General features: G+C 38.1%; 2 protein-coding genes, 1 non-coding gene and 1 pseudogene across 3 annotated transcripts; 1 reads left to right on the top strand and 3 right to left on the bottom strand.

Moving 5' to 3' along the window:
- Positions 1 to 37,464: 37,464 nt before the first annotated feature.
- On the bottom strand, positions 37,465 to 96,352 carry CYSLTR1 (cysteinyl leukotriene receptor 1). Its single transcript, XM_005908086.2, has 3 exons — positions 95,934 to 96,352; positions 44,661 to 44,746; positions 37,465 to 39,751 (listed from the first exon to the last, which is right to left on the bottom strand). Exon 3 carries the CDS (start codon positions 39,722 to 39,724, stop codon positions 38,702 to 38,704), a length of 1,023 nt encoding a protein of 340 aa, XP_005908148.1. The 5' UTR covers positions 39,725 to 39,751; positions 44,661 to 44,746; positions 95,934 to 96,352; the 3' UTR covers positions 37,465 to 38,701.
- Positions 87,531 to 87,602, bottom strand: TRNAC-GCA (transfer RNA cysteine (anticodon GCA)). Its single transcript has one exon. It is a non-coding gene; the product is annotated as a tRNA-Cys (tRNA).
- LOC138986463 (histone-lysine N-methyltransferase SETMAR-like) lies at positions 92,131 to 93,317 on the top strand (annotated as a pseudogene).
- Positions 96,353 to 133,335: 36,983 nt separating the features above from the next.
- Positions 133,336 to 135,277, bottom strand: LOC138986320 (E3 ubiquitin-protein ligase MARCHF5-like). Its single transcript, XM_070365382.1, has one exon. It carries the CDS (start codon positions 135,247 to 135,249, stop codon positions 134,437 to 134,439), a length of 813 nt encoding a protein of 270 aa, XP_070221483.1. The 5' UTR covers positions 135,250 to 135,277; the 3' UTR covers positions 133,336 to 134,436.
- Between the last annotated feature and the right edge of the window lie 8,902 nt (positions 135,278 to 144,179).

Genomic DNA, 144,179 nt, shown 5'->3' with positions numbered 1-144,179 from the left:
CACATCTCAAAGTGTAGGTGAAAGAGGTTTGCACTTTACTTTTCAGGACTGTAGTCTGCCTAATTTATGAGAGGTTCTAGGCTTCAGGGGGCTTCCCTGGTGGCTCAGCAGTAAAGAATGAAGACAATATGGTACTGGCACAAAGACAGAAATATAGATCAATGGAACAAAATAGAAAGCCCAGAGATAAATCCACACACCTATGGACACCTTATCTTTGACAAAGGAGGCAAGACTATACAAGGGAGAAAAGACAATCTCTTTAACAAGTGGTGCTGGGAAAACTGGTCAACCACTTGTAAAAGAATGAACCTAGAACACTTTCTAACACCATACACAAAAATAAACTCAAAATGGATTAAAGATCTAAACATAAGACCAGAAACTATAAAACTCCTAGAGGAAAACAGGCAAAACACTCTCAGACATAAATCACAGCAGGATCCTCTATGACCCACCTCCCAGAGTAATGGAAATAAAAGCAAAAATAAACACATGGGACCTAATTAAACTTAAAAGTCTCTGCACAACAGAAGAAACTATAAGCAAGGTGAAAAGACAGCCTTCAGCATGGGAGGACATAATAGCAAATGAAGCAACTGACAAAGAATTAATCTCAAAAATATACAAGCAGCTCATGCAGCTCAATCCCCCCCAAAATAAATGACCCAATCAAAAAATGGGCCAAAGAACTAAACAGACATTCCTCCAAAGAAGACATACAGATGGCTAACAAACACATAAAAAGATGCTCAACATCACTCATTTTCAGAGAAATGCAAATCAAAACCTTGATGAGGTACCATCTTACTCTGGTCAGAATGACTACTCTCAAAAAATCTACAAGCAATAAATGCTGGAGAGGGTGTGGAGAAAAGGGAACCCTCTTACACTGTTGGTAGGAATGCAAACTAGTACAGCCATTATGGAGAACAGTGTGGAGATTCCTTAAAAAACTGGAAATAGAACTGCCATACGACCCAGCAATCCCACTGCTGGGCATACACACTGAGGAAATCAGAACTTAAAGAGAAACATGTACCGCAACGTGCATCACAGCACTGTTTACAATAGCTAGGACATGGAAGCAACCTAGATGTCCACCGGCAGACGAATGGATAAGAAACCTGTGGTACATATTCACAATGGAATATTACTCAGCTATGAAAAATAATGCTTTTGAATAAGTTCTAATGAGGTGGATGAAACTGCAACCTATTATACAGAGTGAAGTAAGCCAGAAAGAAAAATAGAGTATATTATATACTATAGTATAGTATGATAATTAATTATAGTATATTATTATTATAATTAATATAGTATATTAATGCACATATATGGAATTTAGAAAGATGGTAACAATGACCCTATATGTGAGACAGCAAAAGAGACACAGATGTAAAGAACAGACTTTTGGACTCTGTGGGAGAAAGCTAGGGTGGGATGATTTGATAGACAGCATTGAAACATGTATATTACCATATGTGAAATAGATTTCCAGTCCAGGTTTGATGCATGAGACAGGGCACTCAGGGCTGGTGCACTGGGATGACCCAGAGGGATGGGATGGGGAAGGAGGTGGGAGGGGGGTTCAGGATGGGGGATACATGTACACCCATGGCTGATTCATGTGAATGTGTGGCAAAAACCACTACAATACTGCAAAGTAATTAGCCTCCAATTAAAATAAACAAATTAATTTACAAAAAAAATTTATCTGCCTACAATGCAGGAGCTCCAGGAGACGTGTATTTGATCCCTGGGTCGGAAAGATCCCCTGGAGGAGAGCATGGCAACCCACTTCAGTATTCTTGCCTGGGAAATCCCATGGACAGAAAAGTCTGGCGTGCTACAGTCAATGGGGTTGCAAAGAGTTGGACATAATTAAAGAGACTTAGCACACACGCACTAGACTTGAGGAGGATTGTCATAGTTGAATGAAGGGAAAAGTTGTTGACTTTTCAAAGGGCAGGACCCAAATCTTACTGAGGTTTATACCTTTTTTTTACATGATCTCCTGGGGTGGTAGCCTCCAAATGACCCAATAAATAGTAAGACCAAGCTGGGGAGCATGCTTAACTGTAAGCTGGTTTTGTCAGTGAGGGTATATTTATACAGAACCTTAAACAACACTTCTTTGTGGGTACATTTGAATGAGAATTCAGAGGCAGATAACTTATTTTCTAGATAAATGACAACTTAAAGGAATTTACTACCATAAGAATTTAGTTTAGCTTTGGGTAACATAAAAGCTGAGAGAAATTGAAAAAGTGAAATGTGAATATTTATACTGAAAACAGTCTCAATGAAGCTTAGTAGCCAAGTTGGACATGTGTAACTCAATGGCCAAGAACTCTTAAAAGTCAGAAGCATACTCCTAGCAAATCACAACATCATACAAATAGATGCACACACCTTGGTTTGATATGACTTGGGTTGGAATCTTGGAAATGTGAGTCTTATTCAAAACAATTTTATAAACGGTGACACTGTTCATAAGCGTTGTTATAGTTGGGGAGTAAATTCTAAAGGAGCCCCTTCCAAATAGCCTATCAAGTCACAAAGTGAAGACTAAGTAAAAATAATACATGGAAATAAACAAAGTGCATCAAAAACACAAACAAATGTTTATAAAATGAAGTATAGTTGACTTACAATGATGTATTAGTTTCAAGTATACGACATGGTGATTTGATATTTTTATAGCTTAAACACCATATAAATTAAGTATAATATTATTGACTATATTCCCTGTGTTGTACGTTATATATCTGTTACAATCATTTTATAATTCTTTTTAAAAAATTTAAATTTATTTATTTTAATTGGAGGTTAATTACTTTATAATATTGTATTGGTTTTGCCATTTATAATTTGTAGTTTGTTCCTCTTACTCCCCTTCACCTATTTCACTCATCCCCCTACCTCTCTTTTTTCTGGCAACTAGTAGTTCTCTGTATCTGTGAATCTGTCTCTGTTTTGTTATATTTGTTCATTTGCTTTGTTTTATTGATTTCTTATATAAATGAAAACGTGCAGTATTTGCCTTTCTCTGTCTGACATGTCAATAAGCATGATACCATCCAGGTCCATCATATCACAAATAACAAGATTTTTTAAAAAATTTTGTTTAATTAATTTTGGCTGTGCTGGGTCTTTGTTGCTACATGCAGGCTGTCTCTAGTTGCAGTGAGTGGAGGCTACTCTTCATTGTGGTGTGTAGGCTTCTCATTGCAGTGGCTGTAGGTGTGTGGGTTTCAGTACTTGAAGCACACAGGCTCAGTAGTTGCAGCTAAAAGGTTCTGGAGCGTGGGCTCAGTAGTTGTGGCACACGGGCTCAGTTGCTCCACAGCAACTGGAATTTTCCCAGACCAGGGATCGGACCCATGTTCCCTGGGTTTTCAGGCAGATTCTTATCCACTGCACATCCAGGAAAGTCCTCACAAAGGGCAAGATTTCATTCTTTTTTTAAGGCTGAGTAATATTCTGCTACATACATATACATATATGTGTATACTCACATATACCACATCTTCTTTATCCATTCATCTGTTCATGGGCACTTGGATTGATTCCATATATTGGATATTGTAAATAATGCTGCTCTGAACATTGGGTGCATATATCTTTTTGAATTAGTGTTTTTAATTTCTCAATTTCTTTGGGCAAAAACCAAGGAGTGGAATTACTGTAACATATATTAACTCTATTTTAATTTTTTGAGGAATCTCCGTACACTTTTCCATAGTGACTGGATCAATTTACATTTCTACCAACAGTGCACAAGAGATGTCTTAGCTCTACATTCTACCCAACATTTATTATTTCCTGTCTTTTTTAAAACTAGTCAATCATTTTATTCTTTTTTTTTTTAACTTTTATTTTATTTTTAAACTTTACAATATTGTATTACTAGAAAGATATGAAGAAAATATACCAGATAACTTAAAGTTAAAAATAGATATTAGTGTTCTACATCTTCTTTTTCCATTCATCTGTCAATGGACATTTAGGTTGCTTCCATATCTTGGCTATTTGTTTAAATTAATTTATTTATATTAATTGGAGGCTAATTGCTTTAAAATATTGTAGTGGTTTTTGCATACAATGACATGAATCAGCCATGGGTGTACATGTGTTCTGCATCCTGAACCCCCCTCCCACCTCTCTTCCCATCCCATCCCTCAGGGTCATCCCAGTGCACCAGCCCTGAGCATCCTGTCTCATGCATCAAGCCTGGACTGGCGATCTGTTTCACATATGATATAATACATGTTTCAATGCTATTCTCTCAAATCATCCCATGCTAGCTTTCTCCCACAGAGTCCAAAAGACTGTTCTATACATCTATGTCTCTTTTTCTGTCTCACATATAGGGTCATCATTACCATCTTTCTAAATTCCATATATATGCGTTAGTATACTGTATTGGTGTTTTCCTTTCTGACTTACTTCACTAGGTATAATAGGCTCCAGTTTCATCCACCTTATTAGAACTGATTCAAATGCATTCTTTTTCATAGCTGAGTGATAGTCCATTGTGTATATGTACCAGGTTTCTTACCCATTTGTCTGCTAATGGACATCTAGGTTGCTTCCATGTCCTGGCCATTGTAAATAGTGCTGCGATGAATATTGGGGTACACGTGTCTCTTTTAGTTCTGGTTTCCTTGGTGTGTATGCCCAACAGTGGAATTGCTGGGTCGTATGGCAGTTCTATTTCCAGTTTTTTAAGGAATCTCCACACTGTTTTCCATAGTGGCTGTACTAGTTTGCATTCCCACCAACAGTATAAGAGGGTTCCCTTTTCTTTACATCCTCCCCAGCATTTATTGCTTGTAGACTTTTGGATTGCAGCTATTCTAACCTGCGTGAAATGGCACCTCATTGTGGTTTTGATTTGCATTTCTCTGATAATGAGTGATGCTGAGCATTTTCTCATGTGTTTGTTAGCCATCTGCATGTCTTTGGAGAAATGTCTATTTAGTTCTTTAGCCCATTTTTAGATTGGATGATTTATTTTTCTGAAATTGAGTTGCATGAGCTGCTTGTAAATTTTTGAGATTAATTGTTTGTCAGTTGCTTCGTTTGATATTATGTTCTCCCATTCTGAAGGCTGTCTTTTCACCTTGCTTATAGTTTCTTTCGTTGGGCAAAAGCTTTTAAGTTTAATTCGGTCCCATGTGTTTATTTTTGCTTTTATTTCCATTACTCTGAGAGGTGGGTCATAGAGGATCCTGCTGTGATTTATGTCTGAGAGTATTTTGTCTATGTTCTCCTCTAGGAGTTTTATAGTTTCTGGTCTTACGTTTAGATCTTTAATCCATTTTGAGTTTATTTTTGTGTATGGTGTTAGAAAGTGTTCTAGTTTCATTCTTTTACAAGTGGTTGACCAGTTTTCCCAGCACCACTTGTTAAAGAGTTTGTCTTTAATCTATTGTATATTGCTTCCTTTGTCAAAGATAAGGTGTCCATAGGTGTGTGGATTTATCTCTGGGCTTTCTATTTTGTTCCATTGATCTATCTTTCTATCTTTGTGCCAGTACCATACTGTCTTGATGACTGTAGCTTTGTAGTAGAGCCTAAAGTCAGGCAGGTTGATTCTTCCAGTTCCATTCTTCTTTCTCAAGATTGCTTTGGCTAGTGGAGGTTTTTTATGTTTCCATACAAATTGTGAAATTATTTTTTCTAGTTCTGTGAAAAATACCATTAGTAGCTTGATAGGGGTTGTATTGAATCTATAGATTGCTTTGGGTAGTATACTCATTTTCACTATATTGATTCTTCCGATCCATGAAAATGGTATATTTCTCCATCAATTTGTGTCCTCTTTGATTTCTTTCATTAGCATTTTATAGTTTTCTGTATGTAGGTCTTTTGTTGCTTTAGGTAGATATATTCCTCAGTATTTTATTCTTTTCTTTGCAATGGTGAATGGAATTATTTCCATAATTTCTCTTTGTTTTCTCATTGTTAGTGTATAAGAATGCAAGGGATTTCTGTGTGTTAATTCTATATCCCAACTTTATTGTATTCATTGGTTAGCTCTAGTAATTTTCTGGTAGAGTCTTTAGGGTTTTCTATGTAGAGGATCATGTCATCTGCGAACAGTGAGAGTTTTACTTCTTCTTTTCCAATCTGGATTCTTTTATTTCTCTTTCTTTTCTGATTACTGTGGCTGAAACTTCCAAAACTATGTTGAATAGTAGTGGTGAGAGTGGGCACCCTAGCCTTGTTCCTGAGTTTAGGGGAAAGGCTTTCAATTTTTCACATTGAGGATAGTGTTTGCTGTGGGTTTATCATATACGGCTTTTATTATGTCAAGGTATGTTCCTTCTATGCCTGCTTTCAGTAGGGTGTTTTTTTTTTTAATCATAATTGGATGTTGAAATTTGTCAAAGGCTTTCAATTTGTTAATGTGGTGTATCACATTGATTGATTTGCTGATACTAAAGAATCCTTGCATCCCTGGGATAAAGCCCACTTGTTCATGATGTACGAACTTTTTAATATGCTGTTGGATTCTGTTTGCTAGAATTTTGTTAACGATTTTTGCATCTATGTTCATCAGTGATATTGGCCTGTAGTTTTTTTTTTGTGGCATCTTTGTCAGGTTTTGGTATTAGGGTGATGGTGGCCTCATAGAATAAATTTGGAAGTTTGCCTTCCTCTGCAATTTTCTGGAAGAGTTTGAGTAGGATAGGTGTTAGCTCTTCTCTAAAGTTTTGGTAGAATTCAGCTGTGAAGCCGTCTGGTCCTGGGCTTTTGTTTGCTGGAAGATTTCTGATTACAGTTTCGATTTCCATGCTTGTGATGGGTCTGTTAAGATTTTCTATTTCTCCCAGGTTCAGTTTTGGAAAGTTATACTTTTCTAAGAATTTGTCCATTTCTTCCAAGTTGTCCATTTTATTGGCATATAATTGTTGATAGTAGTCTCTTATGATCCTTTGTATCTCTGTGTTGTCTGTTGTGATCTCTCCATTTTCATTTGTAATTTGTTGATTTGATTCTTCTCCCTTTGTTTATTGATCAGTCTGGCCAATGGTTTGTCAATTTTATTTATCTTCTCAAAGGACCAGGCTATAGCTTTGTTGATTTTTGTTATGGTCTTTTTTGTTTCTTTTGCATTTATTTCTGCCCTAATTTTTAAGATTTATCTCCTTCAACTAACCCTGGGGTTCTTCAGTTTTTTCCTTTTCTGGTTTCTCTAGGTGTAGAGTTAGGTTATTTATTTGATTTTTCTCTTGTTTCTTGAGGTGAGCCTGTATTGATATGAACCTTACCCTTAGCACTGCTTTTGCTGAGTCCCATAGGTTTTGGGTTGTTGTGTTTTCATTTTCATTCATTTCTATGCATATTTTGATTTCTTTTTTGATTTTTCTGTGATTTTTTGGTTATTCAGAAGTGTGTTGTTTAGCCTCCACATGTTGGGATTTTTAATAGTTTTTTTTCATGTAATTGACATCCAATCTTACCTCATTGTAATCAGAAAAGATGCTTGAGATGATTTCAATTTTTTTTGAATTTACCAAGGCTAGATTTATGGCCCAGGATGTGATCTATCCTGGAGAAGGTTCCGTGTGCACTTGAGAAAAAGGTGAAATTCATGGTTTTGGGGTGAAATGTCCTATAGATATCAATTAGGTGTATTTGGTCCATTGTGTCATTTAAAGTTTGTGTTTCCTTGTTACTTTTCTGTTTAGTTGATCTATCCATAGGTGTGAGTGGGGTATTAAGTTCTCCCACTATTATGTTATTGTTAATTTCCCCTTTCATACTGGTTAACATTTCCCTTACATACTGTGGTTCTCTTATGTTGGGTTCATATATATTTACAATTGTTAGTTATACCTTCTTGGATTGGTCCTTTGATCATTATGTAGTGTCCTTCTTTGTATCTTTTCACAACATTTATTTCAAAGTCTATTTTATTTGATATGAGTATTGCTACTCTTGCTTTCTTTTAGTCTCCATTTGCGTGAATATCTTTTTCTAGCCCTTCATTTTCAATCTGTCTCTGTGCTTTACTTTGAGGTGAATCTCTTGTAGACAGCATATTTAGGGGTCTTATTTTTGTATCCGTTCAGCCAGTCTTTGTCTTTTGGTTGGGGCATTCAACCCATTTACATTTAAGGTAATTATTGATAAGTATGATCCCATTGCCATTTATTTTATTGTTTTGGGCTTGACTTTATACACCCTTTTTGTGTTTCCTGTCTAGAGAAAATCCTTTAGCATTTGTTGGAGAGCTGGTTTGATGGTGCTGAATTCTCTCAGCTTTTGCTTGTCTGTAAATATTTTGATTTCTCTTTTATATTCGAATGAGATCCTTGTTGGGTACAGTAATCTGGGTTGTAGGTTTTTCTCTTTCATCATTCTTAGTATGTCCTGCCATTCCCTTCTGGCCTGAAGAGTTTCTATTGAAAGATCAGCTGTTATCCTTATGGGAATCCCCTCTGTGTTATTTCTTGTTTTTCCCTTGCTGCTTTTAATATTTGTTCTTTGTGTTTGATCTTTGTTAATTTCATTAATGTGTCTTGGCGTGTTTCACCTTGTGTTTATCCTGTTTGGGACTCTCTGGGTTTCTTGGACTTAGGTGCATATTTCCTCCCCCATCTTAGGGAAGTTTTCAACTATTGTCTCCTCAAGTATTTTCTCATGTCGTTTCTTTTTGTCTTCTTCTGGGACTCTTATGATTCGAACGTTGGGGCATTTCACATTGTTCCAGAGGTCTCTAAGGTTGTTCTCATTTCTTTTAATTCTTTTTTTCTTTTTTCCCTCTCTGCTTCATTTGTTTCCACCATTCTATCTTACACTTCACTTATCCTATCTTCTGCCTCAGTTATTCTACTGTTGTTTCCCTGCAGAATGTTTTTGATCTCAGTTATTGCATTATTCGGAGAAGGCAATGGCAACCCACTCCAGTACTCTTGCCTGGAAAATCCCATGGATGGAGGAGCCTCGTAGGCTGCAGTCCATGGGGTTGCTAGGAGTCGGACATGACTGAGCGACTTCACTTTCATATTCACTTTCATGCATTGGAGAAGGAAATGGCAACCCACTCCAGTGTTCTTGCCTGGAGAACCCCAGGGACAGCGGAGCATGGTGGGCTGCTACCTATGGGGTCTCACAGAGTCGGACACGACTGAAGTGACTCAGAAGCAGCAGCATTGCATTATTCATTATTGATTGACTCTTTTTTATTTCTTGTAGGTCCTTGTTAAACGTTTCTTGCATCTTCTCAATTCTTGTCTCCAAACTGTTTATATGTAACTGCATTTTGTTTTCAAGATTTTGGATCATTTTTACTATCAGTATTCTGAATTGTTTTTCAGGTAGACTCCCTATCTCCTCCTCTTTCGTTTGGTTTGGTGGGCATTTATCATGTTCCTTTACCTGCTGAGTATTTCTCTGTCTTTAATCTTGTTTAGATTGCTGTGTTTGGGGTGGCCTTTCTGTATGCTGGAAATTTGTGGTTCCTCTTTATTTTGGAGGTTCCTCCTTGTGGGTGGGATTGGATGAGTGGCTTGTCAAGGTTTCCTGGTTAGGGAGGCTTGAGTCAGTGTTCTGGTTGGTGGAGCTGGATCTCTTCTCTCTGGAGTGCAATGAAGTGTCCAGTAGTGAGTTTTGAGGCATATGTGGGTTCAGTGTGACTTTGGACAGCCTGTATATTAATGCTTAAGGCTATGTTCCTGTGTTGCACGAGAATTAGTGTGGTATGTCTTGCTCTGGAACTTGTTGACTCTTGGCTGGAGCTGGATTTCAGTGTAGGTATGGAGGCCTTTGGATAAGCTCTTGTCAATTAATGTTCCCTGGAGTTAGGAGCTCTCTGGTCTTCTCAAGGTTTGGATTTTAGCCTCTTGCCTTTGGCTTTCAGTCTTATTCTTACAGTAGCCTCAAGACTTCTCCATCCATACAGCACAGATGATAAAAGATCTAGGTTAATGGTGTAAAGATTTTCCACAGTGAGGGACACCCAGAGAGGTTTGCAGAGTTACATGGAGAAGAGAAGAGGTAGGAGGGAGATGGAGGAGACCAGGAGGAGAAGAGGGGGAATCAACAGGGAAGAGAGCAATCTAGCCAGTAGTCAATTACCTATTGGCTCTCCACAGCCTGGAACACACAGAGAGTTCACAGAGTTTCACAGAGAACAGAAGAGGGAGGAAGGAGATAGAGGTGACCAGGAGGAGAAGAGGGGAGTCAAAAGGAGAGAGACAGATCTAGCCAATAATCAGTTGCCTAAGTGTTCTCCACAGCCCGGAATACCAAAAGAGATTTACAGAGTTGGGTAGAGGAGAGCAGGGGGATGAAGGAGATATAGGTGATCTTGGGGAGAAAACGGAGAGTTAAAAGGGGTAGGGGGCAATCAAGCCATTAATCACACTCTCAAGTAAAAATGGGTACTGAAGATTGGATTCTTATAGGCACAAAATTGGTAACGAATACCAAAAGGCAAAGATTGAAAATCTGTAGTAGAGGTTAGACTATCAAAAATACAATATTAAAAAAACTAAACAAAATCACAAAAATTATAAGGAATATATATGAAATTTGCTTTAAAATAGGATTTTTTTTTTTTGCAATTTAGGTTATAAAAATGAAAATTAAAGGGGGTAATAAAGGACTTAAAAATAAAAAAAAAATTAGAGAAATGATAATAGTAAAATATATCTAGGAATTTCTCTGGAGTTGTTGAGGGCAGTGTGGGGTCAGTTCAATTTCAGATAGTTCCATGTTCCAGCTTATAGTTCTTCTCGAGGTCTATAGGCCCCTTCCAATGTAGTCAGTGCTAACTACAGGGTTTATTCTGTTGCACCTGTCCCTTCCAAAGTGGTTCCCTCTGTTTATTTTGGCCTCTTCTGTTTCCAAGTCTCTTCAGTGTCTAGTTTCTGCCCTGACACAAGGGGGCCAAGGTGGTCACTTATTTAGGCTCACTTGTTCAGTTGTGCTGTGGGGAGAGAGATACATTTCAGACAAATATCACTGGTGCATGTGGGGAGTGCTCTCAGTGTCTGGGCCACAGTGGGTTTGTCCCTGCTCATGGTGTGTCTGCTTTCCCGGTCTACGCTGTTTAGGCTCCAGGTTGCTCTGCAGGGGAACTGTCTAAAGTGGGCCCTGGGTTGGGTGCACTTTCCAGATCTAAACCATTCAAGTTCAGGTTCTCGGGTACTCCACAAAGGCACAGACTCGGTTGGGTCTACGTTTTGTGCCCTTCCCCGGTCTGAGCAACTCAGGTGACCAGGTGCTTGGCAAGCACACTCACCCCAGGTGGGCCGTGCGTCTTATCCCCTCCCCAGTCCCAGATGCTTGGTTTCCTGGGCATGCTGTGGGAGCACTGTCTCACATGTGCCATGTGCCTCTCTGAGGAGCTGATCTCTGGCTGTGACCCTTCTGGTGGATGTCAACCATCTAGGATCCCAGGAAGACTTCATTAGCAACTGGGAGCCTGCTCATAGTTTGGTGGAGGATGCCATCTCTGTTGCTGAGATTTCCCCTCACCTTCCAGCTCTGGCTTTTGCCCGCCTGCCTCACTGCCTCATGCAGGGAGTGGGCCAGTCCACAGCTGGCTTCCTCTCCTCTGGTATTCGCTCAGTCCTTTGTTCTGTGAGTGGGCTGGCAGTGCCTTAGGTTAGAGCTTTTCACGGGAAAGTTCTGTCTCTCTCTCTCTTTTCCCCCTTTTCCCCCCTCTCTCTGGCTATCCCACAGTTTGGGTTGCTATCTCACGTTAGCTCCCCTCAGATTGCCCTCAGGGCATTCAGGCCCAGTCCTTACCCTAAGCAATGCAGTCCGTGCCTCCCTGTTCAGCTCCCACTTGCTGGTGGCAAATGCGAGTGTCTGGGCTACTTCTCTGCTGGGAGTTGCCATTAGGTGTGTAATCTGTGTGTATTATTTATTTATTTTTTCCTCCCAGTTATGTTGCCCTCTGAGATTCCAAAACTCCCCACAGACCCACGGGTGAGAGGGTTTCCTGGTGTTTAGAAACTTTTCCTGTTTCATGACTCCCTCCCCAGGATGGGTCTTTGCCCCTAACTCTTGTCTCCCTTTTTATCTTTTATATTTTCTCCTACCTCCTTTTGAAGACAATGGGTGTCCTCCACCAGGATTCAGAAGTTGTTCTGTGGAATTTTTTCAGCGTTCGAATGATCTTCCAATGAATTTATGGAGGAGAAAGTGTTCTCCCTGGCATTTTCCTCTCCCATCCTAGGACCTCCCTCTTGTCTTGGCTATTGTAAATAGTTCTGCAGTGAATATTGGGGTGCATGTATCTTTTTGAATTATGGTTTTCTCTGGTTATATGCCCAGGAGTGGGATTGCTGGATCATATGGTAGTCCCCTATTTATTTTTTTATTGAAGGATAATTGCTTTACAGAATTTTGTTATTTTTCTGTCAAACCTCAACGTGAATCAGCCATAGGTATACATATATTCCCTCCCTTCTGAAACTCCCTCCCATCTCCTGCCACATCCCATCCCTCTAGATTGATACAGAGCTCCTGTTTGAGTTTCCTGAGCCATACAGTAAATTCATGTTGGCTATTTTACATATGGTAATGTGAGTTTCCATGTTACTCTTTTCATATATATCACCCTCTCCTCCCATCTCCCCATGTCCATAAGTTTATTCTCTATGTCTGCTTCTCCATCGCTGTCCTGTAAATAAATTCTTCAGTACCATTTTTCTAGATTCTGTATATATGCATTAGAATATGATATTTATCTTTCTCTTTCTGACTCGCTTTACTCTGTATAATAGATTCTAGGTTCACCCACCTCATCAGAACTGACTGAAATGCATTCCTTTTTATGTCCGAGTAACATTCCATTGTGCACATGTATCACAACTTCTTTATCCATTCATCTGTCGATGGACATTTAGGTTGTTTTCACGTTCTATCTATTGTAAACAGGGCTACAATGATCAATGGGATACATGTGTCTCTTTCAATTTTGGTTTCCTCAGGATATATGCCTAGGAGTGGGATTTCTGGGTCATAAGGCAGTTTTACTCCCAGTTATTTTAAGGAACTTCCATACCATCTTCCATAGTGGCTGTATCAATTTACATCCCCATCAATAGTGCAAGTTCAGTTCAGTTCAGTCACTCAGTCGTGTCCGACACTTTGCGACCTTGTGAACTGCAGCACGCCAGACCTCCCTGTCCATCACCAACTCCTGGAGTCCACCCAAACCCATGTCCATTGAGTCGGTGATGCCATCCAACCATCTCATGCTCGGTCGTCCCCTTCTCCTCCCATCCTCAATCTTTCCCAGCATCAGGGTCTTTTCCAATGAGTCAGCTCTTTGCATCAGGTGGCCAAAGTATTGGGGTTTCAGCTTCAACATCAGTCCTTTCAATGAACACCCAGGACTGATCTCCTTTAGGATGGAGTGGTTGGATCTCCTCGCAGTCCAAGGGACTCTCAAGAGTCTTCTCCAACAACAAAGTTGAAAAGCATCAATTCTTTGGTGCTCAGCTTTCTTCACAGTCCAACTCTCACATCCATACATGACCACTGGAAAAACCATAGCCTTGACTAGACAGACCTTTGTTGGCAAAGTAATGTCTCTGGTTTTGAATATGCTGTCTAGGTTGGTCATAACTTCCCTTCCGAGGAGTAAGCTACTTTTAATTTTATGGATGCCTTCACTATCTTCAGTGATTTTGGAGTCCTCCTAAAATAGAGTCAGCCACTGTTTCCACTGTTACCCATCTATTTACCATGAAGTGATTGGACCGGATGCCATGATCTTAGTTTTCTGAATACTGAGCTTTAAGCGAACTTTTTCACTCTCCTCTTTCACTTTCTTCAAAGGCTCTTTAGTTCTTCTTCACTTTCTGCCATAAGGGTGGTGTCCTCTGCATATCTGAAGTTATTAGTATTTCTTCCCACAGTCTTGATTCCAGCTTGTGCTTCATGCAGCCCAGCATTTCACATGATGTACTCTGCATAGAAGTTAAATAAGCAGGGTGACAATATGCAGCCTTGACGTACTTCTTTTCCTATTTGGAACCAGTCTGTTGTTCCATGTCCAGTTCTAACTGTTGCTTCCTGACCTTCATATATGTTTCTCACGAGGCAGGTCACGTGGTCTGGTATTCCCATCTCTTTCAGAATTTTCCACAGTTTGCTGTGATTCAAACAGTCAAAGGCTTTGGCATAGTCAATAAAGCAGAAATAGATGTTTCTCTGGAACTCTCTTGCTTTTTTAATGGTCCAGCAGATGCTGGCAACTTGATCTCTGGTTCCTCTGCCTTTTCTAAAACCAGCTTGAACATCTGGAAGTTCATGGTTAACGTACTGCTGAAGCCTGGCTTGGAGAATTTTAAGCATTACTTTACTAGCGTGTGAGATGAGTGCAATTGTATGGTAGTTTGAGCATTCTTTGGCATTGCCTTTCTTTGGGCTTGGAATGAACACTGACCTTTTCCAGTCCTGTGGCCACTGCTGAGTTTTCCAAATTTGCTGGCATATTGAGTGCAGCACTTTCACAGCATCATCTTTCAGGATTTGCAATAGCTCAAGTGGCATTCCATCACCTCCACTAGCTTTGTTCGTAGTGATGCTTCCTGAGGCCCACTTGACTTCACATTCCAGGATATCTGGCTCTAGGTGAGTGATCACCCATTGTGATTATCTAGGTAGTGAAGAACTTTCTTGTACAGTTCTTCTGTTTATTCCTTCCACTTCTTAATATCTTCTGCTTCTGTCAGGTCCCTACCATTTCTGTACTTTATTGAGCCCATCTTTGCATAAAATGTTGCCTTGGTATCTCTAATTTTCTTGAAGAGATTTCTAGTCTTTCCCATTCTATTGTTTTCCTCTATTTCTTTGCATTGATCACTGAGGAAGGCTTTCTTATCTCTTCTTGCTATTCTTTCAAACTTTGCACTCAAATGGGTATAGTTTTCCTTTTCTCCTTTGCTTTTCACTTCCCTTCTTTTTGCAGCTATTTGTAAGGCCTCCTCAGACAGCCATTTTGATTTTTTGCATTTCTTTTTTGGAGGTGGTCTTGATTACTGTCTCTTGTACAATGTCATGATCCTCCGTCCATAGTTCATCAGGCACTCTGTCTATCAGATCTAGTCGCTTAAATCTATTTCTCACTTCCACTGTATAGTCGTAAGGGAATTGATTTAGGTCATACCTGAGTGGTCAAGCTGGTTTTAGAAAAGACAGAGGAACCAGAGATCAAATTGCCAATGTCCGCTGGATCATCGAAAAAGCAAGAGAGTTTCAGAAAAACATCTACTTCTGCTTTATTGACTATGCCAAAGCCTTTGACTGTGTGGATCACAATAAACTGTGGAAAATTCTGAAAGAGATGGGAATACCAGACCACCTGACCAGCCTCTTGAGAAACCTGTATGCAGGTCAGGAAGCAACAGTTAGAACTGGACATGGAACAACAGACGGGTTCCAAATAGGAAAAGAAGTACGTCAAGGCTGCATATTGTCACCCTGCTTATTTAACTTCTATGCAGAGCACATCATGAGAAACACTGGGCTGGAAGAAGCACAAGCTGGAATCAAGATTGCTGGGAGAAATATCAATAACCTCAGATATGCAGATGACACCACCCTTATGGCAGAATGTGAAGAGGAACTAAAAAGCCTCTTGATGAAAGGGAAAGAGGAGAGTGAAAAAGTTGGCTTAAAGCTCAACATTCAGAGAACTAAGATCATGGCATTTGGTCCCATCACTTCATGGGAAATAGATGGGGAAACAATGGAAACAGTGTCAGACTTTACATTTTTGGGCTCCAAAATCACTGCAGATGGTGACTGCAGCTATGAAATTAAAAAACGCTTACCCTTTGGAAGAAAAGTTATGACCCACCTAGATAGCATATTGAAAAGCAGAGACATTACTTTGCCAACAAAGGTCTGTTTAGTCAAGGCTATGGTTTTTCCAGTAGTCATGTATGGATGTGAGAGTTGGACTGTGAAGAAAGCTGAGTGCTGAAGAATTGATGCTTTTGAACTGTGGTGTTGGAGAAGACTGCTGAAAGTCCCTTGGACTGCACAGAGATTCAACCAGTCCATTCTAAAGGAGATAGCCATGGGTGTTCATTGGAAGGACTGATGCTAAAGCTGAAACTCCAGTACTTTGGCCACCTCATGTGAAGATTGATTCATTGGAAAGGACTTTGATGCTGGGAGGGATTGGGGGAAGGAGGAAAAGGGGACGACAGAGGATGAGATGGCTGGGTGGCATCACCGACTCGATGGACATGAGTCTGAGTGAACTCCGGGAGTTGGTGATGGACAGGGAGGCCTTGCGTGCTGTGATTCATGGGGTCGCAAAGAGTCGGACACGACTGAGTGACTTTACTTTCACTTTATGATTATACAGTGGAAGTGACAAATAGATTCAAGGGATTAGGTCTGATAGAGTGCTTGAAGAGCTATGGATGGAGGTTCTTAACATTGTATAGGAGACGGTGATCAAGATCATCCCCAAGAAAAGAAATGCAAAAAGGCAACGGAGGAGGAGGCCTGAGGAGGCCTTACAAATACCTGAGAAAGGAAGAGAAGGGAAAGGCAAAGGAGAAAAGGAAAGATACCCATTTGAATGCAGAGTTCCAAAGAATAGCAAGGAAAGATAAGACAGCCTTCCTCAGTGATCAGTGCAAATAGAAGACAATAAAATGGGAAAGCCTAGAGATCTCTTCAAGAAAACTAGTGATAACAAGGGAATACTTCATGCAAAGATGGGCACAATAAAGGACAGAAATGGTATGGACCTAACAGAAGCAGAAGATATTAAGAGGTGGCAAGAATATACAGAAGAACTGTACAAAAAAGATCTTAATGACCTGGATAACCACAATAGTGTGATCACTTGCCTAGAGCCAGAAATTCTGGAGTGTGTAGTCAAGTGGGCTTTAGGAAACAGCACTACAAAGCTAGTGGAGGTGATGGAATTGCAGCTCAGCTATTTCAAATCCTAAAAGATGATGCTGTGAAAGTGTTGCACTCAATATGCCAGCAAATTTGAAAACTCAGCAGTAACCACAGGACTGGAAAAGGTCAGTTTTCATTCCAATCCCAAAGAAAGGCAATGCCAAAGAATGTTCAAACTACCACATAATTGCACTCATTTCACATGGTAGCAAGGTAATACTCAAAATCTGTCAAATTAGGCTTCAACATTATGTGAACTTAGAACTTCCAGATGTAAAAACTGGATTTAGACAAGGCAGAGGAATCAGAGATCAGAATGCCAACATCCTTTGGATCATAGAAAAATCAAGAAAATTCCAGAAAAAACATCTACTTCTGCTTCATTGCTTACTCTAAGACATTTGACTCTGTGGGTATCAACAAACTGTGGAGAATTTTTAAAGAGATAGGAATACCATACCACCTTACCTGCCTCCTGTGAAACCTGTATGCAGGTCAAGAAGCAACAGTTAGAACTGGACATGAAACAATGGCCTGGTTCAAAATTGGGAAAGAAATACATCAAGGCTGCTTATTGCAGAGTACATCATGCAAAATGCAAGTATGGGTGAAGCACAAGCTGGGATCAAGATTGTTGGAAGAAATATCAATAACCACAGATATGCAGATGACACAACCATTATGGTAGAAAGTGAAGAGAAACTAAAGATGAACATAAAAGACTAGAGTGAAAAAGCTGGCTTAAGACTCAGCATTCAAAAAACGAAGATTATGCCATCCAGTCCCATCACTTCAAGGCAAGTAGATGGAGAAAAACTGGAAACACAGACAGACTTTATTTTCTTGGGCTCCAAAATCACTGTAGACCATTATTGCAGTCACGAAATTAAGACACTTGCTCCTTGGAAGAAAAAGTATGGCAAACCTAGACAGTGGATTAAAAAGCAGAGACATTTCTTTACCTACAAAGGTCCATATTGTCAAAGCTATGTTTTTTCCAGTAGTCATATGTGAGAATTGGACCATAAAGATGGCTGAGCCCCAAAGAATTGGTGCTTTGAAACTGTTTTAGAAAACTTTTGAGAGTCCCTTGGACAGCAAAGAGATCAAACCAGTAAATCCTAAAGGAAATCAGTCCTGAATATTCATTGAAAGTACTGATGTTGAAGCTGAAGCTCCAATACTTTGGCTACCTGATACAAAAGACTGACTCATTGGAAAAGACCCTGATGCTGGGAAAGATGAAGGCAGGAGGAGAAGGGGACGACAGAGGACCAGATAGCTGGATGGCATGACCAACTCAATGGACATGAATTTGAGGCAACTCTGTGAAATGGTGAACAACAGGAAACCTAGCATACTTGCAGTCCATGGTGTAACAAGAGTTGGACACGTTTGAGTGGCTGAAAAACAACAATAATCCATTGTATATATGAATTACATTTCTTTTTATCCATTCCTCTGTCAATGGACATTTCCTCTGACCATTTAAAAATTGAATTGTTTGTTTTATTTTTTGACATTGAGTTGTATGAGATCTTTATATATTTTGGATATAACCCCTTATCAGACTAATCATTTACGACAATCGTTTCTCTTTCAGTTGGTTGCATTTTCATTTTGATGATTTGTTTTTCTGTGCCAAAGCCTTTAGTATGATATGGTCCCATTTGTTTATTTTTGCTTTTATTGCCCTTATCTGAGGATGCAGATTAAAAAAATATTGCTAAGACCAATCCCAAAGAGTGTACTGCTGATATTTTCTTCTAGGGCTTTCATAGTTTCAGGTCTTACATTTAAGTTTAATACACTTTGAGATTTTTTTTTTTTTTTTGGTACATGGTGTGAGAAAATGGTCTGGCTTTGTTCTTTTACATGAAGGTGTCCAATTCCCCCAACATCACTTATAAAGACACTGTCTTTTCCTCAATGTATATTCTTGTCATTTTTGTTTTAAATTAATTGACCATATGTGCATGGGTTTATTTTGGGGCTCACTCTTCTGGATGTTGAATGGATATTGAATTTTGTCAAATGCTTTTTCTGTATTGATTGTGATGATCTTGTGATTTTTATTCTTTGTTTTGTAAATGTGGTATATCACACTGATTAATTTGCAGATGTTGAACCATCCTTGCATCCCTGGAGTAAATCCTATTTGATCATGATGTATGATCCTTTAAATGTATTGTTGAATTTAGGTTGTTAATATTTTTTGAGCATTTTTGTATATATATTTATCAGGGGTATTGGACTGTAATTTTTTTTTAGTCTTTTTGTGTAGTTTTGGTATCAGGGTAATGCTGCCCTCATGGAATAAGTTTGGAAGTGTTCCCCTTTTCAGTGTTTTGAAACAGTTTGAGAAGCATAGGTATTAACTTTTTTTTATTTTTAAAAAATTTTAACCACAGTATACTGTTTTTTCCTTTATTTTTAAAAACATTTTTATTTTGTATTGGATATAGCTGATTAACAATGTTGTGACAGTTGCAGGTGAACAGTGAAGGGACTCAGCCATATATATACAAGTATCCATTCTCCCCCAAACTCCTGTCCCATCCAGGCTGCTACATAACATAGAGCAGAGTTCCATGCACTATACAGTAGGTCCATGTTGGTATTAATCGTTCTTTAAAGTTTGGTAGAATTCCCCTGTGAATCTATCTTTTATTTTTGGGGAGTTTTGGATTATTGATTAAATTTCATTATTAGTAATCATTTTGTACAGATTTTTTTCTTTCTGATTAAGTCCCGGAAGATTGTCTATTTTTAAGAATTTATCCATCTCTTTCAGATTGTTCTCTTTGTTGGCATATAACTGTCCATAGAATTATCTTAGTATTATCTGTATTTCTGTGATAATCAAGTGTAATTTTTCCTCTTTCATTTCCAATTTTATTTGGATCATCTCTCTTATTTCTAAGGAAAAATCTCAAATAAACAACCTAACTTAACAATTAAGGAATTAGGAAGAAAAGGACAACCAAGGCCTAAAGTTAGAAGAAAAAAGAACACACTCACTGTTTTATCTTTTGATGAATCTGGATAAAGGTTTATTAATTTTAACTTTTCAAAACCATCTGTTGGTTTTGTTTTAGTCTGCATTATATTTATTTTCTATTGTTTGTTTTAGTCTGCATTATATTTATTTTCATTCTGATTTTTATTATTTTTTCTTCTTCTAACTAGTCCTTGCTTGTCCTTTTTTTTTCTAATTCCCTTAGTTGTAAAGTTAGGTTGCTTATTTGAGATTTTTCTTTTTCTTCTTTTTAATGTAAGCCTATATTGCTATAAACTTTCTACTTAGAACAGCTTTTGCTTCATCTCATAGATTTTGGATAGTTGTGCTTCTATTTTCATTTGTCTCAAGTATTTTTGATCTACTTTTTCATTTCTTCACTCATCTATTGTTTTTTAGTATCATGTTTTTAATTATTTCATTTTATTTTATTTATTTTTTTCTTTTCTTTTTTTTTTGTTTATCATCTATTCTTTTTTTTTTCTAATTTTATTTTATTTTTAAACTTTACATAATTGTATTAGTTTTGTCAAATATCAAAATGAATCTGCCACAGGTATACATGTGTTCCCCATCCTGAACCCTCCTCCTCCTCCCTCCCCATACCATCCCTCTGGGTCGTCCCAGTGCACTAGCCCCAAGCATCAGTATATCGCATCGAACCTGGACTGGCAACTCGTTTCTTACATGATATGTTTCAATGCCATTCTCCCAAATCTTCCCACCCTCTCCCTCTCCCACAGAGACCATAAGACTGTTCTATACATCAGTGTCTCTTTTGCTGTCTCGCATAATCGGTTATTGTTACCATCTTTCTAAATTCCATATATATGCGTTAGTATACTGTATTTATGTTTTTCCTTCTGGCTTACTTCACTCTGTATAATAGGCTCCAGTTTCATCCACCTCATTAGAACTGATTCAAATGTATTCTTTTTAATGGCTAATACTCCATTGTGTATATGTACCACAGCTTTCTTATCCATTCATCTGCTGATGGACATCTAGGTTGCTTCCATGTCCTGGCTATTGTAAACAGTGCTCACGATGAACATTGGGGTACACATGTCTCTTTCCTTCTGGTTTCTCAGTGTGTATGCCCAGCAGTGGGATTGCTGGATCATAAGGCAGTTCTATTTCCAGTTTTTTAAGGAATCTCCACACTGTTCTCCATAGTGGCTGTACTAGTTTGCATTCCCACCAACAGTGTAAGAGGGTTCCCTTTTCTCCACACCCTCTCCAGCATTTATTATTTGTAGACTTTTGGATCGCAGCCATTCTGACTGGTGTGAAATGGTACCTCATAGTGGTTTTGATTTGCATTTCTCTGATAATGAGTGATGTTGAGCATCTTTCATGTGTTTGTTAGCCATCTGTATGTCTTCTTTGGAGAAATGTCTATTTAGTTCTTTGGCCCATTTTTTGATTGGGTCATTTATTTTTCTGGAGTTGAGCTGTAGGAGTTGCTTGTATATTTTTGAGATTAGTTGTTTGTCAGTTGCTTCATTTGCTATTATTTTCTCCCATTCTGAAGGCTGTCTTTTCACCTTGCTAATAGTTTCCTTTGATGTGCAGAAGCTTTTAAGGTTAATTAGGTCCCATTTGTTTATTTTTGCTTTTATTTCAATATTCTGGGAGGTGGGTCATAGAGGATCCTGCTGTGATGTATGTCAGAGAGTGTTTTGCCTATGTTCTCCTCTAGGAGTTTTATAGTTTCTGGTCTTACGTTTAGATCTTTAATCCATTTTGAGTTTATTTTTGTGTATGGTGTTAGAAAGTGTTCTAGTTTCATTCTTTTACAAGTGGTTGACCAGATTTCCCAGCACCACTTGTTAAAGAGATTGTCTTTAATCCATTGTATATTCTTGCCTCCTTTGTCAAAGATAAGGTGTCCATATGTGCGTGGATTTATCTCTGGGCTTTCTATTTTATTCCATTGATCAATATTTCTGTCTTTGTGCCAGTACCATACTGTCTTGATAACTGTGGCTTTGTAGTAGAGCCTGAAGTCAGGTAGGTTGATTCCTCCAGTTCCATTCTTCTTTCTCAAGATCGCTTTGGCTATTTGAGGTTTTTTGTATTTCCATACAAATTGTGAAATTATTTATTCTAGCTCTGTGAAGAATACTGTTGGTAGCTTGATAGGGATTGCATTGAATCTATAAATTGTTTTTGGGTAGTATACTCATTTTCACTATATTGATTCTTCCAATCCATGAACATGGTATATTTCTCCATCTATTAGTGTCCCTTTGATTTCTTTCACCAGTGTTTTATAGTTTTCTATATAGGTCTTTAGTTTCTTTAGGTAGATATATTCCTAAGTATTTTATTCTTTCCATTGCAATGGTGAATGGAATTGTTTCTTTAATTTCTCTTTCTGTTTTCTCATTATTAGTGTATAGGAATGCAAGGGATTTCTGTGTGTTGATTTTATATCCTGCAACTTTACTATAGTCATTGATTATTTCTAGTAATTTTCTGGTGGAGTCTTTAGGGTTTTCTATGTAGAGGATCATGTCATCTGCAAATAGTGAGAGTTTTACTTCTTCTTTTTCCAATTTTGATTCCTTTTATTTCTTTTCTGCTCTGATTGCTGTGGCCAAAACTTCCAAAACTATGTTGAATAGTAATGGTGAAAGTGGGCACCTTTGTCTTGTTCCTGACTTTAGAGGAAATGCTTTCAATTTTTCACCATTGAGGATAATGTTTGCTGGGGTTTGTCATATATAGCTTTTATTATGTTGAGGTATGTTCCTTCTATTCCTGCTTTCTGAGAGTTTTTATCATAAATGGATGTTGAATTTTGTCAAAGGCTTTCTGCATCTATTGAGATAATCATATGGTTTTTATTTTTCAATTTGTTAATGTGGTGTATTACATTGATTGATTTGTGGATATTGAAGAATCCTTGCATCCCTGGGATAAAGCCCACTTGGTCATGGTGTATGATCTTTTAATGTGTTGTTGGATTCTGATTGCTAGAATTTTGTTAAGGATTTTTGCATCTATGTTCATCAGTGATATTGGCCTGTAGTTTTTTGTGGCATCTTTGTCAGGTTTTGGTTTTAGGGTGATGGTGGCCTCATAGAATGAGTTTGAAGTTTCCTGGTCCAGTTTTGGAAAGTTGTACTTTCTAAGAATTTGTCCATTTCTTCCACGTTGTCCATTTTATTAGCATATAATTGTTGATAGTAGTCTCTTATGATCCTTTGTATTTCTGTGTTGTCTGTTGTGATCTCTCCATTTTCGTTTCTAATTTTGTTGATTTGATTTTTCTCCCTTTGTTTCTTGATGAGTCTGGCTAATGGTTTGTCAATTTTATTTATCCTTTCAAAGAACCAGCTTTTGGTTTTGTTGATTTTTGCTATGGTCTCTTTTGTTTCTTTTGCATTTATTTCTGCTCTAATTTTTAAGATTTCTTTCCTTCTACTAACCCTGGGGTTCTTCATTTCTTCATTTTCTAGTTGCTTTAGCTGTAGAGTTAGGTTGTTTATTTGACTAGCATCATGTTTTTTAGTCTCTATGTGTTTGTATATCATGTGATTTATCCTGGAGACTTTCTATGTTCATTTGAAAAGAATATATTCTACTGTTTTTATATGAAACACTATATGCTGCTGCTCCTGCTAAGTCGCTTCAGTCGTGTCCGACTCTGTGCGACCCCACAGGTGGCAGCCCACCAGGCTTCCCCGTCCCTGGAATTCTCCAGGCAAGAACACTGGAGTGGGTTGCCATTTCCTTCTCCGATGCATGAAAGTGAAAAGTGAAAGTGAAGTCGCTCAGTCGTGTCGAAACACTGTATAGATATCTGTTAAGTCCATCTGGTCTAATGTGTCATTTAAGGTCACTTTTCCTTATTAATTTTCTGTCTTAATGATCTCTCCTTTTATGTAAGTGAGATATTAAAGTCTCTAAATATTATGTTTATTGTCAATTTCTTCCTTTATGTCTTTAAATATTTGCTTATATATTTATCAGCTTCCTTGTTAGGTGAATATATGTTTATGAAAGTTATATCTTCTTCTAGGATTATCTACTTTATTATTATGTACAGCCCTTCATGGCAAATAGATGGGGAAACAACAGAAACAGTGACAGACTTTATTTTCTTGGGCTCCAAAATCACTGTGGATGGTGATTGCAGCCATGAAATGAAAAGACACTCCCACCTCGAAAGAAAAGCAATGACAACCTATGCAACATATTAAAAAGCAGAGACACTACTTTGCCTACAAAGATTAGTATAGTAAAAGCTATGGTTTTTCCAGTAGTCATGTACGGATGTGAGAGCTGGACAGTAAAAAAAGGCTGAGCGCCGAAGAACTGATGCCTTCAAACTGTGGTGTTGAAGAACACTCTTGAGAGTCCCTTGGACTGCAAGGAGATCCAACCAGTAAATCCTAAAGGAAATCAGTCCTGAATATTCATTGGAAGGACTGATGCTGAAGGTGAAACTCCAATACTTTGGCCAACTGATGTGAAGAACTGACTCATTGAAAAAGACCCTGATAATGGAAAAGATTGAAGGCAGGAGGAGAAGGGGACGACAGAGGTTGAGATGGTTGGATGGCATCACTGACTCAATGGACATGAGTTTGAGCAAACTCAGGGAGATGATGAAGGACAGGGAGGCCTGGAGTGCTGCAGTTCATTGGGGTTGCAAAGAGTCGGACATGACTGAGCAACTGAACTGAACTGAACTAACTTTAGGTTTTGTTTGTTCTTTCTCTAGTTGCTCTATAGGTGTAAGGTCAGGTTGTTTATTTGTGTTTTGTCTTGTTTCCTGAGGTAAGATTATATTGATATGTATGTGCTCAGTCACTTCAGTCATGTCTGACTCTTCGTGACCCTATGGACTGTACCCTGCCAGGCTTCTCTGCCTATGGGATTCTTCAGGCAAGAACACTGCAGACTGAGTTGTCAATCTGCAATTGGGTTTGCCATGCCCTCCTCCAGAGCATCTTCCACCCAGGGATCAAACCAGCATCTCTTGTGTCTCCTGCATTGCAGACAGATTCTTTAGCACTGAGCCATCAGGAAGCTGGCCTATATTACTTAAACTTCCCCTTTAGAACTACTTTTCTGTGTCCCATTGATTTTGGACTGTCATGCTTTCATTTTCATTTGTAAGTATTTTTTAACTTCCTCTTTGGCTTCTTCAGTAATACACTGGTTGCTTAGTGGCATGTTGCTTAGCCTCCAAGGGTTTGTTTGTTTGTTTGTTTGTTTTTTACAGTCTTTTTTCCTTCTGGTTGATTTCTAATCTCACAGCATTGTGGTGAGAAAAGATGCTTCATATGAGTTTAATTTTCTTAAGTTTACCTAGGGTTGCCTTGAGGCCCAGCATGTGATCAATCCTGGAGTATATTCCACGTGCACTTGAGAAGAATGTGTATTATGCTGCTTTTGGATGGCATGCTGTATAAATATTGATTAAGGCTATCTGGTCTAATGTGTCATTTAAAGCTTGTGTTTTCCTACTGACATTCTGTCTGCATGATCTATTCACATATGAAGTTGAGGTGTTAAAATCCCCCACTATTACTGTGTTACTGTCAATTTTTTTGTTTACAGCTGTTAGTATTTGTCTTAAATATTTTGGTGCTCTTATGTTGGGTGTGTATATATTTATAATTGTTATATCTTCTTCTTGAATTGATCCATTGATCATTATCTAGTTTCCTTCCTTGTCTCTTGTAACAGTCTTTAGTATAAAGTCTGTTTTCTTCAGATATGAGTATTGCTATTCCAGTTTTCTTTTGATTTCTATTTGCATGTTCTTGTTTAGTTGCTCAGTCATGTCCAACTCTTTGCAATCCCATGGACTGTAGTACACCAGGCTTCTCTGTCCTTCACCATCTCCCAGAGTTTGCTCAAACTCACAACCATTGAATCGGTGATGCCATCCAACTATCTTGTCCTCTGTTGTCTCCTTTGTTTTCTGCCTTCAATCTTTCCCAGTATCAGGATCTTTTCCAATGAGTTGGCTCTTAGTATCTGGTGGCCAAAGAACTGGAGCATCAGTCCTTCCAATGATTATTCAGGACTGATTTCCTTTAGGATTGACTGGTTGATCTCCATAAACAGTGCTCACGATGAACATTTGGGGTACACGTGTCTCTTTCCCTTCTGTTCTATTTCAGTTTTTAAGGAATCTCACACTGTTCTCCATAGTGGCTGTACTAGTTTGCATTCCACCAACAGTGTAAGAGGGTTCCTTTTTTCTCCACCCTCTCAGCATTTATTATTTGTAGACTTTTGGATGCAGCCATTCTGACTGGTGTGAAATGGTACCTCATAGTGGTTTTGATTTGCATTTCTCTGATAATGAGTGATGTTGAGCATCTTTTCATGTGTTTGTTAGCCATCTGTATGTCTTCTTTGGAGAAATGTCTATTTAGTTCTTTGGCCCATTTTTGATTGGGTCATTTATTTTTCTGGAGTTGAGCTGTAGGAGTTGCTTGTATATTTTTGAGATTAGTTGTTTGTCAGTTGCTTCATTTGCTATTATTTTCTCCCATTCTGAAGGCTGTCTTTTCACCTTGCTAATAGTTTCCTTTGATGTGCAGAAGCTTTTAAGGTTAGGTCCCATTTGTTTATTTTGCTTTTATTTCCAATATTCTGGGAGGTGGGTCATAGGATCCTGCTGTGATGTATGTCAGAGAGTGTTTTGCCTATGTTCTCCTCTAGGAGTTTTATAGTTTCTGGTCTTACGTTTAGATCTTTAATCCATTTTGAGTTTATTTTTGTGTATGGTGTTAGAAAGTGTTCTAGTTTCATTCTTTTACAAGTGGTTGACCAGATTTCCCAGCACCACTTGTTAAAAAGATTGTCTTTAATCCATTGTATATTCTTGCCTCCTTTGTCAAAGATAAGGTGTCCATATGTGCGTGGATTTATCTCTGGGCTTTCTATTTTGTTCCATTGATCAATATTTCTGTCTTTGTGCCAGTACCATACTGTCTTGATAACTGTGGCTTTGTAGTAGAGCCTGAAGTCAGGTAGGTTGATTCCTCAGTTCCATTCTTCTTTCTCAAGATCGCTTTGGCTATTTGAGGTTTTTGTATTTCCATACAAATTGTGAAATTATTTGTTCTAGCTCTGTGAAGAATACTGTTGGTAGCTTGATAGGGATTGCATTGAATCTATAAATTGCTTTGGGTAGTATACTCATTTCACTATATTGATTCTTCCAATCCATGAACATGGTATATTTCTCCATCTATTAGTGTCCTCTTTGATTTCTTTCACCAGTGTTTTATAGTTTTTTCTATATATAGGTCTTTAGTTTCTTTAGGTAGATATATTCCTAAGTATTTTATTCTTTCCGTTGCAATGGTGAATGGAATTGTTTCCTTAATTTCTCTTTCTGTTTCTCATTTGGCCAAAATATTTGAATAAGTAATGGTGAAAGGGGCACCTTGTCTTATTCCTGAAAATGCTTTCAATTTTCACCATTTGAATAGTAATGGTGTTTTATCATAAATGGATGTTGAATTTTGCACCTTGTCATATGGTTTTTATTTTTCCATTGATTGATTTGTGGATATTGAAGAATCCTTGCATCCCTGGGATAAAGCCCACTTGATCATGGTGTATGATCTTTTTAATGTGTTGTTGGATTCTGATTGCTAGAATTTTGTTAAAGATTTTTGCATCTATGTTCATCAGTGATATTGGCCTGTAGTTTTCTTTTTGTGGCATCTTTGTCAGGTTTTGGTATTAGGGTGATGGTGGCCTCATAGAATGAGTTTGGAAGTTTACCTTCCTCTGCAATTTTCTGGAAGAGTTTGAGCAGGATAGGTGTTAGCTCTTCTCTAAATTTTTGGTAGAATTCAGCTGTGAAGCCGTCTGGACCTGGGCTTTTGTTTGCTGGAAGATTTTTGATTACAGTTTCAATTTCCGTGCTTGTGATGGGTCTGTTAAGATTTTCTATTTCTTCCTGGTCAGTTTTGGAAAGTTGTACTTTTCTAAGAATTTGTCCATTTCTTCCCGTTGTCCATTTTATTAGCATATAATTGTTGATAGTAGTCTCTTATGATCCTTTGTATTTCTGTATTTGTCTGTTGTGATCTCTCCATTTTCATTTCTAATTTTGTTGATTTGATTTTTCTCCCTTTGTTTCTTGATGAGTCTGGCTAATGGTTTGTCAATTTTATTTATCCTTTCAAAGAACCAGCTTTTGGTTTTGTTGATTTTGCTATGGTCTCTTTTGTTTCTTTTGCATTTATTTCTGCTCTAATTTTTAAGATTTCTTTCCTTCTACTAACCTAGGGTTCTTCATTTTTCAGTCGTGTCCGACTCTGTGCGAGCCCCCACAGGTGGCAGCCCACCAGGCTTCCCGTCCTGGAATTCTCAGGCAAGAACACTGGAGTGGGGTTGCCATTTCCTTCTCCGATGCATGAAAGTGAAAAGTGAAAGTGAAATTCGCTCAGTTGGATGTCTAAACACTGTATAGATATCTGTTAAGTCCATCTGGTCTAATGTGTCATTTAAGGTCACTTTTCCTTATTAATTTTCTGTCTTAATGATCTCTCCTTTTATGTAAGTGAGATATTAAAGTCTCTAAATATTATGTTTATTGTCAATTTCTTCCTTTATGTCTTTAAATATTTGCTTATATATTTATCAGCTTCCTTGTTAGGTGAATATATGTTTATGAAAGTTATATCTTCTTCTAGGATTATCTACTTTATTATTATGTACAGCCCTTCATGGCAAATAGATGGGGAAACAACAGAAACAGTGACAGACTTTATTTTCTTGGGCTCCAAAATCACTGTGGATGGTGATTGCAGCCATGAAATGAAAAGACACTCCCACCTCGAAAGAAAAGCAATGACAACCTATGCAACATATTAAAAAAGCAGAGACACTACTTTGCCTACAAAGATTTAGTATAGTAAAGCTATGGTTTTCCAGTAGTCATGTACGGATGTGAGAGCTGGACAGTAAAAAGGCTGGCCTTGAAGAACTGATGCCTTCAAACTGTGGTGTTGAAGAACACTCTTGAGAGTCCCTTGGACTGCAAGGAGATCCAACCAGTAAATCCTAAAGGAAATCAGTCCTGAATATTCATTGGAAGGACTGATGCTGAAGGTGAAACTCAATACTTTGGCCAACTGATGAAGAACTGCTCATGAAAAAGACCCTGATAATGGAAAAGATTGAAGGCAGGAGGAGAGGGGACGACAGAGGTTGAGATGGTTGGATGGCATCACTGACTCAATGGACATGAGTTTGAGCAAACTCAGGGAGATGATGAAGGACAGGGAGGCCTGGAGTGCTGCAGTTCATTGGGGTTGCAAAGAGTCGGACATGACTGAGCAACTGAACTGAACTGAACTAACTTTAGGTTTTGTTTGTTCTTTCTCTAGTTGCTCTATAGGTGTAAGGTCAGGTTGTTTATTTGTGTTTTGTCTTGTTTCCTGAGGTAAGATTATATTGATATGTATGTGCTCAGTCACTTCAGTCATGTCTGACTCTTCGTGACCCTATGGACTGTACCCTGCCAGGCTTCTCTGCCTATGGGATTCTTCAGGCAAGAACACTGCAGACTGAGTTGTCAATCTGCAATTGGGTTGCCATGCCCTCCTCCAGAGCATCTTCCACCCAGGGATCAAACCAGCATCTCTTGTGTCTCCTGCATTGCAGACAGATTCTTTAGCACTGAGCCATCAGGGAAGCTGGCCTATATTACTTAAACTTCCCCTTTAGAACTACTTTTTCTGTGTCCCATTGATTTTGGACTGTCATGCTTTCATTTTCATTTGTAAGTATTTTTTAACTTCCTCTTTGGCTTCTTCAGTAATACACTGGTTGCTTAGTGGCATGTTGCTTAGCCTCCAAGGGTTTGTTTGTTTGTTTGTTTGTTTTTTACAGTCTTTTTTCCTTCTGGTTGATTTCTAATCTCACAGCATTGTGGTGAGAAAAGATGCTTCATATGAGTTTAATTTTCTTAAGTTTACCTAGGGTTGCCTTGAGGCCCAGCATGTGATCAATCCTGGAGTATATTCCACGTGCACTTGAGAAGAATGTGTATTATGCTGCTTTTGGATGGCATGCTGTATAAATATTGATTAAGGCTATCTGGTCTAATGTGTCATTTAAAGCTTGTGTTTTCCTACTGACATTCTGTCTGCATGATCTATTCACATATGAAGTTGAGGTGTTAAAATCCCCACTATTACTGTGTTTACTGTCAATTTTTTTGTTTACAGCTGTTAGTATTTGTCTTAAATATTTTGGTGCTCTTATATTTGGGTGTGTATATATTTATAATTGTTATATCTTCTTCTTTGAATTGATCCATTGATCATTATCTAGTTTCCTTCCTTGTCTCTTGTAACAGTCTTTAGTATAAAGTCTGTTTTCTTCAGATATGAGTATTGCTATTCCAGTTTTCTTTTGATTTCTATTTGCATGTTCTTGTTTAGTTGCTCAGTCATGTCCAACTCTTTGCAATCCCATGGACTGTAGTACACCAGGCTTCTCTGTCCTTCACCATCTCCCAGAGTTTGCTCAAACTCACAACCATTGAATCGGTGATGCCATCCAACTATCTTGTCCTCTGTTGTCTCCTTTGTTTTCTGCCTTCAATCTTTCCCAGTATCAGGATCTTTTCCAATGAGTTGGCTCTTAGTATCTGGTGGCCAAAGAACTGGAGCATCAGTCCTTCCAATGATTATTCAGGACTGATTTCCTTTAGGATTGACTGGTTGGATCTCCTTGCAGTCCAAGGGACTCTCAAGAGTCTTCTCCAACACCACAGTTCAAAAGCATCCATTCTTTGATGCTCACCCTTCTTTACTTCCAGCTCTCACATCCATATGTGACTAATGGAAAAACCATAGCTTTGACTATACAGACATTTGTAGGCAAAGAAATGTCTCTGCTTTTTAATATGCTGTCTAGGTTTGTCACCGCTTTTCTTCCAAGGGGCAAGCATCTTTTAATTTGATGGCTGCAGCCACCATCTGCAGTGATTTTGGAGTCCAAGAAAACAAAATCTGTTACTGTTTCCATATTTTCTCTCTCTGTTTGCCATGAAGTAATGGGACTGAGTGCCATGATTTTCATTTGTTGAATGTTGAGTTTCTTTTTTTAAATTTTATTATTATTATTATTATTTTACTGTACAATATTGTATTGGTTTTGCCATACATCAACATGCATCCACCACGGGTGTACACGTGTTCCCCATCCTGAACCCCCCTCCCACCTCCCTCTTTATACCATCCCTCTGGGTCATCCCAGTGCACCAGCCCCAAGCTTCCTGTATCCTGCATCAAACCTGGACTGGCGATTCATTTCTTATATGATATTATACATGTTTTAATGCCATTCTCCCAAATCACCCCCCCCCCTTCTCCCACAGAGTTCAAAAGACTGTTCTATACATCTGTGTCTCTTTTGCTGTCTCGCATACAGGGTTATCATTACCATCTTTCTAAATTCCATATATATGCATTAGTATACTGTATTGGTGTTTTTCTTTCTGGCTTACTTCACTCTGTATAATAGGCTCCAGTTTCATCCACCTCATTAGAACTGATTCAAATGTATTCTTTTTAATGGCTGAGTAAGAATGTTGAGTTTTAAGCCAGCTTTTTCACTCTCTTCTTTCACCTTCATCAAGAGGCTCTTTAGTTCCTCTTTGCTTTCTGCCATACGAGTGGTGTCATTGGCATTTCTGGGGTTATTGATATTCTGCCTGCAATCTTGATTCCAGCTTGTGCTTCATCCAGCCCAGTATTTTGCATGATGTAATCTGCATATAATTTAAATAAACAGGGTGACAATATACAGCCTTGATGTACTCCTTTCCCAATTTGGAAGCAGTCCATTGTTTCATGCCTGGTTCTAACTGTTGCTTCTTGACCTGCATACAGGTTTCACAGGAGGCAGGTAAGGTGGTCTGGTATTTCAATCTCTTTCAGAATTTTCCATAGTTTGTCATGATTCACACAGTCAAAGACTTTAGCATAGTCAATGAAGCAGAAGCAAATGTTTTTCTGGAATTCTCTTGCTTTTTCTATGGTCCAGCAGATATTGGCAATTTGATCTGTTTCCTCTGCTTTTTCTAAATCCAGCCTGTACATCTGAAAGTCCAAGGTTCATGTACTATTGAAGCTTAGCTTGAAGGATTTTGAGAATTACCTTGCTAACATGTGAAACGAGTGAAATTGTGTGGTAGTTTGAACATTCTCTACATTGTCCTTCTTTGGGATTGAAGTGAAAACTGACCTTTTCCAGTCCTGTGGCCACTGCTGTGTTTTCCAGATTTCTTGAATATTGATCTGTTTGCATGGATTACCTTTTTTCATTCCCCTCACTTTCAGTTTGTATGTGTCCATAGATCTGGAGTTTTAAAAAATCTATTCAGCCAGTCTGTCTTTTGGTTTGAACATTTAATCCATTTACATTTAAGGTAATTATTGATATGTATGTTCTTATTGTCATTTTTTAAATTTGTGTTGAATTTGTTTCTTGGGTCTCTTTTGTTCTTTTCTCTTGTGATTTGATTACTAACTTTAATGTTGTGTTTGATTTCATTTTTTGTGTCTGTATCTATTGTAGATTTTCGGATTGCAGTTACCATGAAGATTTAATATAACAGTTTATACATAAACAAGATTATTTCAAGTTGCTGGTTTTTCATTTTAAATGCTTTTCCAATATCCTGCATTTGTACTGTCCTTATAATTTCTGTTTTTGATATTATAAATGTGTGCAGATGATTTTCTACCTTTACTGTGTGTTTGTCTTTACTGGTGAGTTTTTCCAATAGAAATTTTCTTGTTTCTAGTTTTGGTCTTTTCTTTCCTGTCTAGAAAAGTTCCTTTAGCATTTGTCACAAAACTAGTCTATTGATGGTAATTCTCTCAGCTCTTTTTTTTTTTGTCAAACTTTTGATTTCTCCAGTGAATCTGAAAGACAGTCTTGCTGGGTAGAATATTCTTGGTTTTCGGTTCTTCTCTTTCATTGCTCTAAATATGTCATGCCACTCTCTTCTGACCTGCAGTTTCTGCTGAGAGATCTGATAAACTTATGGGCTTTCGTTTGTTTGTTTTTTGTCTCTTTTCCTTTGCTGTTACATATACTGTTTCTTTGTCTCTATCTTATGTCATTTTGATTACTATGTGTCTTGGCATGTTCCTCCTTGGGTTTATCCTGCCTGGGACTCTCTGCACTTTCTGGACTTGGGTGACTGTCTACTTTCCCATGTTAAGGAAGTCTTCATCTAATTATCTATTCCAACATTTTCTCAGGTACTTTCTCTCTTCTCCTTCTCAGACCCCTAGGATGTTGCTGCAATTGACATTGTCCCTGAAGTCTCTTGTTGTTCAGCCGCTGCTGCAGCATGCCAGGTTTGCCTGTACTTCACTGACTCCGAGAGTTTGCCTTTCTGGTGTAAAGAACTTGAAAGTTGACAAGTCCATCACCACACTTGAAAAAAAAAAAACAAAACTGAACAAACTGAAAATCAACAATGCTTCTTAGATCCCTTAGAGAATAGAGGTCACAGGGCAAGCTCCTATGCCCAAAATTTGAGAGACAAATGAACACAGAGAATCACAGATTTTAAGGCTGTTATTTCAAATATTGAAAAAATTATTTGTAGACACAGTCAAGGTGATTATAATAGGTTTCTGCTTCCAAAGTGCCCCTTGTAGCATTGAGGAATAGTTTGATAAGCAAGACTTTGTGGTTATAGTTTTTCCCTTTTCCAGAGTTGGGACTTCCAAAGCTTTAGATCTAGAAACCTCCATAATTGTTCAACTTATTTTGTTCAAAGCTGAGTTCAGGCTGAGAGGAGAGGGTATGGAGATAAGACCCCAGGAAAGCTGGCTCATATTGCCAAAACTCACCAGAAAAGAATTTTTGCTAGAAAGTCAATTGAATACTTTACAGTGTAACTAGAATAGCCAAACAGATGGATATTCTTATTGGCCAGTCAATACCTTTTTATTTGACGAGTAAGCCAGGAAACCATATGGATACCTTAAGGTGGATTGATGAAGAATACAGTTGACTAAAGAGGAGACTGCACAAGCTATCCAGAATCTCCTGTCATACATCTGAAGCCTCCTTTAGTGTTCCTGGGTACATGCTGTCCCAGTATCACCTCCAGGTGCTTTTCTCAAGCATTCCAAGTTGCTTCTTGAGGTTTTCTAATGATATGAATACTCACTTTAAATGTCCCAAATTATTTCACCCCGAGGAAAGCCCATTTTTTTTCTGTTGATAAGCTAGTTTCTAATTTTGTTGAATCAAGGAGTTTCAGGCTTCTTCCAGTATTATGACAAAATTTGAATATATATTGTTGATAGGATTCTTCTAAGCCAGAGGAAGAAAGCTTAGATTGTCAAGATCTTAGTTATGTGAGTACTTATTGTGGCATAGTGGGAATAGAGACAAAAATTAAATCCCACAGAGCTATAGGATCTGCTTTGGAATGCTCTTATAATTAGATTTAAATATATTATATTTAATAATTATGCTTTCCTGGGTTTTCTTTGGAAGGAATGATGCTAAAGCTGAAACTTCAGTACTTTGGCCCCCTCATGCGAAGAGTTGACTCATTGGAAAAAGACTCTGATGCTGGGAGGGATTGGGGGCAGGAGGAGAAGGGGATGACAGAGGATGAGATGGCAGGATGGCATCAGTGACTCTATGGATGTGAGTCTGAGTGAACTCTGGGAGTTGGTGATGGACAGGGAGGCCTGGCATACTGTGATTCATAGGGTCGCAAATAGTCAGACAAGTCTGAGCAACTGAACTGAACTGAAATAAAAATGGTATACACGAAAAGTTGTTATGGTGTTATTTTAAGTAATTAATTTTTTCTTATGGATGGATAAAAGAACCAAATCTTATGGTATCCATTATCTAGTAAAAATGAAAACCATGTGGAAGAGTGAAAGGGAATAAACTTTCTTGGTTTTCTTTGTCAGTTGTTTGATTTTTTTTTTTAAAGGAGACTAATAATAGGTAGTGATTTGAATTACTCTTTGCTAAAGGTATCGAAAGAAGAACCTGATTTTTATAAGCAGGTAGACATTATTTTTAAAATTTTAATGTTCATGTGTCTCTGTGTCTTCAAGTGACCATTAATCTTTTAAGTTAGCAAAGTCACAGAAAACCACTACACCAAAATAAAGTAGTTATGAGTGTCTAGGAAGAATGAAAATGGTCATTTTTGTCTACTTAGACTGAAGTGAAAACTTCTGTTTTTGGTCACAGAAACTTTTATTTTTCACTTTGAATAATATAACTTTCTTTGCCAAAAAGGTAATTTTCCTATAAGGCTTATTTAGTTGTGCTTAATTTCCAAGATAGTTCTTGTGACATAGAAAATGTTTCCTAAATCAAATGACTAGCTATCAAGAGAAACTGTAAAGCTCAGGTGCTTGAGGATACAAATTTAAATGTCAATTGAGCAGGTGTTCTATAAAAAACTGTTTGATAAAATTTATGTTTTTGTAATTTAGAATAGAAATATATTCTTGTGATTTTTGTAGAATTATTACAGAGGGAATTATATAAAGGGATTCTATATAGTTCAGAGAAAAATGAAGCAATGAACAAATGAATGAGGAGTTAGAATTTGTCTTGTGTTTTATCTAGGATAACAGAGATCTAGGATAGGTCAAAGAAAATGTTCTGGATTTGGCCTCTCAGAAATATTGTGCTATTTTAGAGTTAAGGAAATACAATCTTACCTAGCTTGTGCACATAAGTAGAATAGAAAAAGTGAGCTTTTTTTTTTTTCACCTGCAGTGTAATGTTGCTACTGGAAAGGGTCTACAAATTTACATTGCTCTGAGATCTAATCTCAACTTTCAAGCTTCTGAATTTCCCATGGTTGGAATCACTAAAGTGTCAATAGGAGGTAGCTACTGAGAGATATATTTAATTCTCTCAGAAGGTCTTCATTTGTTTATTTAATTATTTTGTGAGTCAGGAATTAATTTTTTAAATTAGAGAATAATTACTTTACAATGTTGTGTGGCTTTCTGCCACACATATGAATCAACCATATATATACATATCTTCCCTCTTTAGCCTTCCTCCCATCCTCCCATCCCACCCCTCTAGGTCATCACAGGGCACCAGGCTAGATTTGAACTCTGATTCTGATGCTTACCAGCTATCTGACATTAGATAAATTACTTAACCTCTTTGTGCCTCTGTTTTTACATTAGTAAAACAAGGATAATAATGGTACCCACCTCACAGGGCAGTTGTAAACATTAAATTAACTGATACAGATAAAGTAATTAAAACAGAGCAAATGCTCATTAAATGTTAGGCACCATGATTTAAAGGGATAATTTTCAAGGAATTGATAATTACACAAAGCAATTATTTCACTTTGGGAGAAAATACTAATATATTTGGAAAAATTAGCAAAAAATTTGAGTGCAAAACAGTGTGGTGCAGGTTATAATACATACAGCACATGTATGAAGAATAAATCCATGGTGAGTTTGTAGGTGATTGAAGCATGGTGTGTTTCTGAGTGGGAGGAAGTTGGACTGTGGTTGGAAATGAGAACACAAGCAAAAACCTGAAAATAGGAAAAAATAAACAAGATTATTTTATGTGCAATACATTTTAACTATGGCCATATTTTGTTCTAATTCTTTCAGAGTTGAGAATCTCTGTATTGGGTTGGCCAAAAAGTTCATTCGGATTTCGCATATGTGGTTGCAGGAAACCTGAATGAACTTTTGGCCAACCCAATAGTAAATATGATTCGGTATGTTTAAGTAACAAAACCATCTCTAAATACCTTATATTTAGTGTGATAAATTGTACCACACTGTATGTTTTAAGGTAAAATTTTAACATATGTGTGTCAAAATATGTATGTATACTATGATTACATTTGAGTTTCAAATGTGCCTTGTAAGAAAAGCAGGACATGTATTATTATTCCCACTTTACAAGTGAGGAAGCTGAGAATCAGAGTTTGTATTACTTGCTTCAAGTTTCACTGCTAGTAAGTAATAGAGATCAGATTAGCATCCAGGTCTTCTGGCTTTCAGTGTAATGTTGTTCTACTACAATATACTCATTGAATAACAGAAAGCTTAGTAAATGAGAAATAAGGACTGATTTTATGACACATGTTACATTTGATCTTTGTCAAGTAAGAAAAAAAATATAGGGTAAAAGTGCAGGTACTTTTACTTGTACAAACCTCAGGTATGATAAAAATAAATGGGCATCAGTTATTACTATACCTTTGAGATCCTATGGGCTTCCCACGTGGCGCTAGTGCGAAAGAACCTGCCTGCCAATGCAGGAGACATATGAGATGCAGGTTCAGTTCATGGATTGGGAAGATCCCCTGGAGGAGGGCATTGCAATCCACTCCAATATTCTTGCCTGGAGAATCCCATGGACAGATACAGTCCATAGGGTTGTAAAGAGTTGGACACGACTGAAGAGACTTATGCATGCAGAAATCTTTCAGGTTTTTGAAGGGATTGCAACATTAGAAGTGATATAGAAATTACATACATGTGGCAGATTCAGATAGAACTTGTATCCTAGCTTTTCTTTTTTTCAACATTATCATTTCCTCTGAGATAATGCACTTTTTGAAACACAGAATTAAGGAACAGACTACACTTCGACAAAAACTTGCTCATAAATATTATATTTCAGCCATAATCAAGCTGTTGCTATTTTAAGAAGAAAGCTTCCACTATAACATAAAAACCACTGTAAGTATATCTTTGGTATTCCTGTCAACATGCTAATAAAAGTAAAAAGCATAAAATATAACAAAGCTTATAACAAACTTCCACTCATAAATGCATACAACAAAATTTCTTACATATAGTTTATACAATATGCATAAATGTAAGTACTTCTTAAAATTTGCAATATCAACATTCAAATTTTTATTCAGAGACTCATTGCAGTTCATTGTGGTTCCAATAATGTGTGTAGAAAATAGATTCCCTTTCCTCTTTTTTAGATAAATTTTAAAGTATTTCTGTTATTATATGGTAGTGCCAGTCATCTGCTTTATTAAGGAAGGATGGCATCTTGTTTAGGGAGAGAGTACCCTAAAAGAATCTCAATGAGCAACAAAAACCCCACTATTCACTTTTGGAAGCCTAAGGCAGAAGCAGAAGAAAACTGGAGACAAACTAGCTTTTGATCAGGTTTACCTTCCTCAGTTTCCAGATTATACATTGAATGGAGATTTTAGGGCCATTTGGCTGAAGACTAGACTGTTCTAACATGTGATCATCTTCTTGAGGGAAAGAAATGGCCATACTTTCCTAGCCAATCAGTGCTACAAAGAAAGAGGGTGATAGTACATTTTATGTAGCTCCTGGCTCACTCCAGTTCTCATCTGTTAGCATGCATGCAAAGAAATATGTTAGGATCACTGAGAACTATTCGCTAAATTTGTATCTTAAAAAACTAGTTCTTACCCTTGGTAAAACTTTTATTTGAGAGGGAAAACTTTAATCTCAGATCTATTTTTTACAGTGCCAAGATACAAATTTTGTCCATCTTTAGGTGAAAGCTCAGAAAATCATTTATAATTTAGTTTATAGACTTGAATTGAATTTTAACACTAAAAATATCTTTAGGACTTCTAATAATGTGAATTCATAAATGAGATAAATTTATAGGTACACATTAAGTCAAATAAGTGTAAATTATTAATGGAAGTCCTTATTTTTATTGTGAATGTTTTGAGAAAATAGTGATTTGGGAATCATCAAAAATGGGCTTAAACTATTCTTTATATATTTCTTCTCCTTTTTCTGGCAAGGAGGTCTTCTTCTTGGGTACATAAGTCATGCTGGACAACGAATGCTTTCTAAATGTAGACAGCCTTCTCCTAAAGTTCCCCCCTGAAAAGAAATATAGTAGAGGGTCAAAGCAACAATTTGATGCAGCCAGAGACAAGGTTATGACCACTGACTTTTGCATTCTAAGGACAGAATCACAGGGTTTTGTTTCATTGTGTAAAAAATGAAGGTGAATGGTACGTTGAATATGATACGGCATGAAGCTGATCAAAAAGGCAGCTGTCACAACTATGATCATTCCTATCGCTTTTTTACGACTTGATAGATTTTTCTTCATTGATTTTTTTAGTAAGGTCAAAATGATCATTGTGTAACAGACAATTATAATAATGAAAGGAATGATAAATCCAAAAAATAATGACACATAATGCAAGACCAAGACATAATATTTAGCTTGGTTGTCCTGTGGAGGCTCAAAGCACTTGGTATTATTTTTCGCATCTTTGTAAGATTTGGACATTAAAAATGGAGAACTAGTCAAAATCACAAAAATCCAAATACCAACACACACAAACCTGGCTTTTTTCTGTGTAACCAAATTAATATTTTGGACTGGGAAAACAATTGCAATGCACCGGAAAAAGCTCATGGCTGTCATAAAGAAGATGCTACAATAGAGGTTGACATACAAGGCATAGGTGCTGAGGCGACACAAAAAGTCACCAAAGAGCCAAATGCCTTTGTGAACATAATAGACCACACGGAGAGGTAGTGTGCACACACACAGTAGATCAGCTACTGCTAAATTAATCATGTATACTTGGTAGGCTGACTTCTCATGATATGTTTTTATGAGGATATAGAGCACAAAGCCATTGCCAAAGAAGCCCACAACAGAGATCATAGAGTACAAGGTGGAATACACTTGATTTCGGAAATCATCAATAGTGTCATTGCATGCATTACTACTGGAAGAAGATACTGTCAGATTTCCAACTCCATCCATGTTTCTCTAGGAGAGTCTTCTTGGTGCCTGCAATGTATATAAAAGATCTTGTCAATTTTTGCTCTTCCATAAATTATAGGACGTACTAATGTTTCATTTTATAGTGTTGCTATGTATATATTTTTTGAAAACAGCAGGAAGCAAGAGTGGTGGGTGAATAAAAAGATATTCTTCTGGACTTTGCCCCCAGGAGAAGGGTTTGGGTCTTATGCTGCTAAGTCACTTCAGTCGTGTCTGACTCTGTGCGACCCCATAGACGGCAGCCCACCAGGCTCTCCTGTCCCTGGGATTCTCCAGACAATAACACTGGAGTGGGTTGCCATTTCCTTCTCCAATGCATGAAAGTGAAAAATGAAAGGGAAGTCGCTCAGTCGTGTCCGACCCTCAGCGACCCCATGGACTGCAGCCTTCCAGGCTCCTCCATCCATGGGATTTTCCAGGCAAGAGTACGGGCACCCAGAAATCTCCTTTCCCCCATTTCCTATCCATGTTTGCCTGATGAACTTCTTAATCTTTAAGACCTAGCTAAAAGAGCTATGCCTTATTTTAAGCCTTATTACTCCAGTGCTATCCTATAAATCTTCCTTTTAAAAGGGTTTGTTTTTTAGAGAAAAGTTTTAAAGACAGTAGTTTCATAAGTATAAGTATCTATCTTCTATCTATCTATCATCTCTTTCTTTATTAGAAGAGCTCTAGATTCTTTCTGAGAATAAAATCTGGATGAAAATGCTTAGTTTCCCCACAAAGAAGTCTTCCTAAGTAACAGCTTCTGGGTGATGCTTGTACCTAAGGAAAATAATTAAATTTGTTATCAGTGGAACTCACTCCTTGGGGGAGAATCTTAGTCTAGAACATGGTGGACTCTATTTAGAACCACAGAACACCAAGGCTGGGGAAACTTTATAAGCTATCTAGTTATTTTAATGAGGAAAAAAGGTGAAATACGTTTCCAAAATCCACACCTAAGTTAAGGCTCTGAGGAGAACTGCAGCATATACTTCCCTGGTGGCTCAGACGGTAAAGCGTCTGCCTATGATGCAGGAGACCCGGTTTGATTCCTGGGTGGGGAAGATCCCCTGGAGAAGGAAATGGCAACCTACTCCAGTACACTCACCTGGAAAATCCCATGGATGGAGGAGCCTGGTGGGCTACAGTCCATGGGGTCGCAAAGAGTCAGACACGACTGAGCGACTTCCCTTTCCCTTTCTGGGTGAGGAAATTGTTGTACTCCCTCATCCTTGTTCTCTTCTCAGAATCACATTCAAAGTCATACTGTTCAACAACACATGGTCATTTCTCTTATAGCAAGAGACTGTTGCTTGGTCTGGCCTAGTTCAGCTTTATCAGGGCAATAAATAAGCTCTAATCAGAAAGATATAGGGATGAGATAGTGCAGAAGTAGTGATTTCCTATGTTCCTCCATAGTCTTCTCTTTTATTCTTTAAGGAGATGGGAACAACTCATCAATTTATAATATGGTAGATAATCTTTGGTTGAAATATGATTTGTTGGCCTGTTACACAGCTCTTTCTCCCTGGTAAGAGAAGGGTTAGGGTTTGTAAAGTGGGAAGATTGCTTCAGCATGCAAGAACTGCTGGCAATGAAAGAGACTGAATTAGTCTCTGTGTCAAGGATACATATACAGGGAGCTATGGTTGTGGTTGTAGGTGGGATATAACTTTTCAGGTTTACTACTGCTAACAATTATACTTGCTGTGAGGGTATGTCATCTATTCATTTGTCCATCTATTTTTTCCTTTCATTCAAAATGTCAATTTTGGGAGTTCCCTGGTTTCCTAGTGGTTAGTATTCCAGGCTTTCACTGAGGTGGCCTGGGTGCAATCCCTGGTTGGAGAACTGAGATCCCACAAGCTTTGCAGTGTGGCCAAAAAAAGTCATTATTTTCCACCAAGCAATGTTGATATACAGTAAAAAAAATTGAAGGTGAATCATTCTGAGGGTATATAACTAAGATCACAGAGAAAAATTAGTTCATTATTCTCAACCTATGCATTATTTCTCAGTTTGCTTTCCACTTAACCTGCCTCTTTCACCATCAATTTTCTGAATTCAGGTGCAATTGTGGAAGAAAGAGAATCTCTGTAAACTTATTCTAGCTAGCCCTGTATTGGGTTTTCTCCAAATCAGGCAGTGTTAGCCTGTGAGGCACTAGATGGTGCTGTTGAGATTTTTGATATCAATTCAGTTCAGTTCAGTCACTCAGTCATGTCCTACTCTTTGTGACCCCATGAATCTCAGCACTCCAGGCCTCCCTGTCCATCACCAACTCCCGGAGTTCACTCAGACTCATGTCCATTGAGTCAGTGATGCCATCCAGCCATCTCATCCTCTGTCGTCCCCTTCTCCTCCTGCCCCCAATCCCTCCCAGCATCAGAGTCTTTTCCAATGAGTCAACCCTTCGCATGAGGTGGCCAAAGTACTGGAGTTTCAGCTTTAGCATCATTCCTTCGAAAGAAATCCCAGGGCTGATCTCCTTCAGAATGGACTGGTTGGATCTCCTTGCAGTCCAAGGAACTCTCAAGAGTCTTCTCCAACACCACAGTTCAAAAGCATCAGTTCTTCAGCGCTCAGCTTTCTTCACAGTCCAACTCTCACATCCATACATGACACTGGAAAAACCGTAGCCTTGACTAGACGGACCTTTGTTGGCAAAGTAATGTCTCTGCTTTTCAACATGCTATCTAGGTTGGTCATAACTTTTCTTCCAAGGAGTAAGCGTCTTTTAATTACATGGCTGCAGTCACCATCTGCAGTGATTTTGGACCCCCCAAAATAAAGTCTGACACTGTTTCCACTGTTTCCCCATCTATTTCCCATGAAGTGATGGGACCAGATGCCATGATCTTCGTTTTCTGAATGTTGAGCTTTAAGCCAACTTTTTCACTCTCCTCTTTCACCTTCATCAAGAGGCTTTTTAGTTCCTCTTCACTTTCTGCCATAAGGGTGGTGTCATCTGCCTTTTTAAAAAATAACCACATTTGAAAGGTATCAAATAATTACCATCTGTCCTTTCTACCACCACTAACACTCACTATATTCTACTACAAACTCTTTCCAAAATAATTCTCTATACATTATAGCTTCCAATTATTTCATATTACTTCTCTAAAAATCTTCAATGGTCTTTCAGTGCCTTCAAAATAAAATCCAGACTTCTTGGCCTGATATTTAAGCCTCTTGGAAGAACCCCTGGAGGAGGGCATGGAAGCCCACGCCAGTATTCTTGCCTGTAGAATCTGATAGAGAGAGGAGCCTGGCGGGCTACAGTCCATATGGTCGCAGAGTCAGATACGACTGAAATGACTTAGTGCGCACGTGTGCGCACGTGCGTGCGTGCACACACACACACACACAGAGTCTGGTTGCAATTGAACTTTCCTAGCTTCTTTCTACTTCTCCCTTTTTGTTCACCCTATATTTCAATAAACAACTACTTTACTATATCAGGGACATGAGCTATATGTTTTCCCGCCTATCTGTCTTTTTTCATGGTATTTCTTTTTCATGAAATGACCTTTTCTCCATCTATGTGTGTGCAAAAGGTACCCATCTTTCAGCTCTTCTTGACCTTCATGACAAAGCCTTCCTTTAGCCTCCTTCCAAGGTAATTTCTATCTTTCCTCTTCTAGGGAACTTAAAATCTGTCTTTCAGATCAGTAGTGTGTATGTGTTTGTTATCTTCCCTCATAGACTTTCTGATTGATATATAAAGGGCTCACACAGGGCCAAAATATATGTACTTTGCTCACAAATATTAATAAAATGAATGAGTAAATGAATGACAGAGTAAATTTATCATTTGAAAGTATTGTTTATCATTCTAAATCACTGAAAGTTATCTTTTCACTCCAATATTATTTAAAACTTTCCCAACCTCAGAGTGAATCTGTTAAGTTGCTTCCTAAAGTACTAAGAAAGGCACTAAATCATAAGGTTAACTATAATATTAAAACACACATATCTTTACAGAGATTAATTATTTGTTTTACTTGTCTGTTAAATATTATCTTTACAGAGATTAATCATTTGTTTTACTTGTCTGTTAAACATTATAAATAATTTTGAAATTCTCAGGTGTTTGAATGAAAGATGCCAAATAAAATGGATAAATTAATAAAAAAAAAGAAATAGGTCACTCTAGTACCATTAATAAATTTATTGGTCATTACTAAAAAAGCTTTCCTTGTACTTTTGATATTTAGATTTGACTGCTTATTTATAACTAAGTCAAGCTATTGACTTATATTAGGTCAAAAAAAGAAAATTTTAAAACTTTCAAACAAGTAATGAATCCTAGAAGGTTAGAGATAATTTAGTTCAAGCTACTCATTTTGCAGATGATGGTTTTACTTATCTTAAACAACATTTGATTAATTTTTATAGAATTTACTGTGATCTCCTAATAATGATATCCACACTATATGGAAACAGGGATGCTTAAGGATGCATCTCTGCATTTGAGCAGCTCATAGAATGCTGGGGGAGAGGAGTGATAGCTCAGAAGTATGAACAAGTTATAGTACAGTATGGTAAGAACTGTCTTAGCACAAAGCGAATGGGCTATTAGTTGATTCATATATACAAACAATAGGGACTTCCCAAGTGCTTAGTGGTAAAGAATCTGCCTGCCAATACCAGAGATGCAGGTTTGATCCCTGAGCTGGGATGATCTCCTGGAGTAAGAAATGGTAACCCACTCCAGTATTCTTGCATGGAAAATCCATGGACAGAGGAGCCTGGTAGGCTACAGTTCATGGGGTTGCAAAGAGTCAGACATGACTGAGCACGTATGCAAACATATACAGGCAATAAACATAAATGAAATTAATATTTAGTGCAGATGATGAAGGAAGTTACTTTGTTAAGATAAGTAGTGAATTGAAAAACAAGATTTATTTAGAAAATAGAGCCATACCTCTTTCTGGCACTGCAGTACCCTTCACAAATGTTCTTGGCTAGTGGTCAGCACTTCTTATGATATAATATCAGATGAAGCCTAAGCTGAAATCATAAGATTGAAAAGTAAGTTAATGACTTTAGAAGCAGTCCAGAGGGTCATGGGAGCTTAGCAGCCTTAATCACAGGGTGTGTGATGGGACATCATAGCTTTACTGACAGATTTAGAGCTAGTTATTGGATTCCATGTATCCTCGTTTCCACTCCACTCATTTTTACATCCTTAGGGGAAAATTTAAAATAAAGACCAGGGCTGATTACATATGTCTGCTGCTCTATTAATAGTTTCTGTATCTAGAGATGAACACAGTATTATAAAAATTCTCTTCTATGAAACCATGGTATTTTCCCTATTTTCTCTTCTAAATAGCTCTTTATAAAGTTCCAAGGAGAAATAACTTTGAACTTCATATCCAAGCATCTAGTCTGCTAGGAAGAGAAATTAGGACTTGAAAAATATCAAGTATGTCTGCCTGTGATGGCTTAGGGACAGTTTTCCTGGGATGAATGATGATTTATAAGACTTTGGGCTCTTTTCCCTAAAAATTCATAATAGTTATGGACAATCATCAATTTGGCATATATTATATACCTTTGGATATCAACTGTTTTATAGTTTGTATAGTTAACTTTTCATGAGTGTATGTATCTTCAACTAAACTATCAGAAAATCTAAGAAAGTATAGAAAATCTCCAAGAAATGAACAAAGAAGGGCTTTCTTAAAACCGTAGCAGCCTGAATACTTGTTTCCTAAATTTGTGTTGCCCTATGGCAACTTTCATCCCTATATGCAAGGACCCCAGAGGCTGGCCATTTTTCTTTTCTTTGTGGCCTGTCAACAAAATAAACATATTTCTCCAATTAATCCTTCAGTCCAGTTCAGTTCAGTTGCTCAGTCATGTCCGACTCTCTGTGACCCCATGGACTGCAGCATGCCAGGCCTCCCTGTCCATCACCAACTCCCGGAGCCTACTCAAACTCATGTCTATCATGTTGGTGATGCCATCCAACTATCTCATTCTCTGTCATCTCCTTCTCCTCCCACCTTCAATCTTTACCAGCATCAGGGTCTTTTCCAGTGAGTCAGTTCTTCTTATCAGGTGGCTAAACTATTGGCTACAGCATCAGTCCTTCCAATGAATATTCAAGACTGATTTCCTTTAGAATTCACTGGTTGGATCTCCTTACAGTCCAAGGGACTCTCAAGAGTCTTTGCCAACACCACAGTTCAAAAGCATAAATTCTTTGGCTCTCAGCTTTCTTTATAGTCCAACCCTCACATTCATACGTGACTACTGGAAAAACCACAGCTTTGACTAGATGGACCTTAGCAAGTTTAAAATAGGTTGGAACTTTCCAAAGGAACTCTACTGAAAAACAGGAAAATCAAAATGAAAATAAAGAAAATGCAAAATATGAAACAGTTTAAAAAGTAGGAATCTGAACCCACAGCTATGATATTGATGTTTGAGTCCACCACATATTCAGATAATCATTTTTCAAATATTCTCCAATTTCTTCTCTCTCGCAGAATTTTCCTTTCATCCCCAGGCAAGGAGTTGACATAAGTAAGCTTCTACTAGCAGTCTGGAGGAAGTAAGCATTGCAGGTGGGAAGTTACTCAAACAGAGTTGGCTTTTATATTTTGTTATTCAGGCATTAAAACTTCTTTGGGGATTTAGCTTATCCTGGGGCTCTTTAATCAATAAAGATACTGACTGACTATTTAATAAAAATAACCTTTCTAATCCAGGAATTATATGATTCCAGTCATTTTCTTTAGGTGAAAATTAACTTTGGCTCTGTCACAGTTTTGTGTTTAGACAAAGCTTATATTTCTCCCCAGTGTGGAAAGAGAAAGTTTTTGAATTTCTAAGACCCATCTATGAGAAGTGTACTTTTACCAGGCTAATGTACTAATTGTCCAAGTTTATGGTAGCTGTACAACTACAATTTAGCCTTCTCTCTGTACATGGACAAGTGAGTAAAGGTCACATTGCCTGGGCAACAATGTAATGTTTCCTGAAGTTTGGGATTTTGAAGTGTCTTCCATGGTTCCTTTAGAAATTTCCTTTAGAAATTCTGAGTTTGCATATAGTAGACATTCAATACTCTTATGCTTTGCCCCTCTTTTCTTTTTGTTTACTTGAGAACTCTTGTCTCTGACATCAGCTTCTGCCAAAATTGGATTCTACCATTCTTGTCTGGGTGATTGGGTGAGGGAAGATGAGGCAATAAAGTAAATGTGTGGATATATAACTTTTGGGTTCAATTATTTATTTCAGGAGGTACTCAAATTTTTATTTGGCTCCTCTAGTACATGTATATCTATCTATCTATCTGTCTATCAGTTTATCTATCTATCTTCATTATCATCATCATCTATCTACTCTCCTTGCATCAGCCCTTAGCCTCCATTGATCTGTAACCTGGTCAAGCTTCAGTGAACAAGTAAGTAGGAGTTCCCAAAGATAACCCGAGAATCAGTTCAGTTCAGTTCAGTCGCTCAGTCGTGTCCGACTCTTTGCGACCCCATGAATCGCAGCACTCCAGGCCTCCCTGTCCATCACCAACTCCCGGAGTTCACACAGACTCATGTGCATCGAGTCAGTGATGCCATCCAGCCATCTCATCCTCTGTCATCCCCTTCTCCTCCTGCCCCCAATCCCTCCCAGCACCAGAGTCTTTTCCAGTGAGTCAACTCTTCACATGAGGTGGCCAAAGTACTGGAGTTTCAGCTTTAGCATCATTCCTTCCAAAGAACACCCAGGACTGATCTCCTTCAGAATGGACTGGTTGGATCTCCCTGCAGTCCAAGGGACTGTCAAGAGTCTTCTCCAACACCACAGTTCAAAAGCATCAATTCTTCGGCACTCAGCTTTCTTCACAGTCCAACTCTCACATCCATATATAACCACTGGAAAAACCTGAGAATATAAGGTCCCGATTCATATACCATACCCTTTATTTTTGCTGCAATAAAACTATTTATGAATGAGTATGACTTATATACTGTTGTGCCTTCTAAGTGTGGCCCAGGTAGAGCTAGTGATCCGTAGCATCCTCAGATAGTCCCCAGGCTAGTATCTTCTATTAAATGAAAATAGTAACCGTGCCTCTTTTTTGCTTATATTAAAAAAAAAGCCATTCCTGATCCAATTTAATATTTCTTTCCTTTGAAGTCCTACATTATTTTGTTTGTACTTTCCTTGATAATTTTTACTGATTGTTTCATGTCATACTCATCTCTGTGGTTATCCAATTTAAACTTCACTGTTCTTTCTACTGGGCAGTCCCACTAGCCTTAAAGGGCAAAAACCAAGTATTCTTTATTTTTCATCTTAGAAAAAAAGAGCAAATAAGTTAAGAGATTTACAGCTTCAATAAAGAGGAACCAGACATAAGTTGTTTGTGAACTTGATTTAAGACTTCTAGGTGTTCCCTGAGTTTCTCTCAGGTGAACATCTGAGAGAAAGTATCACTTCATTCCTCTTTGAATATATCAGCTGTGCTCAGGATACAGGTTTCTTCAGGCCCTCTAAAGGTAGCACAACAGTTTTAACTTTGATAGTGGTTTCTAAACTAAGTGCTAATTTTGCAGTGTAAAGTTACTGGACTTTCTAGGGCTCAAAGGTCTTTTTTTTTTCTCTTGACCTTACCCGCTTTGTTTTCTAACAAATAACAACATATTCTGGCAGTATGGTCACCATTCTTCATAGCCTGCAAGGGAGAAACTGCTTAAGTCTTCTTTGTTGGTCCCTTTTATTTTATTTTTTTTTTAAATACAAATGTATTCATTTTAATTGGAGGCTAATTACTTTACAATATTGTATTGGTTTTGCCACACACTAACATGAATCCTCCACTGGTGGACATATGTTCCCCATCCTGAACCCCCCTCCCACCTCCCTCCTCATACCATCCCTCTGGGACATCCCAGTGCACCAGCCCTGAGCATTCTGTATCATACATCAAACCTGGATTGGCGATTCGTTTCACATATGATATTATACATATTTCAGTGCCATTCTCCCAAATCATCCCACCTTCGCCCTCTCTCACAGAGTCCAAAAGACTGTTCTATACATCTGTGTCACTTGCTGTCTCGCATACAAGGTTATCGTTACCATCTTTCTAAATTCCATATATATGCATTAGTATACTGTATTGGCGGAGAAGGCAATGGCACCCAACTCCATTACTCTTGCCTGGAGAATCCCATGGATGGAGGAGCCTGGTGGGCTGCAGTCCATGGGGTCACGAAGAGTGGGACATGACTGAGCGACTTGACTTTCACTTTTCACTTCCATGCATTGGGGAAGGAAATGGCAACCCACTCCAGTGTTCTTGACTGGAGAATCCCAGGGGTGGTGGAGCCTTTTGGGCTGCCATCTATGGGGTTGCACAGAGTCGGACACGACTGAAGCGACTTAGCAGCAGCAGCAGCAGCATACTGTATTGGTGTTTTTCTTTCTGGCTTACTTCACTCTGTATAATTGGCTCCAGTTTCATCCACCTCATCAAAGCTGATTCAAATGATTTCTTTTTAATGGCTGAGTAATACTCCATTGTGTATATGTACCACAGCTTTCTTATCCATTCATCTGCTGATGGACATCTAGGTTGCTTCCATGTCCTGGCTATTATAAACAGTGCTGCGATGAACATTGGGGTACACATGTCTCTTTCAATTCTGGTTTCCTCAGTGTGTATGCCCAGCAGTGGGATTGCTGGATCATAAGGCAGTTCTATTTCCAGTTTTTTAAGGAATCTCCACACTGTTCTCCATAGTGGCTGTACTAGTTTGCATTCCCACCAACAGTGTAAGAGGGTTCCCTTTTCTCCACACCCTCTCCAGCATTTATTGCGTGTAGACTTTTGGATCACAGACATTCTGACTGGTGTGAAATGGTACCTCATTGTGGTTTTGATTTGCATTTCTCTGATAATGAGTGATATTGAGCATCTTTTCATGTGTTTGTTAGCCATCTGTATGTCTTTTTTGGAGAAATGTCTATTTAGTTCTTTGGCCCATTTTTTGATTGGGTCATTTATTTTTCTGGAGTTGAGCTGTAGGAGTTGCTTGTGTATTTTTGACATTAGTTGTTTGTCAGTTGCTTCATTTGCTATTATTTTCTCCCATTCTGAAGGCTGTCTTTTCACCTTGCTTAGAGTTTCCTTTGTTGTGCAGAAGTTTTTAAGTTTAATTAGGTCCCATTTGTTTATTTTTGCTTTTATTTCCAATATTCTGGGAGGTGGGTCATAGAGGATGCTGCTGTGATGTATGTCGGAGAGTGTTTTGCCTATGTTCTCCTCTAGGAGTTTTATAGTTTCTGGTCTTACTTTGAGATCTTTAATCCATTTTGAGTTTATTTTTGTGTATGGTGTTAGAAAGTGTTCTTGTTTCATTCTTTTACATGTGGTTGACAAGTTTTCCCAGCACCACTTGTTAAAGAGATTGTCTTTAATCCATTGTATATTCTTGCCTCCTTTGTCAAAGATAAGGTGTCCATAGGTGTGTGGATTTATCTCTGGGCTTTCTATTTTGTTCCATTGATCTATATTTCTGTCTTTGTGCCAGTACCATACTGTCTTGATGACTGTGGCTTTGTAGTAGAGCCTGATGTCAGCAAGGTTGATTCCTCCAGTTCCATTCTTCTTTCTCAAGTTTGCTTTGGCTATTCGAGGTTTTTTGTATTTCCATACAAATTGTGAAATTATTTGTTCTAGCTCTGTGACAAATACTGTTGGTAGCTTGATAGGGATTGCATTGAATCTATAGATTGCTTTGGATAGTATACTCATTTTCACTATATTGATTTTTCTGATCCATGAACATGGTATATTTCTCCATCTATTAGTGTCCTCTTTGATTTCTTTCACCCAGTGTTTTATATGCATTGAACCTGGACTGGCATCTCATTTCATACATGACATTTCACATGTTTCAATGCCATTCTCCCAAATCTTCCCACCTTCTCCCTCTCCCACAGAGTCCATAAGCCTGTTCTATACATCAGTGTCTCTTTTGCTGTCTCGTATACAGGGTTATCGTTACCATCTTTCTAAATTCCATATATATGCGTTAGTGTACTGTATTGGTGTTTTTCCTTCTGGCTTACTTCACTCTGTATAATAGGCTCCAGTTTCATCCACCTCATTAGAACTGATTCAAATGTATTCTTTTTAATGGCTGAGTAATACTCCATTGTGTATATGTACCACAGCTTTCTTATCCATTCATCTGCTGATGGACATCTAGGTTGCTTCCATGTCCTGGCTATTATAAACAGTGCTGCGATGAAAAACTCTCACTATTTGCAGATGACATGATCCTCTACATAGAAAACCCTAAAGACTCCACAAGAAAATTACTAGAACTAATCAATGATTATAGTAAAGTTGCAGGATATAAAATCAACACACAGAAATCCCTTGCATTCCTATACACTAATAATAAGAAAACAGACAGAGAAATTAAGGAAACAATTCCATTCACCATTGCAGCGAAAAAGAATAAAATACTTAGGAATATATCTACCTAAAAGAAACTAAAGACCAATAGAAAACTATAAAACACTGGTGAAAGAAATCAAAGAGGACATTAATAGATGGACAAATATACCATGTTCTGGATTGGAAGAATCAATATAGTGAAAGAGGACACTAATAGATGCAATCCCTAAATATTCTTCACAGAGCTAGAACATGTTCATGGATTGGAAGAATCAAAATGGTGAAAATGAGGTATACTACCCAGTTATCAAGACAATTTATAGATTCAAAATAGAAAGCAATCCCTATCAAGCTATCCAACAGTATTCTTCATTGCATTGCTAGAACAAATTTTCTTATTATTAGTGTATAGGAATGCAAGGGATTTCTCTGTGTTGATTTTATATCCTGCAACTTTACTATATTCATTGATTAGCTCTAGTAATTTTCTTGTGGAGTCTTTAGGGTTTTCTATGTAGAGGATCATGTCATCTGCAAACAGTGAGAGTTTTACTTCTTCTTTTCCAATCTGTATTCCTTTTATTTCTTTTTATGCTCTGATTGTTGTGGCCCAAACTTCCAAAACTATGTTGAATAGTAGTGGTGAAAGTGGGCACCCTTGTCTTGTTCCTGACTTTAGGGGAAATGCTTTCAATTTTTCACCAGTGAAGATAATGTTTGCTGTGGGTTTGTCATATATAGCTTTTATTATCTTGAGGTATGTTCCATCTATTCCTGCTTTCTGGAGATTTTTTTTTAATAAAAAATGGATGTTGAACTTTGTCAAAGGCTTTCTCTGAATCTATTTAGATAATCATATGGCTTTTAGTTTTCAATTTTTTAATGTGGTGTATTACACTGATTGATTTGCAGATATTGAAGAATCCTTGCATCCCTGGCATAAAGCCCACGTGGTCATGATGTATGATCTTTTTAATGTGTTGTTGGATTCTGAATTTTGTTAATGATATTTGCATCTATATTCATCAGTGATATTGGCCTGTAGTTTTCTTTTTTTGTGGCATCTTTGTCAGGTCTTGTTATTAGGGTGATGGTGGCCTCATAGAATGAGTTTGGAAGTTTACCTTCCTTTGCCATTTTCTGGAAGAGTTTGAGTGGGATAGATTTTAGCTCTTCTCTAAATTTTTGGTAGAATTCAGCTGTGAAGCCATCTGGACCTGGGCTTTTGTTTGCTGGAAGATTTCTGATTTTAGTTTCAATTTCCATGCTTCTGATGGGTCTGTTAAGATTTCTATTTCTTCCTGGTTCAATTTTGGAAAGTTGTACTTTTCAAAGAATTTGTCCATTTCTTCCCCGTTGTCCATTTTATTGGCATATAATTGCTGATAGTAGTCTCTTATGATCCTTTGAATTTCTGTGTTGTCTGTTGTGATCTTTCCATTTTCGTTTCCAATTTTATTGATTTGATTCTTCTCCCTTTGTTTATTGATGAGTCTGGCTAATGGTTTGTCAATTTTATTTATCCTCTCAAAGAACCAGATTTTGGCTTTGTTGATTTTTGCTGGTCTCTTTTGTTTCTTTTGCATTTATTTCTGCCCTAATTTTTACGATTTCTTTCCTTCTACTAACCCTGGGGTTCTTCATTTCTTCCTTTTCTAGTTGCTTTAGGTGTAGAGTTAGGTTATTTATTTGACTTTTTTCTCGTTTCTTTAGTATGCCTGTATTGCTATGAACCTTCCCCTTTGCACTGCTTTTACAGTGTCCCACAGGTTTTGGGTTGTTGTGTTTTCATTTTCATTAGTTTCTATGCAAATTTTGATTTCTTTTTTGGTTTCTCCTGTGATTTGTTCGTTATTCAGCAGTGTGTTTTTCAGCCTCCGTATGTTGGAATTTTTAGTAGTTTTTCTCCTGTAATTGAGATTTAAGCTTACTGCATTGTGGTCAGAAAAGATGCTTGAAATGATGTCATTTTTTTTGAATTTACTAAGGCTAGATTTATGGCCCAAGATGTGATCTATCCTGGAGAAGTCTCCCACTATTATTGTGTTATTGTTAATTTCCCCTTTTATACATGTTAACATTTGTCTTACATATTGTGGTGCTCCTATGTTGGGTGCATATATATTTATAATTGTTATATCTTCTTCTTGTATTGATCCTTTGATCATTATGTAGTGTCCTTCTTTGTCTCTTTTCACAGCCTTTGTTTTAAAGTCTATTTTATCTGATATGAATATTGCAACTCCTGCTTTCTTTTAGTCTCTATTTGCTTGGAATATCTTTTTCCAACCCTTCACTTTCAGTCTGTATGTGTCCCTTGTTTTGAGGTGGGTCTCTTGTAGACAACATATTTATGGGTCTTGTTTTTTTTATCCATTCAGCCAGTCTTTGTCTTTTGCTTAGGGCATTCAACACATTTACGTTTAAGGTAATTATTGATAAGTATGACCCCATTGCCATTTACTTTATTGTTTTGGATTCATGTTTATACACCCTTTTTGTGTTTCCTGTCTAGAGAAGATCCTTTAGCTTATGTTGGAGAGCTGGTTTGGTGGTGCTGAATTCTCTCAGCTTTTGCTAATCTGTAAAGCTTTTGATGTCTCCTTCATATGTGAATGAGATCCTTGCTGGGTACAGTAATCTGGGCTGTAGGCTATTTTCTTTTGTCACTTTAAGTATGTCCTGCCATTCCCTCCTGGCCTGAAGAGTTTCTATTGAAAGACCAGCTGTTATCTTTACGGGAATCCTCTTGTGTGTTATTTGTTGTTTTTCCCTTGCTGCTTTTAATATTTGTTCTTTGTGTTTGATCTTTGTTAATTTCATTAATATGTGTCTTGGGGTGTTTCACCTTGGGTTTTTCCTGTTTGGGACTCTCCGGGTTTCTTGGATTTGGGTGATTATTTCCTTCCTCATTTTAGGCAAGTTTTCAACTATTATCTCCTTAAGTATTTTCTCATGGTCTTTCTTTCTGTCTTCTTCTGGGACTCCTATGATTCGAATGTTGGGGCATTTAACATTGTTCCAGAGGTCTCTGAGATTGTCCTCATTTCTTTTAATTCGTTTTTCTTTTTTCCTCTCTGATTCATTTATTTCTTACCATTCTATCTTCTACCTCACTAATCCTATCTTGTGCCTCTGTTATTCTACTGTTGGTTCCCTCCAGAGTGTTTTTGATATCATTTATTTCATTATTCATTATATATTGACTCTTTTTTATTTCGTCTAGGTCCTTGTTAGACTTTTCTTCTCAGTCCTTGTCTCCAGGCTATTTATCTGTGACTCCATTTTGTTTTCAAGATTTTGGATAATTTTCACTATCATTGTTCAGAATTCTTTATCAGGTAGATTCCCTGTCTCTTCCTCTTTTGTTTGGTTTGGTGGGCATTTATCCTGTTCTTTTACCTGCTGGGTATTCCTCTGTCTCTTCGTCTTGTTTATATTGGTGTGCTTGGGGTGTCCTTTCTGTATTCTGGCAGTTTGTGGAGTTCTCTTTATTGTGGAGTTTCCTTACTGTGGGTGGGGTCCTATGGGTGGCTTGACAAGGTTTCCTGGTTAGGGAAGCTTGTGTCGGTGTTCTGGTGAGTGGGGCTGGATTTCTTCTCTCTGGAGTACAATGAAGTGTCCAGTAATGAGTTGTGAGATGTCAATGGGTTTTGAGTGACTTTGGGCAATCTGCATATTGAAGTTCAGGGCTATGTTCCTGTGTTGCTGGAGAATTTGTGTGGTATGTCTTGCTCTGGAACTTGTTGGCCCTTGGGTGGTGCTTGGTTTCAGTGTAGGTATGGAGGCGATTGATGACCTCCTGTTGATTAATGTTCCCTGGAGTCAGAAGTTCTCTGGTGTTCTCAGGATTTGGACCTAAACCTCCTGCTTCTGGTTTTCAGTCTTATTTTTACCATAGTCTCAAGATTTCTCCATCTATACAGCACCTTTGATAAAACATCTAGGTTAAAGATGAAATTTTCTCCACAGTGAGGGACACCCGGAGAGGTACACAGAGTTACATGGAGAAGAGAAGAGGGAGTAGGGAGATAAAGGTGACCAGGATGAGATGAGTTGGAATCAAAAGAGGAGAGAGCAAGCTAGCCAGTAATCACTTCCCTATGTGCCCTCCACAGTCTGGACTACTCAGAGATGTTCAAGCAATTATACAGAGAAGAGAAGAGGGAGGAAGGAGATAGAGATGGTCAGAAGGATAAAATGGGGGAATCAAAAGGACAGAGTCAGTAATCAGTTCCCTAAGTGTTCTCCACAGTCTGGAACACAAAAAGTGATTCATAGAGTTGGGTAGAGAAGAGAAGAGGGAGGGAGGAGATAGAGGCTACCTGGTGGAGAAAAAAAAGAATCCAAAGGGGAAGTGAGCAATCAGGCCAGTGATCTCACTCCCAAGCAAAAATGATTAATGAAGAATGGGTTCTTAAAAGTACAAAATTGATAACAAATACCAAAAAGCAAAGATTAAAAATCTAGAGTAGAGGTTGGATTTTCAAAAATACAATATTAAACAAACAAACAAACAAAAAACAACAAAGTCACAAGAATTATAATATATATATATATATATATATATATATATATGAAGTTTGCTTTAAAAAATAGGGTCTCTTTTTTTTTTTTTTTTGCAAAGTCATAGTAGGTTATAAAAATGAAAATTAAAGGAGTAGTAGAGGACTTAAAATAAAAAAATTAAAAAATTAAAGAATGATAGTAAAAATAGTAAAAATATATCTAGGACTTTCTCTGGTGTTGTTGTGGGCAGTGTGGGGTCGGTTTATTTTTGGATAGTTCCTTGATCTGGCTTATATTTCTCAATATCTATATGCCCCTTCCTATGTAGTCAGTACTAACTACAGGGTTTTAATCTATTGCACCTGTCACTTCCAGGGAGGTTCCCTCTGTTTTAGCTTCTTCTGTTTGCTGGTCTCTTCAGTGTCTAATTTCAGCCCTGACACAAGGGGGCGGTGGTGGACACTTTTTTAGGCTCACTTGTTCAGTCATTCTGTGGGGAGGGAGGGACACTGCAAACGAATAACACTGGCAGGTGCTCGCAGTGTCTCAGCCACACTAAGTTGGCCCCCTGCTCACAGTGTGTGTGCTTTCCCTGTCTATACTGCTTAGGCTCTAGACTGCTCTGCCGGGAACTGAGCCCAGCCCTAGGTTGTATGCATTTCCCAGGTCTAAGCTGCTGAATTCAGGTACTCGGGTAGTCCTCAGAGGCACAGACTCGGTTGGGCCTGTGTTTTATGCCCTTCCTAGGTCCGAGCAGCTGAGGTGACCAGGTGTTTAGCGAGCACAGTTGCTGCGACTTATTGCCTCCCCTGTCCCTGCTGCTTGGTTTTCTGGGTGTACAACCAGCACACCTTCTCAGGCAGATATTGACTGTCTAGAATCCCAAGAAGTCTTGGTTAGCAACGAAGCCTACTTGCAGTTTCATAGATAATCCCTCTCTGGGGCCGTGATTGCCCCCTTCTGGCTGTGGCTGCCCTTGCCTGCATGTCAGCAGGAAGGGGGCTGGGCTGGGCTAGCTCTGCTCAGTCCTTTGTTCTGTGAGCAGTTCCAACAGTGTCTTACGTTAGGGCTTTTTGCGTGGTGGCTATCCTACAGTCTGGTTTGCTATCCAAGGTAGTTCCCTCAGATTGCCCTTGGGGCATTCAGGCTTGGTCCTCACTCTAAGCAATGCAGCCCAGGCCTCCCTGCCCAACCCCCGCTTGCTAGTGGCGGATGCATGTGTCTGCGCTGCTTCTCTGCTGGGGGAATTACCGTTGGGCACGTAATCTGTGCATTTTAATTATTTATTTTTCCTCTCGGCTATGTTGCCCTCTGTGGTTCCAAGGCTCGCCACAGACTCAGCAGTGAGAGTGTTTCCTGGTGTTTGGAAACTTCTCTCTTTTTAAAAACTCCTTTCCCAGGTTGGAGCCCCATCTCTACCTCTTTTGTCTCTTTTTATCTTTTATATTTTTCCTACCTCCTTTTGAAGACAACAGAGAAAGCAATGGCACCCCACTCCAGTACTCTTGCCTGGAAAATCCCATGGATGGAGGAGCCTGGAAGGCTGCAGTCCATGGGGTCACTGAGGGTCGGACACAACTGAGCGACTTCACTTTCATTTTTCACTTTCATGCATTGGAGAAGGAAATGGCAACCCACTCCAGTGTTATTGTCTGCAGAATCCCAGGGACGGGGGAGCCTGGTGGGCTGCCGTCTATGGGGTCGCACAGAGTCAGACATGACTGAAGTGACTTAGCAGTAGCAGTATGAAGATAATGGACTGCTTTTCTGGGTGCCTGATGTCCTCTGCCAGCATTCAGAAGTTGTTTTGTGGAATTTACTCAGCTTTCAAATGTTCTTTTGATTAATTTGTGGGGGAGAAAGTGGTCTCCCCATCCTATTCCTCTGCCATCTTAGGACCTCCTCCTGTTGGTCCCTTTAAAAAAAATCATCTCATATGTGATGCTCATCCAGCTCGATCATATGGCTTTAAAGTTCCAGGACCAACAATTCATCTGTCCATATCTTAGCTGAGGGCCAGAATCTACTCTTCAGAATTTTTAAGAGGCTTTTACTTCTGTTAAAATGACAAATTTATCAGACCGTGTCATCTAGTTAGATGGTAGAAGTCTGGGAGGGTTTTGCTAAAACTCATGGGGAAAGAGAAAAAGAGAGGAAGGTAATAGAAATCTGAGATCTGATGACACTGAAGTTAAAATTAAATATAGGGAAAACAGCACAAATGTGGGAAGCTGGGGGTGAAGAGAGAAAGGATGTGGCTTTGCAATTTTGCTCCAGTTCCAGCTAACATTTATACAATCTGACACCAAGTCTTGGTCTTTTTCCACTCAATTCCTTTTCTTTCCTACTGCTGCTTCTTCTATCCTGACTCTAATTACCTCAGATGTAGATGACTTAACAATAATCTCCTACCTTTCACATGTACTTTGTATTTCAACCATGCTGAACTGTTTGTAATTCCTGGAGATGTCTTTCATGCGTCCTTAATTTCAGGCTCTTTCTTTTCAACATCATCTTACACACCACTGCCCAACCAGTCATTTTTAAAATTGAAATACAGTTGACTTACAATGTTATGTTAATTTCAGATGTATAGCACAGTGATTGTTTTATATATACATATACATATGTATATATATGGATATAATATATATTTATTTTCAGATTATTTTCCATTTTAGTTATTATAGATAGAGAATATAATTCCCTGTGCTATACAGTAGGTCCTTATTGTTTATCTATTTGTATATAGTAGTGGGTATCTGTTAATCCCAAACTCATAATTTATTCCTCCCCTCCTTTCCTATTTGATAACCATAGGTTTGTTTTCTACATCTGTGAGTCTATTTCTGTTTTGTAAATAAGTTCATTTGTATCATTTTTTAAAGATCCCACATATAAGTGGTAACATGATATTTGTCTTTCTCTGTCTGACTTCACTTAGTATGATAATCTCTATGTCCATCCATGTTGCTGAAAATGACATTATTTCAAGATTTTTATGACTGAGTAATATTCCATTGTGTTTCTATGCGTGTGTGTACATGCATACCCCAGATTTTCTTTATCCATCATCTGTTGATGGACATTTAGGCTGCTTCTGTGCTTCTTGGTTATTGTAAATAGTGCTGCTATGACATTGGGGTGCATATATGTTTTTCAAATTAGTGTTTTTTCTGGATGTATGCTGAGGATTGGGATGGATTACACACCATACATATGGTAACTCTGGATGTATGCTGAGGATTGGTATGGATTACACACCATACATATGGTAACTCTATTTTTAGTTTTTAAAGGAACCTTCATACTGTTCTCCATAGTGGCTGTATCAATTTAAATTTCCATCAACAGTGTAGGAGTGTTCCCTTTTCTCTACATCCTCTCCAGCATTTATTGTTTGTAGATTTTTTGATGATGGCCATTCTGACTGGTGCAAGATGATACCTCCTTGTAGTTTTGATTTTAATTTCTGTAATAATGAATGATGTTGAGTACCTTTTCATGTGCCTGTTGGTGATCTGTATTGAACTACTCATTTTAGACCTTGTTGTTTGATTTCTCAAGAGTCTGTAAGTAACTATAATCAAGACCCCACCCTAAATTCCAGGCAGTTCCATCCACAATCTAGCACTAGCCTCCTATCCAGTGAATCTTCTGTTTCACAGAGAAAGGTAATAATGGCAGAGGCCAAAGAAAGAATCTGGAGAAAGAATAAAGCCACCAGTAAGTACTAAGGAGAGCTTAGGGCTCTTAGAAAGAGAGCCTTGAAACAATCTGTGGCATATTTTTGGATATGCAGTTATCTCAAGCTAAGATATTCTGTAGAATTAAAATGACAGCTTAATTATTGAAACAGTGACTCTTGGGAAAATTAGGTTTAAGGACAAGGTTACCTTGATATGCCAGTTTAAAATTCTGATCTTGACAGGCATATCAATTTTGTATATTATAGTGAATCACCAAAATAGGTCAATAACTTGCTTAAGTTTAGCTTCTTTTTAGGTTATCCAGTCATCATTTACAAGTATCCGTGGTTTCCACCCAACCTTTTCCTTGTTGGGCCCACCTCCAGCTGTACACCACTTGGATAATCTCTTGAGAAATGAAACATTTATTTTTACTTTGTTATTTGTCCTATCTGAACAAATCACAAACATTTTTATAAGTAATATCTTGGGGGGTAGTCAGGTATACTTAGTATTTCTAACAATTCTAATCAAAGGAGATGCTAGGGCCAACTTTGATCAGCCGGGTGAGAAGTTAGAGTTTGTTTACTTTATGGCATTTGGAACTAAAATCATCTTAGGAGATGAACTTAATTCTGGAATTTGTTTCCCAGAAGAGTGTGGGAACATTTTTGAAGATATACAAAGAAGAGCATCTATGTTAATCTAAATTTGGGGACTTCACATTACTGATAGCATTTTGTTGGAGTAAACAAATTGCAAATCATTTTAATTGTGAAGAAGAACTCACTTATTTGGGTTGTTAAGGATCCAAGAAATCAAAATAGTCTGAATTAGGGGATAGATATGCTTTCTATAAGGACTAAGGATATAGGTGGAAATGTATAATGAGTCTATTTTGTTTTCCAAAACATAGGAAGTTAGGACTTGCCAGCAAGATGACAGAGTAGGATGGGAGCTCGCCCTTTCTCATAAAAACACCAAAATGACAACTAACTGCTGAACAACCATTGACAAAAAACTGTTGGTACCTGAAAAAAAAAATAAAAGATTTCCTTTATCCAAGACAAAGAAGAAGCCACAATAAGACAGTAGGAGAGGTGTGATCATGATAAAATAAAATCCCACACCTGCTAGGTGGGTGACTCACAAACTGGAAAATATTGATACCATAGAAGTTCTCCCATAGGAGTGAAAGTCCTGATCTCCATGTCAGGCTTCACAGACTTGGGGCCTATCAATGGTAGGAGGATCCCCCAGAGATTCTGATTTTGAAGGACAGCAGGGTTTGAGTGCAGGAATTCCACAGGACTGGAGAAACAGAAACTCCATTCTTGGAGGGCATCCACAAGGTCTAGCGTGCACCAAGAAAAAAGCAGTGACCTCATAAGAGATTGAGAAAGACCTACCTGCTAGTACTAGAGGGTCTTCTTTGGAGGTAGGGAGTGGATGTGGCTCACTGCAGGGAAAATGACACTGGCAGCAGCAGCTCTGGTGAGCACTCATTGGCATGAGCCCTCCTGGAGGCCTCCATTCTCCCACAAGAACTAGTCCTACCCAATAGCCAGTAGGCTTTAGTGCTGGGATGTTTCAGGCCAAACAACCAACAGAACAGGTACACAGCCCCATTCATCAGCAGACAGGCCACTTAAATAAAATCTTCCTGAGCACAGCTCTGCTCAACAGAGGGACAAGACCCAGCTGCACTCATCACTGGGCAGAAACCAGGTCCTCCCACAGGAAGCCTACACAAGCCTCTTACCAGCTTCATCCAGCAGAGGACAGATAGAAGAAGCAAGAAGAAATATAACCCTGCATCCTGCAGAAAAGAAACTGCTATCACAGAAAGTTAGATGAGATGGCAGAGGAGTATGTCCTAGAGAGAAGATCAAGAATAAACCTCAGAAGAAAAACTAAATGAAGCAAAGATAGGCAATCTACTGGAAAAGAAATTCAGAGTAATGGTAGTGAAGACGATCCAAGTTCTCAAAAAAAATAATGGAGGCACAGACTGAGAAGATACAAGACATGTTTAACAAAGACTTGTAAGAACTAAGGGCTTCCCTGGTGGCTCAGACAGCAAAGAATCAACCTGCAAATGTGGGAGATCCAGGTTCAATCTCTGGATCGGGAACATACCCTGGAGAAGGGAATGGCTACCCACTCCAGTATTCTTGCCTGGGTAATTCAATGGACATAGGAGCCTGGCAGGCTACAGTCTATGGGATCACAGAGAGTCAGACACGACTGAGCAACTAACACTTTCACTTTTCCAGAAGTGCTAAAGAACAAACAAACAGAAATGAATAATATAATAACTGAAATGAGAAATATACTAGAAGGAATCAATAGCAGAATAGCTGAAGCATAAGAATAGAGAAGTGAATTGGAAGACAGACTGGTGGAAATCACTGCCATGGAATAGAATAAAGAAAAAGAAGGAAAAGATATGAGGAAAGACAGAGAGATCTCTGGTACAATGTCAAATGCACCAACATTTACATTATAGAGGTCCCAGAGGAGAATCGGAGAAGGCAATGGCATCCCACTCCAGTACTTTTGCCTAGAAAATCCCATGGACGGAGGAGCCTGGTAGGCTGCAGTCCATGGGGTCGCTAGAGTCGGACACGACTGAGTGACTTCACTTTTCACCTAAATACATTACAGAAGGAAATGGCAACCCACTCCAGTGTTCTTGCCTGGAGAATCCTGGGGACGGGGGAGCCTGGTGGGCTGCCGTCTCTGGGGTCACACAGAGTCAGACATGACTGATGTGACTTAGCAGCAGCAGAGGAGGAGAATATATATAGAAAAGACCTGAGAAAACAGTGAAAGAGATAATAGTTGAAAACTTCCCTAACATGGGAAAGAAAACAATCACCTAAGTCTAGAAAATGTAGAGAGTCCCAGGCAGGATAAACCCAAGGAGAAACACTATGAGACACATAGTGATTGAATTGATAAAAATTAAAGACAAAGAAACAATATTAGAGAGAACAAGGGGAAAGCAACAAATAACATACAAGGGAAGTACCATAAGTTTATCAGCTCATTTCTTATCAGGAGGCAGTGCAAAATATATTTAAAATGATGACAGGAAAGAACCTATAACCAGGAATGCTTCATCCAGTAAGGATCTCCTTCAGATGTAATGGAGAAATAAAAATGTTATGGACAAGCAAAAGCTAATCACTAGACCTGTTTTGCAACAAATGCTAAAGGAATTTCCCTAAGCAACAAAGAAAAGGCCATTATTAGAAACAAGAACATAACAAATTGAAGAGCTCACAGATAAAGGTAAACATATAGTAAGATTAAGAAATCATCCACACACAAGTATGATATCAAAACCAAAAACCATGAGAAGAGGAGAACACAAATGCAGGAAATAAGAATTGCATTGAATTTAAAGAAATTGAATTGAATTGAAATTAAAATACCAGTAACTTAAAATAGTTTTGTTTATATATAGACTGCTATATAAAATTCTCATGGTAATCATAAACCAAAAATCTACAATTGATACACAAACAAAAAAGAAAAAGGAAAGCAAATGCTACACTAACGTTAGTCTTTAGAGGCGGTCCTAAGAGGGTGGAGGAATAGGACAGGGAGACCACTTTCTCTCCCACAAATTCGTCAAGAGAACATTTGAATGCTGAGTAAATTCCACAAAACAACTTCTGAATGCTGGCAGAGGTCATCAGGCACCAAGAAAAGCAGCCCATTGTCTGCGAAAGGAGGTAGGAAAAAATATAAAAGACAAAAAGAGAGACAAAAGAGGTAGGGACGGAGCTCTGTCCTGGGAAGGGATTATTGAAAGAGAGAGACGTTTCCAAACACCAGGAAACACTCTCACTGACCAGTCTGGGCGAGCCTTGGAACCACAGAGGGCAACAAAGCTGGGAGGAAAAATAAATAAATAATTAAACCCCACAGATTACGAGCCCAATGGTAACTCCCCCAGCGGAGAAGCAGCACAGACACCCGCATCCCCCACTAGCAAGTGGGGGTTGAGCAGGGAGGCGCGGGCTGCATTGCTTCGAGTAAGGACTGGGCCTGAATGCCCTGAGGGCAATCTGAGGGAACTAACTTGGGATAGCAAACTAGATTGTGGGATAGCTACCACGTGAAAAGCACTAACTTAAGACACCGCCAGGCCCACTCACAGAACAAAGGACTGACTAGAGCTATGCGAAAAGCCCTAACCTAAGACACTGTCAAGACTGCTCACAGAACAAAGGACTAAGCAGAGCTAGCTGGGTGCAGACAGGCCCACCCCCTACCTCCCCTCCCCCGTGACAGGCAGGCGAGGGCAGCCAGAGCCGGAAGGGGGCAATTGCGGCCCCACAGAGGCATTATCTACCAAATTGCAAGCAGGCTTCATTGCTAACCAAGACTTCTTGGCATTCTGAATGGTCAACATCCGCTTGAGAAGGTGTGCCAGTTGTACACCCAGAAAACCAAGTGGCAGGGACTGGGGAGGCAATAAGTCGCAGCAACTGTGCTCACCAAACACCTGGTCACCTGACCTGCTTGGACCTGGGAAGGACATAAAACGCAGGCCCAACTGAGTCTGCACCACTGAGGACTACCCGAGTACCTGAACCCGAGTGGCTTAGACCTGGGAAGTGCATACAACCCAGGGCTGGCCTCAGACAGTTCCTGGCAGAGCAACCTAGAGCCTAAGCAGTGTAGACAGGAAAAGCACACACACCGTGAGTCGGGGGCAAACCCAGTGAGGCCAAGACACTGAGAGCACATGCCAGTGTTATTTGTTTGCAGCGTCCCTCCCTCCCGACAGCACGACTGAACAAGCGAGCCTAAAAAAATTGTCCACCACCTCCCCCCTTTGTGTCAGGGCGGAAATTAGACACTGAAGAGACCAGCAAACAGAAGAAGATAAACCAGACTGAACCTCCGTAGAAGTGACAGGAGCAACAGATAAAAACCCTGCAGTTAGTACCGACTACATAGAAAGGGGCCTATAGATATGAGAAATATAAGCCAGATCAAGGAACTATCCAAAAATGAATTGACCCCACACTGCCCACAACACCAGAGAAAGTCCTAGATATATTTTTACTATCATTCTTTAATTAAAAAAAAAACATTTTTTTCAATTTTTAAGTCTTCTATTACTCCTTTAATTTTCATTTTTATAACCTACAAAATTTTTTTTGCAAAAAATACCCTATTTTTAAAGCAAACTTCATATATATATATTTCATAATTTTTGTGACTTTGTTATTTTTTTTTCTTTAATACTGTATTTTTGAAAATCCAACCTCTACTCTGGATATTTAATCTTTGCTTTTTGGTTCAGTTCAGTTCAGTCTCTCAGTAGTGTCTGACTCTTTGTGACCCCATGAATCACAGCACGTCAGGCCTCCCTGTCTTCTTTTTGGTATTTGTTATGAATTTTGTACCTTTAAGAACACAGTCTTAAGTACCCATTTTAACTTGGAAGCAAGATTACTGGCTTGACTGCTCTCTCCCCCTTTACACTCTCCTTTTTTCTCCATCAGGTCGCCTCTATCTACTTCCTCCCCCTTCTCTTCTCTACCCAAATCTGTGAATCTCCTTATGTGTTCCAGATGGTGGAGAACACTTAGGAAACTGATTACTGGCTGGATCTGTCTCTCTCCTTTTGATTCCCCCCTTTATCCTCCCAGCCACCAATGTCTCCTTCCTTCCTCTTCTCTTCTCTATGTAACTCAGTAAACCTCTCTGAGTGTTCCCGACTGTGGAGAGTACATAGGGAATTGATTACTGGCTAGCTTGCTCTCTCCTCTTTTGATTCCAACTCATCTCATCCTGGTCACCTCTATCTCCCTACTCCCTCTTCTCTTCTCTAACTCTGTGAACCTCTCTGGGTGTTCCTCACTGTGGAGAAACTTTTCATCTTTAACCTAGATATTTTATCAAAGGTGCTGTATAGATGGAGAAATCTTGAGACTATGGTAAAAATAAGACTGAAAACCAGAAGCAGGAGGTTTAGGTCCAAATCCTGAGAACACCAGAGAACTCCTGACTCCAGGGAACATTAATCGACAGGAGGTCATCAATCGCCTCCATACCTACACTGAAACCAAGCACCACCCAAGGGCCAACAAGTTCCAGAGCAAGACATACCACACAAGTTCTCCAGCAACACAGGAACATAGCCCTGAGCTTCAATATGCAGGCTTCCCAAAGTCACTCAAAACACACTGACATCTCACAACTCATTACTGGACACTTCATTGCACTCCAGAGAGAAGAAATCCAGCTCCACCCACCAGAACACCGACACAAGCTTCCCTAACCAGGAAACCTTGTCAAGCTACACGTAGGACCCCACCCACAGTGAGGAAAGTCCACAATAAAGAGAACTCCACAAACTGCCAGAATACAGAAAGGCCACCCCCAAAACACCAATATAAACAAGACGAAGAGACAGAGGAATACCCAGCAGGTAAAAGAACAGGATAAATGCCCACCAAACCAAACAAAAGAGGAAGAGACAGGGAATCTACCTGATAAAGAATTCTGAACAATGATATTGAAAATTATCCAAAATCTTGAAAACAAAATGGAATCAGAGATAAATAGCCTGGAGACAAGGATTGAGAAGAAAGGTTTTAACAAGGACCTAGATGAAATAAAAAAGAGTCAATATATAATGAATAATGAAACAAATGATATCAAAAACACTCTGGAGGGAACCAACAGTAGAATAACAGAGGCACAAGATAGGATTAGTGAGGTAGAAGATAGAATGGTAGAAATAAATGAATCAGAGAGGAAAAAAGAAAAAACGAATTAAAAGAAGTGAGGACAATCTCAGAGACCTCCAGGACAATGTTAAATGTCCCAACATTCGAATCATAGGAGTCCCAGAAGAAGACAGAAAGAAAGACCATAAGAAAATACTTGAGGAGATAATAGTTGAAAACTTGCCTAAAATGGGGAAGGAAATAATCACCCAAGTCCAAGAAACCCAGAGAGTCCCAAACAGGAAAAGCCCAAGGTGAAACACCCCAAGACACATATTAATGAAATTAACAAAGATCAAACACAAAGAACAAATATTAAAAACAGCAAGGGAAAAACAACAAATAACAAACAAGGGGATTCCCATAAGGATAACAGCTGATCTTTCAATAGAAACTCTTCAGGCCAGGAGGGAATGGCAGGACATACTTAAAGTGACAAAAGAAAATAACCTACAGCCCAGATTACTGTACCCAGCAAGGATCTCATTCACATATGAAGGAGACATCAAAAGCTTTACAGACAAGCAAAACCTGAGAGAATTCAGCACCACCAAACCAGCTCTCCAACAAATGTTAAAGGATCTTCTCTAGACAGGAAACACAGAAAGGGTGTATAAACTTGAACCCAAAACAATAAAGTAAATTGCAATGGAATCATACTTATCAATAATTACCTTAAATGTAAATGTGTTGAATGCCCCAACCAAAAGACAAAGACTGGCTGAGTGGACAAAAAACAAGACCCCTTATATATGTTGTCTATAAGAGACCCACCTCAATGCAAGGGACACATACAGACTGAAACTGAAGGGATGGAAAAAGATATTCCACGCAAATAGAGACCAAAAGAAAGCAGGAGTAGCAATACTCATATCAGATAAAATAGACTTTAAAACAAAGGCTGTGAAAAGAGACAAAGAAGGACACTACATAATGATCAAAGGATCAATACAAGAAGAAGATATTTAACAATTATAAACATATATTCACACAAAATAGGAGCACCGCAATATGTAAGAAAAATGGTAACATGTTTGAAAGGGGAAACTAACAATAACACAATAATAGTGGGAGACTTTAATACTCCACTCACACATATGGATAGATCAACTAAACAGAAAATTAACAAGGAAACACAAACTTTAAATGATACAATAGACCAGTAAGATGTAATGATATCTATAGGACATTTCACCACAAAACAGTGAATTTCATCTTTTTCTCAAGCACACACGGAGCCATCTCCAGGATAGATCACATCCTGGGCCGTAAATCTAGCCTTGGTAAATTCAAAAAAATTGAAATCATTCCAAGCATCTTTTCTGACCGCAATGAAGTAAGATTAGATCTTAATTACAGGAGAAAAAAAAAAACACTAAAAATTCCAACATATGGAGGCTGAACAACACGCTGCTGGATAACCAACAAATCACAGAAGAAATAAAAAAAGAAATCAAAATATGCATAGAAGTGAGTGAAAATGAAAACACAACAACCCAAAACCTGTGGGACACTGTAAAAGCAGTGCAAAGGGGAAGGTTCATAGCAATACAGGCATACCTCAAGAAACAAGAAAAAAGTCAAATAAATAACCTAGCTCTACACCTAAAGCAACTAGAAAAGGAAGAAATGAAGGACCCCAGGGTTAGTAGAAGGAAAGAACTCTTAAAAATTAGGGCAGAAATAAATGCAAAAGAAACAAAAGAGACCATAGCAAAAATCAACAAAGCCAAAAGCTGGTTCTTTGAGAGGATAAAAAAAAAATTGACAAACCATTAGCCAGACTCAACAAGAATCAAAGGGAGAAAAATCAAATCAATAAAATTGTAAATGAAAATGGAGAGATCACAACAGACAACACAGAAATTCAAAGGATCATAAGAGACTACTATTAGTAATTATATGTCAACAAAATGGGCAACTGGGAAGAAATGGACAAATTCTTTGAAAAGTACAACTTTCCAAAACGGAACCAGGAAGAAATAGAAAATCTAAACAGATCCATCACAAGCACAGAAATTGAAACTATAATTAGAAATCTTCAAACAAAAGCCCAGGTCCAGATGGCTTCACAGCTGAATTCTACCAAAAATTTAGAGAAGAGCTAACACCTATCCTACTCAAACTCTTCCAGAAAATGGCAGAGGAAGGTAAACTTCCAAACTCATTCTATGAGGCTACCATCGCCCTAATACCAAAACCTGACAAAGATGACACAAAAAAGAAAACTACAGGCCAATATCACTGATGAACATACATGCAAATATCATTAACAAAATTCTAGCAATCAGAATCTAACAACACGTTAAAAAGATCATACATCATGACCAAGTGGGCTTTATGCCAGGGATGCAAGGATTCTTCAATATCTGCAAATCAATCAGTGTAATTCACCACATTAAAAAATTGAAAAATAAAAGCCATATGATTATCTCAATAGATGCAGAGAAAGCCTTTGACAAAGTTCAACACCCATTTATGAAAAAAAACCCTCCAGAAAGAAGGAATAGATGGAACATACCTCAAGATAATAAAGGTATATATGACAAACCCACAGCAAACATTATCCTCAATGGTGAAAAATTGAAAGCATTTCCCCTAAAGTCAGGAAAAAGACAAGGGTGTCCACTTTCACCACTGCTCTTCAACATAGTTTTGGAAGTTTGGGCCACAGCAATCAGAGCATAAAAAGAAATAAAAGGAACCCAAATTGGAAAAGAAGAAGTAAAACTCTCACTGTTTGCAGATGACATGATCCTCTACATAGAAAACCCTAAAGACTCCACAAGAAAATTACTAGAGCTAATCAATGAATATAGTAAAGTTGCAGGATATAAAATTAACACACAGAAATCCCTTGCATTCCTATACACTAATAAGGAGAAAACAGAAAGAGAAATTAAGGAAACAATTCCATTCACCATTGCAATGAAAAGAATAAAATACTTAGGAATATATCTACCTAAAGAAACTAAAGACCTGTATATAGAAAACTATAAAACACTGGTGAAAGAAATCAAAGAGGACATTAATAGATGGAGAAGTATACTGTGTTCATGGATTGGAAGCATCAATATATTGAAAATGAGTATACTACCCAAAGCAATCTATAGATTCAGTGCAACCCTATCAAGCTATCAATGGTACTTTTCAGAGAACTAGAACAAATAATTTCACAATTTGTATGGAAATACAAAAAACTTTGAATAGCCAAAGCAATCTTGAGAAAGGAGAATGGAACTGGAGGAATCAGCCTGCCTGACTTCAGGCTCTACTACAAAGCCACAGTCATCAAGACAGTATGGTACTGGCACAAAGACAGAAATATAGATCAATGGAACAAAATAGAAAGCCCAGAAATAAACCCATGCACCTATTGACACCTTATCTTTGACAAAGGAGGCAAGAATATACAATGGAGAAAGGACAATCTCTTTAACAAGTGGTTCTGGGAAAACTGGTCAACCACTTGTAAAGAATGAAACTAGAACACTTTCTAACACCATACACAAAAATAAACTCAAAATGAATTAAAGATCTAAACTTAAAATAAGAAACTATAAAAGTGCTAGAGGAGAACATAAGCAAAACACTCACCGACATAAATCACAGAAGGACCCTAATGACCCACCTCACAGAATATTGGAAATAAAAGCAAATATGAACAAGTGGGACCTAATTACAATTAAAAGCTTCTGCACAACAAAGGAAACTATAAGCAAGGTGAAAAGACAGCCTTCAGAATGAGAGAAAATAATAGCAAATGAAGCAACTGACAAAGAATTAATCTCAAAAATATATAAGCAAACCCTGTAGCTCAATTCCAGAAACTAAATGACCCAATCAAAAAATGGGTCAAAGAACTAAGCAGACATTTCTCCAAAGAAGACATACAGATGGCTAACAAACACATGAAAAGATGCTGAACATCACTCATTATCAGAGAAATGCAAATCAAAACCACAGTGAGGTATCGTCTCACGCCACTCAGAATGGCTGCTATACTAAAGTCTACAAGCAATAAATGCTGGAGAGGGTGAGGAGAAAAGGGAACCCTCTTACACTGTTGGTGGGAATGCAAACTAGTACAGCCACTATGGAGAACAGTGTGGAGATTCCTTAAAAAACTGGAAATAGAACTGCCTTATGACCCAGCAATCCCACTGCTAGGCATACACACCGAGGAAACCAGAGTTGAAAGAGACACGTGTACTCCAATGTTCATCGCAGCACTGTTTATAATAGCCAGGACATGGAAGCAACCTAGATGTCCATCAGCAGATGAATGGATAAGAAAGCCGTGGTACATACACACAATGGAGTATTACTCAGCCATTAAAAAGAATACCTTTGAATCTTGACTGGATGAAACTGGAGCCTATTATACAGAATGAAGTAAGCCAGAAAGAAGAACACCAATACAGAATCAGTTTAGTTCAGTTCAGTTGCTCAGTCGTGTCCGACTCGTTGCGACCCCATGAACTGCAGCATGCCAGGCCTCCCTGTCCATCACCAATTCCTGGAGTTCACTTAAATTCACGTCCATCGAGTTGGTGATGCCATCCAGCCATCTCATCCTCTGTTGTCCCCTCCTCCTCCTGCCCCCAATTCCTCCCAGCATCAGAGTCTTTTCCAATGAGTCAACTCTTCACATGAGGTGGCCAAAGTACTAGACTTTCAGTTTTAGCATCATTCCTTCCAAAGAATACCCAGGACTGATCTTTAGAATGGACTGGTTGGATCTCCTTGCAGTCCAAGAGACTCTCAAGAGTCTATTCCAACACCACAGTTCAAAAGCATCAATTCTTTGGCCCTCAGCTGTCTTCACAGCCCAACTCTCACATCCATACATGACCACTGGAAAAACCATAGCCTTGACTAGACAGACCTTTGTTGGCAAAGTAATGTCTCTGCTTTTCAATATGCTATCTAGGTTGGTCATAACTTTTCTTCCAAGGAGTAAGCATCTTTTAATTTCATGGCTGCAATCACCATCTGCAGTGATTTTTGAGCCCCCCAAAAATAAAGTCTGACACTGTTTTCACTGTTTCCCCATCTATTTCCCATGAAGTGGTGGGACCGGATGCCATGATCTTCATTTTCCGAATGTTGACTTTAAGCCAAAGTTTTCACTCTCCTCTTTCACTTTCATCAAGAGTCTTTTTAGTTCCTCTTCACTTTCTGCCATAAGGGTCGTGCCATCTGCATATCTGAGGCTATTGATATTTCTCCTGTCAACCTTGATTCCAGCTTGTGCTTCTTCCAGCCCAGCGTTTCTCATGATGTACTCTGCATATAAGTTAAATAAGCAGGGTGACAATATACAGCCTTGACGTACTCCTTTTCCTGTTTGGAACCAGTCTGTTGTTCCATGTCCAGTTCTCACTGTTGCTTCCTGACCTGCATACAAATTTCTCAATAGGCAGATCAGGTGGTCTGGTTTTCCCATCTCTTTCAGAATTTTCCGCAGTTTATTGTGATCCACACAGTCAAAGGATTTGGCATAGTCAGTAAAGCAGAAATATATGTTTTTCTGGAACTCTCTTGCTTTTTCGATGATCCAGCAGATGTTGGCAATTTGATCTCTGGTTCCTCTGCCTTTTCTAAAACCAGCTTGAACATCTGGAAGTTCACGGTTCACGTATTGCTGAAACCTGGCTTGGAGAATTTTGAGCATTACTTTACTACCTTGTGAGATGAGTGCAATTGTGTGGTAGTTTGAGCATTCTTTGGCAGTACCTTTTTTGGGATTGGAATGAAAACTGACCTTTTCCAGTCCTGTGGCCACTGTTGAGTTTTCCAAATTTGCCTGTATATTGAGTGCAGCATTTTCACAGCATCATCTTTCAGGATTTGAAATAGCTCAACTGGAATTCCATCACCTCCAGTAGCTTTGTTCATATGATGCTTTCTAATACAGTATACTAACACATATATATGGAATTTACAAAGATGGTAATGATCACCCTGTATGCGAGACAGCAAAAAGACATAGATCTATAGAACAGTATTTTGGACTCTGTGTGAGAGGAGGAGGGTGAGATGATTTGGGAGAATGGCATTGAAACATGTATAATATCATATGTGAAATGAATCGCCTGTCCAGGTTCTCTGCATGATACAGGCTGCTCGGGGCTGGTGCACTGGGATGATCCAGAGGGATGGTATGGGGAGGGAAGTAGGAGGGGCGTTCAGGATGGGGAACACGTGTACACCAATGGTGGATTCATGTTGATGTATGGCAAAACCAATACAATATTGTAAAGTAAACAAAACAAAACAAAACAAAAAGAAACATGTATATTACCATATGTAAAATAGATGCTCAGTACAAGTTCCATGCATGGAGTAAGCACCCAAAGCCCATACTCTGGGACAACCCAGAGGGATAGGGTGGGGCGGGAGCAGGGAGGGAGGTTCAAGATGGGGGAACACATGTATCCCTATGGCCGATTCATGTTGATGTATAACAAGACATCACAATATTGTAAAGTAATTATCTTCCAATTAAAATAAATTAATAAAAATGTGGTGACACAAAAAAAAGTTAGTCTTTAAATCGCAAGAGAACAAAAGAGGAAGGGAAGAAAAAGGACCTACAAAAAAAAAATCCAAAAAAAAAATTTAAGAAAATGGCAATAGGAACATACATATTGACAATTTCCTTAAATGTAAATGGATTAAATGCTGCAACCAAAAGACATGGACTGAGGTGGGTTCAGGATGGGGAACGCGGGTATACCTGTGGCGGATTCATTTCGATATTTGACAAAACTAATACAATATTGTAAAGTTTAAAAATAAAATAATATAAAAAAAGACATATATATCCTGTCTAATGTAGATCCAATTCAGATCTTGGGGAACATACAGACTGAAAGTGAGGAGATGCAATTAGGTATTTCAATCAAATGGATATCAAAAGAGCACTGCAGTAGCAATACTCATATCAGACAAAATAAACTTTAAAATAAAGACTGTTAAAAGAGAGAAGGAAGGACACTATATAAACATTAAGGGGATTGATCCAAGAGGAAGGTATAACAATTGTAAATATGTATGAACTCAATATAGCATCAACCCAATATATAAGGCAAATATTAACAGCCATGAAAGGAGAAATATACAGTGACTCAATAATACTGGGTAACTGTAATACTCCAATTTTATCAATGGACATATCATCCAGACAGAAGATCAATAAAAAACAGGCCTTAAATGACATATTAGACCAGATAGACTTAACTGATATTTATAGAGCATTCCTTCTGAAAGCAACAGAATACACAGTCTTCCCAAGTGGACTTGGAACATTCTCCAGGATTCACATGCTGGGCCACAAGGTGAGCCTTGGAAAATGCAAGAAAATTGAAATTGTATCAAGGATCTTTTCTGACAATAATGCTATGAGATTAGAAATAAACTACAAGAAAAGAACTGTTAAAAATACTTAGAGGCTAAACAATGGGTTAAAAAACAATGAATAGATCACTGAAGAAATCAAACAGGAGATAAAAAATACAGAAAATGAAAACTAAAACATGGTCTTCCAAAACCTGTGGGATGCAGCAAAAGCACTTCTATGAGGAAAGTTTATAGCATGCAACCTTCCACAGGAAACAAGGGAAATATCTCATAAACAACTCAATCTTACACCTAAAAAAAAAAAAGAAAGAAGAACAAACAAACTCAAAGTCAATAGAAGGAAAGAAATCATAAAGATAAGAGCAGAAATAAATGAGATAGAAATGAAGTACACGATGAAAGAGATCAGTGAAAGTAAAAGCTGGTTCTTTGAAAAGATAAACAAAATTGGTAAACCATTATCCAGCCTCAAAAAGTAAAAGAGGATAAGGCTCAAATCAATAAAATTAGAAATGAAAAAGGATAAGTTACAACATAAAATGCCACAAAAATACAGTAGATCACAAGAGACTACTACAAGCAACTATATGCCAATAAAATGGACAACCTGGAAGAAAGGATAAATTCTTAGGAAGCGACAATCTCCAAAGAATGGACAAGGAAGAAATAGACATTATAAATAGATCAATCACAAGGCCTAAAATTGAAAATGTGATTAAAGATCTCCCAACAAATAAACGTCCAGGACCAGATGACTCCACATGTAAATTTTACCTAATTTTTAGAGTTAACACCTATCCTTCTGAAACTCTTTCAAAAAATTGCAGAGAAAAGAATATTCCCAAACTCATTCTATGAGATGACCATCACCCTGGTACCAAAACCAGTAAAGATACCACAAAAAAGAGAAAATTTCAGGCCAATATCACTGATGAACATAGAAGCAAACTTCCTCAACAAAATACAAGCAAATCAAATACAAAGATATTTTAAAAGGATCACACGCCATGATCAAAAGGAACTTGAGGATTTGTGAATCAATCAGTGCGATACACCACATCAGCAAGTTGAAGAATGAAAATAATTTGGTCTTCTGGTTCAAGATGGTGAAGCAGAAGAGCATGTGCTCATCTCCTCCTTTAAGAGCACGAAAACCACAACTAGCTGTTGAACAACCATCGACAAGAGGATGCTAGAACCCCCACACACACAAAAAAGATGCTCCACATCCAACCACAGCAAGATGGTAGGAAGAGCACAATCATAATAAAATCAAATCCTATACCTGCTAGGTGGGTGAAACATAAAGTGGAGAACAATAATACCAGGAAGTTCTCTCACTGTTGTGAAGGTTCTGAGCCCTACATCAGGGCTGGGAATTCCCAGGGAATCTGACGTTGAAGGCCAGCAGGATTTACTTACAGGACTTCCACAGGACTGGGGGAAACAAAGACTCCACTCTTTGAGGGCACAAACAAAATCTTGTGCATGCCAAGACCCAGGGGAAAGGAGCAGTGATCCCACAGGAGACCAAGACAGACCTAACTACTAGTGTTGGAGGGTCACCTGTGGAAGCATGAGTCAGCAGGGGATTATCACAGGGACAGGGGCACTGGCAGCAGCAGTCCTAGAAGATGCCCCTTAGTTCTCTTGGAGGTTGCCATTAACCCTACCATAGAGTCTGTAGACCCCATGGCTGGGCCACCTCAGGCCAAACAACTAATAGAGAGGGAGCACAATCCCACCTATCAACAGCTAATTGGATTAAAGATTTACTGAACAAGGCCCTGCCTACCAGAGAAAGACCCAGTTTCCCCCACCATCAGTCCCTCTCATCAGGAAGCTTATACAAGCCTCTTAGCCTCATTCACCAGAGGACAGATAGAAGCAAGAAGAACTATAATCCCACAGCCTGGCTAGAACAAAAACCACATTACAGGAAGTTAATTAGGATGAAAAAGCAGAGAGTTATGTCCCAGATGAAGGGACAAGATAAAACCCAGAAACAACTAAAAGAAGTGGAGATAGACAACCTCCCACCTAAAGAATTCAGAATAATGATAGTGAAAATGATCCAGAATCTTGGGAAATAATGGAGAAGATGCAAGAAATGTTTACTAAAGGCCTAGAAGAACTAAAGAAAAAATAGAACAAACAATACACTAGAAGGAATCAGTAGCAGAATAACTGAGGCAGAATAGACAAGTGACCTGGGGGAAAGAATGGTGGAAAACACTGCTTCAGAACAGAATATAGAAAAAAGGATGAAAAAAGATGAATATAGCCCAAGAGTCCTCTGGGACAATATTAAACACACCAATATTTGCATTATAGGGGTCCCCTAAGTAGAAGATTGAGAGAAAGGACTTGAGAAAATACTTGAAGAGACAATAGCTGAAAACTTCCCTGACATGGGAAAAGACATAGTCAACCAAGTCCAGGAAGCACAGAGAGTCTCAGGCAGGTTAAACCCAAGGAGGAACACACCAAGACAAATAATAATCAAACTGAAAAAATTAAAGACAAAGATAAAATATTAAAAGCAACAAGGAAAAAATGAGAAATAAAATACAAGGGAATGCCCATAAGGCTGTCTGCTGATTTTTCAACAGAAACTCTACAAGCCAGAGGTGCCTGCAACCAAGATACTCTACCCTGCAAGACTCTCCATTCAGATTTGATGGAGAAATCAAAGCTTTCCAGACCAGCAAAGGAGAATTTAGCACCATCAGATTAGCTTTACAACAAATGCTAAAGGAACTTCTCTAGGCAGGAAACAAGAGAAGGAAAAGACTTACAGAAAATAAACCCAAAACAATTAGGGAAATGGTAATAGGATCATACATATCAATAATTACCTTAACTGTAAATGGATTAAATGCACCAACCAAAAGACATAGACCAGCTAGGTATATGAAAACATGTGCATGCACACTTCCACTTACCTCATCACTCTATTTAACCACCCAAATTGTATGCAATTATTTTATATTGTTAGGTTAATCATGTTTTCATTATAGCTTGCAATTGTAATTATCTTTTATTTTTTGTCTGGCTATTGATTGTGAAAACTGATAAACATCTTTTACTATTGTGATTATGTAACTAGTATTCATTTTAATACCATTGTATCATGATTGGTCAACAGAAAATAATAGAATTTTATATCACCAAAGACTGGCGGGCTGCAGTCCATGGGGTTGCAAAGAATTGGACATGACTGAGCAACTGAACAACAACAACAATATCACCAAAACTATCATTTAATAGAAAAACCTGTAATCACTTAAAAAAATCTAGATGCATAATAGAATTATCTTGGAATTTTTTTTAAAAATACAAATGCTTAGGTATTTTTGTTTCTTCAAAGCTCCATATGTTTTTCTAATAAGCAGCCTTGTTTTATTTTATTTTTTAACTTTACAATATTGTATTGGTTTTGCCATATATTAACATGAATCCTCCACAGGTATACATGTGTTCCCCATCCTGAACCCTCCTCCCATCTCCCTCCCCGTACCATCCCTCTGGGTCATCCCTTGTTTTAAAACAACTGGGTTATATGATGATCTTTTACTTTTATCAAGTTTGCTTCATTTTTTCTATTTCATATTCAGCCCTCACATTTTATCTTGTTTATGTTTTCTAATTTCTCCATCTTTTTTTTTTTTGATGCTCTTTTTCAAGTCTTCATCAAGTGTAGTAGAAAAGCTTGTGTGTGTGTGTGTGTGTGTGTGTATATATATATATATATATATAGTGTGTGTGTATAATATATGTGATCCCTCTTCATAGATCACTGCCTTGTTGTGGTGAAGGGGCTTGCATAACTCAATGAAGCTATGAGCCATGCCATGCAGGGATATCCAAGCTGTGCAGGTCATAGTGGAAAGTTCTGACAATATGTGATCCACTGGAGGAGGGAATGGCAAACCGTTACCCCAGTATATTTGCTGTGAGAACTCTAAAAGCATGGAGTCGCTAAGAGTCAGACACAACTTGATGACTGAACAGCAGCAATAATATACATATTTTAGAAACATGAATTTTTGCCTAACTAAAAAATTTATAACATTTTGATTCCATGTATTTGACTTAATATAAACAGAATGCTAGTTTTCTCATGAAACATATACATTGCCATATGTAAAATAGATGACCAATGTGAGTTTGATACATGAAGCAGGGCACCCAAAGTCAGTGCTCTGGGACAACATAGAGAGATAGGGTGGGGAATGGGGTAGGAGGGGGATTCAGGATGGGGGCAACACATGTATACCTATGGCAGATTTATATTGATGTATGGCAAAAACCATGACAATGTTGTAAAGTAATCATTCTCTAGTTAAAATAATTAATTTAAAAATAGATAAGCAATAAACAACAAAGGTTTTCTGTATAGCATAGGGAATTATAGTCGATATCTTGCAATAACCTATGATGGAAAATAATCTGAAAGATAATATATGTGTATATGTATAAGTGAATCACCTTGTAGTGCACCTGAAATATTGTAAGCCAACTATACTTTGGGGATCCCCTCATAGCTCAGTTTCTTCAATAAAATATATAAATAAAAATATGACCTTTTCAACAGATGTAAGAAAATAATTTTTGGCAAAATTCAACAATGATGTATGATAAAACTCTTCAGCAAGTGGGCATAGAGGGAACATACTTCAACATAAAACAGCAAGCGTCATTCTCAATGGTGAAAAAATTAAAGCATTTCCTCTATGATCAGGAACAAGATATGGATGTCCACTCTTGCCACTTTTATCTACATAGTTTTGGAAGTCCTAGGCATGACAATGATTGAAGAAAAAGAAAAAAAGGAATCCAAATTGGAAAAGAAGTGAAACTCTCACTGTTTGCAGGTTACATGATATTATACATAGAAAATACTAAAGAGGCCACTAGTAAATTACTAGAGCTAATCAGTGAATTTGGTAAAGTTCTGGATACAAAATTAATACACAGAAATCCCTTGAATTCCTATATACTAACAACAAAATATCAGAAAGAGAAATTAAGGAAACTCTCCCATTTACCATTGCAACAAAAAGAATAAAATACCTAGTAATCAACCTACTTAAGGAACCAAAATACCTATACTAGAAAACTATAAGGTACTGATGAAAGAAATAAAAGACAACTTTACAAAAAGATGGATAGATATACCATGTTCTTAGAATGGAAGAGTCAATATGGTGAAAATTGCTATAGTACCCAAAGCAATCTACAGATTCAATGCACTCTCTATCAAATTACCAATCACACTTTACAGAGAACTAGAACAAAATCTTAAAATTTGTCTGAAGACACAAAAGACCCTGAATAGGAAAGGGGTCTTGAGAGAAATGGCACTGGAGGAGTCGGGCTCCCTGAATTCAGACATACTGAGTGGTTACAGAGACAATTTAAAAATCACCTTATATGGAGTAGAAGGACTTGGTGATGGATGAAGCCAAATGACTCTGCCCTCCCTGATGGACCCATCACCCCTGTATTTCACTTTGAGATTAATTTTGGTTTTATTCTATGTCATATTTTACTTATAGTAAGTTCTCTGTTTTATCGATAAAGATTTTTTCATTATGCAAAAACACATCTTTTTTAAAAAAGGAGAAAAACTCAGCTTAATTTTCTACTGAGACAAGGTCAATGTGGATACAATGGGGAAAACATAAAGGCTTTTGAACCAGTATAGATCTGAGTTTGAATCATAGTTTCTCCACTTACTGTTTGAACTTTGGCAATTTACTTAACCTCAGTGATACTCAGTTTTCTCATCTGTAAAGTGAAGATAGTAAAGGAGGGGAGAGATCCAAAGAATACAACAAGTCAAAAGGGCAATTTTAAGAAATAATATGGTCATTTATTAAAAATATTTCCAAAAGACCAAAGAGAATGAAGTTCATAAAATAGCAATTGCATTTGGTACTTAGGAAGCCTTGCAGACCTTGGAGAAAATATTTTCAATACAGTGTTGAGTTTAGAACCAAAATAAAGGTTTTAATCAGACTTCTTGATCTCCACTTTGGTAGTCATCATCAGCAAAAAGAGAAAAAGAATGAATAAAAGTATATTATTTTTCTATTGGTTTAACAAATTATCACAAACTTGAAACAACACCCACTTATTTCCTCATTGTTTCTGTGGATCAGGAGCTCAGATACAGGTTAGCTGGGTCCTCTGCTTAGGGTCTCATAGGGCTGCAATCAAGTTTTCAGCCAGAATTGAGATCTCATTTGAGGCTAAGCGTTCTCTTCCAAGATCACTGGTTATTGGCAGAATTCATTCCTTGCTATTGAGGTCCTGTTTTCTCACTGTCTTTCTTAGTGGCCATGAACCACTCTCAGTTCTTGAAGGGCATTCTTAGGCTCTTGAACCACTTCTCTCACAACATGGATGTTTGTTTTCTTCCAGGCCATTGGAAAAGAAATCTCTTTAAATCTTTCTGACTTCTTTCTCGAACTTACCAACTTTTCACTTGATATAGGGCTCACCTAATTAAGTAGTCCAACCCAGGATAATCTCCAGTTTGGTTAACTGAAAACCAATGGATTGTACTCTAACACAGGAATAAAATATCCTGTTCACAGGTCCTACATATATTAAAGAGAAGGAGATTATATCAAGTTTGTACACCAATGGGTAAGAATCCTGAGATCTATCTTTGAATTCTGCTTACCAAAGAAAAATGTCTAGGGGAGATTTTCTAGGGAGAAAGATGTGGTTCAAAGCTAAGCTAGATAAATCTGAAAAGAGTGACAGCTATGGAAGTATAGATTTGTATATAGAAACATGATGAAGATTGGTTAAAGTTCATTTCATGTAAAACATATTTTTTTTTCTGGTAAGGTGGGAGTGAATCACTGTAGTCTGCATATAAGTGCTCCAACAGAATGGCATTGTCAGAAATCTTTGCTATGAGTCCAGATGAGGTCTCCTGGATAAATTATAGCAAAATCTGGGAATTCAGATGAAAGTTTTGAGATGAAGTAAGGATTTTATAGTGTTGAAAGAAGCTGTTAAAGGCACATAATGCCGTTAAAGAAAGCATCATTATTTTGTGCAGATGTTTTCAACTAGTGGGTTGGGGTAAAATTGTTAATAACTCTGAAAAATCAAATGAGTTGGGAAATGTAACTAAGGTGAACACTCTGTAAGTTTGAGTAGTTTGTTAAATACCAGTTAGGAAATGTACTGTATTGTTGCAAGTAAAGCTAGAAAGAAAGAAAATAAGGAAGGAAGGGGAGGGAAGAAAGAAATAGAAAAAAGAAAAGAAAGCAAGATAAAAAAAGAGAATGAATTAGGCATAAGTGTGGAAAGCAAGCTTCAACTTGTTCATTAATCAGCAGTGAAGAGGTAATTCTGGGTGATCACCACCTTGATCATGCCTTCTATCTCCTTAGAATCTCCTGGTTGCTTACAGGAGAAAGCATAAATTGTATCCCACTAAATTGTACTAAATTACTTCTCAGAGTTCTTTCTCTTACTATAAATCTGCTAGCTTAATGTCAAATTTACTTCTTTAAGGTATATTCAATTATTTGAAAAATTCTACCAGTGCACACTTTGGCACTCTACAGCAAGAAATGGCAGAACAAAGAATAACCTAGTAGTGTCCTGGTGGTCAGGCTTTCATGAAGATTAAAGACTAGACATGATCACAGAGCAAGTTCTATGAGAAGGGATGAAGGCTATGTTCCCATATAACTGTTAGCTGAATCAGGTCACTGTGAACAAGGAGGTATGTGTCAGATAAATAAAAAGGAAGTATGTATCAGAATACTGAAAACAATTCTTATACAAAGCTATTCCTGAAGGAAACTTCCAGAAGTGGCTATACAGTCTCTCTTTGTTGAATGACCTATTTTGATGGAATATTAGATACAGAAGAGCACTTAGAAAACATCTAATCCATCCCACTTCATGACCCAGAAAGATAAAATGATTATTGAAAGTAACTCACAAAATTAGTGGCAGAACCACTGGCTCACAGTCCAAGGCTATTTTCATTACACCACACTATTAAGTTTCAAATTCCACAAGGCCTGTTACTAAACAATGACATAAGATAAACTTGTGTATTGGTGTGAAAGTGAGAGTGCTAATCGCTAAGTCGTGTCTGACTCTTCATGACCCCATGGACTGGGGTCCACCAAGCTCCTCTGTCCGTGGAATTCTTGAGGCAAGAACACTGGGGTCGGTAGCCATTCCCTTCCCCAGGGGATCTTCCTGACCCAGGGATTGAACCCGGCTCTCCTGCATTCCAGGCAGATTCTTTACCATCTGAGCCACCAGGGAAGCCCCATATACTGGTATAAATCATGACAATTTAACAAACTGTTGTGGAGAGGACTGCACAAAAGCCCAGGACTGATCCATTACTTTGCTCTCTCTTTGGTTATAATATGGGAGAACTGTTTACTGAATGCTAGAAATTACAACTTTCCTTTTAATTTTCTTATTTCTCTTCTGTTTAGTTGGTCTTTATCACTTATAACAAATTATTCATCTTAAAGCACAGTTATAATAATTTCACATCCGTTTCAGAGTTCTCTGATGACTTATTAAGCTTGAAGCACCATTCAAGACTACAATAATATTCTATCTTAACTTTATAGAGTCATTTTATATGGTTTACTATATACATAATAGAACTGTGGTCTTATGAATAGCTCCATCCTTTACTTAGTCTTTTGCTCAGGCCATTTTGCCATCTGAAACGTTCTTTTCCTTCATTGTTATTTGATATAATTCTGACCACTTTTAAGACCATCTCTTACATCACTTCCTCTATAAAAAATTTCCTAATCTTTGGTACTACTGTGATATGTTTATTATATTAAAAGGGATGTATTAGCCTGGAAAATCCCATGGACGGAGGAGCCTGGTAGGCTGCAGTCCATGGGGTCGCTAAGAGTCAGACACGACTGAGCGACATCACTTTCACTTTTCACTTTCATGCATTGGAGAGGAAATGGCAACCCACTCCAGTGTTCTTGCCTGGAGAATCCCAGGGACGGGGGAGCCTGGTGGGCTGCCGTCTATGGAGTCACACAGAGTCGAACACGACTGAAGCGACTTAGCAACAGCAACAGCAATTAGCTACTTATTATGCGTCAATCCTTTGGAAAATAAGACACAGACCCTGCCTGCCCATGAAGGCTTACACTCTACTAGAATAAGGCATAGATATGTTAAAAAATTCATTTACTGCACAATTACAGTTGCTGCAATAGAAGTATATAAAGAACACAAAGAATGGTTTGCATATGTTAGTAAAAGCTTTACAAAAGATAGAGGGATATGATAGGTGGAGAAGAGCATTCTAGGCAAGGGTAGAAGGTAGAATGGGCTTCCCTGGTAGCTCAGCTGGTAAAGGTCTGCCTGCAATTCAGGAGACTCTGGTTCGATTCCTCGGTCAGGAAGATCCTCCAGCGAAGGGAAAGGCTACCCATTCCAGTATTCTTGGGCTTCCCTGGTGGCTCAGATGTTAAAGAATTCACCTGCAGTGAGGGAGACCTGGGTTTGATCCATAGGTTCGATCCATAGGGAAGATCCCTTGGAGGAGGGTATGGCAACCCAGACCAGTATTCTTACCTGGAGAATCCCCATGGACAGAGGACGCTGGAGGGCTACAGTCCATGGGGTCACAAAAAGTTGGACATAATTGAGTGACTAAGCACAGTAGAGCACAGAAGGTAGAATGAGCAAAGATTTGGAGATGTGAAATAGCATGGCATGTTTAGGGAATAGCTAGCAGTATGACAGGGATGAAATATAAGATGAAGGTTGTATATGTGTGCAGATGTGCCTATTTAGGTGTATGTATCTGTGTATGTTTGCACTATTGAGTTGAAACATAAGAAAATAGGTTGGCAAAAAATGCAGAAACTAGATCACAGTGGTCTAGTATACTGTTTTAGAGAATTAAAGTTTATCCTTTAGGGAATGGAAAACTACTAGAATGTGCAGGGGAAGAAAAAAATACTAACAGGTAATGGAAAGTGGAGGGAATCTCAGGTGGCTCTGTGGTAAAGAATCCATCTGCCAAGCAGGAGATGTGGGTTCAATCCCTGGGTTGGAAGATCCCCTGGATGTGGACCCACTCCAGTGCTCTTGCCTGGAGAATTCCATGGACAGAGGAGCCTGGTGGGCTACAGTATATGGGGTTACAAAGAGTTGAACACAGCCTAGCAACTAAAATAGCAACAGCAAGGGAAAGTGGAAGTGGAGAAACAAAGATAGAGATTGCTTATCCCTGAGAGGCTTAACTTTCTTGGTGAAATAAGAAACAATGTTGTCTGTTGAGAAAAAGAGGACTAAACTTGGGTTCAGGTCTTTTGAAAATTGGTGAAGGTTTGTATGGTGACTCTGGGGATTGGGAGGGAAATATGACCAAGAAGAAATTGAAGGCCCAGTTGAGGTTGGAGAGTATGAATTTTTAGTGGACCCAGCTGCAAAATTGTGCCATTTGTTTTAGGAGTGTTGAAAAACCTGTGTGTAAGAGAAAAAAAATGCAAATGCTTAAATTGATATAAGGTTGGGATCATAGAGCAAGTGCTGTGGAAGGACAATGGGATAAGAAAGTTGAAAATGCTACAAAAAGAGTAGTAAAAAGTGAAACAATGAAGAAGTTTAACAGATTAGGAAAAAAGGGAGGAACCAAGGGGTGCAAAGATTTAACTGAGATTTAAGGACTGGTATAGGGCTTCCTTGGTGGCTCAGTGGTAAAGAATCCACCTGCCAATGCAGGAGATGTGGGTTTGAGATGCAGGTTTGACCTCTGGGTGGGGAAGATCCCTTACAGTAGGAAATAGCAACCCACTCCAGTATTCTTGCCTGGAAAATTCCATGGACAGAGGAACATGGTGGGCTACAGTCCATGGGATCACAAAGAATCAGACTTAGTGACTAAACAACAACAAGGAGAACTGGTATAGGAACAATGAAATATCCTGTTTCAATGGACTGATGACTTGCTCAACAGCACATAGCTAGGGACAGGGCTGGGACTAGAACCCAGGTATTGCAACCACCAGCCTAGTTCTGCTACCTCAGTGCTGCCCCAATAGCCACTCTTTCTTTCTTTCTTTTTTTTTATTATTTTTTTTCCTCTGGAAATTCTTTTCTTTTATTATTTTATTTTATTTTTGTCTCACTTCATCAGTGACAGAGTTTTCAGATAGCCAATTGTGGCAATCGGTGTAGCCAAGATCTGTGAAACACAAATTTTGGTGCTTTGTTCTGTGCTTCTCTCTTTCCCTTGGAGAAGCTACCAATTTACATGGCTCAAAAAGATCACTTATGTATTAATAGATGATTCAAATTTCTGTCTCAGCCACAAACCTGAACTTTAGTCTCTCATTTTCGTCTACCTATTATGTTATTCTTCTTGGACTTCATATGTTTCCCTCAGTTTTGACATGTTTAAAGACAAATATCATCTTCCTTCCCAAGTCAAATTCTCCAACTAACTTTTCTGTTTTTGTCCCATTGACCTAATAGTCTTTCAGTCACTCAAGCACAGAATCTGGTAGTCATATTTGACCCCAACCAACCCTGACTTCTTCCCTCATATGTAAACTCTGAGTTTTGTTAATTCTTATTCTGCAGTATCCCCTGACCCTCTTTCTTCCACCAATGTAGTTCAGAATCCTGATAGCATCATGTCTGGGCTACTTGAAGATACCTGAACTATGCGTCTTTTACCCTTTACATAGTCAAAGAGGTGAACTTGGCAAATTTCTACTTATAGTTCAAGAGTAAAATAAGCCGTCATTCTCTACAAATACTCCTTTTCTCATGGCTTTATTATTCCATTTATTACAGTGATTTAATTACTCTTTTTGCTTACATGTCTGTCATACCCACCTAGACAGTAAGCCCATTAATGGCCATGAGTCTGTTTTATCCATTTTTTCTCTCTTCCTCTCCTAGTTGAGCAACTTTTGAAGAGTAACTGTGTGGTACAGGAGATTTTGAGTAATTTGACTCTCCAGGGTGAGTGTCCTGAGGGGAGCATGTTTTTAGTGTGGAAACATAGGTGCTATTGTGCAGGAATCTAGATAATGGTGTAAAGTGGAAGTGAAATGTGTACTCTTTTAGAATGATAGAGTCTTTTAAAAAGAAATTTGAAAAATCAGAGTGTAGGGTATCACGACTCACCCACCCTCCCTCTCCCCAACCCACATCCATGTCCACATGTATGAATTAGTAGAGAAGAAAGGAAAAGTGGTAGCACAGTTGTATCCACACATTTGGGAAGAAATAGAAGGCAGAGCTTAAAAAAAAAAACCAAAAAAAACAAACAAAAAAAAACACAGCTAAAGTGGTGTGATGGGGCTGTAGGAGAGTTCAAAGTGGCTGAGGACAGAGATTGTTGAGAATCCAAAGATCCAAAGCTGTGTCTGACCATAAGTTCTGGGTAACACATAATTCAGTCAACAAGAGAGACTGAAAGATTAAATCAGCATTTGGATGTAGTTTTATGATTCTATTTAGTCGACTGCCTCCCCAAGACTTTCTTTACCTTTCTAGTAAAAGTTAGCATGCACCGGATTGTCTGAATATGTTGGAGGACTGCCAGCAGGGGTGGGGTGATGAGGCGAAAGCAGAAGGGGGACTGCCAGCAGGGGTGGGGTGATGAGGCGAAAGCAGAAGGGGAAGTGGGGAGACTCAGGGCTCGGCTTCTAAGACAGATACTTCCTCGACTTCTGCTGAGTAGTGAAAACATGCAGGAAACTTAGTTTGCATGAAGGTACAGCTCAATGGTCCATGCTTTTATTTGGCCAGCTCCCCAATACCGTCTTTCCTATTCTCCATGTATCCTATTATTGACAAATGAAAAAATTTAGTTGTGCTATCTATCATTTTAAAGCTGAGCTCAGGAAGGTGAAGGACAATGCTTCCCCTTCAACTTTATTGAGGTATATTTGACAAATAAAATTACATATTTAAAGTGTACAATGTGATGATTTGATATATGTTTACATTGTGAAGGGATTCCCCCCAACAAGTTAATTATCAGGACAATGTTTTATTCACCTTTTGATATAGAAGGTGTTTGTTGAATAAATATATGAATGAATAATAGGATCAATAAATAAGAGTGTTTTGTAAACTGTAAAACACTATATGAATGTAAATTTTGATGATTTTCTTTCCTACTCACATCAGACTTAGCTCAGGTTTCACTTCCTGACACCTACTTTGACTGTTGCATCCTACACTCAAAGTTTCTCCTTTTTGAACTTGTATTATGTTTATTGTCTGTACCAATAGTATGACAACCAGTATTCTATTGCTTTGTATTGTATCTTTTAGTGTGTAGGAAACTTGTCTCCCTAGGTAGATTGTGAACTCCCCTAGAGCAGGAGAAAGTCCAGCCTTTTTTTCCCCTAAGCTCTGTGAACCCAAAGCCTAACCTGCTACAACATTTTGCACATAGAAAAATGTTTATTAAATGATTGGTTATTGCTTAACTGGAGCAAAGCTACACATCCCCCATGGAGTTTTAATCTATAAATGACCAGGATTGTACTAATGATCCCAGTGGCTTTCCTCCATGAGAGTAAAAGATCTTGAGGAGGAAAGTAGAAAGACCCCCTCCCCCATCATTACTGTCACTTTATTATTACAATAAGTAGTATTTTCCTTGGCATTTCCAGGGATATGCTTAGTAGCATTCTCACTAGTATTAAAAATTACAGGAGGAATTGATACTGCATTGCTGACAGTTCTATGACCTCTCTTCTCCAGTAAATTCATTCTTAAGAAGAGATCATCATGTTCATCAAATCAGGTCACTCTATTGTCAAACAGTTGGGTTCCAAATATGGGACACTGTCAAGTCCAAATGGAAGTCAGACTATGACATTCAAAGTTAATGTCACTATGTGTCCTCTGCATAGTGAAGTCACTCAGTCGTGTCCAACTCTTTGCAACCCCATGGACTGTAGCCTACCAGGCTCCTCTGTCCATGGAATTTTCCAGGCAAGAGTACTGGAGTGGGTCACCATTTCCTTCTCCAGGGGATCTTCCCAACCCAGGGATCGAACCCAGGTCTCCTGCATTGCAGGCAGACGCTTTACCAATTGAGCCACCAGGGAGGCATAGTACCATGATACAAATATTTTATCTTGTATGACCAGAATGAAGCAATGCATAAGAGCAGACCTCAGGGGAAATATGAGTCACAAAATGGCAATAGAAATCTTGAGGAGTGCATGAGTGTGTGTGAGAGAGGACAGTGGGAGGATATTTCTACTCTTAGTCTAGATGGTCAAAATATGTTACAGACAGCTTACATACTTTTGAACTTTTTGTAAAGCACTAACTAGAGGGCTGACCTTTCAGGGATACCTGTATGAGTCCCTATCTAATTACTAGCAATCTGAAATCCTCCTAAGTTCTGAGGTCATTCCTCAGACCTGGCTCCAAGGCCTGCCTCTAACTTCTTGGTATTTTAGATGCCTGGACTTTGGAAGCAAGATAATTGTTCTTTAAGAGATTGCTTTTTATGGAAGGACTTTGTCACAAACAAGAATTCAATTTCATAAACCAAATGTTTACCTGAACTGGGTAAACCGATTCAGAATGAAAAGAAGCTTTTAATATTTTGTAAGGCCTGAACTTCTTAGAAACTTTGGAATAAGTAAACAAGATGTGTCAGAGGTGTTTGAGTATTGTTACTGCTAACTTAATTCCACTTATCATGTAGAACCCATGACAACACAGACAGCCCTATGTAAAAATAAAGGCTATTAATCTGAAATAGATGAGAAATCTTGGCAACTCTTATATGTCAGTCATCTCAAAATGTTATTCCAAACTGGATTTTCCGTTCCTTTTTAGAGTAAAGAGATTGATGAAAAGTAAATCAAAGCCTGATATGCCAGAGAACTCTAAGTCTAGATCTCAGTCCCCTTTCCTCTTTCATTAGTGACACTTAAGTAGGAGCTCAAATGTCTGTGATATGATTCCACAAACACTCTAAATAAGATAATGGCATTTTATTCTTCAAAAAGAAAACCAACTCTGTATTTAAGTGCTAAAGGGTTTATGTTTACTCTTCTATTTTGCCTTGTTTCCCCTATTTCTGCCAAGGCCCCTCCTTAACCTATATTTTCCAAACATGTAAAGATTTTTCTTTCTCTTTTCTCTCAAATGTGTGCATGTGTGTGCTAAGTTGCTTCAGTCATGTCTGACTCTGTGGGACACCATGGACTGCAGCCTGCTGAACTCCTCTGTCTATGGGATACTCCAGGCAAGAATATTGGGATGGGTAGCTGTTCCCCCCTCCAGGGGATTTTCCCTATCCAGGGATCAAATCTGCATCTCTTACATCTAACCTGCATTGACAGGTGGGTTCTTTACCACCTAGGAAGCTCCTGTCTCATATGTACTACCCCCTAAATAAAGAAGAAAAGCTTGGAAGGCACAAAGAAAAGAGGGATCATGATGGGATGAAGTGGGATAGGCTGGGAAGAAGAAGTAGGATAGGAGTTTTGTGGTTTACAACTTATGTTTAAACGGTGGTCTTTCCTACCAACCCATGAAGAATTCTCAGTCAAAGGCAAAAGTAATTGTCAGTTGACAGTGTTTTAGCACCAGTATTGTAACATGAATTAATTGACCTAAGATGTCTGGATTTATCTAATCAGGTTAATTGGCTTCCTTTGTTGCTTTTTCTATAAGAATGAAGACGTGCCACTACCAGCTATGAGTCTACCATACTTATTGAAAGTTGTATTTCTTCAATACAAATAAACAAATTGACAATCTGATTCAAGAATCTCTTTCATAGGATTGATTAATAGGAATCTAACTTCCAGGAATTTTCTCACACCTGATTGAACAGGGGAAGCTGTTTCTTACTGGCTCTCAAATTATACCATGCTTGGTAACCATGTAGCCCGAAACATAAATATCATTGGTATGAGGGATAAAAATGACTTTAGGTCTTTGTATTTTAGGGAGAGATACATGCACTATACCTACTTATATTTTCTGGAACATCATTTGTATTATAACTAAATCTGTGTTTGGACAAATGGCTTGATAACAGAGTAGTAGAATATTGTGTTACATTCAGAAATCAGTGTAAAAAATTATTTTGATTCTCAGCATTTGATCCTAGGAATCAATGGACTTAATGGAAGTAATATGTAGAGAAAAGGTAAATAGCATTTTCACAGAAATACTTCTTAAATATTACTCTTAAATATTTTAATCCTTTCAACAGAAAATTAATAAGGAAACACTGGCCTTAAATGACACTTCAGATGACTTGGACTTAACTGATATTTATAGAGCATTCCATCCAAAAGCAGCAGACTACACACTCCTTTCAAGTGCCCACAAAACATTATCTAGGATTGACCACATGCTGGGCCACAAAACTAGCCTTGATAAATTTAATAAAATTGAAATCATATCAAGCATCTTCTCTGATCACAATGCTATGAGTTTAGAAATGAACTACAAGAAAAAGAAACCCATAAAAACACAAACATGTGGTGGCTAAACACTAAACTACTAAACAACCAATGGATCACTGAAGAAATCAAAGAGGAAGTTAAAAAAACAAAACAAACAAACAAACAAAAAACAACAAAAAAAAACCTACTGACAAATGAACATGAAAGCACAAGTCCAAAACATATGGGGTGCAGCAAAAGCAGTTCTAAGAGGGAAGTTTATAGCACTACAATCTTTCCTCAAGTAACAAAAAAAGAAAAACTCAAATAAACAACCTAACCTTATACCTAAAAGAACTAGAGAAAAAAGAACAAAACCTAAAGTTAACAGGAGAGAAGTCATAAAGATCCAGCAGAAACAAATGAAATAGAGGCAAAGCAAAAAACTGCAAAGATCAATGAAAATAAAAGCTGGTTCTTTGAAAAGATAAACAAAATACGTAAACCTTTAGCCAGACTCATCAAGAGAAAAAGGGAGAGGACCCAAATCAATAAAATCAGAAATGAAAAAGAAGTTGCAACTGACACTACAGAAATACCAAGATCACAGTACCAATACTATGAGCAAATGCAGACCAAAAAAAAAAGGACAACCTGGAAGAAGTGGACAAATTCTTAGAAAGGTACAAGACTGAACCAAGAAGAAATAGAAAATATTAACAGATAAATCATAAGCACTGAAATTGAAAGTGTGATTGAAAACCTCCCAACAAATCAAAGTCCAGGACCTGACAGTGTCACAGGCAAATTTTATGATACATTTAGAGAAGAGTTAACATCTATTCTGTTGAATCTGTTCCAAAAATTGCAGAGGAAAAAAAACTTCTTAACTCATTTTATGAGGCCACCATCACCCTGATACCAAAACCAGACAAAGATATGACAAATGAAGAAAATTACAGTCCAATATCACTGATGAACATAGAGAGGCAAAAATCCTCAACAAAATACTTAGCAATCCATATACAACAATACATTAAAAAGATCATACACAATGATCAAGTGGGATTCATCCTAGGGATGGAAGGATTTTTCAATATCCAAACATCAATCAATGTGATACACCACATCAACAAACTGAAGAATAAAAATCATATGATGATTTTTATGCAGATTTTTATGCAGATGCAGAAAAATCTTTTGACAAAATTCAGCACCTGTTTATGATTAAAAAAAAAAAAACTCTCCAGAAAGTGGGCAAAGAGCGAAAACACCTCAAAATAATAAAGGCCATATAAGATAAACTTGCAGCTAGCATCATACTCAATGGTGAAAATCTGAAAACATTCCCTCTAAGATCAGGAACAAGACAAGGATGTCCACTCTTGCCACTTTTGTTTAACATAGTTTTGAAAGTCATAGGTTATAGCAATCAGAGAAGAAAAAAAAGTAAAGGGAATCCATATTGGAAAAGAAGAAATAAAACCGTCACTGTTTGCAGAAGACATGATACTTTAGGTGAAAGATCCTAAAAATGCTACCAGAAAATTACTAGAACTCATCAATGAACTTGGTTAAGCTGCAGGTTACAAAATTAATACACAGAAATCTATTGCATCTCTATGCACTAACAATGAAAGATCAGAAAGAGAAATTCAAGAAACAATTCCATTTACCATCACATCAAAACCAATAAAATATCTAGGAATAAACATAACTAAAGATACAAAAGACCTGTACTCTTAAAACTATAAGATGCTAATGAAAGAAATTGAAGAAGACATAAACCAGTGGGAAGATATACCATGTTTGTGGATTAGAAGAATCAATACTATCAAAATGACTACACTACCCAAGGCAATCTACAGATTCAATGCAATCCCTATCAAAATACCAATGGAATTTATCACAGAACTAGAACAAAAAATCTAAAATTGCATGGAGATACAAAAGATCACGAATAGTCGAAGCAATTTTGAGAAAGAAAAACAGAGCTGGAGAAATCAGGCTCCTTGACTTCAGACTACACTATATATGTTGGTGAAAAAGTAATTGCAGTTTTTGTATTGTTGAAGTTTGCTGTTTGATATTGGAATACATTCTTAAATAAATGTGGCTACGTTATACATCATTCTTAATGTGCACTTCTCAATTTACGGTTTTTTTTTTTTTTTGCTAATGACATTACCTTCTGCTTATTTTATCTTTATTTTAGACTATGGAAATGAAGTTAGAAAAAAATCAAATTTGAGTGATTCTCTTATTCCAGTTCAAAATGGGTTGTAAGCAGTGGAAACAACTTGGAACATCAACATTTGGCCCAGGAACTGCTAATGAACATATAGTTCAGTGGTTGTTAAAGAAGCTTTGGAAAGGAGATGAGATCCTTGAAGATGAGGAGCTTAGTGGCCGGCCATTAGAAGTTGAAAATGACCAACTTAAAGCAGTCACTGAAGCTGATCCTCTTACAACTATACACTATGTTGCTGAAGAACTCAACATTGACCATTCTATGGTTACTCAGCATTTGAAGCAAATTGGAAAGGTGAAAAAGCTCAGTAAGTGGATGCCTCATGAACTGACTGAAAATAAAAAAATCTTCGTTATTAAGTTTCATCTTCTCTTATGCAACAAGGAGCCATTTCTTGATCAGATTGTGACATGTGATGAAAAGTGGATTTTATACAACTGGTGACAACCAGCTCAGTGGTTGGATCGAGAAGAAGCTCCAAAGCACTTCCCAAAGCCAAATGAAAAGTAGTGAAAGTGTTAGTTTTTAGGCTCCTCTGTCCATGGAATTCCCCAGCGAAGAATACTGGAGTAGGTAGCCATTTCCTTCTCCAGGGGATCTTCCCAACCCAGGGATAGAATCCAGGTATCCTGCATTGCAGGCAGATTCTTTATCATCTGAGCCACCAGGGATGCCCCTTCCAAAGTCAAACTCGCACCAAAAAAGGTCATGGTCACTGTTTGGTGGTATGCTGCCAGTCTGACCCACTACAGCTTTCTGAATCCCAGAAAAACCATTACACCTGAGAAGTATGCTCAGCAAATTGATGAGATACAGCAAAAACTGCAGTGTCTTCAGTTGGCATTGGTTAACAGAAAGGGCCCAATTCTTCTCCGTGACAATGCTCAACCACATTTTGCACAACCAACACTTCAAAAGTTGAATGAATTGGGCTGCAAAGTTTTGCCTCATCGACCATATTCATCTGACCTCTTGCCAAACCACTACCACTTCTTCAACCATTTTGACAACTTTTTTCATGGAGTACACCTTCAGAACTAGCAGGAGACAGAAAATGCTTTCCAAGAGTTTGTCAAATCCTGAAGCACAGATTTTTATACTACAGGGATAAACCAAACATTTCTTGTTGTCAAAAATGTGTTGATTGTAATTGATTAATAAAGATGTGTTTGAGCCTAGTTATAATGATTTAAAATTCCCTATCCAAAATCACAATTACTTCTGCATCAGAACAGTATGGTACTGATGCAAAAATAGAAATATAGATCAATGAATCAGGACAGAAAACCCATGAATAAGCCCACACACTTATGGCCAATTAATCTATGACAGAGAAGGCAAGACTATAAAATGTTGGAAAGATAGTCTCTTTAACAAATGCTGCTGGGAAAACCGGACTGTGATATATATACTGGTCCATGCAGAGCTATCTGTGTTACTGGGGAGATTATGATAGATACGCTCCATGGCATCAAATCCACAAGGTTTGATACGTATCTTAAGGATCAGTGCTGTTCCTTTAATCTCTTATTATTAATAAGTAGTACTGAAAAAGAAAATTTATAATTTTCAGCACTATGGGAGAATTTTGCTTTTATCCCAGACAAATAGTTCCTAAAAAATCAAAAGCTTGACTAAGGATAGGAGAGAAAAGATAGTAGAAAATGAAACTGATGATTCTGGGCTAGGAAGAAACATAAATGCTGAATTCGCACTGGACTCAACCTGCAAACTTTCTTTAACCTATCATTCTATTAAACACCTCTGCATGGACTGCTATTCTGATCTATTTCATTATTTTTATGTTCTTATTAAAATAGCTCAAATCTCTTATAATTCAGTTAAACAATCTTCAATTAAGCTCAATATAACATGTACCACAAAGTAAAGTTAGATGTAGTTCCTGCCTTTTGGGGAATTACCATGTTGGTGGGGAGATATATGGAATTTAGAAAGACGGCACCAACAATCCTACATGCAGGGCAGCAAAGGAGACACAGATGTAAAGAAGAGACTTTTGGACTCAGTGGCAGAAGGTGAGGGTGGGATGGTTTGAGAGAAGAGCACTGAAACATGTACATTGCCACATGTAAAATAGATGACCAGTGCAAATTCAATGCATGAAGCAGGGCACTCAAAGCCGGTGCTCTGGGACAACCCAGAGGGCTGAATGAGGGAGGAGGTGGGAGGGGGGTTCAGGATGGGGGGCTCACATGTATACCTATGGCTGATTCATGTTGATGTATGGCAAATTCACCTAAATGCTGACTTCGCACTGGACTCAACCTGCAAACTTTCTTTAACCTACCATTCTATTGCTTCCCTTGTGGCTCAGCTGGTAAAGAATCTGCCTGGGTTTCTTTACCAATGTGGGAGACCTGGGTTTGATCCCTGGGTTGGAAAGATCCCCTGGAGAAGGGAAAGGCTATCCATTCTAGTATTCTGGCCTAGAGAACTCCATGGACTCTATAGTCCATGGGGTCGCAAAGAGTTGGATACAACTCACTTCTCTTCACTTCACCATTCTATTTGGGTTCATGGGCTGATTTATTTCATTTGCAGGAAGGGATTTGCTAGTATAATCATTTAAATATCATGGGGACCTGGGGAACAGTTTTTATTAAAGGGATAGATATAAATATAGTATCTCAGGTTGTTTACTTACAGTGTAAACACAGACTGCTTTTAGTTCTGATTGAATAATTAATAATAAAACAGCAACTGAAAGTTTTCTGAATAATTTAAATAGATACCATAAACTTGATCTTGTTGTAGTAGAGATTATAAATTTAAAATTATCTGGAAACAAATTTCACCAACATATTTGAAATGCAATGTAATCTCAACTCTAAGTTTAGTTACATTTTTTTTTAAATAATAGCCTTAAAAATCCTTTTTCTAGATTTCAAAATAATCAGAGGATTGGAAGGCAGAACCACTGAATTCAGGTTATTTTTTTATTTTTGTTTTTTAGCTATAGATGGAATCCACCAACCCATTTGTTTACTTTTGAAAACAACTCCTTGCTTCTAAGTAGAAGGATGCTCCTGGCCAAAGATTTTGATTAAAATATATGAAGCAGTAGGCCTGTTTAAACCTGGTATAAGTCAGATATGTCCAAGCTACTAAATCATCTAATTTCCTTATATTCATTTATAATTGTGAGAGCTTTCTATTTTCAGTTTCTAGTCAGAACTTGCCAATTCTAGTTGTGTGGCAAGTTTCCAGAAAATTTCTTAACCCCTTTGAATTTATTTTTTTTTGCAAAACAGAAATAAGAACACTTACCTGTTTAAATTGCAGAATATTGATAGATTCAAGTAGGATAATGAATATGAAACTACCTTGTGAAGATACCAAATCAGTCTTCACTAGTGGGTTTACCTTCAGCCATCACTGTATATTTTATTTGTATGTTAAAGGAAACTGCTATTACAGTTCAGAGAAACTCCACTGAGCCCTTAATAAAGAATTTAAAAATATCCCTTACTTTTTTCACTTGATTGCAAAGGTGCTGGAGGCTTGGGGAGTGTCCCCTCGGTATTTTGCCATGTTGAACCCCTAACAGAAGCACTGAGCAATACTTGTTGACTGACCGATTAGATTATTTAATCTCTGTCTAATAAATAAAGCAGAAAGAATCATACCAGCAGCCCAATTTAAAGCAGACAAGGCAAATTATTTATCCTCAAACTCCTGGGAATTTGCTAAAATCTACCATCAGCAGAATGCCTGGTTCTAGCACTGAAAAAAACATTGAATCTGCTTACCTGTTAACTTCAAGGTTGACAATTTAGGGTCTTTTGCATTCACTCTCAGAAGTAAGCTCCAGGTCTTCAGTAAATCCAATCTATCAGTCCCTTGGAAAGCTAATCATTGCTGGTCAGCTGTACAGTAAATTTGAATACCCTGGAGGTCCTGAAAGTAAACACCATTCACACTATGCCTGCTCTTTTAGGCAAACTTCTTTGAAAAGATGAGTTGTTGCTGTTTTCAAGAGGAGAGGAGGGCAGGGGAAATATGCTAGCCAATGTATACAAATTCTTCTTCCTCTTTCAGATCAGTCCTCAAGCTGTTTAAAGCACGCCTCAATTTGGCTACCCTGGTTCAAAGTGGGGGAAGGGGAAGGCAGAAGGAGAGAAGAACAGAAACTGGACTTACAGGTTGTTGTGTGTATAAATGAACTTTTATCCCTAGCTCCAGTAACGGAATCCTCAGGAAATCACACAAATGTTTTGAGATTGGAAGCAGGAAGGAGTATACTCTGTCCAGTTTAGTTCTCTCTGATTTTTATGATTTGGGGGAGTGGTTAGACTATTTGTAGGTGGAGAAATATATACCAGTATATGCTAATATAACTGTCAACATGTGAAACCTGATCTTAGGCAAGATAAATTTTACATCTCTCTCTCACTGACAATTATGGCTCTATCTGTATTCTAAGACTCCTTCTCCTTTCTGGTGACTTATGCCCTGAAAAATAAATGTCTTAGGTTGAATTTGGTTTCTCAAAATCCCCACAGCAATACATTACCTCCGTTGAATTAAAAATGATTTTTTTTCTTTCTCTCACACTAAGAGTGGTCTGGAATGACTGGGTTTTCTGTCTGTGGGCCTGTTATGGGAATTTAGAAAGAATTTGTCTTTGGCTAGGAATTTGTGTGTGGCTAGGCTCTGGGATATTGGAGCTTTGGGATGCTCTGTCTGTTTCTGGATAAAGGGATATAACAGTCTGTTATGTGTTGACTGGAACTTGGGGCAGCACCTTGATGTTATAAACCAAATGGATAATAATACCCAAATGTGAATTGGTTACTGCAATTATATTGAGTTATATATTAAGATATTTCATCTTGGGATGGCATAAATATGTTCATATTAACACTTTTAAAACATAGCCCTATAACTAATAACGAATTTGTGTACTCAGTAAATCAGGACACTAGCAACAGCCCTCTGGCATGCTACCTGCTGCAGAAACAAAGGCTTGAACTTTGCATCTGTAGGTAACAGAATTATCTCATAGCCAACCTGGGGTCAGAGCTTTAAGGTTTCTTAAATATTCATCTCCTTTCATAGTATTCTTGCTTGTGCTATTAGTTGGGGGGAAAAGTCATTCAACCAAATTAAAGAAGGAGATAACATTTGGATTCAAGATCATACTCTAATCCTTTCCTGGAAAGTTTTACTAACTGAAGTGATATTAGAAATAGAATTTCTTCAACTGAATTTGGATCCTCAGAGATCTAGGGGAAAGTTTGTAGGAGAGACAGAGGATAAATTACCACTTTGCCTCTGATCTGGACTGTTACAGCCATTTTCAACTATGGTGGAAGCGTAGTACATACTCAGGAAAGGAAGGAAAAAGAAAGAGGCAAAATCTTTCAAGAGGACATCACAATAACTGTGGCAGAGACAGGATGTCCTGTGGTGCCTCTGTGTACTCCCCCAGTTGTCTGTCCTTAGCTGTTTCTCTGCCTCTGGGATGGAAAAAAGCAGTGCTCCACTCATCCCCAATTGTGTTTTTGCCTTCTTTAGCTATATCAATTTATGCCATGTTTGTTATAACTGACAGCAGATTCCTAATCTCCTTTCCTCATCTCTCTATCCTTTCTTTTCAATTCTGTCTTCATTACCTACTTGTCCTTACATTTTCTATTATTTTAGGAAATGATGAAGTATCACAGTGTTATCTCTTTGCTGTCATCTCTCTATTCTTTCTCATTTTCCCCAGACTCTTTCAGTTCTTAATTTTTTATTGAGGTGGAGAGGACCAAGAAGGGAATGGTGAGGAAGAAGGTGAATAATGTGTAGTTGGATGGGGACTCTGTCTTAATGGAGTAAAACTTGGGTAGAAGGTTAAAAGATTTTCAGTAAGACAGCATTCATATATTAACTTTGTGCTGCAGGATTCATAGCTTACTCATAGAGCTGAAAAGGCCTTGAAAAATCATTTTGTTTAGACTTTTTAAAAAATTGAGTTCCTGAGGGTATGACACATCTGGTTAATCATTGTGTTCCTAGATGTTAGCTGATTGCCTTGTTTGGTTTGTTAAATAAATCTAGTTCAACTCTCTTATATTATAGATAAGGTAACTGAGGCCATAAGAGAAAGAGATTTTCTAAAGATGTTTATTTTACCACAAAAATCAAGAAACATCACTTATTTTCTTTCAGAACTGAAACTGTTCCACAATTAATACTCACAACACTTTGAAAAGGTAGATAAAGAGTGTTACTATACTTACAGCCCAGTTCTATACAGACATACATTCACTCAAAGAACCTTGGATACCATGATTCATGCTTTAGTTCCAGCTTAAAGAAAATCAGAGACAATGAAAAGTATCAATCTAGTTGTGGAAATATGACGCTCATCACTCTCCCTATTTCTGCCCCAGGGCTTACCTCATGATATAAATCAATTTTGAGTTGTCATTTCTGGTGAGGCCATGACACAATAAATGAAAAATTTGAATAAGTTTGAATAAGCCCTGTAGGACAGAATGGTATAGACCACTTAAGGAGAGCTGGTACAGATTATTTAAGCCCCAAATCCCTACATTATTCTGTGCTGCCCAATGCCGTAGTCACTAGTACTATGTGCTTATTTAAACTTAAATGTAAATACATTAAATTATATTAAATTAAATAGAAAATTCTGTCCTTCAATTACACTAGTCACATTTCAGATGCTCGATAGCCAACATATAGACAGTGGCTACTGCTTTGAACTGCACAGATTTAGAATAGATTTTAAAATTAATACTTAGTTTGGAGTAAAGCATATCATCAGTACAAGGTCATATAATTAAGTGCCAAAGTTGGGAAAGAAGCCAAGTTTCTGGATTCCTAATTAAGAGTAAGTAGATTTATTTCCACTTCCTTTGTATTTATTTATATCTCAGTGTGGGTCTATGGGCATAGTTGAGGCACACTAGTGTGTGTAATTTCATGTATGGGCTTTCAAGTTTGAGGAGGATGCCATCTGGTTAGCATGGATGAGAAAGTTCATTTGCATGGATTTGTAGAGTTCCTGCCTTTCTCCCTGACAGGACCAAAAAAGAGAATATATAGAAAGGTGCTATGAAAAGGAAAAAAAAAAGTTATACAAATGGAAGTTGTAGTAATGATGATAAACTCCAACTTTATTTTTTCCTACTTAGTATGTGCCCCTGAGTCCAGCTGTAGATGGGTGTGAGTAGGAAAATGGGCTGTATTGGTGAGTCATTTGGCAACTGATGTGAGAGACAGTCTGCTGTGTGCATGTGATCAGGGAACCTGGTATATAGCCTGCAAACCTAGGAACTGGGGCTGGTTGGATTTGCCCCTACCTCAGACTTTACTTCTAAAGAAGATCAATAATGGGAGAATTAGACAAAAACTTTCAGTGAGAACTAGACCTTCTGTTAATTGAAGGGATTGTGCAACTACTGAAAAGTGTGTCAAGTTTAGTTTTTTTCTAAGAAAATGAAAGAAAACTTTCTGAGTAATCATTGTACTGTAAATTCCTGGTGAAAGTGTTGCTGTATCTAGAGACTAATGCTGTTGTTGTTCAGTTGCCCAGTGGTGTCCGATTCTTTGTGATCCCATGAACTGTAGCAAGCCAGGCCTCCCTGTCTCTCATCATCTCCTGAAGTTTGCTCAATTTCATGTCCATTGCTTTGGTGATGCCATCAAACCATGTCATTCTCTGATGCCCTCTTCTCCTTCTGCCCTCAATCTTTCCCAGCATCAGGGACTTTTCTAATGAGTCAGCTGTTCACATCAGATGACCAAAATACCTGAGTTTCAACTTCAGCATCAGTGTAGAGACTAGTGTACTAAGAATTATTTTAGGAGTGTCTAAGAAGTCCACAAGGAGAAGGCAATGGCACCCCACTCCAGTACTCTTGCCTGGAAAATCATATGGATGGAGGAGTCTGGTAGCCTGCAGTCCATGGGGTCGCTAAGAGTTGGACGCGACTGAGCGACTTCACTTTCACTTTTCACTTTCATGCATTGGAGAAGGAAGTGGCAACCCACTCCAGTGTTCTTGCCTGGAGAATCCCAGGGACAGAGGAGCCTGGTGGGCTGCTGTCTATGGGGTCGCACAGAGTCGGACACGACTGAAGCGACTTAGCAGCAGCAGCAGCAGCAGCAGCAGCAGCAAGAAGTCCGCAGATCCTCAAAGCTCCTGCTACTCCAAACTTGCTAGCCTAGCCGGAAATACCTTTAAGTATAGTTGAGTGAATATCGTCTATTAGATTTCTGTAAATTAAGAAGTCGCTCAAGAACTGACTTTTATAGGAGAGGTCACCCATTATAAATGGGGAGTCTAAGTGTTCTTATTAGAAAAGTGATGATAATATCAGCTCTGCTTATTTCACAGCATTTATTTCACAGAAAAGGAGAGCCATGAAAGGGCAAAGGTTTATTTTTATATTTGGAGCTGCTGCTGCTGCTAAATCGCTTCATCTCTCAGGAGTATTTGTATGTGTTTTACTGTGTGTATGGGTTAATAAAGTACTATTTGTAAAACTGCCTTAGCCCCTGAAGGGAAAACATTAGTTTAACTTGAAAATGGAATTCCATGGCCTGGGTTTATTGGGGCTTCATCACTTTTGGTGTGACCTGAGAGGGAGCAAGTCACTTGAATTTTCTGAGCTTCAGTTTTTCCCATTTGTAATTAATAATGGTAAAGGGTTAATAACCACCACTCTGTCACTTTACTGGGAATCAGAGTGAGCTAACACATGTGAAAGTGCTTGTGAACTGTAAATAGCTATATAAACAACCTCTTAGTTATTTCCTAGTATTGGGGGAAGTCCCCCAGGGATGTGCTCAGAAGCTATGTTTGGCATGTTTCCTTTATCTCACCAGGGACCAAACAACTGTCTAAGCCAAGAAGGGAAATTGGCTTAAATATTTGATTTTGGGGCCTAGCTCTTAACTAGCTTCGCCTCTCTTACCAAGATAACTTCCCTTTCAAAAAATACAAGCAAGACTAGACTTGAACAAACATTTTGAAGCAAATAAAGCACGTTTTCAATTACTTTCTTTTTTCATTTTTCCTTTCAGTACCCCTCCCCCCCGCCCCCGAGGGAGTAGAAGGTAGTGGAAGAAACTACATTCTGAGAGGTTGTAGCACTAGGGTTTAATAATATAAACTCTGGAGGTGGACAGATCTGGGATGAATTTTGGTTCCACCATTTACTAATTGTGATCTTAGGCAAGTTATCCAAACTCTTGTATCCTTAGATTCCTGGTCTGTAACATGGGGCCAATAATTACACTACCTTATGCAGTTATTATGGGACTTAAGTGCATAGTGTCTGGCACAAATTATGCTTCTAATACATATAGATTTATTTTTATTAACATTATGGTTTTACTCACTCAGAGTTATTTAAAGTTACCAGCCAGGAATGTAACACTGTTTCAAAGAATGATTTCTGGTTTGGAGCATTAAAAACTTTCCCATATCTTAGCTTTGCTGGTTTTGTGGTTTGTATAAGTGAATTCTCAGGCAATATGGGGCACAAATCAGAATATAAAATAGAATCTTGGTTTTTTTAAAAAAATAACATTTTCACAGACTTTCCAATTTGCATTTTAGATGACTTTTCTTTTTACTTTTGCTTTCATATGATCAGAAGTTCTTTACTTGACATTGATTTGTCTCCTATTAACTATGTTCTTTCCTGTTCTATCCAAAGGCCTCTCACCACTGGATAGTTGGTGCTTGGATTAGCTTGCTGAGGTTTTGACCTTGGCTAAAAAAATAACAAAATAGAAGATTTTTTCCTGTGTCACAGGGCTAAGTTGAATCCTTAAAGTGGAATATATATGACTATGGAACAAAGTGCTTAGTTTAATTTCATGATTTTTAATTTGGAACATACTTTTATGGATCGACCTCGATTTTACTTGTCAGTTTATAGATTGCCCTTGGCATTTTAGAGTTGCATTTATTTCTCACGCATAGAGAAAATTAGTGGACAAAGTTGTGGGAAAGGGACATATGTGAGGTTACTGGTTGGTTGAACACTTTCTGTATAGCAGGAAAATACACTTTTAGGATGAAGAGTAAAGGTTTATCTGGTGTTCAGGCACTCAAACCAATAGCTTTTGTCACATCTCTTAAGATAGAGCCAGAGCTATCGTTTTTCAGTTTCTCACTGTTGATAAAATGAAGTCTGTTAAAGCACTTTGAAAATTGGAATGTATTATAAAATTCTGAGATTATTTTTTGTTATTAACTTAGTGTTGCTTGTGAAATGCATTTGTTAGGTAATGCTGAACTTTCTTTTTTGCATTAAAATATTATTGGTACCCTCACTCCATTGAAATAGTTCTAATGTCCACTTGATTTCTAAATAAGATATATTCTTGAATCTCATGACTATTCCATCTCCAGGCTGTCTTGAGTCCAATATCATTTAAACAAATGAACAAACAAGCAATTATCAGAAGCACTCAAAATGGTAAGTGTAATGGTCTGTCTTTTGTTCCTGAGATAAAGAGGCCTCCTCATTTCACTAATTTTGGGTTTACAACTGTCAGTCCTTCTCTTCCTTCCTGTTTTAAGGAGGAAGTGCTGATAGTATTATATATAAATAAGCACCCCATGTTGCACAACTGTTGCCTCCTTTAAGACTTTAAGAGTGTCAGAAAGTCATGTTGTACTTAGTATATACTTAAGAGAACCAGTCATATGAACATTTTAAACAAAGAAGAAAAGAAGCTAGAAATCTTGAAATCTCTCTTACACGCTGTGTATGTGTCTTCTTGGGGGCATGGCTTATCTACCATGTGAAACACATGAAATTAACTCAAAACTTCTCAGTCTTGCTGGGTCAGCCCTGAGAAAAATTAGGGAATAAATAAATTAGGGAATAAATTAGGACTCAGACCTTCCTGGAGCTCTCTTTTCTCTTTTTTATCTCTTGTGTGGTCCAGATATCTTCTTATGCTGACGGAGTTCCAACTGCTTGAAGGAAAGTAGATCTGTGAAATCTCTAACATTTCAGTGTAAATAAATTTAAGTTGTTCTTTTTTCTGAAATGATTTCATTTTATTTTAGTTATATAAAAGTGTAAAATATCACTAAGCAGAAATAAAATCAATTAAAAATCATACATGATCCCATCATGTTAAAGTAACCCGCTCTTAATATTTATATGTATAGCCTTTTTTGCTTTTTATTTATCTATCTATCTATCTATATATATATAAATATAGTCATCAAAATGGGATTACACTATACATGTTGCTGCTGCTAAGTTGCATCAGTCATGTCCGACTCTGTGCGACCCCATAGAAGGCAGCCTACCAGGCTCCGCCGTCCCTGGGAGTCTCCAGGCAAGAACACTGGAGTGGGTTGCCATTTCCTTCTCCAATGCATGAAAGTGAAAAGTGAAAGTGAAGTTGCCAGTCATGTCCAACTCAGCGACCCCATGGACTGCAGCCTCCCAGGCTCCTCTGTCCATGGGATTTTCCAGGCAAGAGTACTGGAGTGGGTTGCCATTGCCTTCTCCAGAAAAACACCTACTCCTGCTTTATTGATTACACCAAAGCCTTTGACTGTGTAGATCACAATAAACTGTGGAAAATTCTTCAGGAGATGGGAATACCAGACCATCTTACCTGCCTCCTGAGAAATCTGTATGCAGGTCAAGAAGCAACAGCTAGAACCAGACATGGAACAACAGACTGGTTCCAAATTAGCTGGGACTCAAACCCAGCCAAAAGCTTGCTTGGGACTCAAACCCAGCCAAAACTCTGCTTGGGACTTGCACCCACATGGCTGGGACTCAAACCCAGTTAAAACCCTTTTTACCTGATTTCAGGACCTAATGAAGTTAGGTTCTAGATGTCTCATCACAGAAGGAATTCAGTGAGAGACAAAGTGATAGCTAAGAAATGGATTTATTCAGATTCAGAGAGAAGCACACTCCACAGACAGAGTATGGGCCATCACAGAGGGCGAGTGCAGCCTTACACTATATATATTGCTTATCAACTTGTGATTTTTACTTAGCATTATATTATGAATTTATTTCTATAATATTAAACATATTCTCTCTCTTCACAGGCAATCTGCTTATAGATCATTTACAAAGCAGTTTCTTTGTTGTTATTTAAACAAAGTCAGCCCTCAACACAGGGTTTGTAAAAAAAGATGAGGTAGAAACACACACTCATAAAAGAAATTAAAAAAAAAAAACAACTTAAAAAATGGTGCATGTAATTGGCTGAGGAGCCAATGGGGGTAAAGCTACTATTTGTGGAATTATAGTTAAATGCTTCTGAGTCAGAATCCTACTCGGGAGGAATGACGTGTCAGTGCTACAGAGCTTAGATTGGCATCAGATAGCCTATCCTCTTACCCCTTATGTCACTCAACATGTTCCCACTGTGTACCAAGACAGGGTCTGGCACCCAGACCTGTCACAGATGGTGATGTCCTGGAAAGAAAGCCTATTCACTTGCCAGTCATGCAACACAAGTTGGTGGGGAACCTGGTGCTAAATTTTTTAAATTAAAATATTATGCTATGATAACTGGATATTCACATGCAGTTCTAAGAAATAACAGAGAGACGTTGTGCACTTTTTGACCCATTTCCCCCAATGGTAGCTTCTTTAAAAAAAATCTATAGCACAATATCACAATCAGGAGGCTGACACTGATATAATCAAATACAGAACATTTCCATCACAACAAAGATTCATGTCACCCTTTTATAGGATTGGCTTTTTAGCACTCAGCATAGTTCTCTGGAACTTCATCCTAAGTTTTTGTGTGTATCAATAGGTTGATCATATTTTATTGCTGTGTAGTATTCCATGGTATGCATATGCCACAGTTTGTTTAACTGCATGCTTATTGGGGGACATTTTGGTTGTGTCCAGTTATTTGTTCTTATGAACAAAACTTCTATGAACACTTCTGGACAGGCTTCTGTGTGTACAAAATTTTTTACTTCTGGTGAAAATGCCTAAGAGTCCAATTGTTTGACTGAATGGCAGTTGCATGTTTAGCTTAGTAAGAAAGTGACAAATTGCTTTCCAGAGTGGCTGAACAATTTTACTTTCCAAAACCAATGCATGAATGATGTTTCCTACAACCTCACAGGATTGGTGTCACTTAAAAAAATCCATTCTAATAGTGCATAGAGATATTTCATTATTTAAATCTGTATTTCTCTAAGAACTAATAAATTGAATATCTTAAAAGTATTTATTTACCATTTGTACATATTCTTCAGTGAAGTGTCTGTTCATGCCTTTTCTAATTTTCATGCTCATTTTCTAATTATTAAAAAAATTTATTTTTTTGCTCTTTGAGACTCATTTATATATTCTTTACACTATTCCATTGTCAGATATGTCTTTTGAAAGAATTTTGTCCGAATCTATAGCTTGCATTTTCAACCTCTTAATAGGTTTTTTTTTTCTTTTTTGTAAAGCAAAAGTTCTTAATTTAATGAGGTCAAATTTGTCAGTTTTTCTCTTTATTGATCATGCTATTGATGTCAAAACTCTTTGCTTTTCCCAAGATTCTGAAGATAATTTCCTATTAATTTTTCTGAAAGTTTTACAGTTTTTTAAAAAATTATTTATTTTTAATTGAAGGATAATTGCTTCATAGTATTGTATTGGTTTCAGCCAAGCAGCAACACGAATCAGCCATAGGTATGTTTTACATTTAAGTCTGTAATCCATTGAGAGTTAAGTTTTGTACAAAGTGTGAGACTTTGGTGGAGATTAATTTTTTAATCTATTGATATCCAATTGTTCTAGCACCATTTGTTGAAGAGGCTTTCCTCCACTGAATTGCTTTTGTATCTTTGTCAAATATAGTTGGGAATATTTATATTAGTCTATTTCTAGGTTATTTATTCTGTTCCATTAATTTATGTTTCTATTTCTATGCCAATTCCATAGTCATTATTTCTAAAGAAATTCTTTTTTTTAATAAAAAATTCAAAACAACTTTATTGAAATATAGTGCATTTACAATTTAGTGTTAGTTTCTGGTGTACAGCAGAGTGATACAATTGTACACACACACACACATATTCTTCTCCATTATGATTTATTACAAAATATTGAGTATAGTTCCCTGTGCTATACAGTAGGTTCTTGTTGGTTCTGTAGGTTCAGTAGGTTCTGTATCAGTTAATCCTAAATTCCCTATTTATCCCTCCCTCTTTTTTCTCCTTTGGTAACCGTAAGTTTGTTTTCTTTTCTTTTTTTAAAATTTATTTATTTGTTTTACAAGAAAAAAGTCAGATAAATAATCTAACTCTACACCTAAAGCAACTAGAAAAGGAAGAAATGAAGAACCCCAGGGTTAGTAGAAGGAAAAAGATCTTAAAATCTGAAGAACTTCTTTGATAATCTGCAGTTTGTTGGTCACCCATGTGGGTAGTATGAGATTTGATTATATTGTGAGTGTGCCCCTTCTACCATATCATTGTGGTTTCTTCTTTATATCATTGGATGTAGAATAAATGTTTTTTGGTATGTTGAAATTGTTTCTATTGATGTTTGTTCAGCAGTTAGTTGTGATTTGGGTGCGATATTGAGAGGAGACGAACTCAAGGTCCTTCTAATCTGCCATCTTGTCCCAGCCACCCTCTATAGTAATTCTTAACATTGAATAGAGTAATTACTCCATTTCTATTCTTCTTTTTACATACTGTCTTAACTATTCCAGGTCCCATGCCTCTCCATATAAATAATAGAATAAGACTTCAGTTCAGTTCAGTCATTCAGTCGTGTCTGACTCTTTATGACCCCATGGACTGCCGCATGCCAGGCTTCCCAGTCAAACACCAACTCTTGGAGCTTGCTCAAACTCATGTCCATCGAGTTGGTGATGCAATCCAACCATCTTATCCTCTGTTGACCCCTTCTCCTCCCACCTTCAATCTTTTCAAGCATCAGGATCTTTTCCAATGAGTTAGTTCTTTGCATCAGGTGGCCAAAGTACTGGAGTTTCAGCTTCAACATCAGTCCTTCCAATGAATATTCAGAACTGATTTCCTTTAGGATTGACTGGTTGGATCTCCTTGCAGTCCAAGCGACTCTCAAGAGTCTTCTCCAACACCACAGTTCAAAAGCATCAGCATTCTCTATGGTCAAACTCTCACATCCATACATGACTCCTGGAAAAACCATAGGTTTGACTAGACAGACCTTTGTCCACAATGTCTCTGCTTTTGAATATGCTGTCTAGGTTGGTCATAACTTTTCTTTCAAGGAGCAAGGGTCTTTTAATTTCATGGCTGCAGTCACCATCTGCAGTGATTTTGGAGCCCACAAAAATAAAGTCCACCACTATTTCCATTGTTTCCCCATTTATTTGTCATGAGGTGGTGGGACTGGATGCCATGATCCTTGTGTTTTTTTTTTTTTTTTAATTTTTTTTTTAAATTTTATTTTATTTTTAAACTTTGCATAATTGTATTAGTTTTGCCAAATATCAAAATGAATCCGCCACAGGTACACATGTGTTCCCCATCCTGAACCCTCCTCCCTCCTCCCTCCCCATACCATCCCTCTGGGTCGTCCCAGTGCTCTAGCCCCAAGCACCCAGTATCGTGCATCGAACCTGGACTGGCATCTCGTTTCATACATGATATTTTACATGTTTCAATGCCATTCTCCCAAATCTTCCCACCCTCTCCCTCTCCCACAGAGTCCATAAGACTGTTTTATACATCAGTGTCTCTTTTGCTGTCTCGTACACAGGGTTATTGTTACCATCTTTCTAAATTCCATATATATGGGTTAGTATACTGTAATGGTGTTTTTCCTTCTGGCTTACTTCACTCTGTATAATAGGCTCCAGTTTCATCCACCTCATTAGAACTGATTCAAATGTATTCTTTTTAATGGCTGAGTAATACTCCATTGTGTATATGTACCACGGCTTTCTTATCCATTCATCTGCTGATGGACATCTAGGTTGCTTCCATGTCCTGGCTATTATAAACAGTGCTGCGATGAACATTGGGGTACACGTGTGTCTTTCCCTTCTGGTTTCCTCAGTGTGTATGCCCAGGAGTGGGATTGCTGGATCATAAGGCAGTTCTATTTCCAGTTTTTTAAGGAATCTCCACACTGTTCTCCATAGTGGCTGTACTAGTTTGCCTTCCCACCAACAGTGTAAGAGGGTTCCCTTTTCTCCTCACCCTCTCCAGCATTTATTATTTGTAGACTTTTGGATCGCAGCCATTCTGACTGGTGTGAAATGGTACCTCATAGTGATTTTGATTTGCATTTCTCTGATAATGAGTGATGTTGAGCATCCTTTCATGTGTTTGTTAGCCATCTGTATGTCTTCTTTGGAGAAATGTCTATTTAGTTCTTTGGCCCATTTTTTGATTGGGTCATTTATTTTTCTGGAGTTGAGCTGTAGGAGTTGCTTGTATATTTTTGAGATTAGTTGTTTGTCAGTTGCTTCATTTGCTATTATTTTCTCCCATTCTGAAGGCTGTCTTTTCACCTTGCTAATAGTTTCCTTTGATGTGCAGAAGCTTTTAAGGTTAATTAGGTCCCATTTGTTTATTTTTGCTTTTATTTCCAATATTCTGGGAGTGATTCTTGTTTTTTGAATGTTGAGTTTTAAGCCAGCTTTTTCACTCTCTTCTTTCACTTTCATTAAGAGGCTCTTTAGCTCCTCTTAGCTTTCTGTCATAAGGGTGGTGTCATCTGCATATCTGAGGTTATTGATATTTTCCCCAGCAATCTTGATGCCAGCTTGTGCTTCATCCAGCTCGGCATTTCTCATGATGTACTCTGCATATAAGTTAAATAAGCAGGGTGACAATATACAGCATTGATGTACTCCTGTCCCAATTTTGAACCAGTCCAATATTCCTGTCTGGTTTTAACTATTGCTTCTTGATATGCATATAGATTTCTCAGGAGGCAGGTAAGGTATTCTGGTATTCCCATCACTTGAAGAATTTCCCACAGTTTGTTGTGATCCACACAATCAAAGGTTTTAGCATAGTCAATGAAGCAGAAGTAGATGTTTTTCTGTAATTCTCTTTCTTTTTCTATGATCCACACGATGCTGGAAATTTGATCTGTTTCCTCTGCCTTTTCTAAATGCAGCCTGTACACCTGGAGGTTCTTGGTTCACATACTGTTGAAGCCTGGCTTAGAGAATTTTGAGCATTACTTTGCGAGCATGTGAAATGAGTGCAATTGTGCAATAGTTTGAACATTCTTTGGCATTTCTCTTCTTTGACACTGGAATGAAAACTGATCTTTCCCAGTCCTGTGGCCACTGCTGAGTTTTCCAAATTTGCTTGCATATTGAGTGCAGCACTTTCACAACATCATCTTTCAGGATTTGAAAGAGCTCAGCTGCAATACCATCACTTCCACTAGCTTTGTTTGTAGCTATGCTTCCTCAGGACCACTTGACTTCACACTCCAGAATGTCTGGCTCTAGGTGAATGATCACACCATCATGATTATCTGGGTCGTTAAGATCTTTTTTGTATAGTTCTTCTGTGTATTCTCGCCACCTCTTCTTAATATCTTCTGCTTCTGTTAGGTTCATCCCATTTCTTTCATTTATTGTGCCTATTTTTGCATGAAATGTTCCCTTGGTATCTCTAATTTTCTTGAAGAGATCTCTAGTCTTTCCTATTCTACTGTTTTTATCTATCTCTTCGCATTGTTCACTTAGGAAGCCTTTCTTATATTTCCTTGCTATTCTTTGGAACTCTGCATTCATACAGGGATTTCTTTCCTTTTCTCCTTTGCCTTATGCTTCTCTTCTTTTCTCAGCTATTTGTAAGGCCTCCTTAGGCAGGTATTTTGGCTTTTTGCCTTTTTTCTTCTTGGGATCATTTTGATCACCACTTCCTGTACAATGTCACCTCTGCCCATAGTTTTTCAGGCACTCTGCCTCTCAGAGCTAATCTGTTAATATTGGGGTACATGCATCTTTTTTCAATTTTGGTTTCCCTAGGGTGTATGCCTAAGAGTGGGATTGCTGGGTCATATGGTAGTTTTATTCCCATTTTTTAAAAAGAAATACTATTTTCCACAGTAAGTGTATAAATTTACATTCTCACCAGTAATGCAAGAGGGTTCCCCTTTTCTCCACATCCTTTCCATCATTTATTGTTTGTAGACATTTTTTTTTCTTTTTTTAAAAATATTTTATTGGTTTTGCCATACATCAACATGAATCCACCACAGGTACACACGTGTTCCCCATCCTGAACCCTCCTCCCTCTCCCCTCCCCGCACCATCCCTGTTTGTAGACATTTTAATGATGGACATTCTGACTGTTGTGAGGTGGTATCACACTGTAGTTTTGATTTGCATTTCTCTAATAATGAATGATGTTGAGAGTTTTTTCATGTGTTTCTTAGCCACCTGTATGTATCAAAAGTGCTTCTTGATGAAGGTGAAAGACAGGAGTGAAAAAGCTGGCTTAAAATTCAACATTCATAAAATGAAGCTTATGTCATCTGGTGCCATCACTTCATGGCAAATAGATGGGGATAAAGTGGATATGGTGACAGACTTTATTTTCTTTGGCTCCCAAATCACTACAGATGGTGACCACAACCATGAAATTAAAAAATACTTGCTCCATGGAAGAAAGGCTATCACAAACCAGGACAGCATATTAAAATGCAGAGATATCACTTTGCCGACAAAGGCCCATATAGCCAAAGCTGTGTTTTTTCCAGTAGTCATGTATGGATATGATAGTTGGACCATAAAGAAAGACGAGCACCAAAGAATTGATGTTTTCAAACTGTCTTGCTGGGGGTGACTCTTGAGAGTCCCTTGGACAGCAAGGACATCAAACCAGTCAATCGTAAAGGAAATCAACCCTGAATATTCATTGGAAGGACTGACGCTGAAGCCAAAGCTCCAATACTTTGGCCACCTAATGCAAACGGTTGAGTCTTTGGAAAATACCTTGATGTTGGGAATGACTGAGGGCATGGGAAGAATGGGGAGAATGGGGAAACAGAGGATGAAATGATTAGATGGCATCACTGACTCAATGGACATGAGTTTGAGCAAACTCTGGGAGACAGTGAAGGACAGGGAAGCCTGAGCTGCTGCAGTCCATGGGGTCGCAAAGAGTCAGACATGATTGAGTGACTGAAAAAGAACAACAACAAATGTCCAGTAGTGGAGTTGGCTGCCTTAAGATTACTGAATTGAATTTCCCATTACAGGTTTCAGCGACATATCTGTCAGGCATGAAGTAGGATTCTTCCACTTCCCAGGTGGTGCTGCTAATGGTAAAGAACCCATCCGCCAATGCAGGAGATGTAAGAGATATGGGTTCGATCCCTGGGTCAGGAAGATCCTGGAGGAGGGCACGGCAATCCATTCAAGTATTCTTGCCTGGAGAATCCCATGGACAGAGGTGCCTTGGAGGGCTATGGGGTTGCAAAGAGTCATACATGACTGAAGCTACTTAACACACACCATTGGAATATTTAATATTCTACCAGTGTTATTACTGTATAACCCAACTGTTGAATATTCTGAGAAAAGCCATACTCTAATGCATACTAGATGTACAGTAAAAGGATAACATTATTAGATCACTAGAAATGAAAAAAAAAACTTATGTCTTTAACAATCATGAACGTAGGCTCAACAGGGTGATCTGAGTACCAGCACTTTCACATATTATACATCTCCTGAGCTAGCAGTCCCATGAAAAGGCTGAAGACAACCCTGCTATTTTCCTAGAAAAATGATGAGAAAGTTTTAGCACTTATAAGTGTTGCTGACTGATGAGATAAGTGTAGAGAAAAGTATTTATTTTTGAGGGTCTGAAATCATTTTTGTTTTTTTTTATACCAGTGGAATCCAATTACACTCATCTCAGCTACATACTGTGTCTCTCCCATTTCTCTTCTAATCTTCTCAATGTTTACTGTTTACCCATTTATGATTTTTGATGATTGCTACACTATTTGGTTTGAGAACAGTTGATTTTAACTCTGGGGAGGTTGACTCCTAAGATAGTATCCTTTCATCAGGCCAGTGGTTCTTTGCCTATTTCAGTCTGTGGGATTGTTCTGGTGGGCTTATATTCAATAATCAGCTCATCTGGGAAGAGCTCACCTCCTTAATGGTTCTCAATGCCTCCTCTCCATTTTGGTTGTCATATCTGTGTTCATTTACAATTTATATCCACACGTCTACCCTTCCAACTAAAATGTAGTAAAATCACATGACATGGCAAAGAAATCTTTGCATTATTCATTACAACATTTGTTACATGGGTTTTAAATTACTAATATTTTTGTCTTTCTTCCTCAGTAGTTGTGAATTTCAGGGCAAGAGCTATGGCTTCATTTTTGTATCCTCATTGCCCCATTCAGTGTTTGGTAGAGAGTGGGTTCTCGATGTGTAGCTTAAGTGAACAAAGCTACCAAAATGTTTAATATATAGTGAGTATAGAATGCTCTAGACAATATAGTTTAATACTTAATCAAAGGTCATTTGCCCAGCATAATATGCCTGAAAAAAGGCCTATAAGAAGGATAAAGAATGGCTCAATTTTGTTTTAAAAACCAGGTTAGATGCAGAAGAAAGTTTCTTTTGGTCACATTATAACAGTGAGTTTGTCCAAAATTTTATGTAACTATGAGTTGTTTTCCTGAATCATTCACAACGGTTAAGAATTTTATAACTATTTATGATTATAAAATACATGTACTTAAGTAAATGTGTAAATTTTAAACTTCTAAATAACTTTTAGATCTTTGAGAACAAAAATGTTTATGAACATAGTCTGGAGATAAATTAGGAGTCTAAACAGACTTAAAAGAAAGCTGGAGACAAAAAAGGCAACAAAGGATAAAATAGATACTATAAGGCATAAAAAGTTATTCTATGACATTTTTAATGACTTTAAAGTAACATTGTTTTTTTGTTACATAAAAAATAACCGAAAAATTTACATGTACCAACAAGTGAAAAGAAGAACACAAAAATCACTTGTAGAATTATCACACAAAAATAATTGTGATTAACAATTTGGTATATAGCTTTCTAGTTTTGTTTTACTTAATAATAAAAATTATTATAAAAATAATGGTATAATCAATATAATTAAAGAGCTGCGTTAATTGTGACTTAAGGAGAAAGCAATTTTATTCATTCTCACTATTCATTAAACTCTCTTTGTGGAATAGCTTTTGCTCCTTGATGAAATCTTGAATGGATGTGATATACTCTTACATGTTTATTGTTGTTGTTCAGTCCCTAAATGTTAAATTTAATATAATAACCACTCAGCTCTAAACTCTCACAAAATTTAAAGCTTCTCCCTGTCTCCAGTATGGATCTATTCCAAATGGTACTTGGAAAGGCACAGCCAGCTTCTTTATTTTTCTGTACTACTGTTTTCTGTACTACTATTCCTTCTTCTATAATCTCTAAGCTGCATCTACCTTCTTCAGGGTTGAAGTTTGTGGTGGAATGTGTGTATGAAGTAGAGGGAAGAGATAAAGAGAAGAGGGCCTTACTTGACTGATACAGTTGTAGATATTATGTTATGCTTGTGTTGGAGCAGATTTCAAATGTTGAATATTCTTGAGAAGTTATTCATCACTGCCTGTCTCATCTACTGTTCTCTTGATACATACAGTTCTTCCTTTGTTTGACCACTTATAATGTTGCTTTTAGTCCTATGGTTACTAGCAGTTCTTTTCTCTACTCAGGTAACCTTGCTATTCTAAGTAGACCTTTCTTTGATTAAAGAAAACTCAAGTCCAAATCCATTCCCTGATATCAGTTCTGGTCTTCAGGAAACAAGCATGAACCTTTATCTGCTAAATTCTACAAGTTTAAGCCATTCTGCAAAGCATTTCTGCTATCTAAGGGATGAAACTCAAGTCCCCACAAATTCCTATCTTTACGTTTCCTAGGCAAGGGACAGATGCCTATCTTTACCACCCCCCCCCCACCTCATTCAATGGGATACATATAAAATTTCCAAATTATTCCACTGAAGCCTCCCTAACATAGTTTGAAATAAGGGGAAACAAACTCCCCACTTCTCTTTGGGTTTAGGGGGAATATGCAAGGTACATTGAAAACTTTCTCTAGCTAGATTTTTACTGGAGAATGATGTCACCAAGATAGAAACATAGATTGTTCCCAGCTTTACTTCCCTTCACAAGAAAAACAATTAACAGCTATTTATTGATAAGACACTACTGAGAAAATCCTATAATATGGGGGTGAGGGTGAATCATTCTTCTGTATCACAGAGACCAAGACAGAATACATTAGAGGAGTAGGAGGAACAGCTACACACTGACAGCCTTGTCCTCCCCAAGATCAGCACAGCACCATACCAGTCTGCTTTGAGTCCATAGCTCCTCCAGTGGAAAGAGAGTCCAGGGTGGACAAAGAGCTCTCCCAGAACCATGTGTAGCTTCTTGGGAGTCCCCACTCCAGTTTTGCCAAATGGAGATTGTGGGAAAATCTACAAGGTTTACCCACTGGAAATATGATTATGATGAAAGGGAGAGGAGCTTGCAACAACCAGCACTGGGATCCTAGCATTACTGAATTCCTGCTTTCAGCTCCCAAGTAAGAGTCCCAACCAGTGGCTTTGTTTATCTGCATAGCCATGGCCGTGGCACAGTCTGGTCAGGAAAGTTGGTAAGGCATAGTTCTGCTTGATTTGAGTCCTGAAATGAAGAGCCTTGCTAGTCCTGTAGATTGGTCCACCTCCCCAATCATCCAGCAGGACAGCTGAACCATAGCCCTGCCAATTGCTGAGTGTAGCTCCAAGCCCCACCCAACCAGAAGGCCTGCCTGGGACATCTGGAAGCTGCAACATGCTCAGGATGGAGAATATAGCAGATAGAGCAAACTGTCCACAAAGCAAAGCCAGTGACTCTGTTCAGTCAAAGAACTTAGGGTATAGATAGGCTTGAGTCAGGATTACAAACAGTATTGTGGCGGGTGGGGAGGAGGGAGCCAGTTCTGCCCAGGCAGTGCAAAAACTTATAGCCCACCCACTGCTGAGTGTAGCTCCTGGGGCTGCACCCTGGAACTTCTGGTATCTTGCTAGGAGCTAGCCCACCTGCTCTACTTGGGCAGGGCAAATAATTCATAACCTCACCTACTGCTGAGTATAGTACCCAGCCACAATCACCTAAGAAACCTGATCAGAAAATACAGACAACTATGGAACCAAACTACAGCTTCACTTGGGCAGAGAACCAAGCCAACAGTCCTATCTAACTGTTCTAAGCCAATGGCCTCTCCCTAACTTCAGAGCTCAGGCAGTGGTCTCATCCCAAAGCAGACCCTGATAGCAAGCCCCTCCTACCCAAGGATGTTACAAGCAGATGCATACAGGAGCCCAAATTGAGATGACTGGTGAAGAGCTGTTTCTGCCAAAGCAAACCTGGAAAGTCTGGAAAAGAATAACACTTACTCATATGTGCAGATACCAATATAAGGAATCAAAGATCATAAAACATCAGGTTAATTTTTGAGTCTTTTGTCATTTACAGTTATCGTTTGATGCTTTTGAAAATACACTTCATCTTCAAGGAGATGGAAAAGACTCTGGCAAGTACAGGTTTCAGTTAACTTTAAGATTTTAAAACTAAACTGGTTAAGAGTTTCCAGAACAAATGGAAAAACTGGATTCAAGCAAAATAAGAAATAATAACATGAGACTGAATGAACTGACGAGGATGACTATAATTTTTATAACATTTTGGACAAAACTGATGGTTCTTTAATTTTTTCCCCTAGATTTAAGAAAATGTTTTTTTATTTCTCTTAACTATGACTTGGAGCAATTTGGTAAAGTGTAAATTTGTGAACAAAATAAAGCAATTAATTTTTCTCTAAAAAAAAAAAAAAAAAAAAAAAAAAAAATCAGGTTAACATGGCACCACCAAAGGAAACAAAGTTCCAAAAACTGACCCTAAAGACATGAAGATCTTTGAACTATCAGACAAAGTAATCAAAATAGTCCCCTTAAACATGTTTAGTGAACTACAAGAACACACAGATAGACACATAAAATTAAGAAAACAATGCAAGAACAAACCAAGAACTTTAACAAAGAAACAGAAATTAAAAAATCCTAGAGCTAAAAAACAGAATGACTTAGCTAAGTAATTCAACAGAAAGCTTCAACAGTAGACTCAATTATGCAGAACAATCAGTGACCTAGAACACAGGACATTTGAAATCATCCAGTCAGAGGAACAAAATGAAAAAAAAAAAAAAGAATGAAGACAGCCTAGAGAAAAAAAGACAACCTCTAGAACCTATGGAACACAATCAAAAGAAATACCTTTTTTATGGATAGTCCAGAAGGAGGACAGAAAGAGAAAGGGATAGAAAGTATATTTAAACCAGTAATGTATGAAAATTTCCCAAACCTGGGGAAAGAAGAGGAGATCCAGATCCTTGAGGCCCAAAGGACCCCAAATAAGTTGAACTTGAATTGGACTACACAACTTCATATTATAATTTATTAAAAAAATCAAAGAAAAAGAGAATTTTGAAAGCAGTAAGAGAAAAGAGAGACGTTACATTCAGTGGAACTCCCAAAAGACTAGAGATGTATTTCTTAATAAAAACTTTTCAGGAGAGAGTGGGATAAAATATTCAAAGCATTTAAAGAAAAAAATCCCTGTCAACTAAGAATTCTATACGTGGCAAAACTATTCTTCAGAAATGAAGCAGGGATAAAAACTTTCTTAAACAAACATAAGCTTAGGGTGTTCATGCCATTAGATCTGTCTTATAACAAGAAATATAGGGAGTTTTTTTGAGTTGAAATAAAAGGATACTAATGAACAGCAAAAAAAAAAAGTTGCATAAAACTCACTGGTAATGAAAATATATAATCAAAGTTAGATTCTATAATATGGTAATGGTGATGTGTAATTTACTAACAATTCTATTTTAAAAATCAAAGAACAAATTTATTAAACACAACCATAGCCACAATTATTTGTTATTGGTTACACAGTAAAAGAAATGTGCAAACTGTAACATCAATAACCTAAAAAGTGAGGGGAAGAAGAAGTAAAAGTAAGATTTAGGTATGCTATCAAAGTTCAGTTGGTATCAGTTTAAAATAAAATATCATAATTTTAGGAGGCAGTCTTAAGATGGCAGAGGAATAGGTTGGGGAGACCACTTTCTCCCCCACAAATTCATCAAAAGAACATTTAAACGCTGAGTAAATCCCACAAAACAACTTCTGAATGCCATCAGAGGACATCAGACACCCAGAAAAGCAGCCCATTGTCTTCAAAAGGAGGTAGGAAAAAATATAAAAGACAAAAAGAGAAACAAAAGAGGTAGGGATGGAGCTCCATCCTGGGAAGGGAGTCTTAAAGAGAACTTTCCAAACACCAGGAAACACTCTCACTGCCGAGTCTGTGGCAAGCCTTGGAACCACAGAGGGCAACATAACCAGGAAGACAAATAAATAAATAAATAAACACCACAGATTATGTGCCCAATGGTAACTCCCCCAGTGGAGAAGCAGTGCAGATGCCTGCATCTGCCACTAGCAAGCAGGGGTTGGGCAGGGAGGCGAGGGCTGCATTGCTTAGAGTAAGGACCGGGGCTGAAGGCCCCAAGGGCAATCTGAGGGAACTAATTTGGGCTAGCAAACCTGACTGTGGGATAGCTACCATGCGAAAAACCCTAACCTAAGACACCACCAGGCCCGCTCACAGAACAGAGGACTGAACAGAGCTCGTTGGCTGCAGACCATCCCCCTCCTGTGACAGGCAGACAGAGCCGGAAGGGGGCAATCGTGGCCTCAGAGAGGCATTATCTACCAAACTGCAAGCAGGCTTCGTTGCTAACTAAGACTTCTTGGGATTCTGGACGGTCAACATCCGCCTGAGAAGGTGCGCCAGTTGTACACCCAGAAAACCGAGCGGCAGGGATGGGGGAGGCAATAAGTCACAGCAACCTCCCTCACCAAACATCTGATCACCTACCTGAGCTGCTCGGACCTGGGAAGGGCATAAAACACAGGCCCAACAGAATCTGTGCCTCTGAGGACTACCTGAGTACCTGAACCTGAGCAGCTTAGACCTGGGAAGTGCATACAACACAGGGCTGGCCTCAGACAGTTCCCGGTAGAGCAACCTGGAGCCTAAGCAGTGTGGACAGGGAAAGCACACACGCCATGAGCAGGGGCAAAGCCAGTGTGGCTGAGACACTGTGAGCACACGCCAGTGTTATTTGTTTGCAGCGTCCCTCCCTCCCCACAGCACAACTGAACAAGTGAGCCTAAAAAAGTGTCCACCACCGCCCCCTTGCGTCAGGGCAGAAATTAGACACTGAAGAGACCAGCAAACAGAAGAAGCTAAAACAGAGGGAACCGCCTTGGAAGTGACAGGTGCAATAGATTAAAACCCTGTAGTTAGTACTGACTACATAGGAAGGAGCATATAGATATTGAGAAATATAAGCCGGATCAAGGAAGTATCTGAAAATGAACTGACCTGACACTGCCCACAACAACACCAGAGAAAGTCCTAGATATATTTTTACTATCATTCTTTAATTTTTAAAATTTTTAAAAAATTTTAAGTCTTCTATTACTCCTTTAATTTTCATTTTTATAACCTATGATTACTTTTTGCAAAAAAAGAGACCCTATTTTTTAAAGCAAACTTCATATATATATATATAATAATTTTATGACTTTTTCTTTAATACTGTATTTTTGAAAATCCAACCTCCAGATTTTTAATCTTTGCTTTTTGCTATTTGTTATAAATTTTGTAACTTTAAGAACCCAATCTACAGTATCCATTTTTACTTGGGAGCGAGATTACTGGCTCGAGTGCTCTCTCCCCCTTTGGACTCTCTTTTTTCTCCACCAGGTCACCTCTATCTCCTCCCTTCCCCTTCTCTTCTCTACCCAACTTTGTGACTCTCTTTGTGTGTTCTGGATGGTGGAGAACACTTAGGGAACTGATTACTGGCAGGATCTGTCTCTCTCCTTTTGATACCCCCTTTATTCTACTGGCCACCTCTGTCTCCTTCCTCCCTCTTCTCTTCTCTGTGTAACTCCGTAAACATCTCTGAGTGGTCCACACTGTGGAGTGCACATAAGGAAGTGATTACTGGCTAGCTTGCTCTCTCCTCTTTTGATTCCAACTCATCTCATTTGGATCATCTCTATCTCCCTCCTCCCTTTTCTCTCCTACATGTAACTCTATGAACCTCTCTGGGTGTCCCTCACTGTGGAGAAACTTTTCATCTTTAACCTAGATGTTTTATCAATGGTGGTGTATAGATGGAGAAGTCTTGAGGTTATCATAAAAATAAGACTGAAAACCAGAAGCAGGAGGCTTAAGTCCAAATCCTGAGAACACCAGAGAACTCCTGACTCCAGGGAACATTAATCAACAGGAGCTCATCAAACGCCTCCATACCTACACTGAAACCAAGCATTACCCAAGGGCCAACAAGTTCCAGAGCAAGACATATCACACAAATTCTCCAGGAACACAGCCCTGAGCTTCAAAATACAGACTGCCCAAAGTCACTCCAAAGCCATTGACATCTCATAACTCATTACTGGACACTTCATTGCACTCCAGAGAGAAGAAATCCAGCTCCACCCACCAGAACACCTACACAAGCTTCCCTTACCAGGAAACCTTGACAAGCCACCAATCCAATCCCACCCACATTGAGGAAACTCCACAATAAAGAGAACTCCACAAACTGCCAGAATACAGAAAGGCCACCCCAAACACACCAATATAAACAAGATGAAGAGACTGAGGAATAACTAGCAGGTAAAGGAACAGGATAATTGCCCACTAAACCAAACAAAAGAGGAAAAGATAGGGAATCTACCTGATAAAGAATTCCAAATAACGATAGTGAAAATGCTACAAAATCTTGAAAACAAAATGGAACCACAGATAAATAGCCTGGAGACAAGGATGAGAAGATACAATAAAGGTTTAGCAAGGACCTAGAAGAAATAAAAAAGAGTCAATATATAATGAATAATGTAATAAATGAGATCAAAAACACTCTGGAGTGACCAAATAGTAGAATAACAGAGGCAGAAGATAGGATTAGTGAGGTAGAAGATAGAATGGTAGAAATAAATGAATAGAGAGGAAAAAGAAAAAACGAATTAAAAGAAATGAAGACAATCTCAGAGACCTCCAGGACAATGTTAAAAGCCCCAACATTCGAATCATTGGAGTCCCAGAAGAAGAAGACAAAAAGAAAGACCACGAGAAAATACTTGAGGAAATAATAGTTGAATATTTCCCTGAAATGGGGAAGGAAATAATCACTTAAGTCCAAGAAACCCAGAGAATCCCAAACAGGATAAATCCAAGGCAAAACACCCCAAGACACATATTAATCAAATTAACGAAGACCAAACACAAAGAACAAATATTAAAAGCAGCAAGGGAAAAACAACAAATAACATACAAGGGGATTCCCATAAGGATAACAGCTGATCTTTCAATAGAAACTCTTCAGGCCAGGAGGGAATGGCAGGGCATTCTTAAAATGATGGAAGAATATAAATTACAGCCCATATTACTGTACCACAAGGATCTCATTCAAATATGAAGGAGAATGGGAGAAGGAGAGGGTGGGATGATTTGGGAGAATGACATTGAAACATGTATAATATCATATAAGAAACGAATCGCCAGTCCAGGTTCGAGGCAGGAAACAGGATGCTTGGGGCTGGTGCACTGGGATGACCCAGAGGGATGGTACAGGTAGGGAGGTGGGAGGGGGTTCAGGATGAGGAACACGTGTACACCCATGGCAGATTCCTATTGATGTATGGCAAAACCAATAAAATATTGTAAGGTAATTAGCCTCCAATTAAAATAAGTAAATTAAAAAAAAAAAAAAAAAGCTTTACAGATGAGAAAAAGCTAAGAGAATTCAGCACCACCAAACCAGCTCGCCAACAAATGCTAAAGGATCTTCTCTAGACAGGAAACACAGAATGTGTGTATAAACTTGAACCCAGAACAATAAAGTAAATGGCAACGGGATCATACTTATCAATAATTACCTTAAATGTAAATTTGTTGAATACCCCAACCAAAAGACAAAGTCTGGCTGAATGGATACAAAAACAAGACCCCTATACATGTTGTCTACAAGAGACTGACCTCAAAACAAGGGACATATGCAGTCTGAAAATGAAGGGCTGGCAAAAGATATTCCACCCAAATAGAGACCAAAAGAAAGCAGGAGTAGCAATACTCATATCAGAGAAAATAAGTTTTAAAACAAAGGCTGTGAAAAGAGACAAAGAAGGACACTACATAATGATCAAATGATCAATCCAAGAAGAAGATAAAACAATTATAAATATATATGCACCCAACATAGGAGCACTGCAATATGGAAGACAAATGCTAACAAGAATGAAAAGGGAAATTAACATTAACACAATAATAGTGGGAGACTTTAATACCCCACTCACACATATGGGTAGATCAACTAAACAGAAAATTAACAAGGAAACACACACTTTAAATGATACAATAGACCAGTTAGACCTAATTGTTATCTATAGGACATTTCACCCTCAAACAACGAATTTCACTTTTTTCTCAACTGCACATGGAACCTTCTCCAGGATAGATCACATCCTGGGCCATAAATCTAGGCTTGGTAAATTCAAAAAAATTGAAATCATTCCAAGCATCTTTTCTGACCACAATGAAGTAGGATTAGATCTCAATTACGGGAGAAAAACTATTAAAAATTCCAACATATGGAGGCTGAAAAACACGCTGCTGAATAACCAACAAATCACAGAAGAAATCAAAAAAGAAATCAAAATATGCATAGAAAGGAATGAAAGTGAAAACACAACAACCCAAAACCTGTGGGACACTGTAAAAGCAGTGCTAAGGGGAAGGTTCATAGCAATACAGGCATATCTTAAGAAACAAGAAAAAAGTCAAATAAATAACCTAACTCTACACCTAAAGCAACTAGAAAAGGAAGAAATGAAGAATCCCAGGGTTAGTAGAAGGAAAGAAATCATAAAAATTAGGGCAGAAATAAATGCAAAAGAAACAAAAGAGACCATATCAAAAATCAACAAAGCCAAAAGCTGGTTCTTTTGAGAGGATAAAAAAAATTGACAAACCATTAGCCAGACTCATCAAGAATCAAAGGGAGAAAAATCAAATCAATAAAATTAGAAATGAAAATGGAGAGATCACAACAGACAACACAGAAATACAAAGGATCTTAAGAGATTACTATCAGCAATTATATGCCAATAAAATGGACAACGGGGAAGAAATGGACAAATTCTTAGAAAAGCACAACTTTCCAAAACTGGACCAGGAAGAAATAGAAAATCTTAACAGACCCATCACAAGCAAGGAAATCGAAACTGTAATCAGAAATCTTCCAGCAAATAAACGCCCAGGTCCAGACGGCTTCACAGCTGAATTCTACCAAAAATTTAGAGAAGAGCTAACACCTATCCTACTCAAACTCTTCCAGGAAATTGCAGAAGAAGGTAAACTTCCAAACTCATTCTATGAGGCCACCATCACCCTAATACCAAAACCCGACAAAGATGCCACAAAAAAGAAAACTACAGGCCAATATCATTGATGAACATAGATGAAAAAATTGTTACGAAAATTCTAGCCATCAGAATCCAACAGCACATTAAAAAGATCATACACCATGACCAAGTGGGCTTTATCCCAGGGATGCAAGGATTCTTCAATATCTGCAAATCAATCAGTGTAATACACCACATTAACAAATTGAAAAATCAAAGTGATATGATCATCTCAGTAGATGAGGAGAAAGCCTTTGATAAAATTCAACATCCATTTATGATAAAAACCTTCCAGAAAGCAGGAATAGAAGGAACATACCTCAACATAATAAAAGCTATATATGACAAACAAACATTATCCTCAATGTGAAAAATTGAAAGCATTTCCCCTAAAGTCAGGAACAGGACAAGGCTGCCCACTTTCACCACTACTATTCAACATAGTTTTGGCCACAGCAATCAGAGCAGAAAAGGAAATAAAAGGAATCCAGATTGGAAAAGAAGAAATAAATCTCTCACTATTTGCAGATGACATGATCCTCTACATAGAAAACCCTAAAGACTCCACCAGAAAATTACTAGAGCTAATCAATGATTATAGTAAAGTGGCAGGCTATAAAATCAACACACAGAAATCCGTTGCATTCCTATACACTAATAATGAGAAAACAGAAAGAGAAATTAAGGAAGAGTTCCATTCACCATTGCAATGGAAAGAATAAAATACTTAGGAATATATATACCCAAAGAAACTAAAGACCTATATATAGAAAACTATAAAACACTGGTGAAAGAAATTAAAGAGGACACTAATAGATGGAGAAATATACCATGTTTATGGATTGGAAGAATCAATATAGTGAAAATGAGTATACCACCCAAAGCAATTTATAGATTCAATGCAACCCCTATCAAGCTACCAACGATATTCTTCACAGAGTTAGAACAAATAATTTCACAATTTGTATGGAAATACAAAAAACCTCGAATAGCCAAAGCAATCTTGAGAAAGAAAAATGGAACTGGAGGAATCAACCTTCCTGACTTCAGGCTCTACTACAAAGCCACAGTCATCAGGACAGTATGGTACTGGCACAAAGACAGAAATATAGATCAATGGAACAAAATAGAAGGCCCAGAGATAAATCCACGCACCTATGGACACCTTATCTTTGACAAAGGAGGCAAGAATATACAATGGATTAAAGACAATCTCTTTAACAAGTGGTGCTGGGAAAACTGGTCAACCACTTGTAAAAGAATGAAACTAGAACACTTTCTAACACCATACACAAAAATAAACTCAAAATGGATTAAAGATCTCAACGTAAGACCAGAAACTATAAAACTCCTAGAGGAGAACATAGGCAAAACACTCTCTGACATACATCACAGCAGGATCCTCTATGACCCATCTCCCCAAAAGAATACATTTGAATCAGTTCTAATGAGGTGAATGAAACTCGAGAGTATTATACAGAGTGAAGTAAACCAGAAAGAAAAACAGCAATACAGTATACTAATGCATATATATGAAATTTAGAATGATGGTAATGATAACCCTGTATACGAGACAGCAAAAGAGACATAAATGTATAGAACAGTCTTTTGGACTCTGTGGGACAGGGCGAGAGTGGGATGATTTGGTAGAATGGCATTGAAACATGTATAATATCATATCTGAAACAAATTGCCAGTCTAGGTTTGATGCATGATACAGACTGCTCGGGGCTGGTGCACTGGGATGACCCAGAGGGATGGTATGGGGAGGGAGGTGGGAGGGAGGTTCCGGATGGGAAACACATGTACACCCGTGGAGGATTCATGTTGATGTATGGCAAAACCAATACAATATTGTAAAGTAATTAGCCTCAATCAAAATAAATAAATTTATATTAAAAATAAAATAAGTATCATAATTTTAGATATTTTATGTAAACCTCATATTAATCACAGTGGAAAATGCTGTAGCAAATACACAAAAGGAAACAATAAAAAAGTCAAAGCTTGCTAATACAAAAAGATATCAAAACCAATAAAAAATGCAAGATAAGAAAGAAACAAGGAAATATAGATCTACAAATCTCCGAGAAAACAATAAACAAAGTGACAATAATTAGTCCTTTACTACCAATAATTCAAACATAAATAGACTAAATTCTCCAATCAAAATGTATAGAATGGCTGAATGTAGAAAAAACAAAACAAAACAAAAACAGTATGCTGCCTCTGAGAGACTCACCTTAGTCTTAAAGGCACAGTCTGAGAATAAGGGATGGAAAAATATGTTTCAACCAAATAATAAACATGGAAACAAACAAAAGGGCAGGGGTAAACTTCACTTATATCAGAGAAAATATATTAAACTTGTAGATTAAAATAGATTAAACTAAAAATGGTTAAAAGAGACAAATAATGTATCATTGTACAATGTAAGGTTGTCTATACATCAAGAAAATAACACAATTTAAAATATTTATACACCCAATATTAGAACACGTAATTATGTAAAGCAAACATAAACAGAGCTAAATTGAGAAATAAACAGCAATGCAATAATAGTTGAGGACTTTAGTACCCCATTGTCAATTATAGATAGGTCATCCGGACAGAGAATGAGTAGGGAGACATTGGATTTGAACAACACTAGAGGAGGCTGGTGGGCTACAATCCATAGAGTCACAGAGAGTCAGACATGACTGAAGCCACATAGCACGCACACACATAGATCAAATAGTTCTAATTAGACATATACATTTTATCTGACAACAATTGAATGCACATTTTTTCTCAAGCACACATGGAACATTTTCTGGGATAGATCATATGTTGGACCATAAACCAAGACTTAGCAAATCCAAGAAGTTGAAATCATATCCAGTATCTTCTCTGACTACAATAGTATAAAAGTAGAAATCAATAACCCGAGGAAAATTGGAAAACTCATGAATGCATGGAAATCAACACTCTCTTCAGCAACAAATTTATGAGAGGAGAAATTAAGGGGGAATAAAAAAAGTATTTCGGGTCAAATGAAAATGGAAACACAGATGAGAGAAGAAATTAAAGGGAAAATAAAAAAGTATCGAGTCAAATGAAAATGGAAACACAACATATCAAGATTTAGGGATGCAGAAAAAGCAGTTCCAAGAGGTAAGTTCATAACAATAACACCGACATTATGAAACAGAAAATATTTCAAATAAACAACCTAACCCAGTGCCTCAAATAACTAGAAAAAGAATAAAAATTGATTCCAAAGTTTTCAGAAAGAAGGAATAATAAATATTAGAGCAAAAACAAATAAAATAGCAAGAAAACAAAACAGTGTTGTTTTCTTGAAAAGATAAAGAAAACTGACATTTCATAGCTTAGTCAGTAAAAAATTTGCCTGCAGTGCAGGAGACCCGAGTTTGATTCCTGGGTTGGGAAGATCCCCTGGAGAAGGAAATGGCAACCCACTCCAGTATTCTTGCCTGGAAAATCCCATGGACAGAGGAGCCTGGTGGACTGCAGTCCATGGGGTCACCAAGAGCGGGCACGACTGAGCAACTAACACTTCAAACTAAGCAAGGAAAAAAGAGAGGACTGAAATGAACAAAAGTAGAAATGAAAGAGGAGATATTACAACTGGTACCACAGAAATAGAATCATAAAAAACTACTTTGTTGTGCTCAGTCATGTTAGATTCTGTGTGACCCCATGGACTATAGCACGCCAGGCTCCTCTGTCCATGGAATTTTTCCATTTAGGAATATTGGAGTGGGTTGTCATTTCCTACTCCAGGGAATCTTCCTGACCCAGAGATTGAACCCACGTGTCTAGAATCTCCTGTATTGGACAGGTGGATTCTTTACCTCTAGCACCACATGGGAAGCTAAAAAAAAAAAAAAAAAAAAAGAGAGAGAGAGAGAGAGAAGCTACTAAGAATCATATGCCAACAAACTGGACAACCTAGAAGAATTGGAAAAATTCATAGAAACATACAATCTACCAGGAATGAATCAAGGAAGAAGTAGGAAATATGAACAGACCAATTATTAGCAAGAAAATTGAATAAGTAATAAATACAATCTCAATGAAGAAAAGCCCAGGACCAGAGAGCTTCATTGGTGAATTTTACAAAATATTTAAGGAAGGATTAATGGAGAGATATCCCATGTTCATGAATTGGAAGATTTAATATTGTTAGCATTTCCATACTACCCAAAGATATCTATGAATTCAATCAAATCCCTATCAAGATTATAATGACATCTTTTTCAAAACTAAAAAAAAAAACAGCCCTAAAATTTATATGAAGCAACAAAAGATCTGCAGAAAGCAATCTGCAGAAAGAGCAAAGCAGGAGGCACCACACTTCTAAAAAGGTATCGTAATCTGAACAGTACAGTCTTGGTATAAAAATTGACACAATGGAATAGACTCAAAAGCCTCAAATTAAACCTATGCATATACAGTCAACTAATATTTGATAGTTCAGTTCAGTTCAGTCACTCAGATCAGATCAGTCGCTCAGTCATGTCTGACTCTGCGACCCCATGAATTGCAGCACGCCAGGCCTCCCTGTCCATCACCAACTCCCGGAGTTCACTCAGACTCACGTCCATCGAGTCAGTGATGCCATCCAGCCATCTTATTCTCTGTCGTCCCCTTCTCCTCTTGCCCCCAATCCCTCCCAGCATCAGAGTCTTTTCTAATGAACCAACTCTTCCCATGAGGTGGCCAAAGTACTGGAGTTTCAGCTTTAGCATCATTCCTTCCAAAGAAATCCCAGGGCTGATCTCCTTCAGAATGGACTGGTTGGATCTCCTTGCAGTCCAAGGGACTCTCAAGTGTCCAACTCCTTGTGACCTCATGGACTGCAGCATGCCAGGCCTCCCTGTCCATTGCCAACTCCCGGGGTTTACTCAAACTCATGTCCATTGAGTTGGTGATATTTGACAAATGAGCCAAAAATACTCAATGGAGAAAATAAAGTCTCTTCAATAAGTAGTGCTGGAATAATTGGATATTCACATGTGAAAGAATAAAACTAGACCCCTATCATATATCTTTCACAAAAATTAACTCAAAATGGAATAAACACTTAAATATATGGCCAGAAACCATGGAACTCCTAGAAGATAACTAGGATAGACGTTTTTGACATGGGTCTTGGCAATGACTTTTTGGATATGACAGCTGAAGCACAAGTAACAGAATAAAAGAAATGAGTGGGACTACATCAAACTAAAATGCTTCTGCACAGCAAAAGAAATGATCAACGAAGGGAAAAGACATTCCATGAAATAGGAAGAATGTAATGCAAGTGATACATCTGATAGGAGGTTAATATAAAAAATACACAGGGAACTCATGGAGCTTAATTGCAAAAATCCTGAAATAACCCAGTTTTAAAAATGGGCAAAGAACCTGAATAGACATTTTTCCAAAGAAGATATATGAATGGCCAACAGGTCTATGAAAAAGTGCTCAACATAGCTAATCCTTTAGGGAAATGCAAATCAAAACCACTAATCATTGGGGAAATGCAAGTCAAAACCTCACTCTTATTAGAATCACTATCATCAAAAAAATAAGATTTAACAAATGCTAGTGAGGACGGTCTAGTCAAGGATATGGTTGTTCCTGTGGTCATGTATGCATGTGAGAGTTGGATTGTGAAGAAGGCTGAGAGCCGAAGAATTGATGCTTTTGAACTGTGGTGTTGGAGAAGACTCTTGAGAGTCCCTTGGACTGCAAGGAGATCCAACCAGTCCATTCTGAAGGAGATTAGCTCTGGGATTTCTTTGGAAGGAATGATGCTGAAGCTGAAACTCCAGTACTTTGGCCACCTCATGTGAAGAGTTGACTCATTGGAAAAGACTCTGATGCTGGGAGGGATTGGGGGCAGGAGAAGGGGACGATGGAGGATGAGATGGCCAGATGGCATCACTGACTCGATGGACATGAGTCTGAGTGAACTCCGGGAGTTGGTGATGGACAGGGAGGCCTGGTGTGCTGCGATTCATGGGGTCGCAAAGAGTCGGACATGACTGAGCAACTGAACTGAACTGAACTGAACTGAGTGAGGATGTGGAGAATAGGGAACCCTTGTGCATTGTTGGTGTTACAACCGCTATGGAAAATAGTATGGTGGTTTCTCAAATGATATAACAATTCTACTTCTGGGAGTGTATACCTGAAAGAACAAAACCATTACATTGAAGAGTTCACAGTGGCATTATTTACAATAGCTAAGGCATGAAAACAATCTAAGTGTCTACTGATGGATGAATGAATAATGAAGTTGTGATACACACATGCACACACACAGAGAGGAATACTATTTAACTGTAAAAATGTAGGAAATTCTGCCATTTGTGACAATCTGGATGGATCTTGAGGGCCTTATCCCAAGGGAAATATGTAAGAAAGACAAATACTGTATGATCTAACATATGCAGAATCTGAAATAAGACAAAACAAACTTATAGAAAAACAGATCAAATTTGGGATTACCAGAGGTGGGAGTTGGGGAGGTGGTGGTAAAGGAATTGGATGAAGGTGATCAAAGGGTAAAAATTTCCAGTTAAAAGATAAGTACTGGGTGATGTAATGTAAAATATGAGGACCATAGTTAAAAGTGCTATATAATATGAAAGTTGTTAAAGGAGTAAATCTTAAAAGAGTTCTGGGGGAGAATGGATACATGTATATGTATTTCTGAGTCCTTCTGCTGTCTCCCTGAAACTATCACAACATTGTTAACCGGCTATACTCCAATATAAAATAAAAAGTTAAAAATAGAGTTCTCATTACAAAGAATAAACTTTTTCCCTTTTTGTTGTATCCATATAAGATAATGAACGTTAACTAAACTTATTGTGGTAATAATTTCACAGTATATGTAAGTCAAATCATTATGCTGTACATCTTAAACTTATATAGTACTAAATATCAGTTATACCTCAATAAATCTTGAAAAAGGCAAACAATAAAAATTTTAGACTGCTATGCTATTATACTCTTAATGAATTCTTAGACTTCTCTTATGTAACCTGGGCATTGCTGAAGGACTAATGCTGGCAAAATTGAGCTTTGGTCACTCACTCCACATGCAAGACTTTCTAGATGATCTTATTGCATTGTTTTTGGTGTTGAGGCTTTTTCTTAAACTGGAACAACAGCAAAACCATATTTAGCATCTTGTTACACTAGCTTAATGCTTAGTAAGTAATTAATATATACTTAGCACTTGAGTGAACTCTGGGAGTTGGTGATGGACAGGGAGGCCCGGCGTGCTGTGATTCATGGGGTCGCAAAGAGTTGGACACGACTGAGCGACTGAACTGAACTGAACTGAATGCTAAGTAGTTTACATGTATTAACTCATTCAATATTCACAACAATCTAAAGTACAATCATTACCCTTATTTTACAGTTGAGGAAACTGAAGTATGGAGAAATTGAGTAACTTAATTAAGCTTACACAGTGAGTGAGTGATGTAGCCAGGATTTGAAGCCAGGCTGTATGTCTTCAGAGCTTGCAACAAATATGCTAGGCATACCTATATAGAATCGTATGGTTTCTTTTTGTTAGGCCAAACAAAATGGTTTTGTGTTAGTTATAAATTACTGGTATTGAAATGCAACTATTTTTGTGTAATTAATATATAGTGTAATTAATATATAATACATAGTGCAGACTCCTTAGGCACTATGGTCACAAAAGTAGTTGATGGACATGTTAGACAAATAGTTCAAACTACATAAAAGAGCCTTAAATGAAAAGCAAAATCTCTCCTCACTTCAACCCTGCTATTAAGTTTTTGAGTCCTTCCAGAAATAGTCTATGCATATGGAAGCACGTGTAAGCACGTGTGTACCTCTGTGTCTGTTTTTAACAAATGAGACCATACTTCAGACACAGTATGTACTTTTTTTCTTTTTCGTTTTGGACCCCCAGGATGCTCTATTTTAATTAATTAGAAACAGTGCTATTTTTAGGTTGAAGTAGTGATTATGTTGTCTTTATTAACGCCTTCAGGATTGTTTTTAGTTTATTTTAATTGGAGGCTAATTACTTTACAATATTGTAGTGATTTTTGCCATTCATTGACATGAATCAGACATGGGTGTATATGTGTTCCAAATCCTGAACCCCCCTTCCATCTCCCTCCCCATCCCATCCCTCAGGGTCATCCCAGTGCACTGGCCCTGAGCACCCTGTCTCATGCATTGAACCTGGACTGGCAATCTATTTCACATATGGTAATATACATGTTTCAATGTTATTCCCTCAAATCACCCCACCCTCGCCTTCTCCCACAGAGTCCAAAAGTCTGTTCTTTACATCTGTGTCTCTTTTGCATCTTGCATATAGGGTTATCATTACCATCTTTCTAAATTCCATATATATACTTTTTTTTTTCATTTATATCTTACCCATCTTTCCATACCTGATATAAAGTATTAAACTAGAGCATCTTGAACTCATAATCTTTTAAAACTTTTTCTTATTCTTTTTGTAATATAGCTTCATTAGAAACCCGTTGTTGGAGTCAGCTTCCTGTGTCTTACACTTGCTGAGTGTCTTATGACCAAGTAAAAGAGACTTTCTGCAACTTTGCAAATCTGAGAAGAAGCTAAAGTTTGCTTCTGTGGTCTGTGGCTTTCATTTTATGGAAACTCTACCTCTCTGAGACACTTTGTCTCTCTGTCCTTTTCCTTCAGGTGCTTGTTTTCCTCCCTGTCCAAATCTGCTTTCAAGAAAGGCTCTGCTGGTAGAACCTTACCTCCCTGTATGATCTGAAGTCCTAATCTTATTTATTCCCAAGTATTTATTCATATTCTGAATGCTATATTTGTTATAAGAGATGTTCCCTACTACAAAAATTCTTCAATATGAATATACATTAATAGAGAAAACTAAGGATACTGTTCTGAGTTTTTCAATATAGATAAATGTATTTATTTATTTATTTTTTTTAGCAAGGCAGTGACTAATTAAGTCACTCAGTTTAATTTTATATTCTTCACAGTCATTTGATAATCATGTAATGATGAACAATATTTTCTGTCACTTTTGAGATAAGTTAATTTCTGCAAACAAGAGAATTCTGCTACTTGTCACTGAATTTTATAAAAGAGGTTTAAAACATTAACATTTATAGAAATAACACAGTAAAGCAATGTGAAAATAAATTGGAAAACACAAATATACCCACCCATCCCCAAAGTCTAGAGCATTCCTTTAGTCTGTCCCCTGGTGTTTCTCTTACCACCTCATTCCCTCTTCCTAGAGTTCAGCAACTGAGACACTGCTACTCTGCAGGGGCTATTCTGAGCTTAAAGTGCCTCTATTCCTTTAATTTCTCAGTTAATCCTAGAAACAGTCTTCTGAAATAAAGTATTACTCATATTTCAGAGACGAAGAACACCGTGGCTAAGACGTAAGTTGCTTGATCAAAGTCATACCAATAATTATTAAAAGCAGAATTAGGATTTCCACCCAGGTCCACCCAACTTTAGTTAGCCTACGATTTTGTTGCTTCAGGGTGGTGTAGGCCACTTTCTCAAGAGGCTGGTACATGGTACTTCTTGAGCTAAGGCTCTTTAGATTTCCAAATTTTCCATCCTGAGGCTGAGGCTCCTCCAGTCCCCAGGCACTTGCAATTCCCCCCAGAGCCCTAGAAACTTCTTCTCCCTACCCCCAAAGGATTAGAGTTGCTCCTCTGGCCTCACAAGCCCTGATGCCAAACAAACCCAAGCAGTTACTCCCCCATTTTGGGCATATAGTATTAAATGGAGAACTATGTGCTTGTATAACTTTAGTAAAGTCTGCTAAAAGCTGTTCTATATAACAAAATTATGCAGGAAATATCCAGTCTTTTCATACCAAAAATTAAAGAAAAGCCAATATATTTTATAATTATAGCTAATAATCTGCTATTTTTATATATAATCACAGATTTTTATATTTCCCCTTCAGAACTATAGCAGGGTTCTTAATAAGGCTGTCATTCAAATATCCCCTTCCTAAATAAATACAACTTTGAATGTTCAATAGTCATTCACATAAATTTCATGTTATTACTCAAAATTAAGACATTCACACTATAGAAAGGTACCAGTCTTAAATTACTAAATTAGCATACATCATTGCAATCTAACAAAGCTCAATCTATATTTGCTACAATCCTAAAGAAAAGTGGCCACTTAATCGGTAAGGGGGAACATTCATATTGTCATGCATTAGATACTGTGAATTAGAAAATAAATAGGGTTTTTGGAACTATCTTTAAAAAATTTAATATTAATTCCTGAAAATAACTCCAAGACCATTCAGATTGCTGAACATTAAAAGGGCCACTACTGAACAGCTTAAATAACTGCTTTTGAAAAATGAATATAAAACTAGTTATACAGTGATTATTAAGGTGCTAGCCTCCTCAATATGACAAGCAATTTAAACTTAAAAACATTAGTATTTTTTTTTCCTCATAATAATCTCACAAAACAATGACCTTAATATTTGCTCAAGACTTCTTATTTTCATAATTATTCCTCACTGACTGGTATAAAAACAAAGAGCTCAAGGCCTCACCTTGGTTTACTCACTGCTGGTTTTCTGTCTGTTGAAATTAGACTGTAAACTACATAAAAGCAGGAACCAAGTCTGTTGTGTTCACCACTGTATCCCACACAGCACTTTGCATAATGCCTGGGCAAGCAGGAGGTGACCAACAAATACCTGAATAACTGAATCGATGAGAGAGGAGAGTAAAATAACTATTGATTTTCTGCAAATCGTTCTCTGTGCTCAAACTACTATAAACTGTCAGTTCTATTTTCTAGAAATATGAATTAAAAAACTTTCTCCAGTGATGGAAGGACCTGATGTCAGTGTCTCTGTGTCAGTTTGTCTGTCTGTCTCTCTCTCTCACACACACACACACACACGCACACAGTAATTAAGACTGCATGAGTCAAAATTACATCATGAACTATGAGATGTCAACATTATATAAATAAAATTTAATAGTGAAAAAGTGATCTGGAAGCCCTGTGAATTTTTACCCTACACATTTTGGAGGACATCACATGGGTTAAGAAAAACACAACAAAATTGCATTTGTTCAGATAATCATTTGAATGTTTACACACATTTTTGGTTTGTTAATTATTTATAACTAATTTACATTTCCTCATATTAACATATACTTCTGCTTAGCCTGTAATCAAATTATGCCAGTGAGAAAAATCCTCACAGTACCTTCATTGAGTTGCTAATTCTAAGAAAACACTGAACATGAACATGTACAAAAGAGGCATTTGAATAAAATAGCATGTGTATTTTTAAATATTTGCACAGTTTGATCTTTACATTTCTGTCTTGAGGAAAATATGAACAAAACTCAGGTTCACCATGCTAAGATAATGGTTCAGATGACCGCCATGAAAGAAGTACATACAAAACAAGGAAAACAAATCACATCCTTAGGTTCCGTGATTACTGAGAGGGTTTCCCCTGCCCTAAGTGCTTTATTATATTTCTTAAAAATATGAGAGCAGCAGCTTATTAAAAGTCTCAATTACTGTGCATCAATGATGGAATCAGAACGACACAACAGACTCCTAAGAATGGGAGGACTGCAGAACAACAAGAAGTCGCAGTTTTATGCTTCTTCTTGCTCTGGGTAATTTAGGATTTTGCGATGTGCCTGACGTAAATATTGCTGCTGTTTGAAGTAAACCTTGAATGCTCCTTTAATGGCAACAAAAGCAATTCCACCCAAGATTGTCCTTTGTAAATTAGAGTTAACACTACTGAACATTAGTTTACCAACTATTGTCACAATAGTAGGAAAAACAAGGGCTCCACACAAAATTCGGGTGGCAGAGACATGATCTGCTAAAGGATTAGCCTCAGCTGGAATTCGAGGAACAGGACAACCAATCCCTGGGAATATACTGTTCAAAATTTGTAGTTTATTTGAGTATTTGCGCCAGAGTCTAAGCACATAGTCCTCCCAGCGAATCATCTTGCCTAGTATCAGCATGACAGGAATAGTAGGAAGTCCAATTAAAAGGAATAAAGGATCAACTCTCTCCATAACATCCAGACCTTCTTTATGGCCTACAACCTGCATCACTGTCACCGGTCCGTAAGTCACAGCTGTCCAATAGATGGAGCCAACCATTATTCCTGCTGCAGCAAATGGACAGGCTTTTGAGATCAGTCTATCTGCAAGATCCAAGATGTAAACAACTGGACCCAACTTTGGAAAAACTATTAAGTATTCAGCATTGCACTGAGGACATGCCACTCTGGCTGTACTGTTTCCTCTTTGTTTTTCATCCACCCAGCGCTGTAGACAAGCCTGGTGAACCCATTTTGTAGATCCTCTGCATCTGCATGGTCTCACCCATTCAGCTGTTTTATCATCTTCATCAGTGGCAAAACACACCCAGCAACTTCTGTCCAGCATCTGCTGTAGGGCTTAGTCCGGCATCTTCGGCGGAGCTGGTGCACTCGCCTCTCCGGTGTGCCTGGTCAGGGCCGGGCCCTCGACAATAGCACTGAGAGGTGGCAGAGTAGGCCTCAGTCCGGTGGCAGCCGCAAACCCGCCACCCAGCCTCCCGGGGCAGCTCCGTGAGCCCGGCGGTGGCGGTGCGCAGCTGAGGGCATCCCCAGATAAATGTATTTATTTTAAAAATTCAGGGTGGGAAAGGAAGTGGGAGGAGGGGTTCAGAATGGGGGGAAACACATGTATACCCATGGCCAATTCATGTTGATGTATGGCAAAACCATCACAATATTGTAAAGTAATTAACCTCCAGTTAAAGAAATTAATTTAAAAATGCACTGCTGGGCATACACACCGAGGAAACCAGAATTGAAAGAGACACATGTACCCCAATGTTCATCGCAGCACTGTTTATAATAGCCAGGACATGGAAGCAACCTAGATGTCCATCAGCAGATGAGTAGATAAGAAAGCTGTGGTACATATACACAATGGAGTATTACTCAGCCATTAAAAAGAATACATTTGAATCAGTTCTAATGAGGTAGATGAAACTGGAGCCTATTATACAGAGTGAAGTAAGCCAGAAAGTAAATCACCAATACAGTTTACTAAAGAAAATATATGAAATTTAGAAACATGGTAATGACAACCCTGTACGCGAGACAGCAAAAGAGACATAGATGTATAGAACAGTCTTTTGGACTCTGTGGGAGAGGGAGGTGGGGATGATTTGGGAGAATGGCATTAAAACATGTATAATACCATATAAGAAATGAATCGCCAGTCCAGGTTCGATGTGGGATACAGGAAGCTTGGGGCTGGTGCACTGGGATGACCCAGAGGGATGGTATGGGGAGGGTCATGGAAGGGGGGCTCAGGATGGGAAACACATGTACACCTGTGGCAGATGCATGTTGATCTATGGCAAAACCAATACAATATTGTAAACTAAAAAAATAAAATAAAATAAAAAAATAAAATAAAAATGTACTCTTTACCTTTTTGGTGCTAATCTTAATGAAATGATGGCAAACAGTAAATGGCAGCTGATTTTTATGTTTACTTGGTAAAATAAAAATCTGGCTGCCTATAATTAGACCCTACTTCCATCTAAATTTTTTCTCTGGAACTTTTACTGATCAAATGAAGGTTAAAATTTTGGAACCACTTGCGGCATACAGGCATTTTTGGGCATTAAACCAATAAGGAAGTTTGATGAGAGAGAATGAGAGTTTGTATGTGCCCTTTCCATTGTTACTGTAGTCGCACAGCACATAGTCACCTATATATCAGGTAGGTGGTTGGCTCTCTTAAGAGGTGTAACTGAGTTTAAAAATTGAAAAATGACGTTATTGCTACTGCAGTAATCCTTCTTTGGCTACAGGAGTACTGTGTTACCTTCTTGTGATATAAAAACCAATGCAAGAAAACCAAATAAATTTTACAGCTTCCCAAGATCAGTTAGTTGGGAAACTGTAGCCATGTATGGATGTGAAAGCTGGACCATACAGAAAGCTGAGCACCAAAGAATTGATGCTCTTGAATTGTGGTGTTGGAAAAGACTCTTGAGAGTCCCTTGGACTACAAGGAGATCCAACCAGTCCATCCTAAAGGAAATCAGTCCTGAACATCCATTGGAACGACTGATGCTGAAGCTGAAACTCCAATACTTTGGCCACCTGATGCGAAGAACTGACTCATTGGAAAAGACCCTGATGCTGGGAAAGTTTCAAGGCTGGAGGAGAAGGGGAAGACAGAGGATGAGATGGTTGGATGGCATCACCAACTTGATGGACGTGAGTTTGAGCAAGCTCTGGGAGTTGGTGATGGACAGGGAAGCCTGGCAGTGCTGCAGTCCATGGGGTCACAAAAAGTCGGACACAACTGAGTGATTGAACTGAACTGAAGGCAAGTTTGTTAGTTTTTTTTTTTTTCTCCTAAGAACTGCTGTCTTCTAGAAATATTATGTGTGCTTTTCAAGGTTTTGTATCTAATACTCTTTTGTAAGTCAAATGTTTATTTATCTAAGACATGCACAAGGGTACTTCATTTTCTCTACATGGCTTTCTCTTTTCTTATGGGAATTATATATTCACAATAGAAAAGCAGTCCTTCTCTGTCAGGGAAAAGTCACACATGTTTGCTAAGAGCATTATTTCAGGAGAAGACACACAGAGTGGGAGAAGGAAACGGACACTCACCAATCCAGTCAAAAGGTAGAATTTTAGAGCTTAAAATGACTTTGTGTCCCTTTGTTTATAGATTAAAGGGAGAAAAACCCAGAAGGAAATTTGATTTCCCTAAAGTAATTCAGCTTATAAGGGGTAGAGTAAGGGTTAGGACTTTCTTCAGGCCAGCCTCCTTTCTAGACTATGTCCAATCTGACAATTGAGTCTGAAGTGTTGAACTGAGCCATTATCAGGTCTTCATGGAAATCTAAACCCACTAATGAAAGATAGTTAAGGCTCAAAGAGTCTCAGTTTCTTTTACCACTGTGGGTTATTTTTTCATTAAGTTTTTCTCTGAATTCACTGTATGGGAACTGCTTGAGTCTCTTGGGTCTCACTCTACTAATCAAAAGGTAGAGACATTTACTCACCTCAAACAGAGTTGTAAATTGTTCTCAGAGATAAAATATTCCGAGTATTAGAATCACAAAGTATAACAAATTAGTCTAGGGTCTTGACCCAGTAGATGACAGATGCTAGTGTACTAGTAAAATATAAGTGGTAACTCCTACTCTATTTTATAGAACAAATGAAAATGAAATGAAAATAAGATAAAGAATTCTCTGTTACCTAGAAAAAAAGGTAACTCTAAAGGGTACTTAGTTTCTTTTTTTTTTTTCCTTTTGTATTTATTATAATTTCTGATTTTGTTTGGTAATTTTAGAGAAATAGAATTTTGGGACTCCAGTATAAACTAATAATAATCATTAGTCTCGATATATTATTGACATACTACTTTAAGTTTATAGTTCTTTCATATTTGTATCTCATTTGATGCTCACAATACTCTTAATTTGGACTAATAAGTACCACACATTGTCTTGACTGTCAAGATGCAGTCTTTACTGTAGACTGTACTGACCCTCACATGTTCAAGTAAGCAAGCTGAGCTTCAGCATTTATATTCCCTCTTTGTTTTATCTTATGCTGGTTTTGTATTACAGTTTTTCATTACCTAACACTCTCAAGAGATTTTGGATGGAGTGAAGATTAAACTTCATTTTCCTGTCAATTTGCATTTTAACAAATAGTTTTACAACTCTTCTTTGCAGTTATTTCTTTCTTTGTTATTTTCTTTTGTCAGATTTGCAAACAAATGCTTCCAGTACAGGAGAGAGTAGTAAAAATAAAAAGACGTTATCTTAGCCCTTGTTGCTACTCCTCTTTTAATTTGATTTTCCAGAGGGGTATATATATTCTGGATTAATTTGATTATTTTTGGATCCTGTTCCACTGAGAGCACTGAAATCAGAATATGTGTTATTGTAGCTTAAATGCAAGGTTAATCTATTATTTTAAATTCTAATTTAATTTAAAAATTAAGCCATTCTTCTAAATCTTCTTTATTCTCTTTAACATGTTTGTTGGCAAGTCATAGTGGCTAAAAAGGGAGATCTTATCACTTCCTGATATGTAAATATCATGTAAAAAATGTCTCATTTGCTTGACAGTTTTTCAGTTTTCTTGACATTTCAGCATTGCTCACTAGCAGTAAGGCATCAGGGTGATTCAAGTGATAATTGCCTTATTAAGACAGATGGTATCTTTGATGTGTACCCACAGCTGCTATCTAGTTCACAGGAAGCCATAGAGGTATATATAACAAAGCAAAAGAAAACAAAACAAAAATGTGAACAAACACTGACAACTAAATCTCGCATTTTTTGTAGCAGGAAAAAATCTTTCTTTTTTCTTTCATATTTTCCTAGGTTGTATTCTGGTGAACTTTGCTGGCAGTATACTGATTTGGAGTTTACACATGTTCGTGATTAGTCTTAAATATTAAGAGCAAAGTATAGTAGGTTTCAGAGAAGGCAATGGCACTCCACTCCAGTACTCTTGCCTGGAAAATCCCATTGACGGAGGAGCCTGGTAGGCTGCAGTCCTTGGGGTCGCTACGAGTTGGATATGACTGAGTGACTTCACTTTCACTATTCACTTTCATGCATTGGAGAAGGAAATGGCAACCCACTCCAGTATTCTTGCCTGGAGAATCCCAGGGACAGAGGAGCCTGGTGGGTTGCTGTTTATGGGGTCGCACAGGGTCAGACACGACTGAAGTAACTTAGCAGCAGCAGCAGCATAGTAGGTTTGGACAGAGAGAAAGTAGAGTGTATGTACTAGCTAAAACAGGATCAAAAATGAAGAGTCAGAAGACAGCATACTTTTTTGTAAGGAAAGGATAGAAGAGCTGGTGGTACCCAAAAACATCACCAAGAATATTAATATCTACTGGAACAAGATACTATGCTGGATACTGAGTCTGAAGCTCAGCGTTTGTGTGTGCTTATGTCTGCGTATATAGGCATTTATTTCTCTCTGTTTGACTTAGGGAAAAGATAAAGATCCACTGTATCCTTGGTGGTTATGGGAATTCAGAGATAGTTCAGTTTGAATCAAGGGAGAAATAAAGGGGAACTAAACAAGCAAAAATACCTGTGTATGAGAATTGACTGGACTTGGACAAGAAAATAGATATGAAACGGAGTTCTCTATTTAGGATTTACCTCCTTAGCTATGGTTTTTCCTGTGGTCATGTATGGATGTGAGAGTTGGACTGCGAAGAAGGCTGAGAGCCAAAGAATTGATGCTTTTGAACTGTGGTGTTGGAGAAGACTCTTGAGAGTCCCTTGGCCTGCAAGGAGATCCAACCAGTCCATTCTGAAGGAGATCAGCCCTGGGATTTCTTTGGAAGGAATGATGCTAAAGCTGAAACTCCAGTACTTTGGCCACCTCATGCAAAGAGTTGACTCATTGGAAAAGACTCTGATGCTGGGAGGGATTGGGGGCAGGAGAAGGGGACAACGGAGGATGAGATGGCTGGATGGAATCACTAACTCGATGGACATGAGTCTGAGTGAACTCCGGGAGTTGGTGATGGACAGGGAGGCCTGGCGTGCTGTGATTCATGGGGTCGCAAAGAGTCGGACACGACTGAGTGACTGATCTGATCTGATCTAATCTGATCCTTAACTTAGATTTTGTATTCCTTTGTTTTTGTAATGTTTAAATTCCAAACATCTAACTTTGGCATTTAGGCTGCACTTCCTAAGACTGAAAAAATCTAATTGACATTTAAAACTTTTAATATTTGAGGCATAATTTACATAGATTAAATACTGCAAAATTTTATGAGTGCATTTTGAAAAGTCATACAATCATGTAAACATGAAACTTGAGATTCAGAACAGTTCCATCCTATACTCCCTTCCCAAATTCCTTTGTGCTGCCCTCCTTTGCAGTTCCTGGCAAATACTGATTTTTTTTTGGTCAATATTGTCAATATTTCCTTTTCCATAATGTTATGTAAACAGAAACATAGAGTATATACCCTTTTTAACATGGCTTCTTTCACTTAATATAACTTGAAGGAGTCCTCGGGCCTGGAAAAAGGAGGTAATGCCCTCAAAGACCTCGGGCCTAGATAAAGGAGATAAACACCTCAAAGGCCCTTGTTGAACCACCTGACTTGGGGAAAACAAGACTGAACTTCAAGTCCCACCCAGATACTCAGAGCAGATTGCATCAGCCGGAGCTTTCAATCCCCTGCTAGGGACCACTCCCCGCCCCTCCCTCACCCCGCCACCCCTCTCCGTTCATCCGCAAACTGCCATCTCAGCTAAAGATTACCCAGAACGCCCCGCCTAACTAAATCTTCCTATATAGCTTCTGAAAAACCTCCCCTTAAATATGAAGCCTCCCTGATCCCGCTCGCGGTCAGCCTGGTGGTTAGACCGACTGTCGCCCCTCCTTGCCTGAATAAAGGTAACCTGTCTCAGTTGAGGTCGTCTTCCTTTCTTCATTGCCTCCTCTCCAGCTGTACCTTACATAACTATTTTGAGATTCACCCATATTGTTGCATGTTGTTCAATAGTTCATACTTTTTATTGTTCTGTAGTATTTTGTATGCATGCGTGCTCAATTGCTTCAGTAGTGTCCGACCCTTTGTGACTTTATGGACTGTAGCCTGCCAAGTTCCTCAGTCCTTGGGATTCTCCAGGCAATAATACTGGAGCGGGTTGCCATGCCCTCCTCAAGGGAATCTTCCCCAGCCAGGAACTGAACATGCATCTGTCTCCTGCACTGCAGGCAGATTCTTTACCACTGAACCATCAGGGAAATCCCTGTAGTATTTTACTGTGTGGCTATCATTTGTTCACCCATTTATCAGGTGAAAGAGATTTAAGTTGTTTCCAGTTTTTCGGTTTTCTTTTTTTGTGTGACTTTGGAGAAAGCCACTATTAACGCTCATGTACTTTATGTGTAAATATGTATTTTCATTTCTCTTGGGTAAATACCTAGGAGGAAGTTGGCTAGGTCATTGAGTCTGTGTATGTTTAGCTTTATAAGAAACTGCTAAACTGTTTTCTAAAGTGACCCTAGACTTTGCATTCTCATTAGCAATATATAATCATTTCAGTTGTTCCAGTCTTTGCTATCATTTGGTATTGTCAGATTTTTCAAGTTTGGCCATTCTAAAATATGTGTAGTGGTATATCTCATTATTTTAATCTGCATTTCCCCAGTGACTGATGATTTTGAGCATATTTTCATAATCTCACTTGCCATCCATATGTTGTCTTTGATGAAGTATCTGTTCAAGTTTTTTGCTGACAATGCAAATTGGTTTGTTTTTATATTAATGTGTTTTTAAAAATAGACTTTTTTAGAGCAGTTTTAGGTTCATAGAAAAATTAAGAGGTACAGAAATTTTCCATGTACCTCTTTGCCTGCAAATATGCATAACATCTCTGATTATTAACATTTTACACAAGAATAATGCAATTCTTAAACTTACACTAGTGTGTAATTATTAGGCAAAGTCCATAGTTTACATTTAGAGTTCACTCTTGGTTTGTATATTCCATAGATTTGGGAAAAGTATAATGATTTGTGAATACCACTATGTATCATACACAATAGTTTCAGTGCTCAAAAAAATGCTCTCTACTCCATCTATTCATCCCTTCCTCTTCCCTAATCGCTGGAAACCACTCATATTTTTACTGTTTCTATAGTTTTGCCTTTTCTAAGATGTCTTATAGTTGAAATCATGCAGTCTATACACTTTACAGATTGGCTTTTTTTTCACTTAAAGTTTTTCCATGTCTTTTCACTTCTTTCATTTACAGTTCTTCCATTTCTTTTAATGCTCATTTTAATAGCTCTTCAAAGCTCATTTCTTTTTGGTGCTGAATAATAGTACATTGTCTGGATGTATCAGTTTATTTACCTATTTGAAAGACATCTTGGTTGCTTACAAGCTTGGGCAATGATGAGTAAAGCTGCTTATAAACATTGGTGTGGAGGTTTTGTATGGACATAAGTTTTCAACTCCTTTGGATAAATACCAAGGAGCATAATTGTTGGATTGTATGGTAAGAGTATATATAATTTTGTAAGTGATTCCTAAACTATCTTCTGAAGTGGTTGTATCATTTGCATTCCTACTAGAAAAGAATGAGACTTCCTATAGCTCTGTATCTTTGTCAGCATTATTGAGTTTTAAGAGTTCCTTTTATTTCTAGGATACAAGTCCTGTGTCAGATAGTTCAGTTCAGTTCAGTCACTCTGTTGTGTCTGACTCTTTGCTACCCGTTGGACTGCAGCATGCCAGGCTTCCCTGTCCATCACCAACTCCCACAGCTTGCTCAAACTCATGTCCATTGAGTCGGTGATGCCATGCAACCGTCTCATCCTCTGTTGTCCTCTTCTCCTCCTGCTTTCAACCTTTCCCAGCATCAGAGTCTTTTCCAAGGAGCCCATTCTTTGCATCAGGTGACCAAAGTATTGGAGTTTCAGCTTCAACATCAGTCCTTCCAATGGATATTCAGGACTGATTTCCTTTAGGATGGACTGGTTGGATCTCCTTGCAGTCCAAGGGACCCTCAAGAGTTTTCTCCAACACCACAGTTCAAAAGCATCAATTCTTCGGTGCTCAGCTTTCTTTATAGTCCAACTCTCACATCCATACATGACTACTGGAAAAATCATAGCTTTGACTAGACGGACCTTTGTCAGCAAAGTAGTTTCATGGCTGCAGTCACCATCTGGAGTGATTTTGGAGCCCAAGAAAATAAAGTCTCTCACTGTGTTTCCATTGTTCCCCATCTATTTGCCATGAAGTGATGGGACTGGATGCATGATCTTTGTTTTTTTGAATGTTGAGTTTTAAGCCAGCTTTTTCACTCTCCTCTTTCACTTTCATCAAGAGGCTCTTTAGTTCTTCTTTGATTTCTGCTATAAGGATGGTGTCATCTGCATGTCTGAGGTTATTGATATTTCTCCCAGGAATCTTGATTCCAGCTTGTGCTTCATCCAGTCTGGCATTTTTGCATGATGTACTCTGCATAGAAGTTAAATAAGCAGGGTGACAATATACATACTCCTTTCCCAATTTGGAACCAGTCTATTTTTCCATATCTGGTTCTAACTGTTGCTTCTTTGCCTGCATACAGATTTCTCAGGAAGCAGGTAAGGTGGTCTGGTATTCCCAACTCTCTTGAAGAATTTTCCACAGTTTATTGTGATCTACACAGTCAAAGTCTTTGACATAATCAATAAAGCAGAAGCAGATGTTTTTCTGGTATTCTCTTGATTTTTTGATGATCCAACAGATGTTGGCAGTTTGATCTCTGTTTCCTCTGCCTTTTCTAAATC

Source organism: Bos mutus, chromosome X (genome assembly GCF_027580195.1).
Source record: "Bos mutus isolate GX-2022 chromosome X, NWIPB_WYAK_1.1, whole genome shotgun sequence".
NCBI lineage: Eukaryota > Metazoa > Chordata > Mammalia > Artiodactyla > Bovidae > Bos > Bos mutus.
The sequence above is the reverse complement of the archived record's forward strand: the minus strand, read 5'-3'. Positions and strand labels throughout refer to the sequence as shown.

What these genes read in the sequence shown, in the direction of transcription:
- LOC138986320 (XM_070365382.1), bottom strand. Translation starts at nt 135,249, where the DNA reads ATGCTGGACAGAAGTTGCTGGGTGTGTTTTGCCACTGATGAAGATGAT.
- CYSLTR1 (XM_005908086.2), bottom strand. Translation starts at nt 39,724, where the DNA reads ATGGATGGAGTTGGAAATCTGACAGTATCTTCTTCCAGTAGTAATGCA.